The sequence below is a fragment of the Chlorocebus sabaeus genome, chromosome 14, assembly GCF_047675955.1.
Source record: "Chlorocebus sabaeus isolate Y175 chromosome 14, mChlSab1.0.hap1, whole genome shotgun sequence".
NCBI classification, from domain to species: Eukaryota; Metazoa; Chordata; class Mammalia; order Primates; family Cercopithecidae; genus Chlorocebus; species Chlorocebus sabaeus.
In genome coordinates this window covers 107357417-107501595 of record NC_132917.1, presented here as the reverse complement: position 1 = coordinate 107501595, position 144179 = coordinate 107357417, and the positions used below count along the sequence as shown (strand labels likewise).

The 144179-nt window shown below is 41.7% G+C and overlaps 1 protein-coding gene across 1 annotated transcript; it reads left to right on the top strand.

Moving 5' to 3' along the window:
• The first annotated feature begins 25419 nt into the window (after positions 1–25419).
• ST6GAL2 (ST6 beta-galactoside alpha-2,6-sialyltransferase 2) lies at positions 25420–111605 on the top strand. Its single transcript, XM_008008299.3, has 6 exons — positions 25420–25909; positions 68995–69994; positions 78902–78999; positions 80401–80502; positions 82834–83008; positions 106293–111605. Exons 2-6 carry the CDS (start codon positions 69052–69054, stop codon positions 106562–106564), a joined length of 1590 nt encoding a protein of 529 aa, XP_008006490.1. The 5' UTR covers positions 25420–25909; positions 68995–69051; the 3' UTR covers positions 106565–111605.
• The last annotated feature ends 32574 nt before the right edge of the window (positions 111606–144179 follow it).

The window sequence follows — 144179 nt, the reverse complement described above, 5'->3', positions numbered from 1 at the left end:
ACCCTAAAAACCGGAAGAGAGCCTGGCCTTTCTGGAAGCACAGGCCTCCCGATACCCAAACAAAATTGGGGTTAGCAAGGAAGAAGCAAGAGAGACATGCCACAGTTAGTGACTGGTTTTAGATTAGGAACCCATCATCTCTACCACAAACCTTAAACATAAATTATTTTTCTCATTGTGTATTAATATTTGCCATCCTCCTTGATTTATATGTGACTATTTAAATTTAAGTGTAAATAAATTAAATATAAATAAAACTAAACATTGGATTCATCAGTCACACTAGGCACTTTTCACATGCTTAGGAGGTACCTATGACCAGTGTCTACCATATCAGTCAGTGCAAAGATAGGATAATTTCCATCTTCACGGAAGGTCTGCTTGTGCAGCACTGACCTGGAGTAATACATATAAGCCCAGTTCAGTCTTCTCTGTGGCAAAAACCAAAGATACAGAGATTATCAAGGCCCAATTATACCCTCACAAAGCTTACCATGTGACTGAAGGAACATAGGATGAAAATGAATAATTACAATAAAGTGTGATATTAACTATCATAACTCATTCACTCCACAAATATTTTGGAGGAAAAATGTATCATAATCTACTTCTTCATTTTTTGTTTTGTTTTGTTTTTTTTTTGGTTTTTTTATTAACCATCTACTTTTTAAAACATTTAAGGCCCATTTTTCTCCTAGGTATTAAAACAATACTTTCAAAAGAAGAATGTCTCTAAGCTTAGTGAACAGAGTGAGTGAGATAAAAGAGACCTTTTTTTTTTTTTTTTTTTTTTGAGATGGAGTCTTGCTCTGTCACCCAGGCTGGAGAGCAGTGGTGCGATCTCAGCACCACAGCCTCTGCCTCCCAAGTTCAAGTGGTTCTTCTTGCGCAGCCTCCCAAGAAGCTGGGAATACAGGTGCATGCCGCCACGCCCGGCTAATTTTTGTATTTTTAGTAGAGACGTAGTTTCACCGTGTTGGCCAGGATGATCTCAATTTCCTGACCTCGTGATCCACCCGCCTTAGCCTCCCAAAGTGCTGGAATTACAGGTGTGAGCCACCGGACCCGGCAGACATTTTTTAAGGTATCTACCCATCCCATGAAAAATGACCTGCCCTTCGTTTTCCTCAGATCAGGAGTTGACTCATAGCAGCCATTTTTGTAAAGTGTGACCCCAAACTCTTAGCCATATTTGATGGGATCAGGAAGACTTCCATCTTAGTGCATCTGTGTTGCTATAAAGGATTACCTGAGGCTGGGTAATGTATAAAGAAAAGAGGTTTATTTGGCTCATGGTTCCACAGACTGTACAAGAAGCAAGGCACCAGCGTCTGCTTCTGGTGAGAGCTTCAGGCTATTTCCACTCAGGGCGGAAGCTGAAAGGGAGCTTGTGTGTGCAGAGACCACACAGTGAAAGTGGAGGGAAGAGTAGGGGGTGTCAGGATGTTTGTGGGAAACAACCAGTTTTCAACCTGAATGGGAATGAGAAGCATGAATCCTGAAAGTTCACCAGGTGTTGGCCCTCCCTTGGAAAAGTCACAAGACACAGAGGTCTGCAACCAGAATGCAGCATGCCAACTCTGACATTTACAGTGAAGCTGATAAAGACAGAATTTTAGCTGCTCTGGTATAGACAAGCTCCCTGGGCAACCCAGTCATGAAAGGGTTGTGTGGCATTCCAGTTATTCCATTTGAAGAGAGCAGTCTGGGGTGGCCTGGAGTGGCTACTGTCACACACATACACAGGAATACTCATCAGGCTGTCTAGACGTGCCAAGAAAACAGGGACCTCAACAGTGGAAAAGAGAAATGGACTCATTTTGGAAGTTTGGTTTTTCGGTCAGCCAGTGAAATATTCTTTGTCTTCACTCTTTCTTTGGCCACTGACTCAATCCTTGCCACTAAAATTCCCAACAGAGACTTGTTTTAAGACATTGTGTTAGCTCTTGTTTTTGCCACTCCACACTCCCCTGCACCGGCTGAGACGGATGGTCCCAGGACCCTGGTCTTGTCACTCAAGATCTTCTCTCCTGATGGGTCTGTCTGGAGCTGGCCAGGGGTGGGAGGTGACCAGAGACCTCTGATCTCTGCAGTTGCGGAGCTGACCAAATGAGAAACTAATTTCAACTCTTGAAGCCCTGTCCCCTGCCATGTGGAGGAAGCTTCTTGCACTAGCAGAGAACAGCGGGCATTTGGAAACCTTTAGAGGAATTTGCAGACCTTTAAGTGGATTACTAATGCTGTTTTTTCAGAGAGCAGAAATGCTGTAAAGGGGAAAATATAAATAGAGAATGAAAGATGTTTGCTTTTCCAATATAGCCTAATGTTATTACAACTTTAATTCTGGGAAGTACATCTAAAAAAAAAAAATGCTGAAGTGGATTGAATGAAGGTCCCTAAAAGATATATTAGAGTCCTAACCCTTGGAACCTATAAATGTGACATTGTTTGGGCAAAGGGTATTTGCAGGTGGAATTAAGGATTGCAAGATGAAATCACCTTAGATTACCAAGGTGGGCCATAAATTCAATGACCAGTATCTTTATAAGAGATATACAGAGGAGACAGACCTAGAGATACAGAATGCTTTGTGAAGATGAAGGCAGAGACTGGAGCGACACAGCCTAAACCAAGAAATACCCGGAGCCACCAGAAGCTGAAAGGCGCAAGGAGGATTCTCCCTGATAGGGTCTTCAGAGGGGATCCTCTTACCAAAAGCTTGATTTTGGGCTTCTGGTTGTCAGAATTGGAAGGAAGTAAATTTCTATTATTTTAAGCCAACAGTTTCTTGGCAATTCTTTATAGCAGCCCTAGAAAACTAATACACATGTTACATAAAAACCACGGTTTGCTGAATCATTCAAAACTTTGGCTTTAGGAGCTATATACCTCAAAACTTTGGCTTTAGGAGGTATATACCTAAAACCAGCTTCCTGTTTGTGTTAATTCTTGGTCTAACATTAAAAGAAAATTCAATAAAATGTTTGGTGTGTATCCAAAAATATTTTCTTTCAAGCTAAGCCAGATTTGGGGAAAGTCCTGGCTTGGTTTCACAGATGGGCTTTGAATTCTATTTGTTAAGTGAAAATCCATGTCATTTTTGACTGCCATTAGAGGTAGCAGATAAAGAGAATTTAGAAGAGAATCTTTATCTTTAAATAAATTTCAGACTGCTTATATAGGGTAAGACGTTTCTAACCATGCGAGTATTTTGACAGATACACTTATGGCATTTCAAAGGACTTTCCTTGTCAGATTCCATAATCTTACATTTCAGGCTAAGATAAAACATGCAGAAAGGGTAAAGTTGCTGTTATCCTTTAGGAAATAGGGGACACAGTCTCTTCCATACATTTCTTCATGTGTTTACATGTTTCTAAGGCTTGTAGCAACCAAGGAGCAGAAATGGCACCTCCCTCTTAGAAAGCATCATAGGGTCCCCAGCAAGGAAATCATCCTAAGTGACTGTAAGGAAAATTAAGCAATTATATTTTAATTGATTCTTACAATGCCCCAGTGTGGTGGTTCAATATTTTTTCCAATCTCTTGATGAAGAACTGAAGTGTTAAATGATTTTCCCCACAGCCTGCAGTGGCTCAGGATAGAGCTCTGTCTCCCAGGCATTTGCTTTAGAACACCAGGTCCTAAGTATTCATTTAATCATCCATATTGCTCACCTGCCTAATCAAATCTTCAGAGAGGCACTGCTTATCCTTAGTTCAAAGCCAGGTGTGGACTGCTTCCAGAACAGCTGCTTCCAGAATAGCCGTAAGTGGCTACCCATTTGCAGTTGCTTATGTCTGTTATCAACACCAGAAAAAATCGAAGCTGGCATCTCCCTCCCACCCCACAACAGGCAGCCACTCTCAAAGGCTCAGATGCCTGAATTGCCATTAGATCCTCATTCGCCTCTCAGAATGCAACTCAGCCTGCAGCGATAACACACTCAATTGCTATCATTTCAGCATGGATTTGTCCAATGCCACATAAAGAGATGAAGCATGGGGTTCTTGAGAGCACGGGGATGCTCTTGAAGAAGACTGGGACAGGGAAAGTTCTCACAAAGGGCAGTGGAGATGTTGAAGCATTTCCTCCTAAATAATGCTCCCACCACACAGAGAAACAAAAATCACAGAAGGATGCAACTAAAGGAGGCATTTTTTAAAATCCAGGTATTTTATGCTGGCTACCAAAATGTGGCAGTGGAGCATTACAGGTACCCTCTAGGTAATGTTGTCGATGCTGTGGTACTGTGCCACCCTACATTAGGCTTTGCCACTGTAGTGTGCCAGGCTGACTTCCAAATGCCATTATTCATTCCTTCCTTCCTTCCTTCCTTCCTTCCTTCCTTCCTTCCTTCCTTCCTTCCTTCCTTCCTTTCTTTTCCTTCCTTCCTTCCTTCCTTCCTTCCTTCCTTCCTTCCTTCCTTCCTTCCTTCCTTCCTTCCTTCCTTTCTTTCTTTCTTTCTTTCTTTCTTTCTTTCTTTCTTTCTTTCTTTCTTTCTTTCTTTCTTTCTTTCTTTCTTCCTTTCTTTCTTTCTTTCTCTTTCTTTCTTTCTTTCTTTCTTTCACTCTTTCACTCTTTTTCCTTCCTTCCTTCCTTCCTTCCTCCCTCCCTCCCTCCATCTCTCCCTCCCTCCCTCCCTCCCTCCCTCCCTTCCTTCCTTCCTTCTCTCTCTCTCTCTCTCTCTCTCTCTCTCTCTCTCTCTCTCTCTTTCTTTTTGGCAGAGTCTCACTCTGATGCCCAGGCTGGAGTACAGTGGCATGATCTCAGCTCACTACAACCTCCGCCTCCTGAGTTCAAGCAATTCTCTGCCTCTCCCTCCTGAGTAGCTAGGATTACACACGTCCACCACCACGCCCAGCTAATTTTTGTATTTTTTAGTAAAGACGGGGTCTCACCATCTCGGCCAGGCTGATCTTGAACTCCTGACTTCATGATTCACCTGCCTCGGCCTCCCAAAGTTCTGGGATTACAGGTGTGAGCCACCACGCCCGGCCCAAATGCCATTATTTCATCTCTGTGCCAGGGAACATCCTCTGGCAGCTGGAGTCCTGTCACTCCAGCTTGGTAACACCCCCTTCATCCCCAGGCAGCCCTTGAACAGAGACTAATGCATCCAAAACCCAGCTGTTCTGAAGCATTCCTCCTAACAGGAACAGAAAATCATGTATCCATACCCCAGCTCCTCCACATTCTGAGCGATGTGTACCATGCTGGTACCCACAGCATCGCAGCAAGATCAAGGTCCAATGCCCACGTTGGTCATTTGCCTCACGGTGCACTTCTTTTTGGCTGTCTTCCTTTCCTGCCTTCCTTTTCCTTTCTATTAGTGTTTCCTGAGATCAGCTCCAAACAAGCACACGCTTGTCTCAAGGTCTGATTCTGGGGAAACCAAACTAGGACGGTTGGCAAAATTGTCTGCAGGGAGAACCTCTCTTCTGCCTAAATGACTTCTGGCTTTGCATTTCCAAAACCTTCTCTGTTGAAGTGCGCTCTCTTTCTTTCAAGAAAAGCTCAACCAGAGTAGTTATCTGGTCTAAATTCACATTTTCCTTCTTGCCTTACGATTTAATTGTTGACAGAGAAATACTTTCAGATCTATCATTTTTAATATACCTAGAAAGGATAATATGCCAGGGTACCAAGGTGGCATGGGGTGGGGGGAGGCTTAGGTGAATACCTAAACTTTCTCCCTACCCAGCAACACCAGGGAGTCTAACCCTGATCCCAGCTATCAACAGAGCCAAATGAAGAACTGGGGCTTTCTTCACCACCTTGAGAGTAACCAACTGACTGCCACTTTTCCCCAATGGAATGGTGTCAGATGGGCCCTTCTGAGACACAGAATTTAAATAAGATCCTGAATCTTATATTAGTCAAAACACTCAGGTTTCAATAAAAAACATCTCTTATCATACAAAACACTAGGAAGATCTCAAACTAAATGAGAAAAGACAATACACACCAACACCAAGATGAAATCAACGTGAGAAATATCTGACAAGGGTTCAAAGAAGTCATCATAAAGATGCTTCAATTGCCAATTATAAAAAGACGTAAAACCAATTTTTAATATGAAAAATCTCAGAAAAGATTTGAAGATGTAAAGAAGTACCAGAAAAATGTTTAGAACTAAAAAATACAATACTATGGAGAGGTCTACACATATAATTTTGACAACTGAGATGAAATGAACCTATTTCTCAAAAAATACACTATCACAACCCACTCAATGTCAAATAGTTGATGTGAATAGCCCTACAACTATAAAGGAATTGAATTTTTAATTTTAATTCAATTAAACTCTCCAGGCTCAAAGGGGAATGGAGAATTCAAACAGATGTTTTAAAAAGAATTAACACCATTCTAACAACACCTTCCAAAAAAATAAAAGAGAAGGAATCACTTTTCTTTTGGTTCAGGTTAAAGACCTAAATACAAAACAGAACAAACAAAACCACAGTCCAATATCCCTTAATAATATAGATGTGACAATTCTTTTTTTTTTTTTTTTTTACAAAATAGACTTTATTGTTTAGAAGTTTTCAATTTACAGAAAAATTGAGATAGTACCAAGAATACCCATATATTCAGCACCCAATTTCACCCACTATTAACATTTTGTGTTAGTATAGAATATTTTTTGAAATTAATGAACTAATATTGGTAGATTCTTCTGAGCTAAAGTCATTACTTTATTCAGATTTCCTTAATTTTTTCCTAATGCCCTTTTTTTTTTCTGTTCAGGATACCACGTTACCTTTAGTTCCCATGTCTCTGTAAGCTCCTTTTGGCTATGACAGTTTCTCACACTTTCCTCATTTTTGACACCTGGACATTTTTGAGTTGTATCGGTCAAGTATTTTGTAGGATATCCCTCAACTGAAATGTGAGACAGTCTTAAAGCATCAGACATTCCTAAATGTACAGACATTTCCCTACACCCCGTCTACTTTACAGCAAAGGTATCATTTTCCTTTCTGTACCAAGGCTCCACTCTTCACCACTTACCCTCCAAATATTTTTATTTTATTTTTGGAGATGGAGTCTCGTGCTGTCACCCAGGCTGGAGTGTAGTGGCAAGATCTCGGCTCACTGAAACCTCCACCTCCTCCTGGGTTCAAGCGATTCTCTGCCTCAGCCTCCCGAGTAGCTGGGATTACAGCTGTGCTCCACCACGCCCGGCAATTTTTTGTATTTTCAGTAGAGACGGGGTTCCACTGTGTTGGCCAGGCTGGTCTTGAACTCCTGACCTCAGGTGATCCGCCTGCCTCCACCTCCCAAAGTGCTGGGATTGCAGGTGTGAGACACTGCACACGGCCTCAAATACATATATTTTAAATGAACTCTCAGCAGAATTCAGACTGCTCAATCACATCCTTCCCTTCGTACTCCAGATTGCTGGTAAATAGAGCCTTAAAAAAAAAAAAATCACTGCTAGGTAATACATTGAAGAGAGAAAAGTGTGCAAAACATTAAACAAAAGAAACAATAGTAATAAAAATCTGACATTTTTATAGAAATAACATTTTGAACTGAAAACTCTTTTGTAGGTAGAAACCTAATGAGACATTTAAAGAATAAAAAATTGCAACTTATTAAATTTTGCACATATGTGGAAGCAGGAAGTAGATAAGGAAATACTTTTCCCAACGGTATTCATTTTCTAATGCTGTTGTAACAAATTACCACAACTGGCTTATGAGGACAGGGATTTATTCTCTCACATTTCTGGAAAGTTCTTAATATAATATTAGCAAATGGAATTGTTGATATTATAAAGACAAGGTAGGTCTTTATGTCATGGCCTAGTAGGGGTTATTCTAGGGATGTAAGACTGGTTCAATATGCAAAAAGCAATCAATGTAATCCACTATATTAACAGGTTAAAGAAGCAAAATCACGTGATCATATCAATTGATACAGGATTGACAGTCAAATATAACACTCACTAATGACAAATACTGACAATACAGAAAGCAATGAATAAAGAATAACTTCCTCAACTTCATAAAGAACATTTCTAAAAACCTACAGCTAATATCATACATAGTGGTAAAAGAGTAAATTCTTTGCCCTTAACACCAGGAAAAGGCATGGATTTCTACTATTAACACTGCTATTCAACATACTACTAGAAGGTCTAGACAGAGCAAGAAGACAAAAAAGGAAGTTAAAGATAAACAGATTGTAACAAAGAAATAATACTGTCTATATTTACAAATTTCATGATAGTCTGCGTAGAAAATACCCCAAAGAAACTACAAAAAAACCTCGTAGAAATAATAAGTGAACTCAATGAGTTTGCACGATACAAGATTGACATACAGACATACATTGTATGTTTATATACTAGCAATGAACATGCAGATGAAATTCTTAGAAATAAATCTAAAACCTGTACAGGAGTTGTATGCTGAAAACTACAAAATACTGATGAAAGAAATCAAAGCGGATAATAAATGGAGAGGCATACCAAATTAATAGATTAGAAGACTCAATAGAGTCAAGAAGTCAATTTCCTCCAAATCAAAAAATGGATTTAACAAAATTCCTATCACAATCCCAGGAATAATTTCTGTAGATATAGACACCATTATTTTAAAACTTATGTGGAAAGGCAAAGAAACTAGATAAAATAACTAAAACATTTCTGAAAATAAAGTGGGAGGAATCACTTAATCCAATTTTAAAACTTAGATAGCTATAGTAATCAAGACCATGTAGGACTGGGGTAGTAACAACACATAGATCCATGGTTCAGATCAAAGACTGACAAATAGCTCCACACAATTAGCACCAACTAATAACAAAGGCCTAAAAGCATTTATATGGAGGAGGGCTAGTCTTTCTAACAATTGGTGCTCGAGTGATGGCTATCTATCGGCAAAAAGTGAACCTAGACCTAAGTCTCAAACCTAACTCAATGTAGATTTAAATGGTAAACATAAAACCATTAAACTTTTTAGAAGACAACAGAGAATATCTTTGGGACCTAGGTCTTGATGAAGAGTTCTAAAATAAAACACTAAAAACATAATTCATAAAAGAAAAATTTTGACACAGTGGACTACAACAATGTTTGAAACTTTTGCTCTGCAAAAGACCCTGTTAAAATGAAAAGACAAAGTAATATTTGCAAATTTCATATATAACAAAAGACTAAACTATACTGTATAAAAAACTCTCAGAAATCGACATTAAAAACATAATCCAATTAAAAAATGGCTAACAACATGAAGAGATATATGAACAGCAAAAACGCACATGAGCAGATGTTCAACATAAGTAACCATTAGAAAAATGCAAATTACGACCATGATGATATATCTGCATACATGTACCACAGCAACTAAAATTAAAAATGGGGACAATACCAAATGCTGGCAAGGATACAGAGAAAATGGATCACTCATACATTGTTGGTGGGAATGTAAAATGATCCAGCAATGCTCAAAGAACATTCAGCAATGCTCAAAGAACATGCATTCTTTTGTGTCTGAACTAGTTCACTAAACATTGTGTTTGTGAGACTCACCTATGTTGTTGCATGTAGCTATAGTTTACTTATTTTATTATAGTATAATATTACACATATGGGTATGTCATTATTTATGTTTTATGGTTGAAGGACTTGGGAATGCTTGCAGATTGGGATAATAGAAATAATACAGTGATGATATTTATAATTATTGGTATTGTCAGTCTTTTATTAAATTGTAATAATTCTGTTATGAAAAATAATTACAGATTTAATTTTCATATCTGTGCTTACAAAGGAGGTTGACTATCATTTCAGGTTTGTAGGTCATCTGCATGTCCTCTTTTGGGAGTCACCTGTTCAGTCTTGCTTACTTTCTATAGAGCTGCTGTGCTTCTTCATTTGTAAATGTTGCAAGTGTCTTCTTCCATTCGCGAATTGCATTTTCTCTTAGTAATGTCTTTGGATGAACCCTTTTTTATACAGTACAGAGAAATTTCCTGTTTCACGGGAGGAGAGAGGCCAAGGCACTACCATGTTTCCATAAAAATGGTGTAGTTTTGGAAGAAGGATGAAGTCCATAGGTGAGGATGCTTCCTGGTGCACCTTTGGTGTACTGAGGCAACAGTAAGCAGCACCCTCAAACTGTTGTGCCAACCCCAGGACCCAAAGGAGGCACCAACAGCTTGAAGGGCAGACACTGCTCAGCAAGGACTGAAGCACATGAAAGCTTTTTGAACACAAATGAGATCCTACCCTTCCTTCCTTCCTCCAAATTCAGGAATCCTGGAAATAAAATGGGCAAGACTGAGACTGAGATAATGCAAAGTGTCTAGCAATGAGGAACCAGAAAACAAGCTTGCAAAATTCCACTTGTTAGTTGATGGTGCTGGGATATTGTGACCTAGAGGGGAAAAAATTAAAGGTGGGCAAAGAAAGAAATACTTTCTTGGATTTCAGAGAGTTACCAGTCTCATGATAGAAGTAACTGTTATGATATGGTAGTCAAAAGAAGTGGTCAATGTCAGGAAGGGATAACTCCATTGGGTTGGGAAAAAAACTGAGATATAAATAACTTGAGAAAGAGAGAAGTTTGAACGAAAGTTCCTCAAACTGAGTTTATCATGACAATTAACATCTCAGAAATGCTTCAAGGTGCATCCAGGCCAAAAGAAATATCTGATAGCGTAGCTCCATTTAATCATTAGTTAAGTTGGCACAATTTAAAAAGTATCTGTTTTGACAGCTTACAGAGGATCCTCATTATTTGCCTACTTGCTACAATGTGTTTGTAATCCCAAGACCAAACCTCACAGTGCTTTTTCAAGTCACTCAGGGACAAGAACAAGATAGTGAACATTTTGAATCACTTGAGCCAGCAGAGGTGACAACGCATCGCTCTGTCTTCTTGTTAAAGGGAATGTACTTTCTGTGGTTTGGTGCCACATTTCTCTCATCTTTTGTGTTTTACGTTAGTGAATTTGCTGTTGAAAATGACCCGGAACATAGTATTGGAGTGCTTTCTAGTGTCCCTAAGCTCAGGAAGGCTGTGATGTAACTTACAGAGAACATATCTTTGTTAGATAGTCTTCGTTCAGGCAGGAGTTACATTACTGTGCTGTAGGCCGAGAGTTCTATAGTAACAAATCCACTATATATAAAATAGGGTGTTTTTAAACAGAAGCTCACATAAAGCAAGGTTATGTATTGGTTGGTTGATGAAACTGTTGTGGTCAGAAGCTCGCAGGAACCACTCCTGTATTTCCCCTAGGAATAATAGTTCAGTATTAGCTAATTCAGTGTCCGAGGTGACTTTATGGAACACAAATACTGCGGATAATGAGAATTAACTGTAGTTATTTGAAAAACAATACATATAAATTGAAGGAAAAAACATGCCTTTTCTTCATTCTTAAATATCCCAAATCACTTAAGAATGCGTGTTCTTGCTGAGTGCTATACAAGTTCTCAAACGTGGAATCAGACTGAGAACCACCACGTTCGTTTCTGGTTCCACTTTGCTTTTCACATACATTTAATAACAACAATTGCCGGAAACACAATTTCAAGAAGATGTAACATCTTCAATACAAATATTGCATGCTCTAATGATGAGATAGGCAAGTTACATTATCCCACAGGAATATTGTGTCTTCTGTGCTTCCCTTGGAAATTTAAACTATCCTGCAGAATCTTAGTAAATGTGCTGTGATGTCCTGGGCACCTCAGCACACTCTTTGGGAACTGTGGGTCTAATTAAAGAACGTATAAAGCCAGAGTGAAATTAAATGCAGTTGGCCAACGAACAACATGGATTTGAAATGCACAGGTTCACGTATACATGAATTTTTTTCAATAAAAGTTACAAGTGGCTGTATTGTATTCCATGGTGTATATGTACCACATTTTCTTCATCTAGTCTATCACTGATGGGCATTTGGGTCAATTCCATGTCTTTGCTATTGTGAATAGTGCTGCAACGAACATACACATGCATGCATCTTTGCAGGGACATGGATGAGGCTGGACGCCATTATTCTCAGCAAACTAAGACAGGAACAGAAAACTAAACACTGCATCTTCTCACTTATAAAGTGGGAGCTGAACAATGAAAACACATGGACACAGGGAGGGGAACAACACTCACTGGGGCCTGTCAAGGGAGGGCGTTAGAGAAAAAAGCTAATGCATGCTGGCTTTAATACCTAGATTATGGGTTGATAGATGCAGCAAACCACCATGGCACACATTTACCTGTGTCAAACCTGCATATCTTGCACATGTACCCCAGAACTTAAAAAAAAGTTTTAAAAAATTACAAGTGGAGTGTGCTTGCCTCTCCTGCCTCCCCTTCCACTTGCCTCCTCCATCTCCTCCACCTCCACTGTTCCTGGGACAGAAGGACCAATACCTTCTCTTCCTCCTCCTCAGCCTACTCAACGTGAGGATGCCAGGGATGAAGACTTTTATGATGATCCACTTCCACTTAATCAATAGTAAATGTATTTTCTCTTTTTCATTGTTTTCTTCATAACATTTTTGTGGTCAAGGATCAACTGTATTCTGTTTGAGAGATAACCAATATGATTATTTTTCCAATATAGAAAATTTATGAGAAATGGCAAAAAATGTGGCTGGAAAATGAATTTTGAACTAGCAGATGAATAACACTTTGAAAGTGTTTAGTTTTTGTCCTGAAGCTAACAGAGATTCAAAGAAAGTTTTAAAGAGGAGAGAGTGGATTGGTAAATCTGTACATCGATATGCTTATATATAGATATATACATGCATAGAGATAGATAAACTTATGTGTGCACGTGTGTATTTGTGTGTGTGTGTGTGTGTGTGTGTGTATTATTGTTAAGTTTCAGGAGCATAACATGGTGGCCATGAGGGGTAGATTGAATTGAGGAGAAATTACAGGCATGGAGACTGGCCCATAAAATAATTTTAGTGCAAGTTGAATAAGAATCTTACCCAAAGCATTAGGAAAATACTCTTTTCAAGAATATGTTAAATTGGCTGGGTGTGGTGGCTCACGCTTGTAATCCCAGCACTTTGGGAGGCCAAGGTGGGTGGATAACCTGAGGTCAGGAGTTCGAGACCAGCCTGGCCAACCAACATGGCAAAACCCCATCTCTACTAAAAATACAAAACTTAGCCAGGCATGGTGGTGTGCGCCTGTAATCCCAGCTACTCAGGAGGCTGAGGCAGGAGAATCGCTTGAACCTGGGAGGTGGAGGTTGCAGTGAGCCAAGATGACGCCAACTGCACTCCAGCCTGGTTGACAGAGTGAGACTCTGTCTCAAAAAAATAAATAAATAAAAGAATATATTAAGTAGATTTTGTGAATACAGGGTTCAAAGGATTTAGTTAGCTATTAGAAATAAAGTGATGTGTACGTATCCTCTGACTCCTGGCTTCTTAGATTGGGCAGCTAGGTGGAAGATGATGCTATTAGCTAAGCTATATCCTGACTTGCCTTTCATATTATTTCCACTCCTGTGAGCTGTGGATAAATTAAAACTCAGTTTAGTCCATGCATCAGGTGATCTCTAACATCACAACTGGTGTCCATCACTGCTTCATTTTCTATCAATGCCAAACCATATTCCATGCCAAAGACATGGAATATTGCTAATTTTAGAGTTTCAGGGACCCAAGCCTATACATTCCAGGCTATTTTCAGATTTTGTTTTCAAGTCAAGGCTTATTAAGTCAAACCTATGCCCATTAGTAAAGGCACCCAGGCAACTTTTCTACAATGAGCACACATGGGTAACAGTTAACACCCATCTTCCCTCTGGATTGCAAACACTGCCCATTAAACACAGAGACAAGGCTTACTAGAGGAGAAGGAGGTTGGGGTGAGTTTGACCACAGTCAAAGCCTGAGGAGTTCTAGGTGCCCAGTGGGCAGACACACTCCTGGATCTGGCCTTTGGAAGAGGTCAGTAGGTGACCCCAGACATGGAGACATCATCTCAGGAGCGGGCTGGTATCCTACTATCCCGCTGAGGGGCCGAGCAGGCCAAGCCTCTCCCTACTGAGGGAAGCCTCCATTTGCAGGGTAGGTTGAGGGAAGCAAGGGCAGCCAGATTTTACAAGCAAGAGGACAGTGCACTTAGATGGAAGCTACCTCATGAATGTCAGGTGAAGAGGCAGTGCTAGCACTGATCATTCGGCATTCGCCTAACAAATATTTACAGAACACAGGACACAACGGATGACATCCTCGCTATTATTGATTCAAGCAGGGAAAGAGATGTCAAAGAATATATGTAATTATACTTTAAAAGTATTTACTGCCTTAAAATATTTAATAAATAGCTCACCTATATTATCATTGCTTCTTGCTATTCCTTCTTCTCCTGATATCCTGGGGCTTGATCCAATTGGATTTTCTCATTCATCTTTTCAGCAAGGATTTCCTTGAACAGCCCTTTAAAAATAGCAAAACTCCCACTCCCAGCATTCTCTGTCTTATTTTTCTCTGTAGCTCTTATTATCACCTAATACAACTATATAATTCATGTATGAATGTGCTTATTGTCTATCTATCTCCTCTTCACCCCACACAACAATGTCAACCCTATAAAACCTGGGATTTTTTTTTAAATCATATTTTTCACTGCTGTGTTCCAGCATCTGAAATAGGTCCTAGCATATAGAAGACACTCAATAAATATTTCCTGAATGTAGTTACAGTTTTGTTAAATGCAACAACAAGAAAAAATACTGTATGCCATGACGTTGTATTTCAAAAGAACTTAACATGATCGGTCTGGGGTATCAGTAAGCTTTCTCTGAGAAAATGAGATTTAAGCTGATGATACGGAAGCAGGTAAGGGAAGCGATGGGAAGGGAAAAGAGTGGTCCCTTTAAATGATACGGAAGTGGGGAAGGGTGTGGTCCCGCCTAGGGATCCACCACCGGGCCTGTGCTCAGGACCTAGGTGAGGACAGGCATTTTGTTTTCCTGCCCAAATGTTGCATTTCCCAAGACCACCCTGGCCTGCCACGCCCCCATGCTGTGCCTGTAATAACCCTGAGAGCCTAGCAGGCAGACACACAGGCGGCCGGCCGTCCAGAGAAGTACATCAGCGGAGGAACACACTGGCGGCTGGATGTCCAGAGGCAAGCACCAACAGGCGCTGGCAGGCCAACAGACCATCCACCTACAGAACCATGCGGAGTTTGGGAGCGCGGGAGAGCCCCAGCCTCCGAGGGGCCTGACTCCAGGGGAAAACCATCTCCCTTCTGGCTTCTCCATCTGCTGAGAGCTACTTAAACTCATTCGCCAAGCCTGCATGTGATCCATTTCTTGCGGTACACCAAGGCAAGAACCCCGGGATACAGAAAGCCCTGTCTTTGCAATAAGGCAGGGGTCTAATTGAGCTAACACAAGCCGCCTATGGAAGGCTGAGCTAAAAGAGCATCCTGTAACACACGCCTACTGGGGTTTCAGCTGTAAACATGCACCCTTAGACTAGTACATCCGTGGAGTTGTGGGGTCGGAGCCCAACAGCCTGCCCGTCTGTATGCTTCCCTAGAGGTTTGAGCAGCGGGGCACTGAACAAGCGAGCCACGCCCCCATCGCACACCCTACTTCCCGCTTCACTGAGACCAGAAGGTTGAGAAGAAACGGGATCAAGGAGGCAGAAGGCAGGCACCAGGCAGGGAGGAGCAGGCAGGGGCCGGGCAGGGAGGCCCTGTGCAAGGAGTGTGGGGACGGGTGCGAGCAGGAAGAGGGAGCTGCAAGACAGCCACTGCATGTGAACCTCACAGGCAGGGGAAGGCAATTATTGAGGGCCTTTTTCAAGCTGAACAGAGACTGTGGAGCTCTGGCTATTATGGAGGAGCTGAGCATCCTGGTCACATTTTAGAACATTTTCATGGAAAAACGTGCTCCAATCCTGCACTACAGTGGTTTTTTAAACTTTTTCATCTCAGGACTCCTTTCCACTTTTAAAAACCACTGAAGATCCCAAAGAACTTTAATGTTTTTATTTTTATTTTTTTAAATTTATCTCTCGTGTGTGTGTGTGACGGAGTCTCACTCTGTCACCCAGGCTGGAGTGCAGTGGAGCAATTTCGGCTCACTGCAACCTCTGCCTCCGGAGTTCAAGCGATTCTTCTGCCTCAGCCTCCGGAGTAGCTGGGATTACAGGTGAGAGCCACCACACCCAGTTAATTTTTGTAGTTTTAGTAGAGACGGGATTTCTCCATGACGGCCAGACTGGTCTCAAACTCTGGACCTCAAGAGATCCACCTGCCTCAGCCTCCCAAAGTGCTGGGATTACAGGCCTGAGCCATCGCACGTGGCCCCCAAAGAACTTTTATTTATGTGGGCTTTATCAGCATTATCTATTGATATTTATTGTATTTGAAATCAAAAGTGGGAAATTTTAAAAATAATTCATTTAAAAATAACAAAAATAAGCTATTACAGTAGCCTTGCCATCTTGGTGGGAGATCTGTTTCAAGACCCCCAGTGGATGCCTGAAACCAAGGAAAATACAGAACCTGATGGCTGTCAGTCCCAACATGTTTCCCTTTGTGTCTTCCACCCACAAATTTAATGACTTTTTCACCTTAACTAAGCACCTAGCACTCACTGTGGCATAACTTCTGCAGTTTGAGATGTGACAGTAAAGCCAGTACAATTTTTTTCTTCATTGGGATTTCATGGATAGAAGATTCATTCTTAGCAACCTCAGCATCTAATTTTTTTCTTAGTAAGTCAGAAACGTTCACTTTTGCTTAAAGGAATAAATTTATAGCTTTCTTTTTGGCATATCCAAATTGCCAGCATCACCACTCTTGTCCTTTGGGGCCATTATGAAGTAAAATAATGGTTTCTTGCACAAAAATACTGCAACATTGAGACGGTGTATCTGATCACTGAGACAGCTGAGTGACCAGGGGGCGGGTGGCAGAGACAAACGTGAACGCATTGGACAAAGGGAGGATTCACATCCTGGGCAAGACAGTGGTGCAGCAAAGGTTTCATCACACCGCTTGGAACAGTGCACAATTTAACACTCAGAAATTGTTTATTTCTGGAACTTTCCATTGACTATTTTCAGACAGTGATAGACCATTTCTGCAGGTTACTAAAACCTCCAAAAGCAAAACCAAGTTTATGGGAGGAATACTGCACATGCTAACTGAAAGCACGTATTTTGGCGGAAAAGTCACTCTATTTTTTTAAATCTCATGAGATGAATCACATCATTTCTCGTTTTTGCAAACTGTTTTAATGTCTGGCTTAAAAAAACTGTTAGGTCCTCATGGCTGCATGTGCAGTCACTCTGCTACAGCATCACATGCCACAACCTCGAGAAAATCCACGTTGCCTCACAAGAGATAGCAAGTGAAAAAGGCAAATAACACTTAGTAATATTACAAAAATAATAAATCTGACTCCACCAGCCCTTTCGAGAGGACCTTGAGCACCCCAGAGCCCCTGGCCACACATAGAGGCCTGTGGCCCTAAGAACCTGCCTGCATGTGGCCAGCCTACGCTGACATCTTTGCACTGTGACTTCTAGAGCATTCTTTCATGGACATTACCATTCTCAACAGTAATAAAATCATGAAGGTATATGTATTTTTCCTCTTATCATCTCTCAATGACTCATAGATAGGAGCATCCGGAGCATCCTCCACCACCCACGTGTGTCAGACCATCCTTGCATTGCTGTAAATAAATGCCTGAGGCTTGGCAATTTATAAACAAAAGAGGTTTACTGGCTCATGATTCTGCAGGCTGTAGAAGCCTGGCGTCAGCATCTGCTCAGCTTTTGGGGAAGCTTCATGACAGAAGGTTAAGCAGGGTGGGTGGATCACATGGCCAGACCAGGAGCAAGAGAGAGAGTTGGGGAAGATGCTGCACACTTCTAAACAACCAGATCTCTTGAGAATTCACTCACTATCAGAGGACAGCACCCAACAAGAGGGATCTGTCCCCATGTCCCAAAAACCTCCTGCCAGGCCCCACCTCTGCCATGAAGGACTAAATTTCAGCATGAGATTCAGAGGGGACAACCTTCACAACATTATCAGCATGTAAACTATAAAACAAAAGGGCACATTTTAAAAAGCGCTAACCTTTTCAGAACAAATTATTCATTATGTCTCATCAATACTGCCACCATAAGTTATCTGAACTAAAAGGGTAGAAGAAATTGATTCCGTCTCTCTAACATTTCTACATGTCACAAGATAATTAGTTTCCCTAGTCAAGTCACTCAAAAATTTAAAAATTATTTCTTGCAGGTAATGTAATGCAGTTTACTTTGGTATTTTTTTCACTTTTGTTTATTTTTTGAATTAAGAAATTTATGGCTATCTAGGCCTGGCGCGGTGGCTCATGCCTGTAATCCCAACACTTTGGGAGGCCGAGGCAGGTGAATCACAATGTCAGGAGATTGAGACCATCCTGGCTAACACGGTGAAACTCCATCTCTACTAAAAATACAAAGACAAAATTAGCCGGGCATGGTGGCGGGCGCCTGTAGTTCCAGCTACTCCGGAGGCTGAAGCCGGAGAATGGTGTGAACCCGGGAGGTGGAGCTTGCAGTGAGCCGAGATCACACCACTGCACTCCAGCCTGGGTGACAGAGCAAGACTCTGTCTCAAAACAACAACAACAACAAAAAAAGACATTTATGGATATCTAAATTGTGCTATTTAATATATAACTTACGATCAATTGCAATCATGTAAGAATACTCTTGGGAAGCATGTATTGATTTTAAGCTGTGTTGGAGACCTAGAAATATGTTGGGGGGAATAACTTGAGCTGAACAAGAGAAATATGAAACAATCTAGTAGTACTTTTAAAAAACTGTGTAAAGTTTTTTTTTTTTGAAATTTAGTCCAAAGTTTCTACTTTGTATTCATGCTTCTGATGTCTCTTAAATTAGCGTCATTATTATCCATTAGTTTCTATAACTAAAGCTATTTTATACCAGTTCTATCATTGACTGAAAAAAAATTTAAATTGCTGTAGGATTTAGACTTCTGAAATGGAATGGTGTTTTCAACTCTGCTGTAATTGTGCGTCAGTACAGTCTGCTTCACCTTAGAGTGATGAGGGTTTTGTGAGAGATGTATAACAAATTGCAGGGCTAATCAAGGGAATATTACCCAGCAGTTGAGGTGGGTTTTAATTAATTATATTGCTAGCTTGTTAGGGAGAGGTCTTTGAAAAGGTAATCAAAGAAACATCACATATGGGTTATTTGTTCTCTTAGCACTATTTTTAAAATGGAAAATTCTCGACTACTTTTTAGTCCATTGTCATAGCCTCTCAAGGTCTTGGAGTGGAGCTAGGTGTCCTTCTGGTAACTTTCTGATTTCTCTCCCTTCTCCCTGTGGGGAAATAAACAAAAACCACTGAAATAAGAACAAACGAAGCGTGTTTGTTCAGAGCTTGCCATAGCAAGGGAGTTGGCCACCATCACTTGTGTTGGCAGAGACTCAAAGGCAGGCAGAGGAGTGGGAAACCTTGGTGGAAAGAGGGGAGGGAAGGCTCCAGGCATGCCCTGATTGGAGGCTGTTGGTGTGGAGGAGCTGGAAGTGACTAACTAGAAATAGGGTCTCCTGTGTGATTGGTTAGGGGGGTATGTTTGGCTTACTCTATTCCTTGGAAAATATACAAGATAGTAAGAGCAGGCACCTGTTCCATTATTAACATCTATATTCACAAATTCTAGAACTGAACTCCTCTTTAAAGAGTGACCAAAAGCACTTGCACATGGCAGGGGCGCAGTGGCTCACGCCTGTAATCCTAGCACTTTGGGAGGCCGAGGCAGGTGGATTACTTGAGGTCAGGAGTTCAAGAACAGCCTGGCCAACATGGTGAAACCCCATCTCTACTAAAAATACAAAAATTAGCTGGGTGTGATGGTGCATGTATGCCTATGATCCCAGCTACTTGGGAGGCTAAGGCAGGAGAATCGCTTGAACCCAGGAGGTGGGAGGTTGCAGTGAGCCAAGATTGCGCCACTGCACTCCAGCCTGGGTAACAGAGCAAAACTCTGTCTCAAACAAAACAAAACAAAAAAAAAAAACAAAAAAAAAACCCAAACCTCTTCTTTATAGCAAAACACCAACCACAAAGTGCAAAGGAGCAATGGAAGTAGAAAATCACCAGCGTTGCTAGTGGAACCATAAATGATGGCTAAAACTAGCAGTGACTGTTTCTTTCTGTTTCTCTTTGAGACAGCCTCCAAGTATGTCCACGTACGTTACCTTTTAATTTGAAAGGAATGAACTAGTAACTTCACAGTGGGAAAAACTGGTAGGTACCACCTTAACCAAGTAACCAGTTAATCTAATCCAGGATTGGAACAAATAAACATAGTCTTTTGCAAAGTATGCACTAAGAGGAATATAACACTCAGTGGCCTTCCTGGTGAAAAAGATAAAGGTACAGGATAAAAAGCATAACCTAAATTTAATCTAACTCTGATCACGTGGGAAACAACAGATGAGCCCAAATTGAGGAACATTTAACAAAACAAATAGTTTGAATTCTGCAAAAATGTTAATGTCATGTAACCAGTACACAGAGGAACTGTTTCAGATTAAATAGGCTAAAGAAACATGACAGCTAACTAGCACACATGATTCTGGATTGGATCCTGAATGGAATGTGGGGTTTCTGGTTTGTTTTTTGCTTAAAGGACATTAGTTGGATAATTGGTGAAATTCTAATAAACTGAGATTAGATAATATTATTATCTATTTCCTTAATTATGCTATTTCCCTAATTATGATAACTGCACTCTGGTTACATAAGAGAATGTTCCTGCTCTTAGGAAACACAAAATGAAGTATTTAGGGTTAAAGGGGTATGTCACTTGCTTTCTGACAGTTCAGGAGGAAACATAAACAGTCGAGGAATGATAAGGCAAACACAGGAAAGTGGTGATATTTGGGAAATATAGACAACTGGTATTTTTTTAGATTTTCTGTAAGTCAGAAAGTATTTCAAAATAAAAAGTTAAATGTGAAAGAAATTAAAATTAAACCTGTTACGAGGATTAAATGAGTTGATGCTTACAAAGGATTTAGAACATAGACCTTCAAATATTAATGATTAGATGTAATTATTATTATCATAGAATTAAGAAGGGGCAAGGCTACCTCTATCTGGCCTATAAACCATTATCCCTAATTCCCTCATCCCTGAACTTCATCATTCAGAGTTTGGAGAAATCCAATGAGATATGGATAGAAAAGTCTTCACATAAACTGTGAAGTGTTGTGATTTGGTGAATGCCTGTAAGCTTGGATATGAACTCAGATTCTTGTGTGCAGCTATCTGATGACCTTTGTCTCTATTGCTGATGAGGTTCTTTGAACTCAGAAAGTTCAAATAACATCACTGAAGGGACAAAGTCAGAACTAAAACCCAGAGATCCCAGCTTTCAGTTCCTGTCTTTTTAATATTGGATAGTGGGTTACAAGGAGAAGTTTGGGAAAGGATAGTTTCTCTCACATACCCACATGTTTCTCTATTGCTCTGTCTGGTAGAGCTCATTGCCAGCTGAGGTCAGGTTGTGGCCCCAGGACCCCACCTCTAAGACCAGCCTCTATTTCCTGGACGGGAGCCCACAGACTAGCGCAGGTGTCAGCAAGCCTAAGGGCAACCAATTGCATTGTGGTGTTATCTTTCCTACTGCTGATACTGAAAATGGCATCATTCCTATATCTGATGCTAAAAAATACTGTTTTTCTCTCCACCTGAAAAATATTGACAGAAAGGTAGAAGAAGCTCCTGCTGGCCGAGGATTTTGGCCCCTACACATATCCAAATACCTGAAGCGTTTTTTTCTAATGGTGGTCTATTTCCTTATGAATATTTCCAAAGACAAAGAGAACTATTTAAAAAAAAAACAACAACACACAAAAGAAACTATGGGTTGGCTAGGAAACAATTGTTTCTACCTAATCTTAGCAGTGGAGAATGGGTTCCAAAAAGCAAGACTCTGAAATTCCTTTTTTTTTTTTTTAATACTGATCGGCCACATGAAAATTTGTTTCACTGATTAAATAGGAGAAGCCCAGATATAGAAGATTTTCCTTTCTGAGGTACTAATTTCCCAAGCAAGGGAAGAAATCAATGTGTTTCTGCAATACTACAGATGGAAAATCTCAGGTAAACCAGAAAACGAAGATGTCATGTTTAGAGAAAATGATCCTAAAAGTTTCTATCGGTGAGTTTTCTCATCTGTAAAATAATCTGTATAGGTTTATTGTGAAATTCGAGTAGCATAATGAATGGGAGAAAAATATATTGATATGAACAATAGTTAAGTGAAACAAAATAGCCCAGATTCACCAATGGTGGAGTTAGAAAATACTTACTCTTCATCCCTGGCCCACCTGAGTGCTTCTCAGCTGAGTAACTGAGCTTCCTGATTTGGTTGATTGTTGCTTCAAATTCCTGATACGGGAAGGAATTGTCCCTGTGAAAGCTTAGCTGGTTAGTTAACACGGGGTGAGAAAAGGAGAACTGAGAAACCCTGAATTTAAAAAAAGAAAGGAAATTCATGTTATTATGAGCAAATGGATAACAGCAAGTGGATTTCTGAATGCTGCCTATCTGTAAGAGTAAGTTTGTTGTGGTTTGTTGTTTTTGATGATATTTTTAAGGAAAATAATATTATAGTGCCAGAGGAGCTCAGGAATTCTTCATGAATCTATAGACCAGTAAAATAATTAAATAATCTGCTCCTGGTGTCTCTGAGCAATTAAAGGGTGCCAAAATATTTTATTTACCATTACACTTTGACAGAAGCAATCATCAGCATATAGCTTTCTGTATATACACTGGCATTGTGGTTTCGTTGGAAAGCAATAGATTTAAGTCAGTTTAGTGACTGTGTATTTACGGCCTCGATCATAAGTAATGAACTCAATCCACTTAAAAGTTTACAACAGTAGTTTGCATATTCTCCTTAAGATGGTAGTTTTTCTACTTCTATAAAGTTGACTGTTATTGGGACACTTTCATTTAACTCATTAAAATTTCTTTAAGACATCAACTATGGCAACATTTATGCAGAAAGGATAGTAAGTGTATAAAATACATATACACTATAAGAAGTGTATAATTTTTTTTCTGTTTCAAGATAATGGCTACTGTCATTTATTAATTACTATAAATTATTAGGTATAACGTGTCAGGCACTGGGGGAGATGCTTTTAACACATGATCTCTACCTCTTACAACAAACCTTGAAGGTAGGTACTACTTTTTTTTTTTTTTTTTTTTTGAGACAGAGTCTCTCTCTGTCGCCCAGACTGGAGTGCAGTGGCGCCAGCTCGGCTCACTGCAACCTCCGCCTCCGGGTTCAAGCCATTCTTCTGTCTCAGTCTCGAGTAGCTGGGACTACAGGCTCGTGCCACCAAGCCCGGTTCATTTTTGTATTTTTAGTAGAGACAGGTGATCCTGTCCGCCTCGGCCTCCCAAAGTACTGGGATTACAGGAGTGAGTCACTGCGTCAGGCTTAAGGTAGGTACTATTATACCCATTATACAGAAGAGAAACAGAAGCCCACAGACTTTGCCCTCTGTGCCCCTCTGCTATTAAGAGGGTGAGTCTGCAGTATTTCCTTTCTCTATCTCCACCAGTCATGGGTCTCTATCAGGTTGTTTTTTTGTTTTTGTTTTGTTTTGTTTTTGTCACTTTTAACCACACTGTATTTCACATTTATAAAATGTAATTTTTCTTTTTTAAGAAATCTATGTAACACATTGTTCATTCAGGCATTACCGCAGAATTCCATGTGTCAGACATAATACAATTGGGGAAATACCGAGTAAGCGTTTTCAGCCCACACTTTTGTTTGAACACAGTGCATGATGCCCACTCGATTTTAGTTTAATTCCCGTGTTGTTTTACATTTCTGTAAACTCTTTGAGGGAGTTTTGGGCGCCCACTGTCTAGCTCAGAGTTCCAGGCTCAAGGTAGGCACTAATGAATGCTGAACAAATTGGGTAGCCAGTTAATTGCTTTCCCACCCCCCAAAAAAGCGTCAACTACTTAAATTAACGTAATTGTGGATTTTTAAATAATACATTTAAAGGAAGATCTCTGTCTCCAAAATGTGCATCCTTGTAGCGATTGAGGGTGTGGGGTGGGGTGAGGGGTGACTAACCAGTCCCCCTGAGATGGGCCCAACCTTAACAATATTACCCATCTGCCTGGCATTCCCCTACACCTGAGCAGCTTTTTGGGTCCGCGAGAGAACCAGCGGGGTGGGGCACCCAATGCCAGGAGCGCGCGCGGAGAGCCACGTTGAAGTTCAGAGGAGAGTATTTACCAGCAAACAAAGGGCGGCGCGGTTCGGGGTCCTAGGACCAGCTGCCGCCGCCTCTAAAAAACACAAGGGTCGCAGTGACAAGTGGACATTCCGCACGCGACCAGACGGACACTCGATCTGCACCTCCCCGCGGCCCCGCCCGCAGACTCCAGCTGCCCGGCCCGCAGCCGCCCACTGGCTCCCGAGGCCGCTTCACCACGTGTCCTGCAGGCCGCTACCCCAACAACTTTCCGTCCCTCTTGGGGTTGGGGACTGGCAGTGGGGAAGGGCGGCAGGTGGGGGTCTCCAGGGAGCACCGTTACCGGACTTGGCGAGCGACCCTTTCTAAATGGAAGGTGGGCCGCTCCCAAGTCCATCCCAGATCCTTAGAGAAGCTCCGGGAGCGAGGGCCAGGCAGCAGCTCGGAGCCTGGCTGAGCGAGAGGAACAAAGGGAGCGAGCGAGCTGGGGAGGATGCTGCGCTCCCCTGCGCCCCTCCCAGCCGGCTGCCAGGCGCTGCCAGGCGCGCAGGTAGCCCGGCCTTCGGCGCTGGCGGAGGGAGGTGTTGGAGAGGGTAAAGACTCACTTCCGCCGGGGCAGGCGACCGGACTCCCTACCCGCCGCCCACAGCCTGTGCGCATTCCTGCATCCCTGCCGCCGCCCGGGACCCGAGTGCCCCAGGGGTGTCCAGGCGCGGTGCCAGGGGGGTACTGTGCAGGTAACCCTCGGAAGAACTAGGGCTGGATGGAGGCGGCGGCCGGGGAGAAACACGCCTTTTTAGGCAGCCGTGCTGCCCCGCACCGCCCCACGCAGCCCAAGTCTGCAATCACTCTCCGCGAGAAGCAGGGATCCGCGCGCAGCCAGGGAGCGCCCCGCCTGCGCTCGCCGGCGGGCCGAGCTGCCGGGCCGGGGGCGCGGGGAGGGGGCAGCCCAACTTCCCAGTGCGCGGCTCCCGCCCGCTAGGTGAGCCTGGAGCTGGGAGGATGAAAGGGATGGCGAAGAGGGAGGGGGCTCTGGGGCGAGCGGAGGGGGCGAGCGGAGCTCGGGGGCGGGGCGCGGCGCAGCCTCGGTGCGGGGGCCGGGAGCCGCCGCCTCTCCCCGGGGCTCGGGGCCGCGGTTCCTCTAGCCGCGGGAGCCGCCGCCGCGTTGCCCGAAACAATGAGGCGTGCGGCGCGGGGCTGAGCGCAGCCCCCCGCCGGCTTTGAGGCCGAGCCACCCGCTGTGCCCAGCCGCCCGCGCTTGCAGCTGCCGCCGGCGTGGAGCAGCGCTGGCTCCGGAGAGGTGATCCCGCAGGCCGCCCGGGACCGGAGCGCGGGGCAGCTGGAAGACCCCGGAGTGGTAGGAGGAGGACTCCAGGACGACTCCAGCCGCACACTCGCCTTTTGCAGCCCCCAAGTTCGGCGGCGTGAGTCGGGAGCCCCCGGCCGGGGTCCCAGCTCTAGCGGGCGTCAGTGTTCAGTGTGGGAGCGCGTGGCGCGCGCACCCGAGCGGCTGCTGGGGAATAAAATGTGACACGCACGCCTCGGACTCCAGTGCCGCGCGGCCAGGGGGAGCGCCGAGCACCACGGTGTCGTGCGCTTCGCGGCGCGGTTTAGGCAGAAGGCTGGTAAGAGAGGGCACTGGCTGAGGGTGGGCGACACCTTCCTCGGTGGCGCTGCAGCCTGCGCGCTGCTCTGCGCGGAGTTACACTCCGCGTTTGGGGGCCAGACCCGTGTGTGGGGAATATTGAAGGTGGTTTGGGGAGAAGCAGGAAATTCTGGAGAAGCGAACAGGAGGACTCCTTGCACTTTGGGGAAGGGCGGATCCAGTTGTGCCCCTGTGGCTCAGTAACGGTGATCTTTTATTTTTGGCTGTGGAAGGGAGTGAAGATTTTTGTCTTTCTTCAGCACAAAACTGCACTTCTTAAAGGTTAAAGTGTGTTCTGTTGATTTCTGGTTCTCTGTAGCTATAATGTTAGGGGTAGTAGGGATCTTTAGAATCCTAAATACCCGAGTGTTAATTCTTATGTAGTTGGCAGGCGGCAAACTCCGCTTTTGGGTTTACTTTCCGCGGTGTAGAGTGGATATTTGATGCATTCTTTGGAGTAGGGAGTGTGACGTCCATCTCATTCGGATTTGCCGGTTCTGTGTTGGGGGACGGAACTCATGGCTCTCGCAAGTGCTGCCTTCCAAAGAGCTGAATAGCTGTGTTTGGAGAAGCTGTGCTTTCCAGGAATTTAAATGAGACTTTTTGTGATTGCCTTCCAGGTCTCTCCTCCTAGTACCATATTTGTTTTGTCAGGCTGAACTTTCCGAAGCTGTTTTGTAATCTGAGAAGCACTTTTGGGGGGAAAGTAATGCTTGGCTGGATTTTTGTGAACTTATTGTTATTGGACATGCGAAAAATTTGGCGAGAGGCAAACCATATTTGGTTGAAATCATTGTCTCTTGCACCACTGCCCTTCTGACCATACAGGGACATGCTGGCCCTCCTCGCCGCGGACTGCTTGCTTGGGTGAGGGGATCTTTGGTGGACCGGCAGCACATTTTGTATTTAGAGAACTTTCTGCACACTTGAAAAACCGCATGCTGGTTACTTTGATGCTTCAATTTTTTGAAATTCTGATCAACATTTTTTTGCCAACTTGAAATATAATTTATGACTAAGGAAGAATTCCAGTAAAGGGAAGTGCTATATATATATATGATGTATATGTATATACATACACAAAAGATGATACACACACACACATATATATATATCATCCTGTTGATGCAAATTCAGGGTTAAACTTCTGAAAACTCTGAAAATTTAGGGTTAAAACTTCTTTTAAAAGGAAAAATGATGAGTGGCCTTGAACCAGTTTTTACCTACTCGCCTTCCCCCATTATTTTTCTGGAACTGACAACCAAAATTCTTATAGCACATGAGGAATTTTATACTAACGCATTAAAAGAAACTGTTGGCAAAGGTCAATGGATATTGTGCTCAAAACTGATGAAACCCTAAAATCGTAGGTGAAGTGCCTCGAATTTTACTGCAAAGTTAAAAAGGTACTCAGACTTTTTGGAATTCTCTATCCAATTGTTACTTCAATAGGTATAAATTATAGCATCTTACCTTTTTGCTTGACGCTGTGAAAGCTTCTGGAGTTTTGAGTTAAATCTCTTGTAGAGATTGTGATAGGAGTCACCGCTTTATATGGAGTACTGAGCTCCACAGTTCAGAGAGGCTTTGGATGGATACTCTTGGAAAGAGGTCAGAGCAAGGACCAATATTTGTTGAGTTTGCTATGTGGTGCACACGATCTAGGAAGCAAGGATACAAAATAGAGGATATTTAGACTAGAGGATTCAAGGTTGAGACAATTTAACATTTGAAAATATGTGAATGATTTATTATGCAGCAGAGGGCAATTATCTGTGTTGAGTTTCTGATGAGGATAATTAAGAGGGAAAAGGTTTACTCTGTGGGGTGAAGACTTAAGTTGAGTCTAGAGTGTGGTGGCCAATCCAGCCAGCAAAGATTGGTTAAATAGTGAAAGGACTACTGAAAAAATTCCTGTACGTGCTTCTTTCTGGAGGTTCCATCCCCCAACCCCGAGTTTCTCCTCTTTCTGAGATGACTTGTGTGTGTGAGGCTGTGTTCTATTGCTTATACTGATACTGATTGAAATTTTACCCTCCAGGTTTAGAATTTATCCAAGCATTTCTCAAGTGCTTAAATCTTTTCTGAAATGACAAACTCATTTCTAGGCTTCTGCCCCTCCTGCTTAGGTAAATAAATGAGAGGTTCCTTTCCAAAAACGTGGAGATATTTGTCCTCTGGAAAGCTCTTAATTAATGTGCAGCTTTGCTACCTCATTGGTGAGACTTTGAATAAAAATATCTTATGCATGATAACAAGGACAGTCTTTGTTAATGCATTTGTTCTTTAAGAATATTGTGTTATTCCTGATCGAGTTTTTTCTTCTCCTGCATTTTCTGTAATAAGATCTTAAAATTTAATTGCTTAACTTAAATTAAGTACTTAATTCACCATGCATAAATATCTAAGGGAATCAGATAGTACCCTCATGGCAGGTGCATGTTAAGGTTTGATTTTCTAAGCATTGAAACCTGAAAGCCCATCCCTTTAAAAAAATGGGATGAAATTCCCAAATGACTATAAAAGTAATAATTGCATATAATTATATACTAATTTTGGAAAGTGGAAGGGAAACACAGGTGCATATTTGCACAGAAATTTTCAATGTTCTTACACCAATTGTTGATGCCAGTGCCAAAGACTGAACGGGCTGTGGATGACCAGCCACCGTTAGTCGATTACCACATTTGCAGTTTAATATGGTTACCATTTTCCCGAAAGCTCTCCTTCCAACTTTTGAGAAATTTGTTTCTAAATGTTATTAAGTACACAGTGCAAAGACACCAGTGTTAGAGAAACATGGATTTATTATGCCCCTTCCAAAATTTGAAGTTTACCCTTACTTGGTCCCAGCCACCTCCCACCCCTCCCATGGGATTGATAGGGGAACAGTTGCAGTTCAGAATACTTGGAATCTACCTAGTCCACAGGTGAAATACATTTAAAGGGGATGAAGTATGACCTGGGCAGTCCTAAGGCTTTGCAGGAGTTGGTGATCTGGTCCAGCCCCAGCATTGGTCCTAGCCCTGGTAAAAGCAGGGTCCCTGCAGTTGTGGGACTATTATCTTCACTTGCAGGTTCCTGATTGTGCCACAGTACCCAGTGCCTACTGGTTGGTTGGGGGAATTGTTCTGTGCATGGAAATGACATCAGAGGCATGTTGCCCACTATGGGGGACTTCTATCTGGACAGAACTGTTGTGTGCCTTCCTGGCTTCTGCTGCCCTCTGTGGTCTTGTCTAGGGAAGAAGTCCAAATTGAAGGCAGGCGGTGAAGCCTAGGTTTGTAGTTTTGCACTGGACTTTCTTAGAGAGCTAAGGAAAGCTATTGGCCGGTGCTCCTGTAGTGACCAGCACTGGAGAAAGATAGCCTTCTCAGAGCTCAGTTTCCAGGGCGGGAAACGGAAGGCTGACATGAAATCCTTTCCAACATGTCTTCTGGTGTGAGATTCCACAAAATTGATCATTGTAAGTTTCAGCATACTTAAAAACTAATTCCTCTGCAGCCCCAGGAGATAGGAATAATTCAAAGAATAATAGTAGTAACCAATTTGCACTTATGAGATACCACATCCTGCCATTTGCTTTGGCACAGATTATCAAAGTGCACTTTAGCCACAATCCTGGGAGGTATCATTATGCCCATTTTAAAGACGAGAAGACTGAACCTCAGAAAGGTCAAGTGCCTTGGCAGAGCTGGGATTTGAACCTGTGTCTCAGTGTCCAAAACCCATGCTGTTAGACTGAGATCCACTCAACAGAGGAAAACAAGAATGACAACTCCTGCCATTGTGTGGGGCCGGAGACCAGCTATGACTGTAAGTTTCATGTCCTCAAACCAGGCTGAGCCTGCTGGATGGGGAAAATTGTATACAATGGAAGAGGATGTCAGGGAACCCATGTATACAGAAAGCATGTGTTCATCAGAACCTGGAAGCAGAAAAAGGTTTAAGCTGCAACTTAAAAATGGACTATGAAATGTGGAATATCCAGGCAGTGAATCTTAGAATGAGATTTGGGCTGATAGGAAGCATGTCATATCAAGTGAAATTTCCAAGGAAAAATTTAGGCTAAGATTCAAGAAAATGATCCATCTGCTTTGAGTTACCGGGTTGGTAAGGAGAGCAAGCTCAAAAAGTAGTCTCCTGGTGCATTTAGAAATACATTGGCCAAAGCATTAGAGAATACACTGTAAAGAAAAATTCTACAATGTCTTGATTATAAGCCCTTGTTTTCAGAAGTTTATAATTCACACATTAAATTCTACTCTGGGCTGCTTCTACTGCTTGAGCCCAAGAGAAAAATGCTTTATTAAATTTAAAACAATTGGTTTTCCATGTTCAAATTATACAAATGTTTCAAGTAGAGGTTCATGCATGTTGGTAATTGTGGTTTCTAAAATGACTTCACTTTAAATTAAATATGGTAAAGGGTAGGTCTCTTAGATAATCCAATAGCTTTCATTATTCAGAAGTAAAACGTAAAAGTAGCTTCTTTGAAAGTGTAATGATGACTTTTCTGAAGTGTAAGTATATTGCTATGTGTTAAAAACCCATAATTGTGCCACTGACCTCAAATGGGTAGAAAAAAGTACAGTTAATATAGGATTTGTTTTCTAAATGATAGAGCTAACCCAGTTACACAATGGAACTGTACATGTAGGATTAAATGAATGGATTTGTTTTTATTGTTAGAAGAGGGATCTTGCTATGTAAATCATATTTTAAAATTAGGGCAAGTGTACCCCATTGGAAATCTCTGTATGGGCTGTGTGCGGTGCCTATAATGCCAGCACTTTGGGAGGCTGCTGCAGGCGATTGCTTGAGCCCAGAAGTTTAATGCTAGCCTGGGCAACATAGCAAGACCCCCATATCTACATACAATTAAGAAAAAGCTAGCTGCGTGTGGGGTCGTGTGCCTGTAGTCCCAGCTACTCAGGAGGCTGAGTTGGGAGAGTCACCTGAGCCCGGGAGTTTGAGGCTGCAGTGAGCCAGGATCACTCCACTGCACTCCAGCCTGGGTGACAGAGTGAGACCCTATCTCAGAAAATAAAGAAATAAATAAAAGAAATTTTCATATGAAAAAAAGGATTGTCTTTAAAAAGAGCGTATGTGCACACATGCACACACAGACACACTCACTTGCAAGTAAGTACCAGAGGAATAAATTCCTGCATTATGTGTTGTTACATCAGCAATCAGGAGTGGGAACTTGAATTAAGATACTTGAGCATTAATTGTTGAGATTCATGGCTGTTGCCTAACAAAATCAGGACAAGAGCCTAGCCCTTCCAACTGAAGGAAGAATATTCTCTTTCCTATATGGCTTATCTCTAAGAAAATTTTATGTTCCAAATTATATGTGGCTTGTGAGAAGCCAACCAAAAGGTTTAAGGTTTAAACTTTCTCTTAGTTTATTATAAACAGAATACATATGGAAAACATACTTTTACTTATGTGTGTAAATATATGGGAGTGTGCATGTTTGTGTAAATGTTCTTTATGACGACAGCAGACATCATGCTCAAGATGCCAGAACTTCTACTCCCATGGTCCCTTTGGTGATATGCAGAATGCATTTGACTGTGGAGACTAACTTTTGACATTGGCTTCTCAGGCAGGTCCTTCCCGGAACCTGGCCCCAGGCTGATGACTGGAATCCTACATATTGGTTAGCTGTTCTCTGTGATGACAGAGACTGAACCACTTGAGATATTTTAAGTCAGCCAGAAGTTCACCAAATACTATAGGTGATTCAATCTTTTTTCTGGAGAGCAGGCAACTATTTGGAATTGCCCTGAATTATAGTGCCTTTGAATCACTATAGACATAGGCAAAATAATTAAGACCATAAGCCTAAGAGTTATTTTAAAAGAAAACTATATGCTCTAATTTCTAAGGTAAATTTTAAATAATTTATGAATAAATGGGAAATAGACAAGAGTAATATGGTTTTCTTTTAAAAGTATGCCAATATATGTATAGCTATGTATATAATTGGTCTATAATTTCTATTATATACATTAGATATGTATATAATTGGTCTATAATAGTATATTATTGGTCTATATGTATATATAATAGTATATAATTGGTCTATATATATAATAGTATATTATTGGTCTATATGTGTATATAACAGTATATAATTGGTCTATATGTATATATAATAGTATATAATTGGTCTATATGTATATATGTAGGTCTATATGTATAATATAGTGTATCTTAATTATAGTTTATATATAGATTATTTATATATAGACTATCTATATATAGTATATAACTGGTCTATATAATTGGTCTGTATGTATAATAGTATATAGTTGGTCTCTATATATAATAGTATATAATTGGTCTATATAATAGTATATAATTGGTCTATAATATATATAATTGATCTACAATGTATAATTTCTATTATATACATTAGATATGTATTGTATACATTAGATATATATGTAATTGGTCTATAATAGATATGCATATAATCGATCTATGATTTCTGTTGTTTAAAGGGCAGCTTACCCCCTCTGAGTGACAGTGTAGTTAAAAAACATTCTTCTGCCTGATGTTCAAAATTAGCAGCTGGGAGAGTTGAACTAATTAAGTAATTGGCCTGACTCAATACTTGATATGTTGGAATAACATTCATGGGGTGCCATTAATAGGTTATTTCATTAACTATTTGAGGTGGGAGAGTTTCCAAAGTTGACTTGATAGTAGTAAGAAAGTGTCTGAAAGATATGGCTTTAAAATAATGTGATTGCTTCCATAAGTTAAATCTAAACATTTGTTACTTGCTTCACTCTACACGTTGCCTCACAGAATTAAAACGTCATGCTATATTATCATCATATCCTAATAATACCCCACATATCACCACTGGATACATACACAGAAAAGGCAGGGTTAATTTTTTTTGTTTGGCATTTTTTTCAATATTGTCTCAGGACTGTTAAACACAGTATTAGTTGTAGAACCAGAAGTGGGTGAAAGGAAAGCTTTAGACTGTATAACACAATGTGCCTCTTAAGGGGTAATGGAAGGACTCCTGGCCTAAGGAACCTCGGTTGTTTCTAGATGGTGCGTATCTATCCCAATTATAATTTGGAAGCCCGTGAGTATAGTCAAGGGCTTAATGTGCATGTTTTACAGGTAAAACTAAACAAACCCATTTTACTTCGTGTCGATCCCTATCTTTCAGTTGCCCAAGTTAGGTTAATCTTGTTCTTACCACACTGTGTTGAAAATGAGAGGTGATTTCATAATGTAGAAATATAGTCATCCCTCAGTATCCTTAGGGGATTGGTTCCAGTATTCTCCATGGATATCGTAATCCATGGATGCTCAAGTCCCTGATATAAAATGGCATAGTATCTTTGCATAACCTGGGCAGATTCTCCTGTATATTTTAAATCAATTGTTTCTAGGTTACTTATAGTACCTAATACAATGTAAATTCTATCTAAACAGTTATGCTGGGGTTTTTTTGTTGTTTGTTTCTTTTTGTTTTTTCTTTGAGAGACAGGGGTCTTACTGTTCTCTCCAAGCTGGTCTTGAACTCCTGGACTCAAGCGATCCTCCTACCTTAGTCTCCCAAAATGCTGGGATTACAGGCACAGGCCACTACACTCAGCCTGGTTTTTGTCTTTTATAATCAGAATTTCACTCTGTTGACTAAGCTGGAGAACAGTGGTGTGATCATGGCTCACCTCAGCCTCAACTTCTTGGGCTCAGACAATCCTCCCCGCTCAGCCTCCTGAGTAACTGGGATTACAGGTGTGCACCACCACACCTGGTTACTTTTTAAAATTTTTTGGAGAGACAGGGTCGCACTCTGTTGCCCAGCCTGGTCTTGAACTTCTGGTCTGTAGCGATCCTCCCACCCCAACCCCTAAAGTGCTGGGACTACAGGCATGAGCCACTATGCCAGCCTATACTGTATTTTTATTGGTATTCATTTTATTGTCGTATTGTTATTTATTTATTTCTTTTTCCAAATATTTTTGAGTCGTGGTGGATGGCACCTGTGGATGTGGAACCTGCGGATGCAGAGGGTTAACTGTGACTGGCATACAGATTTGGTTTGGGAATTACTGTGTGCATTGAGCACCTAAGCAATAGCCACTGAATTTTCAGGGTGGTGGACACAACCTCCAGCCAGGTACCAGGGTGCAGCCCTTCAGGTCCCTCCTGAACCCAGACAGTAAGACCTTGCTCACAAGGCTGTTCCTTAGAGCTGTTCCTCACTGAACCGAAAGGCATACCCACATTGATTGGTTTGTTTCTCCTTCAGTAACATTCAAGTCTGTGTGTGAGGAGAGGTTGTAGGGAACAGGATATAGGAAGGTGCTCATGCCTGTTTTTGTTTGTTTTATATATATATGGTGGGTAGAAAATAAGGATTAATGAATGCAGTAAGGTATTTGAGCACTCTTGTTTATCTTGTGTAGGTGCCAACCAAATATTTTTATAGAGATGTGGTTAAGCCTCTTGACATGTTCAACTGTGTATTTCAAAATAAAATTTTCTTCATTTGCTACTGACAGTCTCTAAGGTGGGGGAGAAATAGAGACTAAGTCACAGGCCCCATTGTTTGTGATGGTAGAATGGGAGGTAGACACTGAATTTTACCAAAAGAAGCTCACAGGTGCTGATGCGTTCAGACGCTTGGGTGAGTGACGTCATTGCACACAACGATGGTGTGGAGCTCGCAGGCCTTCTATCGTGTGTGTATACATGTATATGTAATATTTTAATCCAGATTTACTTTCATGCGACATTGTCAGCTCCATGTAATCTCACCTGTCAGATTTCATCAATTTCAAGCACAAAAGATCGAGGTGAAATATTGCCCCCAAACCACCTTCTGGGATCGAAGGCCTACAAGAAACCAACTTGGCTATATCCCCAGCTTGAAAATCACAGAGGCCATAAGAGGATTTCCTAAACTTTCTAAAGGTGGTATTGTAATCAGTAACCACCGGCCCATGGGATGCATTCCCCTCATAGTCTTCAAACCAGAAATGTGAAATGAACATTTCTGCATGATGTCAAATAGGATTTGGGAGGAGAAAAGGGTACAAAGAAACATGTCAGCTTTACTTTCCCCCACCTACCACCTTTTTTGTCTCTAAACAGACTCTTTGGAGTCCCGAACATTTCTCTTCCTCATTTTCTTCCCCTCAAAGCATGTCTTTCTCACCAACGTGCCTCTTCTATCCACAAGCGGAGGGAGGAAGTTATGGCGCCTGCCGCCTCCAAGGTGCAGATTTACTCTGGCTTTTATGCAGTTACTGTACCTGTTGTGTTTTCTTCAGCCGTATACCTTAACCAGAAAATGGCTACATGAAAAAAATAATTATTAAATCTTTTGCCAGTGGTAACTTGCACAGAGCATGTGTACGGTTTGATGAACTGTCGTAAACTAAATACACCTATATAACCAGCATATCAAGAAGCAATTCTTACCAGCACCCCAGAAGCCTCCTGGTGCCCTCTTCTGGTCACTGTCGCCCAATGGGTACTCACTATTCTGATTTATATCAGAGTAGATTAGTTTTGTGTCACCTGCTCACCAGCTTATACTTAAAGTTTAAACAAAGTAACTTTTAAACAATTTATGTTTTTAAAGTTAAAGTAAAATTTAACCAGGAATGAAGTATTGGTTGTGCCATTAAAATACAAAAGTTCAATATTCGTTCATCATTGAAACTTTCATGCTGTCTGAAGTTCATTTTGTTATTAACAACCCCAGGATTGTTGTAATGTAAGGTCTTAGTTTTGCCATTTGTTCAGTGCTATAGATCTTCCTTCAGTTGACTATAACCAGAAGACTAAAATTAAATTTTAAAATGTAGTATAAGCCAGTACATTTTACTCTAAATCTTAAAGATGTATTTTAATATATTCCAGTTTATTAAAAATAAAGCTGGATATATAACATTTATATGGAAAAAACACACTTTAAAAATGCAATTTGTGTCCAGGCATGGTGATTTGCACTTTTAATCTCAGCTGCTCAGGAGGTTGAGGCAGGAGGCTCTCTTGAGCCTAGAGGAGTTCGAGACTGCAGTGAGCTATGATCGCTAGAGTGCACTTCAACCTGGGAACAGAACGAGACCTCGTCTGTTTACAAAAAAGAAATTTACTAACTGAATTCAATTTTATTTGGCATTGAACTTGTAGCCTCTGAATTGTGAATTTAGGGAGAAAATTTTTGCAATCTACTCATCTGACAAAGGGCTAATATCCAGAACCTACAAAGAACTCAAGCAAATTTACGAGAAAAAAACAACCCCATCAAAAAGTGGGCAAAGGATATGAACAGACGTTTCTCAAAAGAAGGCATTCATACAGCCAACAGACACATGAAAAAATGCTCATCATCACTGGCCATCAGAGAAATGCAAATCAAAACCACAATGAGATACCATCTCACACCAGTTAGAATGGCGATCATTCAAAAGTCAGGAAACAACAGGTGCTGGAGAGGATGTGGAGAAATAGGAACACTTTTACACTGTTGGTGGGATTGTAAACTAGTTCAACCATTATGGAAAACAGTATGGCGATTCCTCAAGGATCTAGAACTAGATGTACCATATGACCCAGCCATCCCATTACTGGGAATATACCCAAAGGACTATAAATCATGCTGCTATAAAGACACATGCACACGTATGTTTATTGCGGCACTATTCACAATAGCAAAGACTTAGAATCAACCCAAATGTCCATCAGTGACAGACTGGATTAAGAAAATGTGGCACATATACACCATGGAATACTATGCAGCCATAAAAAAGGATGAGTTTGTGTCCTTTGTAGGGACATGGATGCAGCTGGAAACCATCATTCTTAGCAAACTATCACAAGAACAGAAAACCAAACACCGCATGTTCTCACTCATAGGTGGGAACTGAACAATGAGATCACTTGGACTCGGGAAGGGGGACATCACACACCAGGGTCTATCATGGGGAGGGGGGAGGGGGGAGGGATTGCATTGGGAGTTATACCTGATGTAAATGACGAGTTGATGGGTGCTGACCAGTTGATGGGTGCAGCACACCAAAATGGCACACTATGTAACAAACCTGCACGTTATGCACATGTACCCTAGAACTTAAAGTATAATAATAATAAATAAATAAATAAATAATAAATAAGGAAAAATTTAATATTGCAAGTGGACATTGATATAAGACTCTTAGCCCAAGGAACCTCTGTTGTTTCCAGATGATATGTATCTATTCCCGTTATAATATGGAAGCTTATTATATGGACAGTTCTAGAAGCTTTTATACATAATATAATTAGATTCTCTTTGGAGATGTTTTAAAGAACTAGCTCATCAGGAAAAGTTCATCAGGACATGGAAGATTAAAGTCATATAGATTCCTGGTAGTTTTTGTTCTTATAGAGAAATTCTGCATTGCAATTTGGAAATAATAAATGTAAATATAAAAACCCAGTCCAGGCCTGTCCCGTACCCCATCAGTTGCTGGTCCGTACTTGGAGTGTGCTGACCAGTTTTGAGAGATGTGTCCATGATGCCAAAAACTAACGTTCAAAGGAATATTAAAAAAAAAGTAGAATGGGCTGGGCCCAGTGGCTCACGCTTGTAATCCCAGCACTTTGGGAGGATGAAATGATTGGATTGCCTGAGCTCAGGAGTTCAAGGTCAGCCTGGGCAACATGGCGAAACCCTGTCTCTACCAAAAATACAAAACATTAGCCAAGAGTGGTGGTGCTTGCCTGTGGTCCCAGCTACCCTGGAGGCTGAGGTTGAGGGAATGGCTTGACCCTGGGAGGCGGAGGTTGCAGTGAGCTGAGATTGCATCCTGCACTCCAGGCTGGATGACCGACAGAGTGGGACCCCATTTAAAAAAGAAAAGAAAAGAAAAGAAAAAAAGTAAAATGATATCTTAAAATGGAGTAGAATGGAAGAGAATAAGAAATATAAATGTGATTTCAAAAGTGTAAAAGGAGATCAGGCAGACTGCCTAATGAAGGTCAGATGTACTTATGTTATATTGTATAAATTCAGAATTTTCTTAAAGCCTAAGAAGTTGGCTTAAATTCACAGCCAGATGCAAATGGTACCGTTTGGTGTGGAGCTGCATATTTGGCAGCCACAGCTGACACGGTGTCAAGGTTCTGATGATTTGGTGTCTGTTTCCTGAAGAGGAACTGCCTCTGCTACCTGCTGCTGCAAATGCTGGCTTGTCTACAACGTGCCCTTGGGCATGTGCTATTTAAGAGGCTTGAAACTATGTGATTATGCTTCACGTGCTTGTCCACAGTTTCTGCCCTTATGGAAACAGTGACATTTACAGTTTTAGAGGGTGAAGTGTTTCTTGGGCTTCAGCATCCAGTGTTTATCGCACTCTTTAAGGAAAAATTTGAGGGGAAACCATGCACTGCTCATAGCTAAGGGAGCATTTTATGTTAGAATTCGTTCTACAGATGTCTCCATCCGCTCTCGCCCCTCCTGCACACCCGTCTCTTTGCCGCTTTGGCCAAGAGTCTTCCTTCCATACCTTAAGCTCGACTGTGTGCATTCTCTCCTCCTTAGATTCCCCAGTCGTCCTCCATTGCATACGGGACATTGTCTGCCATTTTTAGAACATCATGTGCTTCCGGCTTGGGTCCAAGCTCATGGTCTCCACTTTCCTATTTCCCTATTAGCCACAGTACCTTCAGGATCTCTCCTTGACCTGATTGTTACGGACTTGGTTCTTTCCCTCTCCCTCCGACTGCCTCCCAACCCCTAACTTCCACCAACTCCCGTTAACTTACCAGCAAGCCTTCCCTGACACACACACACCTAACATGATTTAATGGTCCCTACTTGCACCACAGTGTCATCCCTCTGTTGCTACACTTGCTACTCTGTTATAATTGACTCTGCTCCCTTCCCGTCCCTGCTAAACTGTAAGTTCCTTGCAGGCAACCTCCAGAACTCTGTGTCCCAGCTATCAAACATGTTGTGTGGTACTGAGCCCTGGAGGTTCTTCGTGAATCTATGTCGAATGGATGGATCTAAGAGTCCTGTTAGATAGAAAGGATGGCTATCCACTCCCTAAATGCGATTTCTAAAACAGGAGAGAGTAGGTTGGATTTTTTCCCTCTTTCTTCAAGTTGAATTGCCGTGAATAGAGCTCCTCAAATTCTAGTGATCCATTTATAAACAGTGTATTCTCTAAGGACAAGAGACCATGGCCCAGATGGGCCATTCTGCACATACACTGTCCTATACTTCAGAGTTGCCACTAATCACTTGGGAGAAACACATTTACTAACAATGTTAGGAAATCACTGCTAAACCATTCAACCTCACAATTTTTGTGCCACTTGTGAATCTCACAGAGAAAACCTGAAATTCACATTTCTCTTGAAAATGATTAAAAATAGGGTTCAGCATCTTTGTTTCTTCCTTCAGCAAAGCATTCAGAACTAACGGACATGTGTAATCAGTAAATAATTAGTAAATATCTTGGGTTGGATCTGTCCATTTGGAATTTATAAAAGCACTTTGTCTTGGATTCATAAATGTTGTACAAATCCTGCAATTAGAACTACGTACATTTTCGGCACCTGGTGTGATAATAAGGCCGTTCCAGAACGAATGGGCTCAGCAGTGTTTTGCTATTATGCTGCCCGCCCAAGAATCGTCTATGAATAGCTACTAAAATTTGAAAAAGGTACTTCTACACCAGGGGAGTGTACAACATCAGTTGTCCATGAAGAATTATAAATGCAGGGCCTTAATCTTGGGTTCAGCCCAACGCCATTGCAGATGGAGAAACTAACACACACCTTTAGCTTAAAGCCCAGGGAAGCTGCTGCGCTGTCCCCTGCCTGTGTGTATCAGATGCATGGCCACGACCTCATTCTGCCATCGTTCCCTGCAAGAGATGACCACAGGGCTGCGGACATCTACGGAGATAGATGAAGGGTTAGTGAGCATTTGGGGTCATTAGAGTTTATGTGGAACTTTGTATATTTTCAGAATTTCTTCCCAGACTCACATCCTTCTGAGTGAGCGTTTTGTTTAGTTTTGTTTTTGGAAATTTTGCAGCTTCCCAAAGGCGAGGTTAAAATCAGGGGCATGCCTGGCACATGTCAGTTAATTAAAAGGACTCTTTTCCTTACTCTGAATCTATACTAGAGTCGAAATTTGAAAAACTACCAGCAAATGAAGTTAGGAACATTAAGTGATCTTCAGCGTTAAATAGAACTTCACAGGATGTAATGAAGGCACATGAAGTTTAAAACAAAAGGAACCTCGTCTCTCCTAAAAGTACAAAAAATCAGCTGGGTGTGGTGGCGGGCGCCCGTAAGCCCAGCTACTCCGGAGGCTGAGGCAGGAGAATCTCTTGAATCCGGGAGGCGGAGGTTGCAGTGAGCCAAGATCATGGCACTGCCCTCCATCCTGGGTGACAAGAGCTAAACTCTGTCTCAAAAATAAATAAATAAATAAATAACAAAAGGATGTGTGTGGGGCATTTGAATAAATGATGTCACTTCTCCATTTATGTTAGACACAAGGGACCTGTCATACACGTGAAGAAAGAAGAGCCTACGTGTGGATGTCCTCACATCCGTGGAAATCATTTTAAATCACCTTCATAAACAACTGAAATGGACTTCAGTGACTTCATGGATGCTGACTGTTAGTGGTTGTCATTCTGACTGTGTCAGCTTGGCAGTCCCCACCACTGCCCGGGGCTGTTCCTGATTTCCACAACGTAAGCACAAACTCAGGTTTGGCCCTGGACTCATGCACCAGGCAAAGAAGAAAACTTGGTCTTCTATTAGGAAACTTAGTTGGTTCCTAGAGCACTTCAGCATTGCTGTTATTTCAGAGGGTATACAGTCATGTGCCACATACAACATTCAGTCAATGACAGACCACATATAACACGGAGGTCTCCGGAGATTATAATGGAGCTACCAAATTCCAATCTCTTAGAGACTTGAAGCTGCAGTAAGGTTGTACTGCAGTGCATTACTGCGTTATTTGTAAGTGATGATGCTGGTATAAAGAAACCTACTATATGCCAGTCATGGAAAAGTCTATCACATACAATTATGTACAGGGCATAATACTTGATAATGATTATAAACGATAATAAAATAACAATAATAAATCTGTTACTGGTTTGTGTATTTACTATACTACTATCATTCTTTCAGAGTGTACTCCTTCTAATTAATAAAAAAGAAAAGCTACCTGTAAAATGGTCTCAGGCAGGTCCTTCGGGAGGATTCCAGAAGAAGGTGTTGCTATCATAGGTGATGGCAGCTCCATGCGTGTTACTGCCCCTGAAGACCTTCCAATGGGACAAGATGTGGGAAGTGGAAGACAGTGATACTGATGACCATGACGCTGTGTAGGTCTAGGCTAATTTGTGGGTTTGTGTCTTAGCTTTTAACAAAAAAGCTTAAAAAGTGAAAAATAAAATTAAAAAGTTTAAGCATAGAAAAATGCTTATAGAATAAATATAAAGAAAAGGTATTTTGTACAGCTGTACAATGGGTTTGTGTTTTAAGCTAAGTGTTACAAAAGAGTCCAAAGTTCCAAGAAAATAAAAAGTTTATAGAGTTAAAAAGTTACTGAGCTAAGTTACTAATCTTAAGCTAAGATGTATTATTGAAGAAAGAAAACCATCCTTTTTGTAAATTTCCTGTAAACTTACAATTTGCCTAAGTGTCCAGTGTTCATAAAGTCTACAGTAGCATATAGTAATGTCCTAAGACCTTCATATTCACTTACCACTTACTGACTCACCCAGAGCAGCTTCTAGTCATGGAAGTTCCATTTATGGTAAGTGTCCTGTACAGCTGTACCATTTTTAAATCTTTTATGCCATATTTTTACTGTACTTTTCCTATGCTTAGATATGTTTAGACACACAGATACCATTGTGTCACAATTGCCTAGTATGCCGTACAATGACATGCTGTACACGTTTGCAGTCTAGGAGCAAAGTAATAGGCCATACCACATAGCCTAGGTGTGCAATAGGCGGTACCATCTAGATTTTTTGTGAGTACATGCTGTGATTTCATACAACAATGGAATTGCCCAAGGATGCATTTCTCAGAATGTATCTCTGTCATGAGCAAGGCATGACTGTATTACATTTAAAAATCTGTTAAAATTCTTTCACTTTGCTTGATGACCTTAGATCCCCACACACCCCCAAGCCCTTTTCATTTTCCTTATGAGCCATGCTATGCCATATTAATAGGGTTTACATTGCCGGTTGGTTTCTCTGCATTTTTTAATTATATTGTTGTCCTGGAGAAGTTTTTTGATGACTGGATGTGGTTAGAAAGGTCTGTGACAGTATTCCGGAATGTTAATGTCTAGGAAGCCCTCATCCTGTGCCCAGACCAACCTGTCAACCTGAAGAATGTTGCACTCTTCAGGAAACCCGTAATTATTGGATATTGGCACTGGTTTTGAAAGGATCTCAAGCTTTTGGGAGAAGAGATGAACCTGGCCTGGGCACACCTTCAGTAATGAGTTCGGTGTTTTGCTTGTTTATTTGTTAGATTGCTTTTTCAACTGATTTATATTCCTTGAGAACATGTACTCTCAGGCAGTGAAAGTAAACACAATTTTGTGGCTTCCTCGAAAACTGGTAATAAATAACATGGATCTAACAAGAAGAAGTGGCCTGGGTTTACCTGTTTACATTTCATGACTATCCGAGCTAAGTGGAAATTTTCACATTTTTCACCCTGTTAGTGAATTACTATTAAACATTCAGTTTATACATCAAAATAACCATCTTTATTCATTTTTGGAAAGAAAGGCTGTCTCTTGGTGTCCAGGAAGCAGAAGACTAGCATCAGGCTGGGGGCTCTGCACAATTCCAGGACTCTCTCTCTGGCCAATGAAGGGTGGGGAAAATCTCATTCTGTGGGGATCAGATGATTCCTGTGCAAAAAGCGGCTGAGGGTAGCACCCCCTACCCCCTAGGTGACTGCCTGTACAGAACTGGCTTTCCCACCCTCCTCTCACTGGCCATTATGCAGACAGACCCCAGTCACGTCACCTTCGTTAGTTGTGTTGGTCCGTCACCCAGGTGAAGTGGAAAGTGGCATAGCACAGTGGCTAGCCTCATCACAGTCTCCACAATTAAATAAAGGATTGGCTCTCTCCCTGGCTCAAAGGTCAGGTGCCTTGTGGGCAGGGCCGTCTGTTCAGTCCTGCTTGGTGTCAGAAGGGGTGAGGTGCAGAGAGGACAGTCGGAGGCCCAGCCACCTGGGCAGGTGCGAGTGAGAGCAGCCAACGGGTGTCCCCTTGGAGCTGTCTGGGCTCAAACATCAGATTTGGATGCCCCCCACTGCTGTGTGTGAGCCTCCCTATCAGTCAACTTAATGAGAAGAGCTTAAAAACAAACAAACCCTTTCTTCCCTCCCCAGGGTTCTCTCATGTTCTCAAAGGTCTGACTGACAGCTTTGAAGGCCCTGCTTCTGCCCAGAGAGCCAAAGCAGCAGCGGGAGGAGGCGTCCGCACTTTGTGAACAGTCAGCCCGTGCCCTCCCTGACTGGGTGGGAGCTGGAGCCTCTCCGACCCCATTTCCAAATCACGGGCTTCCAAGGATGGGAGCAGTTATCCCTGAGTTGAAAGGGCGGTCGGTATTTTGAAGTTCCTGGGGGAGAAGATGGAAGGATGAAACGATGTGTTACAGTTTGCTGCAGAAAATTAACAGAGTAGTGCTACTTTTGTTTTTGTCCAAACATCTCAGTGGAAGAAGACAAGCTCTGTGCACAAGGAAGCTGCCAGAGGCTCACACCCCTTTCTCCATTGGTTGCGCCTGTTTGAAAAGTGCCCTTCCCCTCCAAATGAACAATTCTAGGGAGTCTGCAGCTCCCTTCCAGGCCTTCCTCTCCTGGAGTACCTGTCTTGTACTTGTGGAATATTCTGTTCACCACTCCCAAAATCCCCTCCAAAGCCCACCACCCCTCCCCAGCCACCAGTTCTTAAGATACGGGAGCTCATCTCATGTGCCTTTATATCCCCAGTGGTTAGCAAATTTCTTCCATAGATGTTTGTTAACTAAAAGAAGCTACTTTCATTCACCATAGTGGGTTTGTTACAAGCTAACAATGGCCCACCGCCAGTCTGCTTTGAATCTTACCACCAGCTTACAGCAGAATGTAATGACACTCCCTCCATGAATAAGTGGGGTTTAATAAGCATTTAATAAGTGGGGTTGTTTTGTATTGTCCTCCCTGATTCATGCTTTTTAGCCACAATTCACACGTGGGGGCAAAATTTCAGACATTTGAAAAACAAGTTGATCTGTGATGTCTCTGAAACCCCCAAACTCTACACAGATGGTAGATTGATGACGGTTTTGTCATACTAGGTTCTCTCCTTGGCATTCTTCAGTTTCTATTCTCCCAGTCCATTTCTTTCTCATCTCCCGTCTCTGTCTCTGATAGCGGCAGTTCTAAGTGTTAGCAGCAAGCATGTTTGAAGCACTGCTAGAGGCTTCCGGTGCAGTGATCTTCGCTTTGGGACTTGTACACAGATATTTAGTTTATTATGGCCGGTTGTAAAAATTTATGAACTATGAAGAGTTTATTTTCAGTAAAACTGAGGTCAGAATTGGACATTTAATCCGAAATCCATATGGCACTGAGATGCGCGGTGCAGGAATGCACTTTGTAGCCTGTAGGGGGCAGCCTGTGAGGAGAGACAGAGGCTTTGGAGTCCACAGATTTTAGTCTTAAATTCCAGGCCCTGCACCTTGCAGGGATTTGTGTGAGTTACCTTTTTCTTTCCTTCTTTCTTTTCCTTCTGTTTGTTTTAACAAACCACGAAAAAATTAACCGTATTCCAGGCTTCAGTTTCTTCCCCTGTAAAGTGAGAGTAAATGATCTGGTTTCTTTTGACAAACAGTATTTTAAATTGCCAGCCAGCACACCTGTGCTGGACTCAAAGGTAGCATTTGTGGCTATTATCATTAGGACACAATAGAAGAATTAAAAGAAATAGAATTGGCGGCATGTCAAGCACATGTTTTGGCTCTTGCTTAAGCAGCGTAAGTGGCGTAAGGTTTTGTTTGTTAGTTTCGCTCTTGCCTTACCTTCTTATATAATACCTCATCCTTTGAGATGACTTATGATTGATTTAACTTACAACCCAGACAATGGCTTTTGCAGGGGGAGGGAGCAGTTGAGGAAGGAAAAACAGAAAGTCTTGGATAGAAATCCCCTGACTTTGAGTCCTCCGTGGGACACAAGCAAACAGAATTTTAATCTGCGGCTTCTAGTCCACATTTGGTGTTCAGTGGAACAAACCCTCTTTGAAACGGAATGCCTACTTAGCAGCCAGTGCTTATTTTGGCGGTGGGGGTCAGGTGGGGGATGGGTTCGTCCTGTGCTCTGAAAGATTAGACCTGCATGAAGTGCAGCCTCTGCTTAGAGACGTAATCAAGTATTAGGAGACAAAAAAAAAAAAAAAAAAAAAGCAGAAAGACTTTGAAGTTGCATAAACCTCGTCACTTGGGATTTTGGAGGTTCTCAGAAATGACTTCGCCTTTGTTGTCTCTAAAATCCTAGGCTTTGCCGATGCACCACCGGGTAACAGAGTTAGATGTCCCTGGCACAGAGTGAATACTTGTTCAGTGAATGGAGAAAGCACAGCTTAAATGATTCAGAGAACAGGGAAAAAATTAAGAAAAAGGAAGAGGGATAAACAATTGTCACATGTCCAGGTTGCCAACAGTGGAATCATGACAAAAATTTTCTGAAACTGAAGAGCCCTGTTGCTTACAATAAAAGGCTGAATAAAATGGGGTCAAAGCAAAGGAGCTTTGGAGTCAGTTTGGATTCAGATACTGACTCTGATGCTTCCAAGTTGTGTGACAGCCAGGGCTGGCTGTGGGACCCTGTGCGAGATTAGAATGTGGAGCCATTTATTCCAAAAACAGGAAAGAACTGCCCTCCAAGGTGCTAAAGCAAAATGTTTTGCCCTTTCCTTCCCACTGCTTCCCTGCCCTCCTTTCCCTTCTCTTCCTTCCCTCTTGAATTGTCACAGTATTTTTAATGTTCTAAGTAAAGAAAAATTAAAAATTTAGTTATTGGTATGATTTTTTTCTATTTATTAACTTGTGCAATGCCAGTTTTAAATGCAAATTTAAGAGCATTTAAATTTGCATAATCACTGAAGTGACACAATTTGTATTTCATAGCTGTTACATGCCTATGCATTTATTTCTGACCAGAACAGAGGAAACGCTGCCAAAAACTAATTCTGTTGTTTTTATTTCACTTCTTGATACATGCATGTTTTACCAACACATTCTACCTTCAGCTTCCTGATGACTAAGGCAGGACTTTCCTTCTCTGTCACCATTTGGAGCACGAGTGGCTGGCCAATACAAGGAAATAAGAAAGGACATGATAGGGGCCTTGGTCGGTTGTGTTTCTTAAAGTACAGTTGCCTTATTTTTGTGTTTGAAGCTAGTTCTGGTTCTAACAGAAAGCATGGCCTCTGGGAGCTGTGGGATCCTCCACTTCTCGTAGAGGTGTCATACTCACCGTGCACTCGTTTTGGGTCCTACTGAACTCCCAAGCATTGTGGCCTCACCAGAGTCCTGTGCTCATGAGGCATCATGAATGTCGTCTGCAAGTGGGCAGCAAGGAACGGTGGACAGGATGTGGTACACATATGACCCCTGTCTGCTTCATCGTTCCACTCTCTCCCATCTAACTTCAGGTACAGCGCACAAAGTCAAAGACAGAGTTACTGAGAAATTCAGGCCAGTGGCAGGAGAGCATTAAAGCAAGTGTGGCTCCTCTGAGTGTGGGGTCCCACATGACTACACAGGTCACATGCCCAGGAAGCCAGCCCTAGAGACTTCTGATGGATTCTTAACCTCAAGGAGCCTCCGTTTCTTCATCATAAAATTGAGGCCATAATATGACCTAACTCGTAGGTGGTTCTTCTGTTTAAATGAAGCTATCTTTATAATTTATTTTCTGATATCCTTGGTACCTAATAAACCTTTAATGAAAATTAATTCCTACCACTTCTAGGGAGCAAGTTTTCAAACATGATGGCTCTCTTGTGGCAAAGACAGCCTCATGCAAATGCAAGTCAGGGTCATTAAATGTCACTTCTAGAACTGAGCAGGCTGCAAACAAAATTGTATACATCACAAATGTATTTTATTATCTCTTGAAAACAGCGTACAGATGAATAAGCAAATAAAATATAGTAGCCTAAAGACTTTGGAGAGCTAATCCATTTTATAAAAGTATAAGGCCTGAATTCCAATCCCACATCTCACTGTGGGCAACTCGCTTTCCTCCTCTGTACCTCCATTCCCTTGTGTCTGAAGTGGGAGTGGCACACGTGTCTGACATGGACCCTAAAAATTATTACATCATGGCTTAGTGTCGTACAGCGAAGATGGACCTAAGGTAAAAGTTAAGTCACATAAATCAATGTACGTAATAAGGACAAGATGGAGAGAAGAGGTGTAACAAATTTTACTCTTGCTTACTACCTATTACTGTTGACAGGGTATTTCCATGTGTTAAGCACTGTGCGCCTTTCTTTCTCCCCAAAGGTTTTTCCCTAGCAGAACTGATGCACTTGTACGGCACGTCGGTATTATATAGGCACGTACTGTTTTGTAGCCATGTTTCACCTCTGTGGAAACTCTAAGCATGTGTTTTCTGCATCTCTTTAAAAGGTCCTGCATCAATAAAGCTCTCCAGGTAGGCGGAAATGCCTGGAATTAATACTTCCCTAAGGGCAGAGTTTTCTTGATGGAGTAAGATACAGTAGTGTGCTGGAGTTGGCTTGTACCTTTTCAGGAATGTTATAAGCCACTTTAAAAACAAAGGTGGCAAATGCTGTGCACTTATCACTTTCTGATTATTTTATTTCATTTTGCAATTTATTTCATATTATCTGTGCTCTTGAAATTATTTACTTTTATTGTATCTGTGTGGTGGAAATACTCATACAACAATGAGTTCTTGCACATCGCATCCTAGTTCTGTTCAGTAACATCCCATTGGTAGTTTGAAATTGGCTATGGTGGAAGCGTTTACACCATAGAAAGCGCAAACACTGACAATTAGGATTCTTCCTCCACTCCTCCTCCCTGAGAGATGATTGTAAAACATTTAATAGCACGCTACTGAGTAGGAATCAAATTTACTGTCGGAGTTCCTTTTGGAAGATTTGTTACAAGCTGTGGCTATTGCAGACTATTAGAGAACCCATTAGAAAGTGTGAAAAGGGAAAAGGACAAGAAGAGAATGAACATTCTTTGAGCATCTGTGCCTGGCAATACATTAATTGCCTTTCCTATGGAGCCCAATTAAAAATCTTCCTGAAGGCGGGCTAGGTTGTATGATATTACATCTGTCTTCCAGTTGAAGAAACTGATGTGAGGTTTAATAACCTGCCCAAGTTGATACAGCTACTAAATGAGAAAAAACTTAGGTTGGAAATGTATTTGAATCCAGGTATTTGTTACTCAAATGCTTACTATCTTTGCCTTCTCGAACGGAAATGTGAATACATTTTGCAAAAAGAATAGTGTTAAATGCTATAGTAAGATTTTTGTGAATTCCATATTCTGTCTTTCATTCAAGTATTTGTACATCACACGGTGCAAGTAAAATGTGCCAGTCACTGGTCATGTAAAGGCTCTACCCAGGGAGGAATAGTTACCTCTGAAGTGTTGCAGGAACATGGGAGAAGACCGGGGGCCATCAGATCAGGAGGCTTAAGAAAACAACCCTTGCACAGGCTTGCAGGTGTGTGTCTGGCAGTGCCTGTAGTCTCCAGGGCTTGAAGTGCTGCAGGGTTTTGGTAGAGGTAACAAGAATTACAGGATTGAAATCACACAGACATCTGTGGGTAGTCTGGAGATTCCAACCAGTGGGTTGAACACTGTTTCTGTGGAATGCGGTTGCCCATCTTCCCAGCCTCCTCTGGCTTTTTTAGTCCCTGGATCCCTTCTAGTGAAGCCCTTCTAGGGGCATGCAATCCAAAAGAAAGTTTTGACATGACAGGATCATGGGCCACTCCCCGCCCAGATTTCATTTCAGTGAATCTGGGCTAGAACCCAGGAAGTTGCGTTTTAAATACACCTCCTTAGAGGTTCTGAGGCAGCACCAGGCACCACACTTTCAGAAATAGTATTGGTTTGTAGCTTCTGTGCTGTCTTCCCAAGTAAGAGGAAAGAACATGCATGTAATGATAATCTCTCTTCCTAGCTCCACATCATCTTTTATACCCAGTCTCTATCGATCCCCACAGTTACCTTGTGAGATGTTCAGAGCACTTAATTACTCTTCTTATTTTACAGTTGGGAGAACTGGGGATAGGAGAGGTTAATTAAGTAGTGCCAGGTCCTACCTTTAGCAAGTGGAGGACCCAGATTTCTCAGTATTTTGCAGGTATATTTCCTTGATTGCACAGTGCCCCATAGGGTTGCTGCCCACATGTTCTACGATGCCACCTCATGGTGGTCTGCTTGGGAACCAGCCTCAGAAACATTGTGCGTTAGACAAGGGGTCACCTGTGCTCCCCAAAATATTTTGAACTCTGTTGGAATGATTCTACACACTTTACAGTGTGGAGGTTTTGTTCTTGAGGTTCCTCATTCCCAGCTTCTGCAGCATCCTGTTTAGCTACAGAACTCCAAAACACTCAAGCAGCAAAAATCCATGATCCAATTTGTTCTGTATCATTGGGTGACAAGGAGCATATCGTGAGTGGAATAGATTTCTGTAGGTTGTAAGTATTTCGGTCCCTTTCCATCACTTAATGATGGAGAACAAGAGGGCAAACGTGAGCCAGGCAACCTGTCCTCTCATTTTGTGTCTTCCTCCAGCTAGCTTTGTAACCATAGGTAACTTGCCTCGTTTCTCCAGACCACAGGCTCCTCATTTGTACAAGAAAGAAATCTGGAGTCCTTGTAAGGCCTGTCCCAACTGTAACACACATGATGGCAAACTTCCAAGGGAGAAGAATATCCCCAGGAATACCCTGTTCTTTGGCTTCTTTAATAGAAAAAAAAAAAAGAAGATATTTACATTGTAAGCAATGCACTCATGATTCTGTTATTGTATTCATTTATTTTTAGATTGGGAAAAATATTTTATGAAATTAATTAGATTTAAAATAGCTCAATGATGTGTTTTCTCCAGCACTTAGTCATTTTCTTGGCTGATTTGCCCTGTCTCTGTCTGAAACTGTTTTTTCTGTGCCCTGCCTCAGGTTGGTGCCTGGGTCATAAAGTAAAGCATAATGAAAGTACATTCCTGTCAACCCATGCTTCTCACTTGTTTTCACTTAGACTGATATTTTGTTTTATTGCAGAATTGGGACTAAAAATTTTACTGCAAGTTAAGCAACCAAGCCAGAAATAATTCATAATTCATCGTAAGCCCATAGTAGCCATACGTGGCTTAACGTGAACTTTACATTCTAAGAAAGCCAGAACATTTTTTAGGGTATTTTTTTTTCTTTGAAGTCAAAGTAATAAGCCTACACTGTTCAGAAATGAATTCTCGGTATAGATTTTTGTCAGACTCATCTGACACTTTAAATAAATTTCAGACTGATGAATTCAGTGTTTGTTTGATGGAGATCATAAACATTTTCCTTTCTTGAAAAGCAATCTAGGGAGTATGTATTTGTACTGTAGTTAATGCTGTGTTAAGTCACTGTAATATAGCTGCTGCAAACATTTGTAGAGCAAAGGAAAAAAGCCTTTATTTAAATCTTGCCAGGAGCAGAAATAAAATGAGCAAAAGCACACTGGAGTGAGAGGCAACATAAAGATGGGTACTGCTTCACGACTCTGGTGCAGCAGCATTAGCATTTCATTTGAGCTGCATATCATATACGGAATCATCTCTCATAATTTCATGTCTGACTCTGTGGCTTACAACAGATGTTTGTTGAGTGAATAAGTGTTGGATTAGTGCTTTCTTTTGTGATACAGAACTGTCATTTAATCAGTGTGGAGATTAGATGCAGATACCCTTATTTTAATTCCGTTTGTATATTTACCTAAGAGTATGAAATAAGAATAAATGAGGTTGGATGCCGTAGCTGATGCCTATAATCCCAGCACTTTGGGAGGCCAAGGGCAGCGGGCAGATCACTTGAGGTCAGGAGTTCAAGACCAGCCTGGCCAACATGCTGAAACCCCATCTCCATCAAAAAATACAAAAATTAGTCAGTCTTGGTGCTTGGTGGTGGGCACCTGGAGTCCCAGCTACTCAGGAGGCTGAGGTGGGAGAATCACTTGAACCTGAGAGATAGAGGTTGAAGTTAGCCAAGATCACGGCCACTGCACTCCAGCCTGGGTGACAGAGTGAGACCCTGTCTCAAAAAAAAAAAAAAAGACCATCGATTTTATTTAGTAATGAAATATTCTTGGCTGACACAGGCTTAATGAAGACTTCACCAGTTATTTCCACTAAATTGTAGGATCATGGAAGATAAAACCGTGTTGTATTGTCTTTTTAAATCCCCACCATCTAGCACAGTGCCTGGATATATAATAAATGTCTAATCCACACACACACACACACACACACAATTATATATAAAAATGGATATTCTTATCAAAGGGTAGGTTGGCAGTTTATATGCCATGACTTATTTACAAATTGGGAGAAAGAGATTTCCATAGGTCAGAGAGAGGTTAGGGCAGTAAGGAAAAAGGGCCGGGATGGGCTGAGATGAGAAGATAAACAGATGACTTGTTTAATATGAATATTAAAGCAGAGTTCATCAGGCTTTGTGATTCTTGGTGACATCTTGGAGACACACAGTTTTTTAATAGCGTTTTAAATAGCGTGAGGAAAGAACACGCATGTAATGATAATATCCCTTCTAGCTCCACATGGTCTTTTATACCCCGTCTCTATTGATCCCCACAATTACCTTGTGAGATGTTCAGAGCACTTAATTACTCTTAATTAATTTTTAAAATAGCGTTTTTAAATAGCGTTTTTCTTCCCCGTTGCTGTGCTATTTTGCTGTGTCATCCTGGTTAGTTTTATGTTCATAGTCTGATGATTTAGCCACAGTTAGGGTCTCACTCTTCTACTCTTCCTTTAATTTCTATCACTGACATTTCAAGAGCAGATTCAGGTTTCTAGCATTTGGCATTGGTGCCTCCTAAGCGTGTTAAGACTGTAAAATTGCTGAAGCCAGCAAAATTGTGTGCAGTCAATTGAAGCGGGGAGGGTATAGCTGTGTTATTGTTTTCACTTTTCTCTTTTTCTAGTTCCATACAACACAAAATAAGCTTTCACACATACTTCCAAGTTTTCATATCCCAATTGTATATGGTTGAGTTTTAGCCAAAACCATTTGTGAGGGAAGGCCTTTACTGATCTCGGATGTGGATGCTGAAACCCATTGCACCTTATTCATGTAATTAGACGTGATAAAAACATTAAAATTATATTTCAAAAGTTATTGTTAGTCAATTTCATAGAAGCTTCTTTCACAGTGTGTTTATAGAGTCAGTAACAGGTGGTTTGATCTTTATAAAGAAGACCTATGATACAGCCATGTACCTGCCCGTGTTGCAGTACATGGTGTACAGCTCTCAGCTGCCCTGCCCTTTGCAGCTCTTGTTTCCTGCACGTGAGATGCACTCCGTCCCCAAGTACCTAACTCCTCACTAGCCATTTGTTCCCTGCTTAAATGTTTCTGCCTCCAAAAGACCTTCCCAGGCTCCCCCATTGAAATTATGCCCTAAGTCTTTTGTCTCACCGCAGCACTTTAATCATGTCCTCCTCGACCTCCTTCCTGGACTGACTGACTTCTTACTATGTGCCAGGCACTGTTCCAGGCTCTGAGGATGCATGGTCAGCCAGAAAGAGAGATCTCCCTGCAGGAGCTTAGGGCTCACTAGAGAAGAAAGGCAGTAAACAAATAAGCATATGCGGTGGCGTCAGTACCAAAAATCCAAGCAAAGATGACCAAGAGAGGTAGAGAGAAAGGGATGCAAACGTGCTAGAGGGAAACCCTTACTGAACAGGTAGCATTTGAGCTAAGACTTCAACAAAACTAGGAGGAAGCCAAGCCGGGTTCTAGAGTAGACTTGTCCCACGCAGAGGGAAGGGCCCAAGCAAATGCCCAGAAGCTCTGTGAGCTGACTCAGGGGCAGCAAGGGGCCGGGCGTAGGAGGGAGCAGGGAGGCCAGGGAATGGATAAGTGATGAGAGCGGAGAGACAAGCAGGGATACAGCCTTGCAGGCCACTGCAAAGGGTCTGTCTTTTTTTTTTTTTTTTTTTTTTTTTAATTCGAAGTATAAGGAAGAATAATGGAGGGTTGAGCACAGGAATTTTCCACGTTGAAGTTCCATTTGAAAAGTGTCACTCCAACTGCTGCATGGAGCATCTGCAGAAGACAGACAGGATGGAAGCAGGGAGACCAGTTCAAAAGTTCCTACACAGTTCAGGTGAGAGGTGACTGGGTCCACATGGGGGCAGTGGAGAAGGCAACGCGTCGTCAGAGTCTAGATGCATTTTAGAGTTAGGGTTGTCAGGGTTTGCTTGTGATTGGGATTGAATATGGTTATAAGTGGAAAAAGGAATCAAGAACAACACCTGGGCAACTGAGTGACTGGCCGTGCTATTTACTGGATGGGGAAGACTAAGGAAGGAAAAAAGAATAACAGATATTTGTTTGGACGTTAAGTTTGAGATACTCAGAACACATTTGAGTAGTGATATCACATAATTTATCGATTATATGGATCTGCAGTCCAGGGGAGAAACCAACGGTATGGATGTCAACATGGCGACATCAGTATAGAGAGAACACAGCACAATTATAACTGTGCATGTGTGTAGCAGATGTGTATTTTCCATCCACTTCCACAAGTATTCAAAAAATGTAACTTTATCTAAGTTCGACTTAGGCTATATTTTGAGACCCCATTCCACTGAGAACAGGGAAATTTTATTGCCAATTCAGCCAACGCTTTTGGGTGATTAAATAAAGTTGACATTGTAAACATAGGTTCTTTATTCTCCCTCTAATTCCTGGGGGCATAGACAGCCTCGTGACATCAGGAAGATTGTCTGGTCCTTAGTTAGCATCCACTTGCACATATGTTGTACTGTCCCAGCATTGGCAGCCAGCCTGGTCTCCCGTTTTGTGAAGCATTACAGCGTGCTGCCGTCTGCTGCCTGCCCCCACTACCATGCCTGCACACCTTCTTCTTTAGTTGTGCAGATTTTTCCTTCTTTGGGGCCCATCTGGCTGTCCTCCCTTGCCATTCTGAGCACAGACAGCTCTGGCTCACACATTCATCACAGTGCTTCCATTTCCAGTAGGCTAGGGAATTCCTGCAGGATCCTCACATCTAAGATTCAGAGGTGCAGAGTGGGTCAAGATCCCTTCTACATTCAACCCCCAAACTCACCTAGGGCTCTAGCGTCCTCTTCCTCTTGATGCTAGCCCAAGAGGGTTTGGTGTTGGCAGGATATGGGAATCCTCTTTGGAGACACTTGCCAGTGTCTAACTCATCTACTCCCACTCTTGTTTTCCATCAGCCCAGAGATAATTTTTATCTTCCCTTGGCCAAAAGAAAACTGGCTTAGCAAATATTCTTTCCATTTTTTGACCCCCCTTCTTCACTCCTTGAAACACAGCGTTTGAACTTAAAAGCCAAGAATTGATGTAACTCTCCTCTGATTCCTTTGCCCCAATTATCCTTTAGGGCTGGGGAGTCTTGGGTTTATCACCGTGAATGGAGGAAGGTCATGGGGTAAAAGGGAATGGAAAAAAATCAGGTAAAATTACAGTGTCCTGAAGAATTTGTATAATTTCTCTCTTTCCCACATTACTGTCAGCTGAATGCGGGAGAAGTCCTTTTTGATTTGCTCAGCATTTTTACCTAGACTTCAATACAGAGCAGGTGCTCAAATATCTGCAAAATGAGTAAAGTGAGTAAAAAACATGACTAAAGCAAGTAAAAAAGTAAAATGAGTAAAGTAGGTAAATGTGTAATGCGTGATCAGTTCTGTGCTCATGTGTACACATGCGCACATATACAAAAAAGCTTTTATGCTGCTGTTCACGTGGGAACAGTGACTCACTGGCTGGCCATGACGAGCTTATTGATAAGAAGAAGATATGACAGCGAGATAGTGCTCAGAGGTAGAAACCTCAAAAATTATTTTGTAATATTCAGAAATTACTCATAATCTAGTATCTGTTTTTACTGGCATTGAAAAGTGAACACTGGACAAGTAGGCTGGAGAGAAAACACGTGACCTGTGTGTAGGTTATTCTTGTTAGCGGCAAGGCCTTGTTCTTGAGTGTCACCCCAGCAACCTCTTAAGGCCATGCTGCTCACACCTGCCCAGAGAGGCCCCTCTACGGACAGAGAACACTCAACTCAAGATGATCAGAGGACAGAGTTGAAAACCCCACACAAAGAAATTTCTTTGAAGGGCCATATTTTGTATTAAATTTTCAAGTTGATTTTATATTTGACTCCAAAATGTGTGTGTATGTATGTGTGGGTTTTTTTGGTTTTGTTTTGTTTTGTTTTTGAGATGGGGGTCTTGCTGTGTTGCCCAGGCTGGAGTGCAGTGGCACAATCTCAGCTCACTGCAACCCTTGCCTCCTGGATGTAAGCAATTCTTCTGCCTCGGCCTCCCACGTAGCTGGGATTACAGGCACCTGCCACCACGCCCAGGTGATTTTTTTATTTTTAGTAGAGACAGAGTTTCACCATGTTGACCAGGCTGGTCTCAAACTCCTGACCTTAGGTGATCCGCCCACCCTGGCCTCCCAAAATGCTGGAATTACAGGCATGAGCTACTGCACCTGGCTGTATATGTGTTTTAATATAAAAATTAATGGGTTTCTCTCAGCCCAACTCTTTTATTAAAATCAACACCCCATGGCTGACTTTTCCTGTGACTTCTACGGATAATGTATCCCATCATACAAGGCAAGGTGTTAGGTCATTAGCAACTTGGCATTTTATTTGAATAAGGTCTTAAAATTCCATCCTCAGAAATCAAACTTAAGTAGTGTCAATACTACTCTACCACAGCCTGTTCATAGCCTTGCAAAGCAAACAGCTTCCATCTGCCCATGCCCAGAAAAATGCTCACCTGTCTGTGACTTTCACTGGCCCCTCTGCATCTGCCAAGGTGATTTTTCTGCATGCCAGGATCATCTTTTCATTTACACTTATTTTATGAAACCAAAAATTGACCCAGATTCCTGTGGCATATTATGAAATCTATTGACTGTTCCTCATGTCATGAAAATTGAACAAACTGGTAGAACATCTAAACTCAAAATGTTCTTGCCAATGCATTTTTTCTTCGTTATTTTCAAGAATACTGGGAGGTGATGAGAGCAAATGTCATTGTCAAATGTCCTTATGTTGACTGCCTTCAAAGATACCAGGTCCTGTCTTACCTTCACCACACAGTAACAAGCGGTGCTTTTAAGTAATTAATACCTCACTATCACTCATTTTTCTCATCCATAAAATGGGCTTGACCATAGCTCCTCAGTCATAGGATGCGAGGGAAACTGAAATAGTAACTGCTCAACACCATAGTTGGTGCCATGAAGGTCAAACAGAGGAGGGTAAAAATCTCAAGGATGCTGGTGAAAAAGCCAGGTGAAGCTTGTGTCCTGGAGGTGAGCAACAAATTGGGTAGCCAGTCCTCCCTTTTCCCTTCCACACTCAAGTCTAGATCTTGAACAAACCCATTTGAGGGACAGTTTGGGTCTCCAGAGACTCACACCATGATCCATCTCTCTCAGTGGACTGGGGACTCCTTTTCTGTGGAAGGATTAAAAGGTGGAGTGAGAAGCCAGGGATGTTATCTGTGGGTTGTCCCCTAACATGGAAAGAGGAGAGATGCCATTATCCCAGGCAGTTAGGAGCCAAGGTAGAATACGTGAGTGCTTAGCTCAGCCTGCAGGCACACGGCAGCGCTGGGATTTTTACATGTCTATTATTTATGGGAGTTATACTTTGTTTGCATTTTCTCTTTTAAAATATGTTATTCTACGACAACGCTGTGAGGTTGGGATGCTCTTCATTTTACAGAAGATGCAGCCAAGGCACAAAGAGGTAAAGAAACCTGCCCAAGTTTACATGGATAGTAGGAGTCAGGATTGTTCCACCGGAAGCTCAGCGCTCTGCGACGCTTTCATAAACCATGATAGCATTCAGTAATTCTTGTCTTGACTGGTCATGTCAAGACCAGACGAAAGCTTTAACTAAATCTGGAGTTCAGTGTAAAATGTTAGATGTATGTTTTGTGTTACTAGATCAGCAAGAATTGTTACCTAAGGGGATTGATTTGGAAATCGAGATGAAATATGAATTATTTCTCTTACTTTAGAACTTTTTACAACTTTTATTACAACCGTATTTTTATAAATGTTTATTGTTTAAAATTATTATATACTTTATGTGGTAAAATAGATAAACTAATATAAGAGAGTTTATGTACCTAGATGTAACACATACTAATATTTTGCCATATTTACTTCCAATTTTTTCTTTGTAAGGAAGGAAATACTTTAGTAATGAAGCAGGCATCCCCTCTCTCACTCATCCAGACCCCTTTCCTCCCTCCTCAGAGGTAGCTACTAGGTGGTTTATGTGTTTAAACATTTTACATAAATAGCCCAGTTCTGTATGTTGGTTTTGTAGCCTCTATTTTTCTCTCAACTGTTATACAGGAAGTTGGCCCACAGAGATAGAGCTAAGAGATTTAGCTTTGCTTTATCTTTTTAGGTGTAGCTCTTACCACATAAAACACCATTTCCAAAGAGAGAAACAGATGCCATGTGGGGCCTTTGCAGTCCTCTGAATGGGTGCCCCTAAGCACCCTTTCTTTCCTGGGTTCCTGTAAGAGGCCCCACTGGTCTGGACTGAAGAGAGATTCTGGAATTTGAATCTACAGTATCCTTTGGTTCACCCTTGTTACACAAGAATTTAAATACTTCCCAAGAGTCAGTTCTCCAAGGGCAAGGTATCATGTGCTGTATGTGCCACCTTATCATAGACTTAATAATATTTGCTGAATTATAGCAGCGTAAGTTATAATAAGCTGATTAACACAGTGAACCCATTAGAAGACATTTATCAGGTGTGCAGTCCCTGACAGGGTTACTTTTTATGACTGAGACACTAGAGAGAGGTCTTTATTTAGGCAGCCCTTATTCAGTGCTTATTAACTTGAGTCAGATACTCGTGTTTATCTAAACCGGGGTATGTCAGTTTATGGTCAGTTAAAGAGAGGTGCCTCCTGGTAAACTTTCAGGTTTATACACATGGCACCAATACAGTATATTATAATACATATAATGTAACAAATTACTGTATGTAATAGATATTAAATTATCTAGCATAATATACAGTAATATCCTACAATACAATACACTAATACAGTGAAATCCATGCGTGTTATGCCATCTTTTCCACTTTTACAGAATTTCAAAACTTGGACTGAAAAATACTTGTTGTGCTCTCTTTTTGGGCCAGGCACAGTGCTAAGCACATTACTTCATTCATTCATCTCATCAAGCAGTGATGATCTTACAATTTACATTTGATGAAACTGAGGCTTATCCAAAATCGGGGCTTATCCAAAATTAGGCAGCTGCCAACAGCGCTTTCTGGTCAACCGTGCATGGCCTTTACTCCTCAGAGGAGGCAGCGTTATCTGTCTCACTCTGTAACACCCACTGAAAGAAATGTGGCCTCCACTGGTACAGAAGCCTCCTTGTAAAAGCCACCTGCTGGCCACCTATGCTTTTACCTCAAAGCCCGCTTCACATTTTAGGAGTTCACCTAACCTTTCAAGTCTCGATGGCAGGTATACATCGTCCATCTTCTTAGTATCAACCATCAGGATTGAAGCGAATTTACAGCTCCAGTCATGAGCTTTGGCACATTTCTGGTATGAAGTATAAATATTTGAATGCTAATTATTGTAAAACAAACAGGCCACTGAGTCCAAAGCAGATGAATGCTGTTTCTGGAAGCCAGCAGACCCTAACTAGTAGGCAGCTTGTGTTGTGTCCCTGCACAATCACTGATAGACGTCTGGAATCATTTCCACCTCCCCCTTCCTCAACTGGGAGCTGCCCAGAGTGGCTCACATATGTGAATCTTTGCCTTTTAAACTAGTTCCCATCTGCCCTGTGTCTTGAGCAAAAACCCTGTACTGCTGGAATGACCTGACCCAGAAGGATAATGGCATCATCTTTCTAAGAGCAGCTCACCCTTGTCCAGCCCCAGCTCACCGTGAGTCTGTCCCGCATACACGTTCTCATCCGTGGCACACTGGGCCCAGGCATTCCACTGGCTTGAAACCACTGATTCTCCTCCATACCCTGCATCCTTCGAGGTCCAGCTCTGGACCTCCTCTTCTTTGAAGGCTTCCAGGCTTACTTTAATCCCTATTGCTTGTCATTTATTTAGCAGTCCCGGGACCAAGCAACAACACAGGCAGAACCGTTTTGCCTTCCTGCCGAGGCAGCAAACCCCTGCAACCGGGGGCCTAACGCCTGTAGTCTCTTTGGAAATGTTAGTAAGTTGGTAGCCCATTCTGCCCAGGCAAAATCCACTTGGCAGGTGTCCCAAGACTAAGCTAGCTCTGACAAATGCAGGGCATGCAAAGGTATGGATTGTAAAGCCTAACTGGGAACATCATTTACTCCAGCAAACAAAGATAGGGGTGTCAGAGGATCACTTGTTCTGCTAAATGTAGGGAGCTGGAGTGAAATTAGACATAGTACTTTGTGGCCAAAAGGAAAAATAAATCTTATTAAAATTTTAAGGCTGGTGCTTGAGTTGACTCCAGCAATTTTTTTCTGGCTTCGTGTTCTAGTGAAAAAAAGACAGGGGCTTTGGGACAGTAAACCGGAAGGGAATCAGTTGGAGCTTTCGTAGGCCTAAGCTTAGAGACAAATCATGTTTACTAAGGAATTTGTTGTCAAGATTAAACTGAGACGAGGAATTGAAACGAGACAATGTGAGTGAGGTAGATACGGTGCCCAGCACAGCACAGGTATTTGGCCAGTGGCAGCCTGGGATACCTTTGCTGCTCGTGTACCCACCAGCCTGCTGACTCCTGCCACGACTGCTGTTAATGACTCGGACCTAACGCTACAACAGCCTAACCATGGTTTTGCCTGGAGACACCCAGACACTTCTGCCAGGCTGAGAAACACAGTAGATGAGGAACCCTTGCCCTCCAGAACCAACCAACAGCCCCTGGTCAGGCAATGCCATTATAGCACATTTCCCCCACTTATCTTCTTAATTTCAGACATTCATTGATTTCAGGAATATTTATTTGGAGCCTTCCACAGGCCAGCCCACGTTGGTTGGTGAGAATACAAGACTGATAAGATGTAGTCCCCGCCTTCAGGAACCTTACAGGCATCCCCATTGAGGGTTACTCAAACATCGGAATTTTACACTAACCAGAAGCCCAGGCACCAGTGTTTTAAACTTATGACTCAACCAAGCGAGGTCACTGGGTCGGCCAGCGGTGCCCTTCTTAGCAGGTGGGATTGCCCCATGCATTCTGGTGTCAAACAGTGCCATCAAAAGGAGGGGGCGCTGCCTGCAGGGGGGCTGCCCTTCTGAGGAGGCAAGGACTTGCAATCCCACAGGGTTGTACTCCTTAGAGAGGGGGACGGCCTCCCCCACCACAGGCTCCGCTGACCTGGCCGACCTTTTTCTTTCTTTTCTTCTGGACATTGGCTTAAGAATAGACAGAGACTAGAGGGAGAATGAATGAGGGAGTGCCTCCTTGGTGTTCTGGCTTTAGCAGTCTGGAGACTCACATTTACCAAAAGCAAAGAAAGAAAAGAGAAGGGCCCATTTGTAAAAAGTGCCAATAAGGGTGTTAAGAGATAAAAGAATTCCAGCTGAGGGAGGTATCTTCCTCTCTGCTGCAGACTGGATGTTTTCTTGGATATGTGACAAGAGCTAATTTTAGAAAAAATGATTCTTGGAAGAAAATGACTCCTGAAGGCCATCAAGATACACGAGTATCTCACCACAGCTCACATGCTAAATCTTCTTTATTACATCAACATTAAAATAAATACTTAGACTTAACCTTAGTCCAGACAACTCTTCGACACAAAAAAGGACGTGAGCGTGTCTCAGACCCACAGAAAACCTGGGCAGCTGGTAATTCATAGCAGACACATCCATCAAAGTGTGAAAAAAAAAAATGAAAACCACTCTGTAGTCAAGAAAATGGCAATAAAGCTCGTCAACCACAAGGCTTAAGAGGGACATCGTTAAAGTGGTAAGACCTAGAATTAACTTCTCTTTGCCCTTGAACAAAATAAGAAGTTAGCTGCATTAACCTTAAGCTGCATTGTAATGTTCCTCTGTGGCAGTGTTTACATTTCATAGTTTCATCTGACAACTAGTAATAAATTGTGCCTTTTGGAAAGTGGGATTTCTCTCAGAACGATTTGAAGGAGAATTTAAACACTCTATTGTGCTAGTTTGAATATCCGTAAGAAATGTGACTCGTGTCTTTGGGAATTAGTATCTAAGATATGGGTACTGACTTCTTCCTAAGCAAGTGGAACAATCGCCGTGATTTCCAGCAGAGGGGCACTTTTGATTTTGCCTCTAAAAATAGAAGTTCCCTAGAGGCCTGGCCAGAAAGGGCAAAGAACAGGGAGAAAGAATGGAAATGGATAAAAGTAGTCCAAATAGGCAGCGAACATCCACTGGGAATTCAAACCTTTGCATTGCCAGGTAATAATGTTAGAATTGCAGTGGAAGTGAAAAGAAAGTCACACCCAATCCAGTATGAGTATAATCTTGCCAGGGCTCTTCCCAGGGGAAAACTGGCAAGAACTCGGCAGCCCCAGTCACTGAAACCATCACAGAGAAAGCACACGTGAAGGTGTGATTAAGGAGCACTTTCCCATTGGTGCCTGGGGACAGACAATTTGCCTGATGGGCCTCTTATATCCCCCGATGTCATTTACATCACACCAGCTAATGATGGGATATGGCAGTGAGTATTACCGACAACTTTCTTTAAGCTGTATAATTATACGATTTCAGATACACTATATCAGAGGAAAAGACGTGTTTTCTCTTGCTTAGCCAAGCCTTCCTATTATTAGGCTTATGGTCGTTTCAAGGAAAACAGTGATCCAGGGCTGTAACATTGATGGCGTCCCTCGCCTTTCTCTAACCTGGATTTGTTACAGGTATGCTGGTGACTGAGACCCATGGTACAGATCGTGATTTCTGTAGCATTTTGCTAGCAGAGGATTTGACGTTACCTTGAGACTTAATCATTTTGGAGAATGTTCCCTTAATTGGCAGCAGAAGGTTTGCAGCTCCAGAGGCTGTAGCGGAGGCTTTTGGATTATTAAAAGTTGAGACCTAATCACAAATTGAGGCAGTGCAGCAAATCCACTCCTTCCTATTATTCTTGTGCATTAGGAGCCACTTAAGCTCCACCTAATGAAGAGTCTTCATTCTTTGCATTGGGATACTCCTTTAAAGATGCTCAGAGAGCTTCACAAATCCTGCCTCTTTCTACTCCCCAGCACAGCAGGCAGAGAGAGCAAATTCTGCCACAGGGTCCTGGCACCGACGCAGCCCCCTCTATCCTGCCAGGTGCTTCTTCTCTTTATTTGTGTCCTCTGACATCCTCTCATCCTTCTCCCTTCCTTTCTCGTATGTCATCTCCCCATGACAAACAAGGCTTCCCACCTTCTGGTTCAAAACTAGGCGTTTTCATATAATGGAGGCTACGTCTGTGTTGATGCCAAGAAAAACAAAAAAGCCCTGTTAAATATTTAAACCTGAGCCACTGTGAGTGACCATGGCCCAGGGAACAGTCTTAGGAAGTCCTGAGAACATGTGCCTGAGGCAACTGGGTCACAGTTTGGTTTTACACACTTTAGGGAGACAGGAATTGTGGATACAATCATTAATCAATACATGAAAGGTGTGCACTGGTTCAGCCTAAAGTGGTGGGATATTTTGAAATGGGGCCTTATAGGTCATAGGTACATTCAAAGATTTTCTGATTGGCAACCAACTGATTGGCAGTTGATTGAAAGAGTTAAGCTTTGTCTCAAGACTTGAAGTCAGTAGAAATACATGCCTGAGTTAAGAGGGGTTGTGGAAGCCAAGGTTCTTGTTATAGAGATGGCGCCTCATAGGGAATATCCTTCAGAGAGGATAGATGTACGTGTCTCTTTTGGGACTTTAAAGGTGTCACACTCATATTTAATGTCTCCTAGGTCCAGGAAAGGCCTAGAAGGGGAAAGGTAGGCGGTATTAATGGAGATTCTTTACCAATGCAAATTTCCCCCACCAAAGACAGCTTTGCTTGGCCATTTCAAAATATGTCAAAGAAATGTATTTTGGGGTAGAATATTTTTATTTCCTTTGGGGTCTGCTATCTGTCATGTGATGCTATACCAGAGTCAGGTTGGAATTTGGTATCTTATCACCACGAAGAGTTTGGTCGGTTTATGATGTCTATTTTAATATTAATCCTGGTCAGTTGTGTCCAAACTCCAAAGGGAGACGGGGTATCTGGAGGCCTGTCTGACCTCCCTTCCAGTCATGACTGGAAATTCCGTTTTTCAGATTTCTCTGGGGTCCGTCTGGCCGCGAAGGGTCTGTCAGGTCAGTTGAGGGGCTTAGGAGTTTATTTTCAGTTTACATCTGTGTCACCCTTAAATAATGAGGTTCAGAAAATATGATTAAGTACAGAGTTTATTTGAGCGCAAAGCTTGAGGCTGGCCACCTGGGAAAGCACCAACTGCCGATGAATGGGGTCAGTGTTTCCAAAACGGAGAAGTTAAAGTTTCCATTATATAGGCGGAGACAGAGAAGTTCCAGTAGGATCACAGCATTTTCCATACGAGAGCAGGTATATATGCCACAGCTGTTTGATTGGTTACAGATTGTTCCATTTTAAGCAAGAATACTTTACTATTCCATGAGGAGGGGTAATATCTGAGAGGGTCTCCTCTCTGGCGCTGCTTGGTCTTTCTAATTATTTACAGGAACCAAAAGGCAGAAGTTGCAGCTGTCTGACGCAGGCGGCATAGCCACATTCCTCTCAAGGCTCAAGATAATTTCAAGTTCCAATAGCTTTAAGTTTGAATTATTTTACATTTGAATTATTTAATTTTACATCTGATCATTTGGATCCTGCCATGAAATTTCCCAAGTTCACTTTCTCAACTAGAGTTCCTGCAGCTTCTTGACTCATCAAACTAAGGTCATATTAGCTTCTGTGGTGTGGGGGGCACTGGCTCTCAGCCCCAAGCCCTCTAGGCCAGAGGTTTTGAGCTCCTCCCAACAGCTCAACGCTTTTTTGTTGTTGTTGCACTTCCCATCACTCTGCACACATCTCATCTTTGCCTCTGTTTTTTAAAAATATTTTCTGAAGCAAAAATGTTTTCTGATTTGCTGAAATCAGAAACCTATCTCATTTTCCAGTTGTCCACCAGAGCTGTTGCTCAGTGCAGGGAAACCAGGAAATGATGACTACAAGTTAGAAACAAAAAGACTGGCTTTTAAGTCAGCTGCTGCAGCCTTGGTATTCCCAGCATGGAACTTCTAAAACCTGTGGAATTTCCTTAGTGATAGGACTGTTTTCATTTTGCTAATGAGGGAACTTACTTTGCTTTCCTAGATAGCTTCACCTTGGGTTCTGATCACCAGAAAGGTCAACCAGATGAAATTGCAGGGTTTCAGGAGGCTGAGGCAGGAGAATCACTTGAACCCGGTTGGTGGAGGTTGCAGTAAATCAAGATTGTACCACTGCACACTCCAGCCTGGGTGACAGAGCGAGACTCTGTCAAAAAAAAAAAAAGAAAGAAGGAAGGAAGGAAGGAAGGAAGGAAGGAAGGAAGGAAGGAAGGAAGGAAGGAAGGAAGGAAGGAAGGAAGGAAGGAAGGAAGGAAGGAAAGAAAAGGGAGGGAGGGAGGGAGGAAGGAAGGGAGGAAGGGAAAAGGAGAAAAAAGAAATTGCAGGGTTATTGCAGGATTTGAGCTTTTTGAACCTTGGACTGCCAGACCTCCAGGGAGAAGAGTGGCACTGGAGATTAAGTTCACTCACATGGCCAGTGATTTAATCAATCATGCCTATCTAATGGAACCCTAATAACAACTCTAGATTCTGGGGTTCACTGGAGCTTCTGATTCGTGAACACACTGATGTGCTGGGCGAGTGATACACCCAGATTCCACTGGGAAAGAACATGGAACTGCATTCACCCCAGATCTCACCCTGTGTGCATCCTTTACAATAAAACCATAGCCATAAATATAGTACTTTCTTGACTTCTGTTAGTCATGTTAGCAGATTATCAAACCTGAAGTGTGTCCTAGAGTCTGGGGATCGGTAGTTGAACAGGTAAAAGTGTGAGTGGCTTTGAGTAACTTGTGAGTAACTTGCCCAGAACCACAGAGCTAGCAAGCAGCAGATACTACATGCAAATCCACACAGCTGGCATGTGAAATGAGGGCAGTCTCCTGGAGGCCTGAGCCCTTAACACATGGGGTCTGCACTAACTCCCAGTAGCAAGTGTCAGAATTATACTACAGTGCACCCAGTGGGATGCAGCAGAATAACTGTTATTAAGGATAATTTTGCAATTTCTTATAGAAGTCTTGAAATATTAGAAACAGCTTCTAGACCTTTATGTTGAGCATTACAGCTCAAAGCACTGTCCCTGGGTGGACAGGTTAGACAGATCATGCGGAAGGTGCCCCTCAAAGTGTGGGCCCAGACTATGCACATCCACAACTGTTCATTACCAGTTCCTGGTAAGATGTTTACAGAGCTTGAGAGCAGGCATTTAGAAACTTTTATAGCAATTGGACAATGCCAAGACATTCAGAAATGGAAATATTAAAATATCACACAGTGACAGTTTGGGGAAAAAATTATCTTTCACCACAGATAGTTTGAGGAGTGTAAATTTAGAAAATATAGCCTTGGTTGGTATGATCAGATGGAATTAGAACTTAGTGTGAGAGGTGTGAGCCATAGGATGAAGCAGATGGATTTGCATGTAATATCTGCTGCTTGCTAGCTCTGTGGTCCTGGGCAAGTTACTTAATTGCTCTGGGACTCAATTCCCTCATCTAGAAAATGGATATGACAGTATTTCCTATCCAATTCGATGCTGGAAAGACCAAATAAAATAATCCAGAACAAATGCTAACCACAAACCTGTATATATAGTAAGTTAACTGCGGGTATTAATTCTTCTACATTCGCTTCTTGGCATCCGTGGTTCTGGCTTGGTTAAAGTATATTCTGTCTATGTAGGTTTGATGTATTACTGTATATAAAATCTATAGCCTTGCTCTCATGTGAATACAAAATAAAGCAAACACTGTTTAAAAGCCACAATTTATACATGTAAGCGAATGTTGCTTTTTGTAGAATCCCTCTGGGATGCTAGAGTCCTATCTGAAAATGTTGCAATTGTTGGAAGCATTTTTAGGACTTTTTCTTTTTTGCTTAATTTTTCTTTCTAATTATTATGGGTACAAGGTAGTTGTATATGTTACTGATGATTCTGGGAACTTATTTAGCATTTCCATTAGAACTTGTTCCAGTGATCCTCTGATGTAACAAATCACCTTAAAATGTAGGAGTTTACTCAGCATTGTGCAATATGCCCCTGTGATAAACCTGCACATGTACCCCTGAATCTAAAATTTGAAACAAATACATATATATGTAGATAAATGTATTTATACACATCTATACATATCTCAAACCAAAGCCAACAAAAAATAACTTCATGGTTTAGAACAACAATCTGTCATTATCACTCACCATTGACTGACTGGGCTAGACTGGTTCTCCTGTCTGGTCTTCCACAGGGTTGCAGTCAGATGTTGGCTGGGGATGGAGTCATTGGAAAGTGCAACAGGCTGGACATCCAGAATGACTTCTTCGCGCTTCACATTTGGTGCCTGGGCTGGGATGGCTGGGACAGCCGGAACAGCTTGGGGCTGGCTGGGTATCTCTCATTCCATGTGGACTTTCCTAGCTTGGGTTTCCTAGATGTATGCTGGGCTAAGCTTAGGGATGTGTCTTCACTGGTGGCTGGCTTCCCCCAGAGTGAGTGTTCTGAGAGGCGGGAAGCGGAAAATGCTAGATCTGGGCCTGGTAACTGGCATAGTATCACCACCGCCATATTCTACTAGTCCAAGCAGTCATTGAGCCTGTCCTTATTTAACAGGGGGAGACACAGACCCTGCCTCTGTCTAGGTGGAGGGTCAAAGAATCTGTGTCCACCTTTCACCTGCCATAAAGCTACAAAAGGAATGTAGTTTTCTTACTTTAGCATGTCCTTTCCCACCAGCGACATTGTATGATTTCCCAAGGTGACCACATTGAGGTAGGAATATTCATTTTGCTTTCAGTTCCTTCTTTTTGTGTGAAAACACAACCATTGTGTTACAGCCATGCCCTACATGCCTTTGTGTTTTGGCATTGGTCAGCCTATACTCAGGAAGGAGCATGGGAGTCACAGATTTCGCCTGGCAGACCCTCCCCTCAGAATCACCCTACTTTCTGAGTATCTGATTTCTACTAGTGACCTCCTTGTAGTCTGTGTTGCCTCCCTGTACTGTTCTCTGCCTTACCTGCTACCAAGGAATCTCCTGAAAGCCCGTGGAACCAACGCATCACTCCCTTGCTCTCAGAACTTCACTCTCTCCCTATGTCTTACACGGCATGTGTCCCACACATCCAGGTAGGGACTACAGACCCTCCACAGCTGGAAGAGGATAGCTTTCCAATTATGTTTTCCCCAAATGGTCTTGCTGCTTCTTTCAGCATCCCCACCAAAACACCCATGCATCACCACAGACACACAAGGCGCTCTGCAAAACACACACAAACACAAGCTCACATCATTTACCCAGCCAATATTTATTGAATATCTGCCTGTGCTGGGCTTTGTACTCAGCTTGAAGTTCCAGCAAGCTTAATTATTATTTTATTATTCCACAAACATACCTTAGGTTATTTTCCCTTTCCAAGACTTTGCTTAAGTTCCTGAGGTTAGGAGCATTTCTTATTAATGTTTTATTGTTTCCTTTGGTACCAAGTGCTGTGCTACCCACGGAGCAATACATATTAGTTGCAATGCTGTACAGAGGAGAGGTTCATTCTGTCTTTCATTGTATCTTACTTTTCATCTCTGCCCTTTTTGTTACCCTTTCTCTGAGTCTCATCTAGAATCAGCAAGCTCTCTCCTCATCTCTCCTCCTATTTAAAGTTTTAATGTACTTCCCTCTTATCTCACCAAAAGTTCATGGTAAGGGTGAAGTAGGAGGTAGTCTTGGGGACATTGTTCAGGCACCCTGAAATAACATTCACCCACAGACACAGTCAGTGAAGCATTGTTTTATTCAGTGCCATCGGCGGACTTCTGGTATGTTCTAGGCAGCCTTCCAGACTGGGGAGAACAGGAAGAATCAGATATGGCTGTCACTCCTTAGAAGTGCACAGCAGCTACTGGAATATCTATGAGCTGTGAGCTTTTGGTGGTCTGATAAGCAGACAAGAGAGGGCAAACCATGCTTACCTCTCTGGGTTTGCTTTATCAAATTGGAATTTCATAATCTCAAAAGTAGGGGGAACTTGTGGGCAGGGGCCCTACTGTCTTATCAAAGTGGGAAGGTGGACTTGTCCCTGAGTCCCATGGGGAGGGTTTTGCAAATGTACACTCATCCATCGCCTCTCTCCAAAGACTCACCTGAAATGGTGAGATCCCTTGTTTTGCAGAGACTGGTGGGGGGGGAGGGGCTGGGGCGGGGGACAGATATGACACCTGGATTTAGCTAAAACTCCTGGATGATTCTGGTTTGTAATGCCCCTTCTACAACCTCGCTCCACCACCTACAGAAACACTGCTCAGGATAGAATGTCCCCAGCAGCATCTGAGCTGATGCCCTATGTTGGCTAACTGTGCCATCTGGCTGTTTTTCAGGTTCATTCTGCCACCCATCTGCTTTAAGACACAAGGTGCTGACCGCAGAGACCTGCCATGAAACCACACTTGAAGCAATGGAGACAACGAATGCTTTTCGGAATATTCGCTTGGGGGCTCCTCTTTTTGCTGATTTTCATCTACTTCACCGACAGCAACCCCGCTGAACCTGTGCCCAGCTCCCTCTCCTTCCTGGAGACCAGGAGGCTCCTGCCGGTGCAGGGGAAGCAGCGGGCCATCATGGGCGCCGCGCATGAGCCCTCCCCGCCTGGGGGTCTGGACGCACGCCAGGCGCTGCCCCGCGCCCACCCAGCCAGTTCCTTTCACGCGGGGCCTGGAGACCCGCAGAAATGGGCCCAGTCCCAAGATGGGTTTGAACATGAAGAGTTTTTTTCATCCCAGGTGGGAAGAAAATCTCAAAGTGCTTTCTACCCGGAGGATGACGACTACTTTTTTGCTGCTGGGCAGCCAGGGTGGCACAGCCACACTCAGGGGACATTGGGAGTCCCTTCCCCCGGGGAGCCAGGCCCACGGGATGGGGCTTTTCCGGCTGCACAGGTCCAGAGGAGGCGGGTGAAGAAGAGGCACCGGAGGCAGAGAAGGAGCCACGTGTTGGAGGAGGGCGACGACGGCGACAGGCTGTACTCCTCCATGTCCAGGGCCTTCCTGTACCGGCTCTGGAAGGGGAACGTCTCCTCCAAGATGCTGAACCCGCGCCTGCAGAAGGCGATGAAGGATTACCTGACGGCCAACAAGCACGGGGTGCGCTTCCGCGGGAAGCGGGAGACCGGGCTGAGCAGGGCACAGCTACTGTGCCAGCTGCGGAGCCGCGCGCCCGTGCGGACGCTGGACGGCACCGAGGCGCCCTTCTCTGCGCTGGGCTGGCGGCGCCTGGTGCCCGCCGTGCCCCTGAGCCAGCTGCACCCGCGCGGCTTGCGCAGCTGCGCTGTGGTCATGTCTGCAGGCTCAATCCTCAACTCCTCCTTGGGCGAGGAAATAGGTAGGTCTCAGTGCGGGGACCAGGTCGCCTTGTCTTGAGCCAGTGTGTCCCTGGGAGCTGGTTCTTTCAGTGCGCGCCTCTGGATCTCACTGGCAGGGCAGGCTGGGGTCTCCACACCAGGCGTTTCTTATGTGAGCTGGAGATTCTTCAGGTGATTTCCCCTTGCTGGCGCAGAATGAGTCTCTCTGGGGTCACAGCGGACGTACTCTTCGGGGGACTCTTAGAGCAAGCATTTGGGGAATGCTGGGAAGCAAGAAGGGTCCTCCCCATAGCTGATGCCAGTGGGCAGTGGAAGGACAGCGCCGCCCCTTGCCCCAGGTGTCCTTCTCGCTGTTCAGACTTCGTATCCCATAGAAACCGCAGTCTGCATGGATAGGCTCCCAGGCGGGCCCCCGAAAGCCGGGTGAACCCATCTTGCAGTGGGAATATGGGAAGGGAACAAGAGGAGGAGGAGGCAGGAAAGCAAGAGCTGCTCAATCAGGGCATCACCTCCAAAGAGCAGGGTGCATGAAGATCATGTTGGTTACTGTGGGCTCTGAGAAGAGCCCAGCTGCTGTTGGGAACATCTTTCCCATGGGAGCATAAGTTCTGGCCTCCCAACTGTTGGCGCATATCCAACCTTTGGGGCACTGCCAGTGCACCTACCGGGGACCTTCTCCAAGATGGTAAATAACACACAACACCTGGGCTTCCTCCCTCCCTGCCAGGCTCTGTCTTCACATCCCTGTCAAGAGCGCTGGAGCACATCTGTTTCCCGACTCCTGTATCAGTCAGGGTTCTCCAGAGACTCACACCAGGAGGATATGTGTCTATACAGAGAAAGATTTATTTTAAGGACTTGACTCTCATGATCGTGAAGGCTGGCAAGTCTGAAATAGGTAGTGCAGGCCAGCAGATGGGAAACTCAGGCGGAGCTTCTGTGTTGCTGTCTTGAGGCAGAATTTCTTGTTAAGGAAACTTCAGTCTTTGTTCTTAAGGCATTCACCTGGCTTGAGGAAGCACACCTGCATTGTGAGAGTTGTCTGCTTTTCTCAAAGTCTAGTGATTTCACTGTTAATCACATCTTAAAAACACCTTCCCAGCAACATCTAGACTAGTGTTTGACCAACCAGCTGGGCACTGTGGCCTAGCCAAGATGGCACACAACATGAGCCATTGCTATTTCTTCCTAGTTTTGAAGTAAAATGCCAGTTCTAATCTTTTTTGACTGATGGGGGCATGGCAGGGTTCAAATGCATTTGCCTCCTGCGGAGTGGTGTAGGTTCTGCACCAGATGGGCCAGCATGGGCTCTCCTCGGAATTCCCCTTCCTGTCCCGGATCACATTCGTTTCCCTACCTGTCCCGGCCTCTCACCCTGTCTTGCCGGAGATACCCAGGCTCTTGTGTTCCCATAGCTGGGCTCTCCCTCAGCAGTTTCAGATCCCTTTGCTCCCAGAACTCCCCCCGTTCCCAGGCTGATTCCATTGCTGCACCAGTCAGCAAGCAGCTTGGCCCTTTAGGCTCATTCATTAGACAAATATGTGTTTAGCCCCTAATACGTGCTTGACTCTGTACTAGGAGCAGTAAAACAAATGTGAATCAAATACAGCATCAGCCTCAAGTCCAGATGTAAGACAGTCGTGTCCTGTACACTCTCACAGTAGGCAGTGTTGGGTCATAACTGGTCTGGAAGCGACATTCAGGGAATGTTGCTCCCTCTTTGCAAATAAGTAAAATTTGTTGTCTTCATTTTAAGTAGATCCATTAGTTGTTCTGTGTCCTTGAAGAGTGGCCCATGTTCCAGAGTTGTCTTAGAATAGGGTGAAGCCACTGTAGGCAGGCTCAGAAACCCAGACCTCAGCTCAGCAGAAGTCCTTGGGCATGAGGCTAAATGAGAAATATTTTTAAAGTTAAACAAAAAAAAAAAAAAAAAAAGATAGTGCGTCTGGAATCAAGGTCTGGGGTCCCTGTGTCCCTGTGCTGACATTACAGCAGGCTCATAATAACACAGTCCATGTGTCACATAAGCTTGTAGCCAAAGCCAGAGCAGAGCAGCCTGCAATTTATTAAGAAGAAGCAGTGGTTTAGAGGTCCCCGGGGTGAAATAACACCACAGTTCTTTCTCATTTCTGAGGGCCAATATTAATAATGTAGAGAAGGAATTTAAGTATTATGCTTGAAGCAGGCAGTAACTTGCTTCCGGTTTGGTTTGGTTTTAAACACCTCTGCATCAGAGGTGAAGATCTGGATTGCTCTTGCATGCCAGTGCGCAGTCCTTTGTCCTTTATTTCTGCGTAAATATCCCTGACCAGAATCTCGTAAACTCTAGAATTTGGAAGAGAGCATGAAAGACACTGAGAAGTCCATGTTTCTGGGAAACTTGAAATGCCAGTTATATCTTTGTTAATTTCTAGTATCCAAATCTAATTTGTTTTGCATGCCTTTAAGAACGGTAGAATCACAACTGAAGAACATGCCTGGAAATTTCTTTAAAATTATCTTTATTGTTTTGTCTAGGGTCCTTTGGATCCGATTGTGTATCTACTATTTTAAGAACATGTAACCATAGCGTGGCTCAATTTGTATAAACAAAAAGTTTCATTTGTATAAGTTGGTATCTCAGCATGAGCAGTTTACATGCCAGGTGCCGACCTCGCTCCTTCCTGTTCACCTGAATATATGCAAGCAAACCCACGTAGTTATGAATGGCTTGCAGAATACAAACAAACTCTGGCAGCAGATTCCTTTAGACAGCTTAGAGTATTGGGGGCAGCTGTAGCTAAATTCATGTTGGCCCCTAAGTATCTACTTGTGAATTGGCTAAGTGAAGATCAAAAGACTTACCAAAGATCACAATCTTATGAAAAATTGAAGACAGAGCTAGAAAGTATCTCAGATGGTCAGTGCTTATCAGCCCTACCTCCGCTCTGCCAGGAGGCCACCTCCACACGCTTATGTCCAGGGAAGACCCAGTCAGTGTCAGGTTTGCTTACTGGCTGCCCTTTAGCTCCCTCTGCTGTTTGTTCCACTGGCAGTGCGGCCCCCATCCCCCTACCCTTCTGTTGGAACTGAGTCACACAAAGGAATTGGTTTTGGTTAGAAAAGTATAGCATTTGTAAACACTTTCACTATGAATAGGTTATTGAAAAACAAACTAATTGTTTTGGAAACCTGGATCATTCTCTCCTAGAGTCATAAGATGATCTGTTTTCACCCCTGCATATAAGCAATAATAATTTGCTTCTGTGCAGTGCTACTGGTATTTATGTGGAAACACGTTACAGAGGAGAAAGTTCTGCTCTAAACCACCAGTGATAGCCTTCATGTGGGAAACCAAGATCTGTGTACTTGAAACTCAAATTCTGGCAAGTGCATGGGAAGTGGGACGTGGAGGGAGAGACTGGAGATGGGATGCATAGACTGGTGGAGAGGGCTTGAGATTTGACGTGTCCTGTTACTTTTAAAAAAAGCAAGAAAGAAGAAAGCAGTCCATATACTCTTCCAATGAGCGTTGTTTATTGGTCACCAACTCCACCAGATCCTGTGCTAGACACAAAACTGAAGAGGTCACGGACCCGACCATCCATACTGGCACACTTCAGTGGTAAACAGACAATTCCCGTGTTGTGGACTGGAGAAGGACAGGGAGATATGTAGGCTGACAAGGCAGAAATGATGATGAATTCCTAACTCCCCTGAGGGCTGGTGGTGGGGCAGAAGGAAGAGGTTGGTAAAGACTGCTCCAGGGAGAGGAGACCAAGCTGAAAGCCCAGCATCATATGGAAGTGAGAAACAGCGTGGTGTACAGGTGGTGAAAGCTACAGGGAGTACACGGGCTCATAGGGACAGAAGAGAGGAGCCGACTTGGAAGGCAGATCATATTCCTAGATGTCCTTGCAAGCCACTCTGAAAATTAGACTTCACTTAATAATTGTAATCATAGATACCACTTATAGTACAGACAAGGCCCTGTTCAGAATCCTTTTTTTTTTTTTTTCGAGAGGGGGTCTCCCACTGTTGCCCAGGCTGGAGTGTAGTGGCACAATCTTGGCTCACTACAACCTCCACTTCCGAAGTTCAGGCAATTCTCCTGCCTCAGCCTCCCAAGTAGCTGGAATGACAGGTGCCCACCACCCTATCCAGCTAATTTTTGTATTTTTAGTAGAGATGGGGTTTCACTATGTTGGCCAGGCTGATCTTGAACTCCTGACCTTAAATGATCTTCCTGCCTCAGCCTCCCAAATGCTGGGATGACAGGCATGAGCCACCGTGCCCAGCCCAAAATACTCTTTTTGTGCTGTTGTAAACCTTACTACCCTAACTGATAGATAAGTTTGTTCCCATTTTACAGATAAGGAAATACCTCCAGTCACATGTGCAAAGCCTGGGTTCAAACCCCAGTGTGGGTCTCCAGAAACACTAGCTCTCACCCCTGTGCCGGCAATGCACAGCCATCGCAGATAGTCGCTATAGAGATCACACCAGAGCCTGGGCTTGAGGCTGCGAGGGAAGTAAGTCAAGAGGTGAGGGTTACAGGTCCTGGGGAAAAACAGGGCCTCCGCGGTGCTGGGAAAACATCGCTTTGTCCAATCCCAGGCAGGCCATTCTCTAGTGACTGGAGGCTTGCTCTCCCGCTGTGTGAATTTTCTCATCAGAGTAGGAGAGGAGGAGGATGTGGGGGATGGGCCCCAGGGCAGGGCAGTGACCAGGTGCTGAAGGGCTTGCTGGCCCAGCAGCTCCTTGAAGGACTTTAATTTTCCTTCCATGGATGCACTTGTCTGGCTCCATTCTCAAGGTCAACACGGCATGGTTCTGGCCTGGGAATGCCTTCTCCAGAAATGAAACTTGACTTTCTTCCCCTTGTGTTTGCTGTCTGACCGATTCCTTTTTGTCTAAATAGGAATGGACAGCTTCTATTCTCACAGTGCATTATCAAGGCATGCACAGCCAGGTGTACGTTTATAAAACATGTCTGTGTGACAGACGACAATCTCAGTGCACCCTCCCCTTCCATCCCCACCCCATGCTGCTCATGGAGGCTGTTCATAAAGGGCTTGCACTGGGCCTAGCCACAAGCCTGCATGACCCGGCCTCCCTGTCGTCTGCACGCAGGTGGCCTCTTAACTTTGCAGACTAATACCACCTCCAAAGGAATTACACTGCTTTATCTTTCTGTGCCCTGTGCCTCGTGAAGTCCTTGGATGGCTTAGAGCACAGCTCCACAATAAGACAACGGGCATTTAAATGCTGGGATGTTTTCAAGGGTGATGCAATTAATTCACATTTATTAGTCAACTAATAGAAATGCACCCACCGCGTGGGGCCCTTGGCTAGGCTGTGTCTGAGGGGTTGTCAGCACGGTTTGGAGAGAACTGGGGTTGAGGATTGCTGGCATCACACTTCCCCTCAGGCTCGGGGTGACTCCCTCCCAGCACCTGCAGTCACCTCGCTGTCTGGAGTCTCCTCTCACTGTCTGCAACCAGAGGGTTGCCCTGGCTTGGCAGTTGGCACAGTGAGATCTAAGCTTACCCTTAGACTTTCCAAGGCCCTTTCGAGGGTCCATGAGAAAAAACTATTGTGGTAAGTATACTCAGAGTTCTTTTCCTTCCAGCTGTTGACATTTGCACTGGTGGTACAAACACAGTGATGCGTGGGACTGGGGCTTCTTAGCACAAGTCAGGGCAGCAGAACCCAAAGCTCAACCTTTGAATACATGGTTTTTCAGATTCAGTGGGACACATGGGGAAATAGGAGAAAAGCGCTTATGTGTGCCAGTTCACAAAGGAAAAGCCCCTGTGTAATTGCCTTGTGAGCCGAACTAGCCACTTTGTTCATGAAATGCAATTTCAACTTGAAAAGAAATGTTAATTATTCAGACTTGGATATTTGACAGATATGTTCTCAAAAAGGAATCAAGGGAGCGTATCACTTTTAGGAAAATAACTGATAGTATTTCTTGCCAATGATAAAATTCAAGCTTTGAACCATGAACTTGGAAGTTATCCAGACTTTAAAAACTGGTGAACTCCATGGTGATACTAACCAATGTGGTGTTTCAGTTCTTTTTTTTTGAGACGGAGTTTTGCTCTTGTTGCTGAGGCTGGAGTGCAATGGTACCATCTCGGCTCACCGCAACGTCTGTCCTCTGGGTTCAAGCGATTCTCCTACCTCAGCCTCCCGAGTAACTGGGATTACAGGCATGCACTAATTTTCTTTCTTTCTTTCTTTCTTGTTTTTTTTTTTTTTTTTTTTTTTTTTTTGCATTTTTAGTAGAGATGGGGTTTCTCCCTGGTGGTCAGGCTAGTCTCCAACTCCTGACCTCAGGTGATCCGCCCGTCTGGGTCTCCCAAAGTGCTGGGATTACAGGCATGAGCCACCACGCCCAGCCAGTGTTTAACTCTTTATTACAAAATGCATCACCATTTGGAAGATCTGCCTAACATATATATATATTTCTTATAAATAACTATGCCTAGCTGATAGTTTTCAGGTGATCATTGTACAATATTATACAATTACGCATGAGTGGAAGGTCCATTTTAAGAGAAAAATAGACCACGAGTTTTAATGTAACAGAGCACAAAAAGTTCATTGAGAGGTTTCAGATTCCAAATTATAACCAACCCTAAGAAGCTAGCCCTCGTAGAGTTTTGTTAGGTATCAAAGAAGAATATTCACAGTTCTTTGGAAGGATTCTTTAAATAGCTTTCTCAATTCAACAATGTGTCTGAGCCTTCATATACTTCAAATAAAACAACATATTGCAACAAGTTGAATTCAAAAGCAGATATGAGAAACCAACTTTCTAAAAAACCAGACCTAAAAGAGACTTGCAAACATTGAAAACGGTGCCAGTCTTCTCAGTATTCTTTTGGTTTTTGAAAATATAGGGGATTTTTAAAATGGAAAAAACTGTATTTTAAAATAAATTAATAGACATTTTAAAATTCCCTGTTTTACTTTCTAGTATGGTAAATATCAGTAGATACATTCCATATGCCTAAAAAGTGTTTGGATTATCAATAAATTTCAAGAGTCTACTGTTTGGGGTAATCTAGTTTTTCCACCTCAAATATTATTTGAATTTTTTGACAAAACGTTATTCAATAAAAATAAATAATAAATCCATTATCTCAATAAAGTATGAACAAATCCTTAAATTGTGAAGTAAAGAACAGGTTTTAACTTAGAGGCATTTACGTATGTTGGCATCGTTTATACCCAGAGTAGATCCCCTTGAATCTAGAGATTGGCAGACTTTATTACAGAACCTGGTAGTAAATATTTTAGGTTTTGTGAACCATATTTCTGTCTCTGTCTCAACAGTTCAACTCTGCAGTTATAGATAGCGTGTACAGTGGATGTGTCTATGTTATGGTGGAACTTGATTTACTAAAACAAGTGGCAGGCCAGATTTGGCCGGAAGGTCATAGTTTGCCAACTCCTGCAAAATTTCCCCTAAAAGAACATTGCAGGGTTTTGATGACATAGCCACCTACACTTTACGCATTCACGTGTTCCCAAAGCGGATTAATTTTGGTGCTAAAGCTGGACTTTGAATTCTTTTAGTTCAGGGCTTGTCAGTGAAGACACCTTTTTTCACATTGTTTTAGTGGGGGCATGCATGGTAAGTTTCTGCTATTTGGGGAGCAAGAAGAAGACTCCAGAGGAGGAGGTAGCAGGGACTGGGGAAGAAGGCGGCTGCCTTAGGCATTTGTGTGGGGCTCGGGGACTGTACATGCAGCTCCCCTTGGGCATGACAGAAATACCTCTTTTCACCTCTGCCTCACAGACAGGCACTGTCCTTGCTCCAGGCGGAACTTGGAATCTGCATGAGATATTTGCAGCTAAAGATGGCTCTTAGAAAATTGATTTCTTGCTCATTGACTCTTCAGGCTGGTTTCTAGGAATTTCAAGACACATGTATGTTTAAAGACTGCCTTATGCAAAGGGAACATATCCCCTATTCCCAGCGCTAAATCAGGTGAACCCACTTTCCTGTGCCTCCCACTCTTCACCTCCTTGTCAGCCTCCAGGATAGGGGTACCTTGTTTTCATCCAGGTCCTCCTAGCCCAGCATTCAGAGAACTTGGGCAAGTCGGGCTGTCAGGTTGAATGAGGTGAGATATAGATTTATGTTGCATTCATAGTTCAACTTTGGTGAAGCACAGTGTGTGGTTATAGAACATAAGAGCCCTGGCAGCTGGTGGCATTGGTGGTCTCTCCATCTTGCCCATCCTCGGGGCTACAGGGGTCTGGTCTGCTGCTAATGCAGAATGCTCTAAGGTTGCTTTCACACAGGTATTCTTGCCATCGGCAGCAGTAGGTAAGGTTGCATGGAAGTCAGGACTGGCTTGCTTGCTTTCTTCAACATTAAATGCAGAATCTCTGCTGAAGGGCTGGCTTTCTTTTTAAGCATACATCAGCACCAAAAAGCAGCTTTTGCCTTCTGGTGTCTTTATCTGCTCCAGTAGAGTCTCCCTCAAGATGTATTGGAAGCTTTGGGAGAATGGCTGCATCAAGCATGACACTTGTAAAGAATGCCGTAAAGGTAGCAGGTATCTAAATATCACTTAGATGATACAGTATCACCCATAATTGAACAGATTATATATATATATATCTGTTCAGATTTTTTATATATATATAATCTATATATAATCTGTTCAATATATTTTTTATATATATATATACACACACACACACACACACACACACACACACACATATCCATATTGATGTTTCCTGTAGCCAAGATCTCATTCTCCATGAAGAGTAAATTCTCTGAAAATCATGTGGGGACATCTTAACTTTAATGATGGTGTATCATTAGCTTCAGGTATTGAAAGGTTTGCTTTAACATTTTTTTCCTAGATTATGTGATTCTACAGAGAACAAAAGTAAGCTTGTCACTTATGTGCCCTTAGATTCTCATGATGCAGTTTTGAGATTTAACTCTGCTCCTACACGTGGTTATGAGAAAGATGTTGGGAATAAAACCACCGTACGCATCATTAATTCGCAGGTAAGACAGATGGAGTGTTTTCATGGATGTATGTTTCTTAGGATGTATGTTTCTCAGGTTTAACTGGATGAGTGAAGAGAAATGAGTTTAACTGGATGAGTGAAGAGAAGTTACCTGGTTAATTATGATCATGGTACTTGCTTATTTCTATCAATCTTATAATTAATGCAAATTAATGAGGTAAACTGCAGAGAAATGGTAATTTAGACATGACATGAATAGGAGGAAATGAAAAAGATTAAAAGGAAAAATCAGTAGAAATAGAAATATATATATATATATTTGTAATCATAGACTTAGCATGTTGCATTTTGTGAACTGACGAAAGTTAAACTTAGAAGAAATAGCAATAAAGAAAGCAGAGGATAAAGGGGAGGAAAGCAAAGTATAAAATCTGAGAGTTCGTAGGATATCTTTGCAACTTTAGTCTGCCATTTGGAAATTTTAAAAAATGAAAAGGAATTATTTAATTGGAAATGAAAATACCTCGTTTATTCACGTTCTTAATAAGAATGCCTTGCAAATGTATAGCAAAATTATCCTCAGAACAAACCACAACAATTTCTGGAGTTTCAAAATATGTAGAAAAAATGAGGTGATGAGTGATTTATGGTGAGTTGCTTACAGAACAAAAGATTAGCTTTCTGCACAGTTCACTGCACCAGGCAGCCTGCCACAAGGTAAGAAACAATTACCATATTTCCTTAATTCAGAGATGTCATTTGACTGTAAAATCTGCCATTCGTTTAATAACAACTTTTTACAAAGGAGGAGATAAACGCCACCAAATTAGAATACATATCATCTGTAACACACATTCTAACTTAGAAACTTTAACATGTGAAGGAAAAAAGTACATCGTAATAATGGTTAAAAAAAAAATGTGTCTTAAAACCGAGGGAAAATAACACGTTGTTTTTTCCTGAAACAATAATTTTAAAAAGATGATTGGCAGCTGAGATTGAAGAATTCATTTAGAACTAGGTAAGGCCACAGAGGGAAGGCTGTGGCTGGCACCCTGGAGGCTCCTTCAGGACTCACTTCATCCACACCTGCAACGCTGTCTCCAAATTACACGTGGAGGCAATTGTAGAAGAGGTTGCGGGACTTGAATTAGCTGGGGAATTGCACCCTTCAGGATCTGGATTCAGTACCACTAGACATTGCTGGTGAAAATGTCAGAACTTGTGTTTTTTAAAAAAAATAATAATAATTATTTCCTTAAACATTCTTTAAGTGCTTCTGCACGCAATGCCTGCCTCTCTGCCTCCCCCAGGAGAAACTACAAAGTCTGAGCCACCTTTTTCTTGCCCTAGTTCTTTTTAATTTTCACCTCTTTTTAAAATGCAATTTTTAAAAACCAAACCCTGGCTTCGAAATGGTTTTTCTGTGTGTTTGCAGATCCTGACCAACCCTAGCCATCACTTCATTGACAGTTCACTGTATAAAGACGTCATTTTGGTGGCCTGGGATCCTGCCCCGTATTCGGCAAATCTTAACCTGGTAAGTGTTTCCCTGGATTCGCCCACCCCAACGGTCAGACAATGGCTTTGACTAATTGATCATAAGATCTAGGCAAGGATTAAGCTTTGACAGACAACGAAAGTACCCGTCAATATCAATTTCATGCATGTTTGTGAACACCACATTGATACCCAGTTACAGTAGCACACTTGTGAACATTAGTCATCTAATGCCAAAGTGCTTTTGTGCAGAATTGGTGGGCAGGGCAGCCGGGTGCGAAAAATGTAGAATATCTAAATATTCAGAAATTTCTAGTTACACTAAAGGGTTGACTGATTACACTCAGAATTGTTTCCCTGTGATGGGACTACATTACCTTTCAAGCAGTTGGAAGACCTTTTGAAATAAATTGAAAGTGATTGGCACGAAAATCTCAACTTTGTGAATCCACAGCTCATTTTTATTTAAATGGGGCCTGTTCCAGGCTTTTCTTGAGTGTGTTCCTCTTTGGCTTCTGCTTCTGAATCTGCTTAATTTTATGCAATAGGGCTGAAACAAGTTTATTACTAGCCATAAAAACACAAACAGGTTATATTTGGGATGTTCTGGTAAATCATTGCCTATCTAAACAAGCAACCAGCTACTTTTGGTGAAACCTTTCATGAAAAGCCAGCATGCTTGTTTTTCAATGAGGGCTGAAAAAGATGGATAGTATTTAGCCTAGTAAGAGATGCCGTCATTTCCGTAAACGAGTGTCTTTGACTTGTTTAGTGAAGACCAGAGAGGATGCAACCTTCTTAAGATGAGTGTCAGGGAAAGATCTTTGCTTCTTCCAGAGGTAACCTCCCAAGATAGAAGCGGTTCCTGGAGAAGGAGCATTTTGGTCACTGTTGACCTTGAGACTGAGGCTGGACATTTACCTCGTATGATTACTTACAATTCCTGACCAGGCGTGCAAGTCAAAATCACCTGGAGAGTATTTTTCAAAATCTGTCAGAGCCCCATCTCCAGAAATGCAGGATATATATAGCCTCAATGTATATTTTTTGAGAGGGATCTTGGATTCTCATATGTACCCTCCACTGAGAATCAAGCGTCAGATGGGTGTTTGAACTTTTCAACTTCCTTTCCAGCCTGAGGCTCCCTGGTTTTAAACTCTTGCAGCTTTCTTGCTATTTGTGAACAGACTGAGAGTTTCTAGCTGTTGGACCTTATTTCTTCCTCTGCTGGAAGCAGCCCAACCCAGGGCACAGAGCTGGCCACCTGGCAGTGCTAAAATCCCAGTGGCAAGTCCGCTTTCTGTAAGGCCTTTGCTGCCATGTGAGGCCCCAAGAGGAGGGAGGGTAAAGGAGCAACTCTCGCTCTGACCCCACATTCCTCTTGCTCCCTTGCCAGGGTCACATGACTTGGGGCTTTGTTTATGAAAGATACTCTGGTCCAGTCATTCTCAAAGCTTTTAAAGCGACAGTGCCATTTCATTAGTGAAATATTACCTGTGATCTTAATGTATACCCACTATACACCAATGCTGTCTGTTTAAAGGGAGTTCTATGAGCTAAGCTTCTTCCCACCCACCCTATCCAAATCCATGTCATGGTTACAGCTGAGATGCTTCTGAAAACTTCCTTTTTGAAAAACATCCTTATTGATTTTTCTACAATAGCATACATTGTGTAAACAAATATAAGCGTACATTTTGATGAATGATAACAAATCTATATACTCATGTATCTACCATCATAATGAAAAACTGGAATATTTCCTTCACCCCAGAGAGTTCCTTTGTCAATCCATCCTAGTCAATCTTCCCAGCCCCAACCCAGGCCCAGGCAGCAGCGATACAATTTCTGTCACTATAGATGAAATTTGAAAAACTTATTTTTGAAATACACTGATCCAGTCCCCAGGGGCCAACAAACTACACCCATGGGCCAAATCTAGCCACCACCTGCCTTCATAAATAGTGTTTTATTAGAACACAGCACGCCCATTCAGTATTTATTATCCACGGCTGCTTCTGTGCTACGATGGTACAGTTGAGTAGAGACGACCGACTCTATGGCCTGCAAAGCCCAAGGTGTTGATTATCTGGCCCTTTGCAGAAGAGGGATGCTGATCCGTGATCTAGTCCATTTTCCTCATTTGACTAAAGCACAAAGCATTATCTCTGCTAGGGCTAGCATCCTGGTCTCTCTTTGTCCTCATCCCCTCATCCCAATGAGGAAGTGTCTGTAGATGGAATGAGTCGTGATCTTTCCCCATCCTCTAGCCCCAGCCTGGCCCCTCTGCCTCGAATCAACCAGCCATGCCCTGTCTCCTTTCACAGTTTAGTTCTTTCTACTTGACTGCATTGATTTTTTTTTCCCTTAGTGGTACAAAAAACCGGATTACAACCTGTTCACTCCATATATTCAGCATCGTCAGAGAAACCCAAATCAGCCATTTTACATTCTTCATCCTAAATTTATATGGCAACTCTGGGATATTATCCAGGAGAACACTAAAGAGAAGATTCAGCCAAACCCACCTTCTTCTGGTTTCATTGGTAGGTGTCATATTAAAAATTGGAATGAGTGGGGGGCAGACAGGATGAGATCTCATATTTAACAAATATACAGTCATGTTATATGGGTTGAGAATACCTTCTCTGAAATGCCTGGAACCGGAAGTGTTTCTGATTTTGGATTTTTTTCATATTTCAGAATATTCATAGATACTTAACTGGTTGAGAATGTCTAATCCAAAAATCCAAAATGCTTCAATGAGCCTTAGCTTTGAGTGCCATGTGGACACACAAAAAGTTTTGAATTTTGGAGCGTTTCAGCTTTTGGTTATTCAGATTAGGCATGTTCCACCTGTACAGTAAGAGCCATTAACAGGTGGTTTTGGAGGAAAGGTAGGTTGACTAAGGAAAAAAGAAACACTTGTGTAACAGACTGCTCCAAAATTTCAAGGTGTAAAAGAAAGAACTGTTTTATTTTTCTCATGATTTTATAGGTCAGGACAGGCCTAGCTGGGCAGTTCTTTCTGTTCCATATGGCATCCTTGGAGGTCGTCTGGTGCATTCCGCTCTTTATGGGATGACTTCACTCCCACATCCCTCCGGTCCCTTTGCAGGGATGGCTAAAGGCCCAGCTCGTCTGGGACAGTTGACCATGTGCCTGCACATAGTCTCTCTTGCATGGTGGTCTGAAAGTAATTGGACTTCTTAAATGGCAGCTTGTGGATCCTAGGGAGAACGTTCGAAAACACAGGAAATCAAGAATTTGAATTTCAAGAATTTGAATTCTTCTCTGCCACTGCCAGTTTCTTAAGGCCAACACCTAGGGACTGGTACAGCATCACAGGTGCAATTCTGTTGGCCAGAGTCATTTCAGGGCTTATTGATTCCAGGGGAGAAAACATAGACCCCGCCTCTTGAGGGAGGTGAGGGAGTCATGTCCAGGAAGGTGCGGCATCGTGAATCTGCCACCCATGCCTGTTCACATAGCTTTTGCCATGCTTGGTTGTGGAGCTGAATCTGTGACCACAGGAGAGTGTGTTGTGTTTCAAGATTATGAGTTGGTATGGGCTTTGATGAGACTAGTTCCAGTATCTCATTTAGCTCTCTTCACCAAAGAGTACACTATCTTTCATCTACAGATGGGTTTTAGGTAACAAGAGCGTCATACTGGGCCTACATTGTCTTCTAGTCAAGCTTTGATCCTCAGAGTTTTTGGTTTTTACCTCATTTCTTTATCTGTGTTTTAGCTCATCACTCCATTGTCTCTTTGATATTACCTGAGTAGGGTAATATTAAGGAATATCCTAGACCCTTTTGGCAATATGAAAACCTACACAAGAACCAAACGATATTGGTTTTGTCTGTAAAGAACTGTAATGTTCTCTTTCCCAATTTCAATGAATTTACAACCCTTTTCCTTTCTTGGGCTGCACAGTGGTTCCGCATGAAAAGGAAAGACTTGTGGAGATAACACTGGTTTGGTTATGAATTCAGGACACACAGGTATCCTGAATTGAAGCTTGCAGATTTTAGAGTGGGTTTTTGGTATCATAATAATGTGAATTATTTTACATATAATTTAAGAAAAAAATTTACAATATGACTGCATACTCTTTTCCATAAGCTCAGCTTTTTCTCTCCCTTTTAAACTCATGCCTTTGACACTCTTTGTTTCTGATTCACTCTTTTGAAATCCTAAGTTCTTTATCTTTGGTGTGGTTTCATAGGATCTCGTTGATTTAGGAAAAAAAGTATAATCTAGTTTGTCAGCAGAGAGTAAACAGGATAGAATAATGCCTAGACAGCATAACAAGATGTGACAGAAGTTTAATACAGTCTTTTTCATATCCTCACCCTCTCATAAATTCATGTGGCTAATATTTGATTAGAGCAAAAGTTTTAAAGCACAGTTAGAGGGGTCTGTCAGATACACTTATTATCAACACGTGGTTTAAAAAATTCAAGTTAGATAGTCATAACTGAAAAAAAGTACTTTCCTATGTTGTTTTTGCTAAAAGAAATCATGCCACGTATAGCCAGCTTCCTTTTAAAGCTCTTTACTGAGTATTTAAAGTTTCAGAAGCTGAAGATTATCTTTAAGGCTTCTTTGACTTGAAGAAGGGGCTGCAGTTTGATGTCATTGCAAGAGGTTGAGGTGGCACAGGATGGGTTGAGTTTGAATTCCCCTTGGCCACTTGCTGGCTTGCTGACCTTGGGCAAGTTACTTCATCCTCTGACCCTGAATATCCACAGATGAGAAATGGAAGTACTAATAATCCTTATTATTTTCTAACACTGTACTGACCAATATGGCTACTTACATTTCAATTACTTCAAACTAAATAAGAGGAAACCTTTTGTTTCTCAGTCTCACCAGCCCCATCTCAAATTCTGAGTCACCACATGCTCCTGATGGCTACCATATTGGATAGTGCAGAGACAGAACAATTCCATTGTCCCAGAAAGTTATGTAGGACAGCACTGTTACGTTTTGCTAGTCACAAAAGAATGAAAAACAGCAAGTTGATAAGAAATCCCTCAGTTCCCACTGGGCAGGCTGTGTTCTGTGGGTAAGGGTTAGGGTCGGGCGAGGATAGAAGAGGCAACAGAAGATGTGGTCTGGCGTTGTTAGGTTTATTTGTGGCCCTTGTGCCTTGTCATGGTGAAGCATGTGAGAACCCTCACCAAGGATGGGCAGTGGAGACAGCTTGGATGAGTTCTGCTCAGAAAACCTCCAGCACCTTCTGATTACCCACAAGACTGCAGTAGTCTTTGCCCCTCTTCTTTGATCTTGATCATAAATAGGCTGAGAGCCAGAATCTGTTTTATAATTTATCCGACATCCTTAAATAGCAGTAAAATGATGTCACCCACATCTCAATCTGTCTGCTATGATAATTTTAAAAATCAATGCCTGGTTTTGTTTTTTCTGTTATCAAAAAATGTTCTCCAAATGCCCGCTTCCTGTACTAAGGTCATGTTGAGAAGGCATTGACTTGTTGTCTCAGCACCTCATTGTTTCCAAGTGCTCTAACCTCTAACGTCAGCTGCTGAATAAAAGAACCCATCGAAGAGCTGTTAGAAGGGATTAGAACATTTCAGTTTGCACAGTCCCATCTTCAGCCCTGGGTACACCGGTCAGCAGGACGGTCACCACCACAGAAGATCAACCTGGCAGTGTCCCCGGCCTCTGGTTGTTCTGATCCACAAGGGGCTGCCCTGGAGGTGAAACAGTGTGTCCCACCTCCTTTACTGATGTGCTCATTAGATACATATATATACACATAGCTGCATACATGGTTGGCTTCATAGGGCTTTTGGTTTCCAATATTTTTGAACTAAAACCTTTACTAAATGTGTCCATCCTTATAGACTCCCATGCAATTACTTGTATTTCTAAACCCTCTGACATAGTTCGGGTATTTGTCCCCACCTAGATCTCATGCTGAATTGTAATCCCCACTTCACCTGGGCCTCGTGGAAGGTGTTTGGATCATGCAGACAGATCCTTCACGGCTTAGTGCTGTCTTCATGATAGTGAGTTCTCATGAGATTTGGTTGTTTTCTGATTTTTTTTTTTTTTTTTTTTTTTTTTTTTTTTTTTTTTTTTTTGAGACAGAGTCTCGCTCTGTCACCCAGGCTGGAGTGCAGTGGCATGATCTCGGCTCACTGCAACCTCCACCTCTCGGGTTCAAGCAATTCTCCTACCTCAGCCTCCCAAGTAGCTGGGACTACAGATTTGGTTATTTGAGATCGTTGTGGCACCAACTCCCGCCCACTCTGTCTCTTGCTCCTGCTTTCAACATGTGAAGTGCCAACTCTGACTTTGCCTTCCAATGTCAGAGGCCTCCTCAGAAGCAAATGCCAGCACTATGTTTCCTGCACAGCTTGTGGAACTATGAGCCAATTAAATCTCTTTTCTTTATATTTTACCCAGTCTCAGGTATTTTATTATAGCAGTGCAAGAACAGACTAACACATCCACTGCATACATTTTCTTTATACATGCTTAGGAATCTGCTTGTTTGAAAGAGAGAGGCTCTAAAAAGTTGACTGTTTTGAACACAAAAGACATTTCTTCCTATGGAGATTATCCAGTGGCAGTTGGATTCCCAGGGAGATGTTACTGAGCCCCTTAAATGTAGTGCTATTAGTGCTATTCAAGGCCTCGTTACTGGGGCCTGAATCTTTCATATAGGTGAACGGTGGTGAGCAAGGAAGGTAAGGGTCATACTCAAGTGGATATTAATTGCACACTTCCTGTGTGCCAGACACAGGACTGGGCCCCAGAAACCTCATGGTGAAGAAACCAGGCAAGGGTCCTGCCCACCCAAAACTTGCAGGACAGACGTAAATAAAATCGTTATAAAGTATGATAAGTCCAACGAAGGAAAAGAAAAGAATGCATCAAGGAATGGTCTGTGTCTGTTTTGCCCATCATTGTATTTCTGCTGTTAGCCTGGCACATAGTAGATACAAATAATAATTACTTGGTGAGTGAATGAATGTTTTAGCTCAATGTTTTTCAAAATTTAGCATGTGTCAGAGTCACACAAAAGGTTTGTGTGCTAATAAACCATTCCTGCAAAGCAAAAGTTAGATCCTAAAAAGAACAATAAGCATTTATTCTTTCACAGTTTCCATGGGTCAGTGATCTGGGAGCAGATTGGTTGGATGATTCTGGCTCACAGTGTCTCCTAAGTTTACAATCAAACTGTCTGGATTCAGGCTGGATAATGTGTTTCCAAGATGACTCACTTGCATAGCTGAGGGCAGGAGGCCTCAGTTCCTTATCACATGAACCTCTTTCCATAGCACTGCTTGGGCATCCTCACAACATGGCTGCTGGCTTCCAGAGAACAGGAGATCTGAGAAAGAGCAGGGGGGAAGGCCCAATGGTTTTATGATGTCATAAGCTAACACATCTGCTACATTATCTCTGTTACACAAGTCAGCACCATCGTTATGGGACGAAACTACACAAAAACATGAATAGCAGGCACCAATCATTATGGAGTCAGTTTGGAGGGTGACTGTCACAGTTTTGTAAACCAGATTACTGGACCTACCCCCAGAGTTTTTGAGTAGCTGGAGATTGTGAGAATTTGCATTTCGAACAAGTTCCCAAGTGATACTGACACTGTTGGTTCAGGGACCACGCTTTGAGAACCATTCTTTTAGCTTTGTGGAATCTTAAGAACTTCAGAAATCGAGTCCACAGGCTCTGTACTGATGGATGTACCAGCAACGTGATATGCATTTGGCTCAGTAGGAGGACTCAGGAATCTTGAATAACTACTAATCATGTACTTACTGCAATCCTCAATCCCAAGTGGGATAATTAATTTTATTTGTGTTTAGTTAAAATAATGTAACATATTACTAAAAATATAACTTTTTATATATTTTTGCCTTTTGAAATTCTGTAACATTAAATCCTGTATTCCAGCAGTATTGGATGTGTGTGTGTGTTTTTTGTTTGTTTGTTTGAGATGGAGTCTTGCTCTGTTGCCCAGGCTGGAGTGCAGTGGAGTGATCTCAGCTCACTGAAGCCTCCGCCTCCTGGGTTCAAGCAGTTCTTCTGCCTCAGCCTCCCAACTAGCTGGGACTACAGGCGCATGCCACCATGCCCCGGCTAATATTTTGTATTTGTAGTAGAGATGAGGTTTCACCATGTTAGCCAGGATGGTCTCGATCTCCTGAACTCAAGATCTGCCCACCTTGGCCTTCGAAAATGCTGGGATTATGGGCGTGAGCCACTGTGCCTGGCCTATTCCAGCATTATTGGATGTTTTAATTATCAATACAATTATTCTTTTTGTTTCTTTGGAAGACATAATTATAAAATTTACTCACTTTACTAATGAACTCAGGTTTTGTCCTTAAAGCTAATTGTCAAATGACATACGTAACAGTGTGGACTGTACATGTTTTCCTCAAAAGTGGATTTTTGTTTGTTCCTATCAAGTTGGGACCCAGATTCTTGGATATACTGATTAGTGGGGTATAAGTTTGTGAAAAGCAAGCAAAGTTCCAACTCTCGTTGATTTCAGGAAGGCATTCTCTCATTAACATTTGGGCAGATGAAATTCGGTGTGGTCGACTTGAATGTTTCTCCCTGTAAAATTTGTATGTTGAAATTCTAACCCTCACGGTGATATTAGCAGGTGGGACCATTGGGAGGTGATTAGGTCATGAAGGTGGAGCTTCCCTCATGGATAGGATTGGTGCCCTTGTAAAAGAGACCCCAGACAGCTCATTTGTCTCTTCCAGTGTGAAGACACAACAGAAAGATGATCATCAATGAACCAGTAAGTGGGCCCTCACGAGGCATCGAATCTGCCACGTATTGTTCATGGACTTTCAGGCCCCTAAAACTATGAAAAATAAATTATTGTCATTTATAAGCCACCCAGTTTATTGCATTTTGGTACAGCAGCCCAAATGGAATAAAACATTCAGCCAACACCTTCCTCTCAAAAAGCATAACATACTTTTTGCACTTTCATTAGCAACCCCTAGCCCAGTGCCAGTAGTCTCTTTGATGGCTCATACATCACATGGTCTTGCCTTATTGGATTAGGATCTCTCTCTCTCTCTCTCTTTTTCTCTGTGTGTGTGTGTGTGTGTGTGCGTGCGTGCGCGCGTGCATGTATGTTTTCTGCTGGGAAAAGGAAAGCAATAAACACTAAAGGGAAAAGGAGTATAGAAGCAACTTCCGTTCAGTGCACCAGTCTGAATGTTTCTTGGTTAGTAGGCTGGAGATATTGTGACATCAAAATTGTCATTGATCCAGTACCCCATAGGCAGGGCTGAGCTTTTTCTTTGGTGCTGTAAGATCTGTGCACTATTTCCTATGGAAAAGAAAATCAGATTTCCTAGTGAAATCATATTTGGACAGAAATACTTAGTTTGTAGCCAAATAAATTCTTCCTGTTTTTCTGAAAATAACAGGGCTTCCTTTTCTGCTTAAAGCGAAAGAACAATAGGTTTCAAAATTTGAAGAACACATTGATCTAGCATTGAAGAAAGCAAACTCTAAGAACCTCTTCAACAAAAGTCATTTTATTGTTGGAAAAACACCTGATTTCAGAAGTTTGCAATTTACAAACACAGAAAATTTACCAGATAAGAATGATTCTGTTTTCCTTATAATTAATGAATTCCAAAACATGTGAACAATTATATTATTGACACAATATAAACACATTCTAATATGAAATTAAACTATGCTTTTATTACAAGCTTACTTCAATATTAATAAGATTCTTATTAATGGAGAAACTGCATGGCAAAAATGGCAAAAACCACAATTACTTTTGTACCAACCTAGTATAATTTGAAGTCAGGTCATGTGACTCCCCCAGTTTTGTTCTTTTCACTCAGGATAGTTTTGGCTATTCTGGGTCATTCTATTGAATGAGTCTTTTTGATTACACATGAATTTTAAGATTGTTTTTTCTGTTTCTGTGAAGAATGTCATTGGTATTTTGATAGGGATTGTATTGAATCTGTCGATTGCTTGGGTCAGATGGACATATGAACAATATTGATTCTTCCAACCCATGAACATGGAATATATGTCTATATTTTTGTGGCCTCTTCAACTTCTTTCATGGATGTTTTATAATTTTCATTATAGAGATCTTTCACTTCTTTGGTTAATTCCTATGTATTTTGTTTGTACTTACTGTAAATAGGATTACCTTCTTGATCTCTTTTTCAGATTTTTCATTGTTGGCATATAGAAATGCTACTGATTCTTGTATGTTGATTTTGTATCCTGCAGCTTTACTGAATGTTTATCAGTTCTAATTAGGTTTTTCCAAATATAAGACCATGTCATCTGCAAATAAAGATCATTTGACTGCTTCTGTTTGAATTTGGATGCCCTTTACTTCTTTCTCTTGTCTGATTGCTCTAGCTAGGACTTTCAGTACTATGTTGAATAACAGTGATGAAAGTGGGCATCCTTGCCATGTTCCAGATCTTAGAGGAAAGGTTTTCAATTTTTCTCCATTCATTATGATACTAGCTATGGATCTGTCATATATGGCTTTTATTGTGTTGAATTATGTTCCTTTTATTCCCACTATTTTGAAGGGATTTTATCATGAAACAATGTTGAATTTTATCAAATGCTTTTTCAGCATCAGTTGAAATGATTATATGTTTTTTGTCCTTCCTTTTGTTAATGTGTCACATTGATTGATTGCGTATGTTGAACCATCCTTGCATTCCAGGGATAAATCCCACTTGGTTGTGATGAATGGTTTTTTAATGTGTTGTTGAATTCAATTTACTAGTATTTTATTGAGGATTTTTTAAATCAGTATTCGTCAAAGACATTGGCCTGTAGTCTTCTTTTTTGATGTGTCTTTGTCTGATTTTAGTATCAGGATGGCTTGTAGAATGAGGTTGGAAGTATTCCCTCCTCCTTTATTTTTCAGAATGGTTTGAGTAAGATTGGTATTAGCTGTTCTTTAAATGTTTGGTAAAATTCAGCAGTAAAGCCATTGAATCCTGGGCTTTTCTTTGCTGGAAAACTTTATTACAATTTTGATCTCATTAATTGTTACTGGTCTGTTCAGGTTTTGGATTTCTTTATAACTCAATCTTACTAGATTGTATGCATCTAGGAATGTATTCATTTTTCTAGGTTTTCCAATTTATTGGTGTATAGTTGCTCATAGTTGCCTCTAATGAGCCTTTGGATTTTTGTGACATCAGTTGTATTATGTCTCCTTTTTCATCTCTGACTTAATTTATCTGGGTCTTCTTTCTTTTTATCTTTGTCTGGCTAAAGATTTTTTCAATTTTGTTTATCTTTTCAAAAAGCCAACTTTATGTTCCATTGACCTTTGTATCATTTTCTTCATTTCAATTTCATTTATTTTGCTTGATCTCTATTATTTCTTCCACTAAATTTGGTTTTGGTTTGCTCTTGCTTTTCTACTTTTTAAAGATATATCATTTGGTTGTTTCCTTGAAGTTGTTCTACTTTTTTATGTAGATGCTTATAGCTATAAACTTTCCTCTCACTACTACTTTTGCTTTATCTCATAGGTTTTGGTATGTTTTCATTATCATTTGTTTCAAGAAACTTAAAAATTTTTTTGTAAGTTTTTTCACTGGACCATTGGTCATTCAGGAGAATACCATTTTATTTTCATGTGTTTATATAGTTTCCAAAATTCATCTTTTTAATTCCAAAATTCCTCTTGTTAATTCTAGTTTTATTCCATGGTGTTCAGAGAAGATACTTAATACAATTTAAGTTTTTTTCAAATTTTTTAAGACTTGTTTTGCGCCCTAACATATGGTCTATCCTTGAGAATGATCCAGGTGCTGAGGAAAAGAATGTGTATTCTGCAGCCATTGGATGAAATGTCCTGTAAATAATTATAGGTCCATTTGGTCTGTGATACAGATTAAGTCTAATGTTTCTTTGTTGATTTTCAGTCTGTATGATCTGTCCAGTGCTGGAAGTGGGATGTTAAAGTCTCCAGCCTTTATTGTTTGGGGGTCTATCTCTCTCTTTAGCTCTAGTAATATTTGCTTTATGGATCTGGGTGCTCCAGTGTTGGTTCCAATATATATTTACGATTGTTACATCTTCTTGCTGAATTGACCCCTTTATCATTATATAATGACCTACTTGGTCTTTTTTTTATAGGTTTTTGGCTGGAAATCTATTTTATCTGATAGAAGTGTAGCTACTCCTGCTTTTAGTTGGGAAGTGGGTTCCATTAGCATGGAATGTCTTTTTCTATCTCCTTATTTTCAGTCTATATGTGTCTTTATTGGTGAAGTGTGTTTCTTGTAGGCAGTAGATCACTGGGTCTTGTTTTTTTAATCCATTCAGCCACTCTATGTCTTTTGATTGGAGAGTTTAGTCCACTTACATTCAGTGTTATTATTGATAAGTAAGGACTTATTCCTGCCATTTTGTTGTTTTCTGATTGTTTTTGCAGTCTCCTCTTCCTTCTTTCCTTCCTTCTTGTCTTCCTTTTAGTGAAGGTGATTTTCTCTGGTGGTATTTTCGTTTCTTACTTTTTGCTTTTTGTGTACCTGTTGTGTGTTTTTCAATTTGAGGTTACCGTGAGGTTGGCAAATAATATCTTAACAATTCATTGTTTTAAACTGATGACAAAACTGATTGCATAAAGAGAAAACCAATAAAAATTCTACACTTTAATGTCATCCTCCCACTTTTAAAGTTTTTGGTGTTTTTCTTTATATCTTTTTTTAATGTCTGTGTCTTGAAAAGTTGTTATAGTTATTATTTTTTATCATTTTTCAGTCTTTCTAATCAAGATATGAATAGTTTACAGGCTACAATTAAGTATTATAATATTCTATGGACTTACTATTACCAGTGAGTTTTGTACCTTCAGATTTCTTGTTACTCATTAACATTCTTTTCTTTCAGATTGAAGAATTCCCTTTAGCATTTCTTGTTGGATATGTCTAGTTTTGTTGAAATCCTTCAGTTTTTGTGTGTCTTGGAAAGTCTTTATTTCTCCTTTATGTTTGAAGGATATTTTTGTTGGATATACTATTCTAGGATAAAAGTGTATTTGTTTTTCCTTCTGCACTTTAAATATGTCATGCCACTCTCTCCTGGTCTGTAAGGTTTCCATTGAGAAGTCTGCTACCAAACATATTAGAGTTTCATTGTATGCTATTATTATTTGTTTTTCTTTCTCTTGCTGCCTTTAGGATCCTTTCTGTATCCTTGACCTTTGGTAGTTTGGTTATTACATTTCTTGAGGTATTCTTTTTCAAGTTAAATCTGCTTGGTGTTCTTATACTGGAATATTGGTATATTTCTCTAGGTTTTTGAAGTTTTCTGTTATTATCCCTTTGAATAAACCTTCTAGCCGTATATCTTGCTCTACCTCCTCTTTAAGACCAATAACTCTTAGATTTGTCCTTTTGAGGCTATTTTCTAGATCCTGCAGGTGTACTTTATTCTTTCTTATTCTTTTTACTTTTGTCCCTTCTGACTATATATTTTCAAATAGCTTATCTTCAAACTCAGTAATTCTTTCTTCTGCTTGAATAATTTTACTATTAAGAGACCCTGATGCATTCCTTGGTATGTCAATTGCATTTTTCAACTCTGGAATTTCTGCCTGATTGTATTTAATTATTTCAATCTCTTTGTTAAATTTATCTGATAGGATTCTGAATTTCTTCTTTCTGTTATCTTGAATTTCACTGACTTTCTTCAGAAGAGCTATTTTGCATTTTCTGTTCAAAGGTCACATATGTCTGTCTCTCTGGGTTTGGTCACTGGTGCCTTATTTAATTTGTTTGATGAGGTCATTTTCCTGGATGGTTTTGAGGCTTGTGGATGTTTTCTGGTGTCTGGGCATTCAAGTGTTAGGTATTATTGTAGTCTTCACAGTTTGGGCTTGTTTGTACAACTAGCCTTTTTGAGAAGGCTTTCCAGGTTTTTGAAAGGAGTTGTATGGTATTATGATCTAAGTTTTTGGTCACTTCAGCTGTATCTGCATCAAGGGGCACCCTGAGCCCAGTAACACTCTGGCCTTTGCAGACTTGTAGAGGTACTGCCTTGGTGGTCTTGGATAAGATCCAGATGAATTCTCTGGATTGCCAGTCAGAGACTTGTTCTCTTCCCTCACTTTCTCTCAAACAAACAGAGTCTTTCTCTCTGTGCTGAGCTGCTTAGACTGGGGAACGGGGGACAAAAGCACCTTTGTGGCCACCATCACTGGGACTGTACTGGGTAAGATTTGAAGCCAGCATAGCACTGGGTCTCACCTAAGGACCATGGTAACCACTGGCTGGCTACTGCCTATGTTCACTCCATGTCCCAGGACTCTACAATCAGCAAATGATGAAGCCAGCCAGCTTGTGTCCTTCCCTTCAGGGCAATGAGTTCCTCCTGGCCCCAGGTGGGTCTTGAAATGCCATCTGGAAGCCAGGGCCTAGAGTCAGAAACCTAGGAGTCTACTTGGTATTGTATTTAGTACAGCCAACCTGGCACCCAAGGCATAAGACAAAGTCCTCCCCACTGTTCTCTCCCCTTTTCACAAGCAGAGGAGTGTCTCCCATGGCCACTACCAGCCCAGACTCACAGTGAGCATTATCTGGCTTCCACCAATGTACATTTAAGGCCCAAGGACTCTTCAGTTAGCTTATGGTAAATGCTACCAGACCTGGGAGTCTCCTTTCAAGGCAGGGGGCCCCCCTCTGGCCCAGGGCAGGTCAAGAAGGGCTGTGTGAGAGCCAAGGCCTGGAATCTGGCACCCCAAGAGCCTGCTTGGTGCTCTACCCCACTTTGCCCAAGCTGGTATCTTTGCTGCAAGACAAAGTGCCCTTTACTCTTCCTTCTCCTTTTTTCAAGCAGGAGTTCCTCTCTGTAGCCACCACCACTGGGAAAATGCTGAGTGTCACCTGAAGCCAACATGGCTCTGAGTCTCACCCAAGGCCCACAGTGAGTACTGCCTGAGTACCACTGCTGATTATTCAAGACCCGACAGCTCTTTAGTCAGCACATGATGGATCCTGCCAGGACTGAGTCCTTCTCTCCATGAAGCAGGTTCCCTTCTGGCTCAGGTGTGTCTAGAAATGTCATCCACAAGCTAGGGCCTGGAACGGAGGCCTCAGGACTCTACTTGCTGCCCTATCCTACTGTGGCTGAGCTAGTATCCAAGTTGTAAGACAAAGTTCTCTTTACTCTTCTCTCTCCTCTCCTCACAAGGAAGGAAGGAGTCTCTTCCAGAGCTGCAACCTGTGCTGCCTGGAGCTGGGGGAAGAGTGGTACAAGCACTCCCTTAGCTGCCCTAACTTGTGTCTCAACTAGGTCGCATGCCTCCAGGTCCACTGGCTCTGAGCCCAGCATAGCACTAGGACATGCACAGGAATGGAAGTCCTTGTTGCCTAGACTGCCATTGAAGTTTACTTAGGACACAGGAGCACTTTAGCCCCTGGTAGTGAGGCTTGTCAGAACTCAGGTTGTGACCACTGGGATGGATGATTTGCCTTTGGCCAGGGCTGTTCTAAATGCTCCCTCCGTAGGTGCTGGCTGAGTTCTGCCCAGTGTTGCTTTCTGCTGTAACAGGGCAGCACCAAGTTCCATTGCAAAGGCTCCCAGTCACTGCACTTTCCTTCCCCACAAGTGCACAGGTTCTCCTCCCTGCTAGGGGATGGAGGAGGCACGGTGCTGGCAGTGTGAGACTGAATTTCCTACTCTCTTCAGTGCTCCTTTCAGTGATAGGAAGTTAAAAACAGATACTGTGATCACTCGCCTGATTTTTAGTTCTTACAAAGATGCTTTTCTTGTGTGGATAGTTGTTGACTTTGATGTTCCTGCTGGGAGGACAATTGGTGGAGGATTCTATTCGGCCATCTTGCTCTGCCTCCCTATATCTTTACTGAAGTTTTAAAACTAATGTATACTGAAGTTAGCCCTCTCAAATTTCTAAATTAATATTTTTAAATCATGTTTTCTATGTTTTTAATGTCAGATTTTTGTTATTACTGAGCAACTCCACCTAAGAAAATATTCTGAAGAATCCTTATTAGAGTTGACTATTTACTGCAATTTATCATGGAAACCTGACTCAAAGTTGCATATCGATTATTGATAATTATTTTTCAAAACATTTAAACCGTAACTTTGCAAATATGTTTTGCTTTTGGTATCAAGATTCTTACTTGGAATTCAGCAAAAGCCTGATAGCTTTTTAAGAAATCCCATTTTATTAACATATGTAAGGCTGAGGAGGTTTAGAGTTACTATTTATTGTCACATAAGTATGTGTCCAAAGCTTTCACCAAACCTTAAGGAAGAGAATGAGTCTGCCTTCTTCACTAGTTTCTCTTTGCAACTTTTTTGAATAATCCCCTAGAACTTTGCAGTCCTTATAAAAGGAAAGAAAATAACAATATAACCAAATGCTTACACATTTTTTAAAACACCAAATAACTCCACCCCATTTTCTGGTACTGCCATCGTGACTTGACTTTAGTGTATACCCTTCCAAATCTTGACCACATCCAGATCTTAGCATTGTTGTAATGAACGAGGCTCCCTCACTGTGAAGCACCACAGCCCAGTGCACGGTGTTCCCTGAATGAAAACACAAATGAATGAATGAGAGGCTGTAATTTATGTCATCTTATAGACTCTCACCTTTGATTTAACTGGTCTCATATGTAGAAGGGTAGCCACCCTCCTGACCTGTCACTTTATGTGTGCACTGTGGCTAAGATCTTAGATTCTACAGAGACCAGAATCAAATCTTGGCCCTACCACTGAATAGCTATATGACCTTCAACAAGTTACTTAGCATCTCTAAACCCCAGTCCCTTCATCTGCAAAATGAAGATACAGATAGTACCTTTAACTTTGAATTATCATCTGCCTAAGCACAATAACTAATATTTACTATTCGCTATTATTGTAATGTGTGTCATCTAAAAATTTATGCTAGGTCAAATAAGACTCTTTCCCAAATAGAAAAGGACTGTTCTTTCATTAAGACCTATAATCAAGGTGAAAATAGACTTTTGTTTTCTTTGCTATTACAGAGATCATATAATTACATCAAACAGGTGTATCATAATGTATACCTTTTGTTAGTTGTTGAGTATTCTGGTTGTTTCAGAGTGCTTGATATTATCAAACAATTATGTTGACAAGTCATTACTATATTTATGTGTTAATACAGATTATGTGCAGTACGTGACTATATAGGCTTTTCTTTAGACTATTTCCTTAAGATAAATTCCCAGGAGTATTAGTGCCAGTGCAAAGGGTATGACATTCTGGTGATTATTGATAAGAGCTGATACATTGCTTTCCCAAGAATTATGTAGTTGAGTTTCTAATTAGACTCCATATTTGTCCTGTGGGTTCACAGAAGAAAGGACACTAGTAGATACATTGGATTGGATTGCATGTACTATCTCCTTCTCTAGAGAAGCAATAAAGGATTTCATAAACTTATTATTGGACTGCACATGTATTTTTAAAACTAAAAAGATGTAACATGAATCAGGGTAATTTAGATGATCCATAAGGACTCGTTTCTTTGGAACAACTTCTCCATCTCATTAGCTTCCTTACACTCAGCCCATTGGGAGCTACTTGTTCACATATGAAGAGCATTTCTCTCTTTCATCCCTAGTCGGATACTAGAGATTTTACCTTGTTATTCAGTGCAATGAAGTCATTTTGACTGTGCCTGACTGAGGATAAGGAATAATTTACTTGGAGTCCTGCAGCTTCTATTTTGCCCACGTAATGACATATTTTTATAGGTGAGTGATCTCACCTGGGGTCTTCAAGCATGACTGGATGGGTTTGCCATCTGCATGCAGTAGGGCATCCAGGCACACCAGCAGGCACCAACCTCACCCACCCTGGCTCCCAGCCTGAGTGCTGACAGGCAGACAGACCTTGTAGCCAGGGGATCCGCCCAACATACACATGGACGTGGAACTCCTTTTTAAGGTACAATTGCCAATTCTTTTCATTGCAGAAGCCACCAACACCCCCACGCTGATTTTTTTTCTTTTTTTAACGCAACCACTACTCATAATATTATAACTAATATTTCTGAAGTTTACAGGTGCAAACACTGTAATTTCAGGCTAATTTATATATGCAGAATAATAGGCTTAAAAACATGTCATAACTTCTTTCTTTTCCATTTTATATTGGTCTTTGGAATCTCATTTTTTAATATGTCACCCAAACTCAGAACATTAGCACAAAATAATAAGCTACTTAACATCTATATTTAGGAATGTGTAAAATGTGTCACAGTTTTGTTGGTTAGGAACAACTTTTTGTATTTTCCTGTAAATAATGAATCCTGAGTGTGTGATAACAAGAAATAATGAGCTAAAAATTGACCTTCCAGTATTATTCTTGCATTATACTATTTTGTTTAGGGTGGTAGAGTCTTCTTAAATGACATCAGGTTCAAATTTCCAAAGCATCTTTTAGTTACAAATATTTTCTAGAACTGCCACTTAAAAAGTCACTTTTATCTCTTTAAGAATCTCAGGTGTAGCTCTCATTATTTTCCATTTTGTGATTGAATTTAAGGAGAAACCACAAAACAGCTGCTAGAGTTTTATTAGCCTGGCATATTTAATACCTTAGCCTTTCACCCTCACCCCTCATTCAGACAAGTGTTCTGCAGTGTTCTATTGGTGACTCGTAGAAACTGCTAATTTACTTCATGTGTGAGTTATGTTCAAGTGTTTATTAGAACTGATTTAAACTGGTAGTTTTCCTGTTATTTGTACTATGCTCTGTTTTATATCCATAGCTTATTTTGCTATTTAATGAAAGGCTATTTTTTCATCAAGGAGAAAATTTTGTTTTTCTCAATGATTTGGGATGTTATTTTAAATATTCTGCCAAGTGAAAAACAAGATAGTTTTGGCATAACCACAGTTAAGCTAATGCTAAATGATTATACTAGGCTCTGATAACACATCAAATATATCTCTATATGCCAATTAAAGATGTATAAAGGAAACCTCAGCCATCTAGAATTTGTGATAATCTGAGCATGTGTCAAAGTTTGCCTTTTATCCAGGTTTTAGAGCAAATAAGTGCTCATTCTGCTTATTATGCTGAATCATATAACATGACATTTTATAAAGACCAGTAGAAATGCTTTTTAATTGGTTTGATAATTGTCTTGCATTATACAACATTTAAAAGCATACAGTTTAGCAAATGAATGCCTCTTGAGTCATAATTGCCTAGAAAATACTAATGCTTATTTTCTTCAAATAAATCCCTCATATGGACTCATTTGTAACAACTGGCCATATAAGAAACTTAACATTCATACTGTTTAAAGATTCTAAACAGCTGGTCCCACACCCATTTGATTGGCTTGGAAAAATACATTAAAAAGTGGCTAAATCTTGATCTGCCTATCAAAAAGTCCAGCCTCATGTTGAAAGCAGTAAAACTTCTATTAGTGATTAAAGTTGTTAATTTTTGGTAGTCCTTAAACAAAATTACTTAACATAAAAGTTTCTTAAATGCTTTTTAAAAGCTGTCCTTTACTGCATTGCATATTATTAGATGATTTGTATTCTTCTTGCATTTTGGGTAGTCCTGAGCAGACATAAGAGAGGAAATAAAAAAAGAATCAATAACATTTTTAGCATTACCAGATGTGAATTCCCCACATCAATCTGGCATGGGGAAATGATTACGAAGTAATGTGAGACTTTGAATTTGTGCATATATGGTATCGGGGCAGAAAAGACAACGCGGCCAGCTTGACTGCTTATCCTCAGGAAGGCGTGCTTGCAAGACTGGTCCTTGGCTGATGTCTGGGAACTTGGATTTTTTGGGAAGGTTCCCACCCCTCTAATTGATAAGCATTGTTCACTGTGTGCGTACTCTTTATGCAAGAAATGTGTTTTATGCTGGATACTTGCTTTCCTTCCGAGAGTCTGGAATTTTAGTACGTGCCAGGCAGAGACTGCTGACATGACCAGTTTCAAATAAAAACACTGAGTACTGAGTCTCTGAAAAGCTTCCCTGGTTGGCAACATTTCATTTGTGTTGCTGTCTCCATTATTTCTGGCTGCTATAACAAATACCATAGACTGGATGTCTTAAACAACAGAAAGTTCTGTCTCATGGTTCTGGAGGTGAGAAGGTAGAGAGCAGACACTGGTCAGTTTGGCTCCGGGTGTGGATTCTCTTCCTGCTTCGGAGACGGAGCCTTCTTGCTGGTCCCACACATGGTGTTGTTGCAGAGAGAAATCATCTCCACCACGTCTTTTCTTACAAAGGCACTAATCCCATTCATGAGGGCTCCACTCACATGACCTAATCACTTCCCAAGGCCTCGCTTCCTAACACCATCACATTAAGGATTAGGAAGGAGGCCGGGCGCGGTGGCTCAAGCCTGTAATCCCAGCACTTTGGAAGGCCGAGACGGGCGGATCACGAGGTCAGGAGATCCAGACCATCCTGGCTAACACAGTGAAACCCCCGTCTCTACTAAAAAATACAAAAAACTAGCCGGGCGAGGTGGCGGCGCCTGTAGTCCCAGCTACTCGGGAGGCTGAGGCAGGAGAATGGCGTAAACCCGGAGGCGGAGCTTGCAGTGAGCTGAGATCCGGCCACTGCACTCCAGCCTGGGCAACAGAGCGAGACTCCGTCTCAAAAAAAAAAAAAAAAAAAAAAAAAAAAAAGGATTAGGAAGGATCTCACCCTGTGAGTGGGGGATGGAGACACATTTGGTTCATAGCAGTTGTCACAACTCAGTGCCATTCCCTGGGAGAGGATTCTTGAGGCTCGCACCTGGTGCCCCCTGAACTGTTTACCCCGTGCACCTTTTCCTTGTGCTGATTTTGCTTTGTATCATTTTGTATAAATCATCATCGTGAGTAAAACTCTGTGCTAGATACTGGGTCTTCCTATTGAATCATTGAACCTAAGGGTGTGTTGGGAACTGACAATACCTTAATGGTGGTGACGCAGAGTTTGTTTGAGAGCTGTGTGCTGTTGCTAGTCATTTGTGAATGACAAGGCTCAGCATTGGGGCATTGCGGAAGAGATCTCATGGTAGTTCATAAACATTTTTCTCAGTGTGACGTTTAGGATACTTTCTTCAAGCCATCCTAAGAATGGTCATGGGCCTTCTACCTGTCATTAAATTTAAAGGTGAAATCTTTAGTTTTGTTTAACTTCGTTTTGTTTTTAAAGAAAGGTGCTCTAAATCTCTGATGATTAGTAACGTGGGCAGTTTGATAGATGTTGAATTTAATTGAGGAGGCCTCAAACAGCACTTAAAGACTCTATTCTTCCCTAATCCTGTCCCCGTTCTGCCTGCCTTCAGTATCTACTCCCCACATACCCCATTCTGAACCATGTAAGAGCTATTATTGTATATGTCCAAACATTGACATCTACCTAGTTCTTTTATGCAAAGTATGAAGAAATTTATTCTTCAAGTGTTTGTGTATTGCTAAGTACTATTATTAACTCTTAGGAAAATGTATGTGTAGATGGAATGAAATTTAATACTAATAATTTTCACTATTATATGACAGAGTCTGAATCTAAACTCAAATTTATGTGTAACAACAGCCTTAAAGAAAATTAAAAAGCAAAGTATGCATATGCTAAATGAATCGATCATGCTGTCTGAAAAATATTAAAGAATATTCTACATCTTTGACGCTATAAATCTCCTTGTCTACCTTTCACATAACGCAATTAGTTTTATTTTTATTACTAGTTTTTTTTTTTTTTTTTTTGGACAGGATGTCACTCTGTCACTCAGGCTGTAGTGCAGTGGCACAATTATGGCTCACTGCAGCCTCAACCTCTGGGCTGAAGTGATCCTGCCACCTCAGCCTCTTAAATTAAGTAGCTGGCACCAAAGGCACAAGCCACCATGCCTGGCTGATATTTTTGTATTTTTCTTTTTTGTAGAGACAGGGTTTCACCATGTTGACCAGGCTGGTCTCAAACTCCTCGGTTCAAGTGATCCACCTGCCTTGACCTCCCAAAGTACTGGGATTACAGGCGTGAGCCACTGCACGCCTTACTCTGTAGTGAGTTTTAAATTAATTTTTTCATTTTTTTTTTTGAAGATGCCTTCATACCAATTCCATATCAGTGGCTGCAGCTGGCTGCCACTTAAACACTCAGGGTAGATTCTACTGTTACTTTAATTTTAGGATGCTCCAAGCCATGGTTCATAGTTTCAGGCAGCCACAAGTTCATGAGACAACAAAACACGATGGAGAAATCATTGTTGCTAAATCTGTATCCAATAGGCAAAGATCAGGAAGAACTGTGCAGAAAACTCAGGTCAAACACCCACTTTCATAGCATCTATTGGCTTTCAATTTGGACTGCCATGAGCTAACTGACAAATCCCTCTATTTCTGAAGCTGAAGAAGTTCTTTTTAAATATAGAGTACTTATATAAGAAAATACTAAAAGTGTACCTATTTACATATATTGAAAGCATAACTATTTGCATAGTCTGTGACAAAATCTATATTGTATATTTAGCAGATAACATGATTTAAGATATAACGGTTAACTAGCAGCAAGGGTAAAATTTGTCTCTGGAAAAACAATCAGATTCAAGCGTCTGATAGTTCTTTGAGTCCAAGAGGATAGCAAGGATGTATAGGGAAACTCCCCAGAGTTACTTGGATTTAGTAGCAGTTCAAATCTAGATTAGCTGTCAACATACAGAATGTCCTCCTGCCTATGAGACAACTTAGGGATTCTTCAGCGGTTCTCAAAAAATGTGTGTTCGAACAACCTTTTCTTTAAAGCAGGAGACGAGACCAGCAGTGGTCCAGGAACGTGTCTTATTGCTCTGCAACTAGATTACTGTAGAAACTGGAAGGATTTACACACCTTACAGCAATTGCCCATAGCCATGGCATCCAAATAGGTGATCATTTTTCTCATAATTCCTCATTATGGTGTTTTACAAAAGCATTGGTCTGTGATAGTTTGGAGATTTTCTCTAACTGGCCTTTCACCTAAAGGGAATGCTTGTTAAAAATTCAGATTCCTGGACCCCAGCACAAACCAATGGAACCTGAATTTCTGGAAATGAAGACAAGTCCCAGGAACCTGCCTTGGATCAAGCTGCCTGTGTCGTTCTTGACTATGCTGAACTTTGAGGACTACTGCTTTATGGGGAGGACCAACTGCATGGCTAACATACTCCCCTAAGTATAAGATTGGCTTTTGAAAACCATCCAGTTTAAGAGCCAGAGTTGCAAAGGTCATAACTCCAACACAATTGACTCCAGTCCTTATGGATGCCATTGTGTTATTAGCTCATAGAAATGCCCAAGTAGCAAAGAATTGTGGTTTCTGGCTACAGTTCCACTGCTAGGTTATACAGGGACTTTGTGCAAAAGACACCCTTGGAGCCACCTCCCTGCCATGTGCAAGGAAAGTGTTGTAATAAATATATTGATTAATGATGCCCGTGATGAAGTCCACCCCCTTCAATGTGGTTCCTTGTGCAGAGCTGGCAGAGCAGATGTCACACCCAGGTGAGAGGGAGCCCCCAATGCTGGGCAATGCACAGCAACTTGGTCTGTAGCCCCCGATTAGAAAGCGTGAAGCTGTCCTCAGCTCCATAGACACAGGCTCTGGGAAAACTTCAGCCACCAGAGAACATTCACACCAGAGCATTTCTTGTTTGTTTAGGTTTGTCTGTGGGTTATTTTGTTTTGTTTTGAGACAGAGTCACACTCTGTCGCCCAGGCTGGAGTGCAGTGGTGCAGTCTTGGCTCACTGCATCCTCCACCTCCCAGGCTCAAGTGATTCTCCTGCCTCAGCCTCTCAAGTAGCTAAGAATACAGGCGCATGCCACCATACCCAGCTAGTTTTCTATATTTTTAGTAGAGATGGGATTTCACCATGTCGGCAAGTGACTGGAAATAAACTAATTTAATTCTTCGTGGACAGATATCATTCACCATGTGAATTCCTTGTATATGATTTTATGCAGGGGAGAAAAAACATTTGAGAACAGTCATTACTAATCAGGAGGCAAACTTTTGACCACCTGCATTCATGTTTCTCCATGGGTGCAGGCACTCCGAGCATCTGGGGGGTGCTGCTTCCTTGTTCTCAATTGGTGCCACCTGAATGCCTGAATCACATGCTTCGGGATAACCTAAGGGAGCAGCAGCGGCCAGGCAGCCGTGGAAGAAGGAAGGAAAGTGGTAGAAGGACCTGGGAGAAAAACAAGAGGAATTGATCCAGTAACCTGAGGTTCTGACCATCGCTCTTGAGAGCAACTTGACTGCATAGAATTTGAACTGCATAATCCCCTTCTCTTTGTTAAGAGTGTGTTTTACTCTCAACTATGATACCGTATCATGACTCTGACATCTTCTATGCAAGCTATCCTTGCTGTCTCTGGAGCAGTATCCCTTCTCCTGTTTCCTTCTACCAGGCAGCCCCTTGAGCTTCACACTTCTCCACCTTTGGGCAGCCTTTCTGGATCCCCTCGGCAAAATTAGGCCCCTTCTCTCTTCTCTCCCAGTGTCCCTTATACAGGACTCCTCTGATATGAGATTTTTGTGTTGCACACATGGTTGATTAATTAGGGAATATTACTGTCATCTTCAGATAAATATTGGCTATATAACAAGAATAACTGCTGCTTTATGTTTTTTATAACAAGGGATATCCCTTTCAGAAAACAGATAAGCATGTTTTTTTTTTTTTTTAACTTTCAAGTTAATAGTGGCACTGATGGTGTTGAGAAAAGAAAGAAAGCCATTAGTCTAGATCAAGAATAAAATGTACTCAGGCTGGGCGCGGTGGCTCGCGCCTGTAATCCCAGCACTTTGAGAGGCCGAGGTGGGCGGATCACAAGGTCAGGAGATCGACACCATCCTGGCTAAAACGGTGAAATCCCGTCTCTACTAAAAATACAAAAAATTAGCCAGGCGTGGTGGTGGGCACCTGTAGTCCTAGCTACTCAGGAGGCTGAGGGAAGAGAATGGCGTGAATCTGGGAGGTGGAACTTGCAGTGAGCGGAGATCACGCCACTGCACTCCAGCCTGGGTGACACAGTGAGACTCTGTCTCAAAAAAAAAAAAAAAAAAGAATAAAATGTACTCAGTGATGATTAGCTGTTATAGCTGTTTATTTGAAACATGAAAAAATTAAACCTTTAACAGTGATAGTGCAGTGAGAAAAATAATTTTGTTAATATGAATCTTAAACTCCGTGTCCCTCTAACTCCATTTCTTTCCATTCAGAGAACTATAGTATTTTATAAGAGCTGGTCCATTGTACAGTTTTATGTTACAACTTTTCGAACAACTGTATTATAGTCAATTTATAATCAAGCAACTATTTTATAATTTAGTTTTTATGGCATTTGTTTCTTTGGAATGTAACAGTCCCACCATTGCAAACCAGATGGGACATGTGTGTAGAACGTGATATAGGAGACTCTGATTTGGGGGTTGCAAATCTGTTCTTCACTAGACTGTAGTTCCCTTAAGTTCACTGACTTCTTTTCATCTCTCCTTACCAGGCCCACAGTGATAAATTGAATGAGTGAACAGATATATATATATAGTATTACATTTTAGTATGCACCCATACTCCATGAACTGCATACACACCACTTAATGGAAGTTATAACATTGCAAATGTAACAATAACAAAAAAGTGAATGCAAAGCAAGTGTCTCTTGCCACAGTCATACCCCATCACAACCACCCACCCCCCAAAAAAATCATTCCTCTCATGTGGAGTTTTTCATTAGGTTCTAATTTTTCGTTTTCATGTCAGGAATCCTCATCATGATGTCCATGTGCAGAGAGGTGCACGTGTACGAATACATCCCGTCCGTGCGGCAGACGGAGCTGTGCCACTACCACGAGCTGTACTACGACGCAGCCTGCACCCTCGGGGCGTACCACCCGCTGCTCTATGAGAAGCTTCTGGTGCAGCGCCTGAACATGGGCACGCAGGGGGATTTGCATCGCAAGGGCAAGGTGGTTCTGCCTGGCTTCCAGACGGTGCACTGCCCTGCACCGAGTCCGGTCATTCCACACGCTTAAAAAGGGTTTCTTGGGAATCAATGTGCAATAAGGTACTACTGTTGTACTCAAAGTCACAAAAGAATACTTGAAGATAGATTTTAGACAATGTAGTTTTGAGTCTTTAAACTGTAATTTAGTGGTGGTCATGAGAATTCTTCACTTTCTAAGCCATTGAGTATTTATTACTGCTTTGAATATAGAAACGGATTTTTTAAAAAGTAGGGCACAAGAAAGATGCAAAACAAAGGATAGCCAGAGAGAAAACATGTGTATGACCATGGGTGTGGTACCTCCAGAAATGTTAACAACTTATTCTTCTGCCATGAGTACCCCTCATCAGGGTTGGTTTCAGTAATAGGTTTTGGTGATGCTCCTGACCACAGGAAGTGGTTTATATTTAGAAACATCCAAGTTGAGGGACATCATTTACAGCATCGAGTGCATCCCTGATACATGCCTTCATCATTAAATATCCTAGGTTTTATGACAAACATTGAAATGATCACTCAGATGTGTTTAGCAGCAAAAATTCCCAGCACATCCTGGCAAATGCTTGTGTTTCCAACCGTTGCATTCTTCATCTCTGCTTCCCATTGCCCACTGAATGCTTTGCTTTCTGTGCGTCAAGACGGAGTTCTAGAACCAGAAAACATCCACCTTGAAAGGTCCAAGAAAAAGCCAAATTCCATATAGCGACACAGAGGAGGCCCTTTGTTTCCCTGCAGTATTTCAACCAGGAGTATTAATATCACATCCACCAGGAGGCACATCACTGGCAAGGAACACAGAATCGCGGGGCTGCAGGTGCCCCTGGACACTCCCCGGTTCCGGCTGTTCTGCCTTGTACCTCCTCACCTGCAGATCTACCCCCACAGCTTTTGCGTAGTCAGTGACATACCTGACAATTGGCACAGCCATGCTGGGGAAGACAGGAGACACCTCACTCCTTCCAAACTAAAAGGAAAGATTTCGGAGCCATCACTCTGTGCTTCCAGGGATGCACGCCTGTCTTTATTGTATGGGTTTCTGGTAGGTTTTTATCAGCCAGGGGGAGCTCAACAGTGATGAGCACTGAATCTTCACTAAATCTTCCTACAGACATTTAGGAATCCAATCCTTGCTTTCGCAGATATGTTTTATGTCAGCAGCATGACAAAGCCATATAATTAAATCATTTATGTGAAAGCATTGCTTATTAACAAGGAAAATATCTAGATGCTTCAGAGGGAAAAGCACCCAGAGGGAAATTTTCATCCCAATATGTTAGCTATATTCAGGGTTGATTTTTTTTTTAATCTCAACTGTCACTGATACACTGAACATGTTTTGCCGAGAATATAGTGAAACAAACATTTTGTAATACCTTAATTAAACAGGCTATTATTTCAATGTATAACCAAAACGTATCTCCATGGTACAGTTAAGACTTGTTGCAGTGACACTAGCAGCTTAATTAAAGGCGTTCTCCCTTGCAAAGTGTATGAATGTCAGGAGAGTTTAGTGGAAAAGTTTTACTTGTTTCAGGATTGGTTTCTAGACTGTTCTCAGGACTATTTTCTTGAGCAAGAACGGCTTACAGAGACTGGCGGCTTCTCTTTGGTTAGTCTATTCAGCAGATATGGAGCTGAATAACAAGACATCTCCTATAGCTTATTATAATAGTGAAGGAGAAATTGGAAAGTTTTAATCACAACAATATCCAATAAAAGCCCATTTTGAGAGTTTTGTTATTAAGTCTATGAGAAGGGATAGATAACTTTGTCCTATGTATTAACTTATGTCTAAATAGACATGGTTAAGCCATGTTCCTTTCTAATTTCTTTTTTTTTTTTTTTTGAAACGGAGTCTCGTTGTGTCACCCAGGCTGGAGTGCAGTGGCGCGATCTCGTCTCACTGCCAGCTCCGCCTCCCAGGTTCACACCATTCTTCTGCCTCAGCCTCCCAAGTAGCTGGGACTACAGGTGCCTGCCACCATGCCCAGCTACTTTTTTGTATTTTTAGTAGAGACAGGGTTTCACCGTTTTAGCCAGGATAGTCTCGATCTCCTGACCTTGTGATCTGCCTGCCTTGTCCTCCCAAAATGCTGGGATTACAGGCGTGAGCCACCCGTGCCCAGCTGTTCCTTTCTAATTTCTTGAAAGAACTTGGTCTCGTCCTTATGTTTACCTGTGTGTAATCAGTTCAGCAACTCTGGAATGTGGGTGAGGTGGCTCTGGTCGGTGAATATTACTCCCTACAATCCTTGGATCTTTCTAGATCTTCCCGGCCATTAAATGCCCCGGACTATTGAAGCTCCTTTTATAGTTTTGCGAGTGGATTTACTTGTAGGCATCCTTACTATCTAGCACAATCCCCCTTGGCTGACATGAGAACTTGGTTAGAGGAGAATTTATGGGGGTCAGTGTAAGTATTCAAGTTCAAAAGCCTCAGAACCCCACACTTAAAAGATTTTTAAATAGAATTTTGTTGTGATCATTGTACTTTTAAAATAGTACTTTCAGTTTCATTGAGGTTACAAGAAAGACTGAACAGTACGACAGAAATTTAATTACAATTTTTGCTTTTATTATGGCCTTAAAGACTCTTGGGAATCAGGGTCTGTTCAACAGTCAGTAAATGTAATACACACATTAATATAGTATTGACTGGACATTCTTCTATAAAAGTTTAAGTTATTTAACTTCTAAACAATGTTAGGCAGTTATAGTTAACGTGATGGCTACTTCTAGTATTAGCCAAATGGGTCCTAAGTGGCAGTATTTTGCCAGACATTGACTAAATCTTTATATGCCTAAATCCTTACATTTACTGAATTCCAGTAAACACACAGTTCTTCTGTGGAGTAGTTAACAATAAGTGGCAGCTCACTGAATTTCTCCCAGGTTCTGTCTCTTCCAAAATCCTCCATCCTCTCTTATGAAGGGAAGCTGGTAAAAAATCCTCTTGGTGCAAGCCAAAGCTGTTAAGGATTCCTTTTTGCACTCTCAGGACCAACAAACATTCTTTTGTATTTCAAGATAATTTCACCCGTTGTTGTTGTTGTTGTTATCACAAAGAAACAAATTTTGACCAGCAGTGACAATTCAACCACATCTAGACTCTCCCTAACTTATTTCTCCAGCCGGTCACACCAAGCAGGCGGGTAACCTTTAACAGACCTGGTGTTCTCATGGAATACCAATGCTCATCCCAGGGAGCTGACCTTTCCCACTATGTCCTTATAGAGATGCTCTTACAGAGAACTTTGTGCTCAGGACCAAGGGATGGTCAATTAAAAGTTGCATGTCGGCATCAGGCTTGTGCATTAAAATGGGCAAGGGGGGCTTTTATACATCTTTGAATGACCAGGTATTTCCTTGTCTGCCTGAAGGCAGAGCTTTGAGGAACAGCACTTCCCATGTGTCTGGTCCTCTTGGTCTCTCAGCTAGACACTTAATCAACCCTGGACTCTCCAGTAGTCCTTGGTCATTGTAGCCATAGCATCTGCACAAAAAGAAGTGCTAAAATAATCATTAGCATTTTCAAAATTAGGAAATCAAAGTAGCTGGGTCACTCTCTTACATGTGTATGAGCCAGGTCATTCTGCTGGGACGGATCATACTCATGCTGCTGATTGACTCTTCTAAGCAGTAACACATCTCCTGCATTAATTAGGTAGATCCCGTCTGGGTGCATTAAGTGGGATCAGTCTTAGATGAGTGCCAGTATGTGATAGAAGAATTTCATACACACAAATGCCATGATTCAAATTCTCTCTCCAATTTTTCTTATCGATCAACACGCAGTACATGTGGTCAGTTACCTGGTTGAATTTCTGCTTAGCTGTGGTAAGAGACAGAGAAAGGGAGTGAGGTGGGATCAGGGGAATTATCAGAGAGACATGAGTGAACCTATTGGCCAGGTAGCTTCCAAGTCTGTTCTATTGTATTGTCTGTTTCGATTTCTGACTTTCTGATAGTTTAGAACTCTTACCCAGTGGTTACGTGACTGATCAAGGCAACTCTATCTGGAAATTAATTGTTTAGGTAAAATGTTCCTGAGTTTCAACTTGTCTTTTATACTCTGGATACCCTCATTGTGAGATTATTATGCATGTTTGTGTGACATGGGCATTATTTACATACTTGATAAATGAAAGGTATTTCTCTGTCGGTTCAAGGAAATAAAATGTAAGTTCTTGTTTTATTAAATGAATGAAGCCTTTGTTAAAAAAAAGTAATCTAACATGTTTCTGTTCAAACTTGAGCTAATGAAATTTAAAGAAGTAAAGACAATGATCTAGTTCTTAGTATAAAAAGCATACATGTAGTAGATATAGTTATATAATTGTGTATATACATATCTACAAACATGGTTGGTTTCATATTGCTTTTTCATCAATGTTTTTGACTGAAACCTTTACTATAAATTTTATTTTAATTATGTAACCACTAATATTTTAAGAGAAGGAAACAAATGTTATATGTCCTTCTGTTAAAAAAAAATTCAGTCCTCCGCCAACCGCTTCCCACACACTCATACTCTGCACATCTTGGATACGTTAAAATGGTCTGACAGAATTATTTAAAAGGCACTATGTAGGTAGAACACTACCTTAATATTGTATCCTAGTCAGAAGCCTGATTTAACACTGAACTTTGAAGGGAAGCTTAGCTATAGCTCATGGCTTTCAAAGACTAGAAGAAACATTTACTGGTTCTATGGAAAATAGTCTTCTTGCTAGGTAGATTTGAAACAAAGAAATTGCACTGGGAGTGTTAAAATCTAACATTTATAACAAATCCTGTTTTACTCTAGATGAAATACTTAGTTCTTCCAGTGGAAACCAGTGAACTTTTTTAACAGCTTTGGGAATTCTTTTGTATAATAATTTTTAAAATGAAATGTGTACTCTTCAAACTAATTAAGGCTTGAAGTTTTCCAGGAGTCGCATTTTAAAAGTGTTTGTACACATTTTAACACTTTGATATTTTCTATTTTGGTTTTGTATATTTTTATGTATACACGATGTACAGACTTTCTTCTTGTAAATAAAACATGTTTTCATTTGTCTAGAAGTCTCTTGTTTTAATTCATAGAAGTTACACATACAAATGAGCAAGTGGCAAAGTAACAATCCATCCCTAGGAAAACAAATGGCAAAGCTGAAATCTAATTAGAAGACTGAGTGGCAACAGAAGGAACAGCAGCAGGCCTTCGGCCATGAATATGGACGCAACCTGGGCCTGAAACCACAGGTGGGCGGGGTTTTTTCTTCCGGGGATTAATTGCCACATGCGGGAGAATGAAAGTGGCGAAATAAGTGGAAAAGGCATATTGAGGCTAACAAATCTTGATGTTGACTTAATAAGCCAGGATTTTGATGAATGCCTGGCTTTGGGAGACTCTTCCTCGGCTTGACAGGGCATTCAGTCTTGGAAAACATAAATAAGTTATTTGAGAAAAGCCTAAAGACAGCCGAGTCACTTGCAACCCACCACAATGTCAAATTAGCCTTGATATTTTCATACTTGTGACGTGAAGGGAAAATCAGTTAATTAGGCTCCTGGAAAGAAATTCTCGGTCATTTGCGCTTTCTGTTTAGAATGTGAGGAAATCTTCCAATCAAGGAAGTCTTTGGGGTTTTTGGTGTGAGGACAGTGTGAGCAGGTAGGAAATTCAGAGTCTTCCATCACCTCAAACAGCTGTGCTGAATCAGAGATGACTCCCACCACCTTCGTGCTGTTGTCATATTTCGTTCCCCACAGATGACCACTTTCTTCCAGGTAATTAAAAGGTAGACATGGCTACACCAGCCCTGATCGGGAAGGGCTGGAGTAGATCACTGGAAGGATAATTTTCCATGTTCTCGGAGAAGCCAGGCATGCGCAAACCCCAGGGACTTTGAGGGGCACACACAGGAGTTAGTGTCAGTTAGTACTAGATGCTGCTGGGAGGATCCAGAGGAAGAGAAAGGAATTGTATAAGATAAGTTGCACTCCCAGACAGCAGAAGCTAGTGGAAGGAGGTGAAGTGAACAGCAGGATAGAGAGAGAAGGCTAACGTGAGAGGGAGTGAAAAGTAAGTCCAGGGGTCCCAGATGCCATTTGCATATCAAAATCAACGACTCAGAAACAGAACTACCTCACAACCAAAGGCATACCCAGGCAATCCCACTGAATGCACTGAGGCGCTGTGTTCAAGACACCCTGGTGCACACAGCGTGGCAGGGAGAAGGCCCTCCTGCACTAGATCTCTGCAAGCCCCTCGTTGCCTAGAGCAGGGGCTGGCCCACAACCTACTTTTGTAAATAAAGTTTTATTGGAACACAGCCACGCTCGTTCATTCACATGTCTATGGTTGCCTTCACCCTACAAGGGTAGGGTTGGGTTGCAACAGAGACTCTGCAGCCACCATGCCAACCTGGCCCTTTACAGAAAGTTTGCTGACCTCTGATCATGAATACAATCTGTGGAAAACTCTAGGCTGGTCTTGTGGTAGATGATGTACATGTAATCATCATAAGACCACCTCCTAAAATAGGTATTATATTAGCCCAGGAAAGTTGAAGTCAGAGCGGTTAGGTGTCAGCCTCTGACACACAGCCAGGAAATGACAGAGCCAGGCAAGCAATCTCTGACTGGCTTCAAAGCCTTTGGTCAGGAGCATTGTGTTAGTCTTCTAACAGCAGCCTTGCCCTGGGATGCTGCCCTAACACTCAAAAATTCTACAGAGGATCATTGCGCTTTGAATATTGTGAGAAACTGTGCTTTCAAATTTATGGAGACTAACATTGGGCTTTTCCAGAGGCTTTTCCAGTCCTCTAAATCCCCAGAGCCCCGGAATCTTTCTGAACTGTGTGAGTCAGTCAAGTACAATTACTTTGTTATAAGAAAGCAGGCTCTATGATTGTCACAGCCCAAGGTAAAGAGTGCCTCTGATGTGGTGTAGAGAACGCAGCTGGGAAAGATTGACATTCCACAAACTCTATGCCCAGCCACTCTCCTAGCTCAATTGTATCATGCTGGAGAAACAGGCAGTACTTAAGAATGAGGAACCCCCTGAGAAACTGATCAGAAAAGTCAAGCAAAAGAAAAATCAATGACTTTGGAAAATATGTCTTCTCTGGTCATTGCTGGCTTACCATCCCAAGGATGGGGAAAAAAAAAGAAGATAGAAACAGCAACATGCTCTTTAGGTTTTAAAACAATGCTGGCATGAAGAGGTTAAAGAGGGTATGGGAGAGCCCAGGTGGGTGCTAGAAAACCTAGAAGAAGACATCCAGGGACCTTGGCCACCCATGTGGGCCCAAGTAGAGGAAGAGCCAGCTGTGATGGTGACTCACGGAACTCATTTTTAGGAATATTGTGCAAGTAATTGCATTCTCAGACGACTTTCTTCTAAAAACTACATAGTAGGTATGTGTGAGAAACAAATATTTTTCCCTAACTAAATTTATTTCTTACCTTGAATCCCCTTTCCAAAGCAAGGTAAAAACTACCCTATTTCATCTAATCTAAGACATCGCTAAGTATAAAATGCACCATTCTTTTGCACCCCAGTACAAAGAAAGACGTAATCAAACTAGAACACGAGTCTCCTGTCCCACTTAGGTGTGCACTGTGAAGCACAGTAGCCATGAGCTACATGTGAATTTGGCGTAGTTGAAATGTGGCCAGTCCTGAATTGAGGTGTGAAGTGGAAAATACAGGCTGGACTTCCAAGACTTAGTATGAAAAGGTGAATGTAAAATACCTCAATAACTTTGTTATATTGAGTACATGTTGAACTGATATTTTCCATATATTTCTTCAAATAAAAACATGTTACTAAGATTAATTTTGACGTTCCTTTTTATATCTTTGAACATGCTTACTAGAAGATTTAAAATTGTCTGCTCACATTATATTTCCAGTAAACAATAGTAACTTCGAACTTCCATATTTGTTGAAAAAACATTTTAGACTTATTTAGGCATAGATTTTTCACTACATATCACCAAGGGATATAAAGGAAAGCACAATATGTGTGAAACTGATAATTTAAATTATTCTTAAAACATTTATACTTACGGTAGTTCTCTTCTGAATCACCTTTTGAATAAGTCATTAATTACTTCTTTTTTTTTTCTTTTTTTCTTTTTTTACTTCTTCCTTTTTTTCTTTCTTTCTTTTTTTTTTTTTTCCAGACACAGTTTTCACTCTTTTTGCCCAGGCTGGAGGGCAATGGTACAATCTTGGCACAGTAAACCTCTGCCTTCCGGGTACAAGCGATTCTCCTGCCTCAGCCTCCTGAGTAGCTAGGATTACAGGCTTGTGCCACCACACCTGATTAATTTTGTATTTTTAGTAGAAACAGGGTTTCATCATGTTGGTCAGGCTGGTCTTGAACTGCTGACCTCAAGTGATCCACCTACCTCAGCCTCCCAAAGTGCTGGGAATACAGGCACGAGACACCGTGCCCAGCCAATTGCTATGATTTTTTTTCTATCCCAAATTGTCTTATGCACCATCAGAAGCAATGACAATGCACTACTTTTAAAGAGCACTCCATGACTGTTTCCAGAATTTTCTTCTAAGCTACTGATACATTCTGTAATTATAACCATGAGTATGCCTGAAGATCAACAAAGCAAATTTCTGAGCTAAGAATGATCATTTATTCCTCGAATTTACAATTTTTCTTCATTTGTAACTTAATAGTTTTGTCATTTCCTGGCATCATTAGCAGACAACAGTAGGGGCCAACGGCTTAAGAGAAAAATATGGATGGTGTACTTTACATTGAGAAAAATTTAGCAATTATCGTAGTTTTTACACCCACCTGCAAATTAGGAAATGAGTTCTATATTAATAAAGCAAGTTGTTGTTGTAACAACTCCCAAGTATAAAATTTGGGTTGTGCATCCATGATAGTTCAATAGAGTGCTTGGTCAACATCCTTCCACATGGGAAATGCAGATACAAGTTTCTACACCTTGAGGCTCTTCCCCCTGCCTGAAGGCTGCAGCGCCCCCCATTGCAGCCTCTGCATGAGCCACCAGATGGGGAGACAGCTGCAGGACCTCTTGGACACTTTCAGGCCTAGCCTGGGATGATATGCAGGACTTCTGCCCACTGTGCTGAAATCAATCACATGCTAGTTATGTGACCTTGTATATTACCTGATTTGGAAGATGATGTTGAATAGTTAAGAGCTAATATTTATTAAGCACTTCATTCTGCCTAATGTCCTACCGTATCATACCACATGAAAGAATGTATTTAGTCTTACAGACAAAACACTATTGATTCTGCATTTGACAAATGAGAAAACTGAGACATGGAGAAATAACCTAGGTTACAGAGCTGGTAAGGGGCAGAGCCAATCCGGGTAGCTGGCTCCATAGCCCTTGATCCCTTTGTTATGCTATTACTGTGTTATCGACTGTTAAAAGGAGCCTGCCACAAAGCCTTATTAGCCACCAGACATACTAAACAGCCATACTTAATGGACAGTATGAGAGACAAATAATTAGTATTTAAAATTTAGCCTCTGTCTGCCTTCCCCAAGGAAAATAAGCCCAGAAAGTAGAAAATAACATACATGTTGAGACTGAACACCCACTATGTAGCAGATGCTGCACCAACATTGCCTCATTAATTCTCACAACATCCTTGGAAGATAGATATCATCACCCCCATTTGATATACAAAGAAATAGAGGCTCTAGGAGGCTCTCTTCCTTGATCAAGGTCACTGTGGCAGGGCAGGATATCAGCCTAGGTCCTTTTGCTCAAAGTCTCTAATATGTTCACCCCCACTTCTTTGCATAAGGAACAAAGCAAATGCAGGTATAAAGATGGGGGCTTGCCTGTGTCAAAAACGTGGGGACATCCACCGTGAATGGGATTTCCAAGAAGATTGTCTTAGACTCTAGCTCTTTTATGTCCTAACTCAGTGAAAACATCATAGAATGACTGCAACAAAGCCTTGGGGAGTTCCATGTGGCCATGAAAGCCATGTCTTCAAACAAAAGTGCATGACGCGGGAATTAATATAATGTAATGTTAAGGGAAACAAGTATGATAGAAAACTATCTATGTCGTAATCTCTTTATTATTCATATAGACACACATATTTCTTATAAATTTATACACAGATATATGTATATGAGTCATACCTATATACTTCTATGACTTAAAAATCTTTAAAGATGGCCAGATGCAGTGGCTCATGTCTGTAATCCCAGCACTTTGGGAGGCCAAGACAGGCAGATCGCCTGAGGTCAGGAGTTTGAGACCAACCTGGTCAACATAGTGAAACCCCGTCTCTACTAAAAATACAAACATTAGCCAGGCATGGTGGTGGGCACCTGTAGTCCCAGCTACTTGGGAGGCTGAGGCAGGAGAATAGCTTGAACCTAGGATGTGGAGGTTGCAGTGAGCCGAGCTCAGGCCACTGCACTCCAGCCGGGGCGACAGAGCTAGACTCCATCTCAAAACAAACAAACAAACAAAAAACCAAAATCTTTAAAGATGTCAAAATACAACAATAGTTATTATCTTTGGGCAGTGGGGAAAAGGGTAGTTTCTATCTTGTCCTAATATCTTATATCACACGCATGTTTAGAAGGACAGTAAATACAATCACAAATTTTAAAAAGCAAGTTTAAAAAATATTAGGGAAGACTGGGGGTCTAGTGAAAAGAGACTGGGCTTTGATAAATGGTGTGAGTGATCAGAGAAGAAAATTCACATCCTGATTTTTGTTTATGCATTGTTTTAATCCAAGTGTGATGAGGGCCAGAGCCCCAGATGTCCACAGCAACACAGGCTGCATAGCACCCGGTGACCAGAATTGCATCTATATCCAAGTCTTTGGGGCAAGCACCTGGGATCACATTATTGATTAGAAAGGCATGGGTCAGTCCCTGCCTCCCAAACTAGCTATGTGACCTTGTGTATATTACTTATTTTCTCTGAGTTTAGTTTCCTCATGCATAAAATAGAGATACTGACAGTACCTACTCATTGACTTATTGCAATTATTAATTTAGACACTGCATATAAATTATTTAACACAGTCTGACACCTAGTGAATATGAATTGGTGGTGGTATTACTCTTATTATATTTTGATCTCCCCAGTCCAGTATATCTAAATAATTAATAGAGGGGAACACTGATGAATGCAGACGTTGCAGATGGTTGCTTTTTCAGGGAAGTTTCATCTGCTTAATTTTTAAAAGTGAAATAAAACCAAGTCTTTGTGGTGATGATTTGTTTTCAAGGTCCTCTAAACAAAACTCTGTAGGAATCCTTTTTCGTGAAATGAGAAGTATAGGTAAAAATGTTTTTCAACATTTTTTCTTGTCCTGTGTTTTTTGTTTGTTTGTTTGTTTTGTTTTTTCCATATAGAGGATCGGTGCCTCTCCATATAGAGGATTGTTGAGAGGTCTCCGATTCATGGCCCCAAGGACGGGGTCAGACATATTCAAATGATGCTTGTCAGAATGCACACACCCACTAAACAAATGAAGCTAGCAAACGGAGGGAGTGTTGTAAACAGCACAGTGACCCTCTGTGCCCTCTTCTTTCCAGCTTCGCGCCTTACTGGAGCTTTCCCACTGTGGTATATTGGTTATCTTGTGGCACAACAGACTGCAGTGGCTCAAAACAATTGTGATGTGTCATTCCTCATGCTTCCGAGGTTTTGCTGGGCAGCTCCTCTGCTCGCTTCTCCTGGCACGCTCCAGCAGCTATGTTCGGCTGGAAAGGCAGCCGGGCTGGACGGTTCGAGATGGTCACATTCACATGTCCAGCAGGTGGCATTGGCCATCGCCTGGATTCCCTCCTTTCTCCTCCATGGAGGTGCCCAGGCTCCAGTAAGCCAGGGTGGCTCCCTTCCAGCAGACCTCAAAGTAAGGTCCTAAGAGGGTAAAAGGGAGAAGGTGGCCAAATGACCCTGGAAAAGGGACATATGTCAAGATGGGATGTGGCTATAGAGCAGCTCACCACACTTGAGTGTGAGCCCTCACTTCTTCTGCTGCAAGCCAATTGCTCCTTGCCCAAGTCACTGTGTTTCCATTTTCCCATAACTTCATCCAAATTGGGAGCAAGATTCCCCACCCATGGAAAAGCAGAGAGATGTTCTCGCACAGGACAGTCTGCAGTTGACTCGCTATTGCCAATGCTGCACCCTGGGGTCCCCTCCACAATGCAGAAAAGAAGCTATGCACCCCATCTCCCTGGAATCCTCACTCCACGTGGGTCTGGGTAAGAGTGTCAATCAGAGGCATTCAGAGGAGACTTCAAAGATCAAAGAGAGTGAAGGGCCATGAGTTTCTAGAAGCAACTGGGAACAAAGGTGTGAGCAGATGCGTGATTCACAGCAGTTTCCCAGCAACTTCTAGAGAGCCCCCCACTTCATTGCTTCTACTGGGAGAATGGCAGGAGCTTGCCAGAAGTTCTGGAGAATTATGGGGGCTTCCTGGGGTGCACTTAAGAACTGCCCTCAGGTGTGCCAGCTTGAGATCACTGGTGGCAGCTTCCCCGACCTTCACTCATAGCTCTTCCAACTGTTTGTGCAAGCCACTATTTCCTTACATTAAAAGCTCTAAACCTTGAACACATAGTGTGGCTTCCGTTTGCTATCTGAATGTTGAAGGACACGGTTTTTCTTACCAAAGGATTCCTCAGATCTGACCAGATATGAACGTAGTGGAGACCTTATTGCCAGTGGAAAATGGGATGTTTACCACCCATGACATGTTGTGGCAAAGCCACTGAAGTTCTCAAATGCAGTTAGTTGCCTGGAACCAAGTGCCTATAGAAGGCAAAATATGGGAAACTGAGCAGCTGCGACATGGAATGTTCTGATGGAAATGAAGAGTCCAAGGTTTAATGTGGGGCTTAATGGTTATTTCTCAAAGATTTGGGGAAAAGGCAGTGACATGCTTGTCATTTTAAATTCTCATCTTAAGGCATGCATAGAGAGGTTCTACAGCTGTCCTCAAGAAGTCCCTTGTTTCTCATAGCTGAACAGCCAGGACTCAGGGAAGCTAACCAAGCCAAAACTGAATCCTGAGAGTAGCTGAAATATAATACAAATTGAAATTGCAGTGTTGTCTGGTGTCTTTCGTGAAGTTAAAGTGTTGATCAGGAAAGAACGTCCCTGAGATTAGAATGGGATCAATATGATCCTATTCCTGTGATTCTGAGGACCTAGAATCCCACATCCCAACAAGCACCCCACCCTGCCAAAGTAGCCCTTTCTTCCCAAGCAAAGTAAGTGAGCCTCCTCTTACTTGAAGACTGTAATAACCGCATTTGAAGTAGTTAGCTTGCAGGGGGTGATGATTCTCCCTCGGACCCACCTCACCAACTTTCAAAGCTTTCACATCTGTAATTAGAGTCTAATAACAGCTATGGGCCAGGCGCGGTGGCTCATGCTGTAATCCCAGCACTTTGGGAGACTGAGGTGGGTGGATTATGAGGTCAGGATATTGAGACCATCCTGGCTAACACAGTGAAACCCCATCTCTACTAAAAATACAAAAAAATTAGCTGGACTTGGTGGCGGGTGCCTGTAGTCCCAGGTACTTGAGAGGCTGAGGCAGGAGAATGACGTGAACCCAGGCAGTGGAGCTTGCCATGAGCCAACGTTGCGCCACTGCACTCTAGCCTGGGTGGCAGAGCGAGACTCCGTCTCAAAAAATAAATAAATAAATTAAATAAAATAGCAGCTATGGATTCACTGTGGACCATCAGGGGAGAGGTATAAAATGTGATCTCAAAAGAGATTCTACATGTGATACGGTTTGGCTCTGTGTCCCCACCCAAATCTAACATCAAATTGCAATTCCCAACATTGGGAGGGGGACCAGTTGGGAGGTGATTAGATTGTGGGGGTGGATTTGCCCCTTGTTGTTCTCATGATAGTGAGTGAGTTCTCATGACCTCTGGTTGTTTAAGTGTGTAGCACTCCCCTCTTCACTCTCTCTGTCTCTCCTGCCACCATGTGAAAATGTGCTTGCTCCCCCTTCAACCTGCCACCATGATTGTACATTTCCTGAGGTTTCCCCAGCCGTGCTTCCTGTGCAGTGTGTGGAATTGTGAGTCAATTAAATCTCTTTGCTTTATGAATTACTCAGTCTCATCTAGTTCTTTATAGCAGTGTTAGAATGGACTAATACAATATGCATCAAAATAATTACAAAATTTTATTGGTTTACATTGAGTGTAACCTGAGGAATATGTATAGAAATAGATTCTGAAATAGATTCCTGGTCAAATCTCTATTTGACTATACTGTTCCAACCTGTTTCCCAAGTTATCCATCAGGTTGCCAGATTTGAATGGGTGCCATAGTTACAGAAGGCTCTGTAGCTGATCTAGCCTGCTGGGCAAGAGGCCTTACATAGGGGCCATATGTCTAGCAGGTCCAGTGTGGGCATTAGCAGGCCTTGACAGAAGATTACATGTGGAAAATCCCTTAAAATTTTGGAATAAGATCATCCGCTCCTTCGTATAACTCCTCTCCTTTTAAGAAAAAGCTCCTGAATTGCTTCTGGGCCCTGGTAGCATTATGTAACTCAAGATGCACATTGAGAGGTGCATCTTTTCTACGTCAGTGATCCCCAACATTTTTGGCACCAGGGGTTGGTTTTGTTGAAGACAATTTTCCCACAAACAGTGGTTGTGGGGGGTAGGATGGTTTCAGGATCAAACTGTTTCACCTCAGATCATCAGGCATTAGATTCTCATAAGGAGCACACAACCTAGATCCCTTGCTTGCATGGTTCACAATAGGATTCTTGCTCCTATGAGAATCTAGTGATGCTGCTGATCTGACAGGAGGCAGAGCTCAGGTGATAATGCACACTCACAGACCACTCGCCTCCTGCTGTGAGACCTGGTTCCTAACAGGCCACGGACCAGTACCAGTCCATGGCCCAAGGATTGTGGAGCCCTGCTATAAGTCACTGAGCCATAAAGCTGGGTATGGTAGCTGCTGTCCATCATCAAGTCGAACTGCTATATGGGAAATTGGGCTTAAAGGCATAAGTAAGTTGCTTGAACAAGTGGCTTCAACTTTTGTGCAGCTTGTCCTCTTGCACTGATACCTTTACCTCAACTCACGCCACACCAGTGGAAAGAAGAAAGAAGAAGAAAGAAGAAGAAGGAAGAAGGAAGAAGGAAGAAGAAGGAAGAAGGAAGAAGGAAGAAGGAAGAAGGAAGAAGGAAGAAGGAAGAAGGAAGAAGGAAGAAGGAAGAAGGAAGAAGAAGAAGAAGAAGAAGAAGAAGAAGAAGAAGAAGAAGAAGAAGAAGAACCAAAAAACCTTGACTTCATTTTCATATGGTTCTACTGGCATCTTTGAAAGCCAGCAGCTGTAGCTCTACAGCACCACAGGGGAGTGACCTCAAGGGCAGTGGAAAGGGGGGTCCTCCCAGGTTTGTTCTCTATACCTGCGAAGAGAGGGGCCAGAGGTATGGAACCACATTGAGTGAGAGGTCACGCCTAATGGCATCATGGGATGTTCAGGGACTTGGAAGTGAAAAAATCAATGCTCTGGGAAAAAAGTGCTTGAATGGACCTTTCTGAAGTAACAGACCATGAGGACTTGGGCCCCTTGGAAATTCTTCCCAACTATGATAGAGGTGGCTCTTATCAAACAGCAGAATAGGTAGGCTGATGAATGGCTATCAGTCACTCTTTCTGCCACCTCCCCAAAGTGGGCCCACTAGACTTATGTGTGAAGTAATTGTACTGGCAGGTTTGATGGTCAAGTATGAGCGCCACAATATGGGCTTTCCCCCACCAAGGCTGACCCGGCCATAGCATCTACTGAGTGCTGACCCTGACCACAGCAGAGGGTAACACCAAGCCCTCTAATTTAGCAACTTTCTTTCTGGCAGTCAGCTGGCCAGCTGGTTGGATACATTGGGCCCCTCCCCCATCACAGCAAGTGGGGGCAGAGGAAGGGATGCGCCTTCACTGGAATGATCACTTCCTCTGAATATGGATTCACATTCCCTGCCTGCAATACCTCTGCTGGTGCCTCTATTGGACTTTTAGAAGACCTTATCCTCTGTCATATTCCACGGGACAAGTCTTCCAATCAGGTAACTCATTTTACAATGCAGGAAGTGTGGTGATGACCTTATACCCATGGAATCCACTGGTTTTACCATACACTTTATCACTACAAATTGTAGCATCAACAAGCTCACAGCAATGTGACCAGAGACCAATATATATTGTCATTTTTCCTGTAACTAGAATACACGGATCAAGGAACTTCTCATAAACCGCCAACAAAATATTGGCTCCCCATTTCCACCTCATTGACCTTGGATGTTGGTTATGGGACTCCTGATGCCGATTGAGCATGAATAGATGTGAATATGTCCAAGTCATGCATTTTTCTAACCTATTTTTTTGTTGTTGTTGATTAAAGACATTTTGCATTTCAAGGAAAGGCCACAATTTATTTTTTTTGTTGTTACTGAAGCTTTACTCTTACAACCAAAATGGACTTGATGTTTCCTCCTTAGGTGAGAGTCTGGCAGTGGATTCTAGCACATTACTGAGAAGTGACTGAAGATTTTTCAGGCTTGTAATCACAACCCATGCCTTGCCCATGTTTCTTCCCTCCCTAGACACCTTAAAGGAGACCCCAAGTGTACAGTCTGACATGATTCAGTGCTAAACCATTTATTGTGCTCAATTAAAGGCTTATCAAGAATGATGCAGGTGCTAATGGGATGTGTATGCAGGATCAAGCCTTGACATTTTGATTTATCTCTGTTGGCTAGCGGCAGTGGGAAGGAGCACTGGGAAGGTTAAGAGTTAATATGCTGCCACAGCTCCTGGGGGACTTAGCGTAATAGTGACACGGACAGCTGACCCTGGAGTTTCTAAAAGGCAGCATTTGAGATTAAAAACTTCATGAGCCCAAATGTCAAGTTTATAATTCCTTTCCCAAAGGAGTGAGCAGATAGTGTGTTATATTCCCCAAGCTTTACTTACAGGCAGTACTTCAATGGCAGAGAGGAATACCTTGATATATGTGAACAGCCTTGATGGAGAAACGACTCCCCTTCCCAGTCCTTACCCCACAAAGAAAAATAACAAAAGCAAAACTCCAAGGCTACAAGAAATCAAAAATCTCTTCTTTGTTACCCTGTACCCTACCCAAAAGTGCTGTGAACAAGCTTCTCTTTCCTTATTGTGGTCAACATTGTTAGTGCTCTCCAAAATCCAGATTCTTTTCTTTTGGAGTTCAAAATAATTTTATTCTGAGGCTAAAACATACGTTTCAATCTTTATTTGCAAGGTGTTACATCCTAGAGGAAGGAAAATGCTGGGTGGAGGGGATTGTATGGGAACTTTGGGTAATCTGGGTTGTAAGCGCTCAGAGCTCTCATAGAGTTTCGCATGTCTGAGGCCAGCAAGTAAGTCAGTATGAGATATTCAGATTGGGGAATGTGCAAGGACAGAGAGAATCCTGCAATAGAAGGATGTGTTCCTGGGGCTAAAAAGCAGTCAGTCTTGGGTTTTGTAAGAGTGAGTGGGAAGTTACTGGGCATGACTAGTTTCCCAGGAGCCTTGACCCAAGATACACACAAAGACTTCATTTGCCAGCCTTCCTTGCAACTGTCAGTAGTCACATGACTGAGTTTAGCCAGTAGAATGTGAGCAGAGATGGTGCATACCATATCCGCCCATAGCCTCTACAAACCTGCCACATTGCATGTCCAAGTTCTTTCCCCCCTGCAACCAAGTGACAAAGGCCATGTAACCTTGGGAAGCCACTCTGAAAATGGCAGACTTTCCATCAGCCTGAGTTCTACAGCGATACACATCCCTGTTAGGTCAAGACAAAAACTTTGGTAAAATGGTTACTTAATACGACTTGGAAAGGAGGGAAACCAGCTGAAATGCTGCCTGCTGGTGCATTTAACAAGATGCAAGAAAGAGATGAATTTGGGAAATTCTGGCAAGTTCGTAAGCAAAAAAAAAAAAAAAAAAAAAAAAATCAAAGAGAGAGAGAGAATAGAGAATGTGCATAAATTTAGGGTCTGGCAGGGTTAAAAGGAGCAGAAAATATCTAGACCACACGTTTGTAGGAAAAAGACTAAAAAAGGTTTCCATCAATAATGACCCATTAAGTTTTCTCAGTTAAGTGACTTGTCCTGTGGCAAGTATCAGATCAAGGGTGGGGCTTTTTCTCCCCTACCCTTACCAGTGGTTCAAATGACCTCAGAGCAGCTGCCATTACACTGAGGCTATAATGGAGTCCAGGAATAAAATAAATTCAGGCTTGATAATTACATCTAGGAAAAGTCTTGTGTTCCCGCACAGAACAGAGTGGAATCACACAGATTAGACGGAAGCCTTCAGAGGTTTGAAAGAATTACCTTGCCAAGAAGGCTGGACAAAATGAAAACAAAAACAAACGCCTTTGATGGTTTGAGTCTTACTGCGACTATGGCTCCTCAAACTCACATAAGCAGAAAGTGGGCAGTGAAAGTTCATGGTCCCTAAGAGGATATCCTTTCTAATACTCTGAAGTTCCCTTCTGCTGTGAACACATAAAATAAAGAACAAGAAAGCCCTCCCAGAGGACAGAAGCACAAAAATTGATGGATAGGGAAGTTCCTTCTAGGCTACACAGAAGCGACAGGATTGTATCAAGAACCGTGCCCCATGCCAGGGCAGAGGCTTGCAATTCCTGCCTGTAAGGATTTTATTATTGCTACAGACCAATGACTGCTGTATGTACAAAACCATTCCCTTTTTTAATAGGGACATTTTTGTTGTGGTTATCTTATTCCTGCTTCAGCATTATGAGTGAGTGTAATGTAGGATGCCAGGAAGGGTAGGAAGATGGTAACTTGTCTTTTACTTTGTCAAACCATACAAAGCTACCTTCAGACGTGGTAGAATAGATTGCACATAACCAGGAGAACTTGGACTTTAAACTTGATGTGGTATCTGGGTAGGTCTTAAATTGTCTCCTCTAGGGAGAAAAGAAGGTATGTTCTCAACCTTCGTCCCAGGAGCCTTGACTCAAGATACACACAAAGACTTCATTTCCCCTCCTTCCTTGCAGCTGTTGGTAGTCACATGACTGCATTTAGCCAATAGAATGTGAGCAGAGACGGAAATAAGGATATGAATGGATATTTGGGGAACAGAATGATGGACTAGGACAGAGACTGCTGGCATCACACCAGACTTCATGTTCTATTCTGCCTTTTGTATATTCAGCTAGATAGTATCTCCTAGTCTCCTTTACAATTAAATGGGGCAACATGACTGAGTTCTAGCCAATGGAATGTGACTCAAAGTGACAGGTACCAATTACGGGGCTGGCCTATAAACACTTCTCATGTGTGATGAGGCTCCAGGTTCTTTCCTTAATGGCTGCGTGGAACCAAGCTCCCCAAATGACCCGAACTACTAGGAACTGCAATATGAGCAGGAAACAAGCTTAGGCTTGTCTTAACCCGATGTATATTTTGGGGTTGATGTATTATTCCAACTAACGTTACTCTAAATAATACACTGATTGTCCCCTTCTGTTTTCCCAATTCCCTAGGCCACTAATCAATATTGAACATATAAATATGCATTTAATTACAATTTTACCAATAGTTGAATGGCCTCTCTCTCTCCTCCACACAGCCCCTTTGTGCTCCATTACCCAAACCTCCTCTATTGGAGATACTTTCTTCAGTTTGCTTTCTTGTTGGTCTCAGGCAAAGCAGTTAAACTCCTGAGTCTTAAAACCATGGTGGATAACAGCAGAAATGCCTTACATGGCTATGTGAGGTATGGCTAAAATAAAATCTAGCCCGTATTGAGCACAGTGCCTGATAGACAATACACATAATGGGGAAAAGTTTTTTCTCTGCCATCTTAGGTTCAAATCTGTAGACTGTAAATTAACTGACAAAAGATTAAGAAGAGAAAAGACATACAATATTTATAATATTGTTATGTGCAGAGAGGCTTCACAGAAAAGAAGTAAAAACCCAAAGAATGTTAGACTTGGGGGCTAATACACCATTTTAACAAAGGGTGAGAAATTGTGGAGAAGTGACTAGAAAAAGGAAGGAGGGTTTGGGCTTCTGGGGTCAATAAATTATGGAAGGAGAACTAGCTAATATGTAGGGAAAAGTAATGGAAGATAAGAGTTATTTTAGTAAGGTTCATTTATGTAAACTTAGCTCTAGTTCTCTGTCTGTGGTGATAAGAGTCACTCTCCTCATCCTGGTATGGGGACTGGGGTTGAGGATATTTTAGGCCACTGCACAAAGGGAAATTTGTGCTCTGCTTTTAGGCAGAAAAGGGGAAGGCAGAGAAGCTTTCTTACATGTGTTGATTCTCAACTGCCTTTAGCTCAAAATAATCCTCATCCCAAAGTAGCATATTTTGAAGTGGCATATTCTGGACCTCTCCATATGTGTTCAGTAAATTTTCTGTATGCTCCGTAAATGTGGTTGTTATTGTTATCTTAAAGAGACCCATATTCATGTGAAAATACCACTGGTCTGAATTCTAAGAGGATAAACACCTTCAAAGGGTGAAAAGAGTGTGATTCCACCATGCTTGAGTGGATGACTTAAGACTAGCTGAGGACCCAGATGGGGAGAGTTTGGGGTAAAGAAGCAGACATGGAATTGAACCTGTGACTCATGAGAGGGCCTGGAAACACCACAGCAAAAGCACCGGTGGTAGGATCCGATGGCAGGGCCAGTAAGGGGTGAGGCAGTTGTCATTTCTAACAGTTGATCTTCATCTAAAGCAGACACCTGGTAGCCGAGGGGATGAGGAAACTAGGTTTGGGAATAAACAGAATCATAAAGGAGTAGCAGGCATGTGGGAGAAAATAGTTTAAAAAGTAAATAACTAAGCCGTGGGAACCTAGAGACTTGGGAGCCACTTTCTTGGGACAAACCTGTATTTGTTCTTTGCCTGAAGCCAGAACAAGACCCATGTAAGCTCAGTGAAGGAGTGTGGGAGACAGTCAGAGGTGACATCTGAGGCAGAACCAAGCCAGGCAGTAAATCAGTCAAGTCAGGCAAAAAGACCTACTATAGGTAGTTCCAGAATCTCTGAAATCTTAAAATAAGAATGGCTTGGGAGCAGTAATCAGGTTGGAAGCTGCATTAGTATTACGCAATACTGAGAAGAGCTAAATATTCATATAAAAGACTAGTAGGTGGTGTTTGTTCTATTTGACTTAGTATTTAGAGGCATTTTGTAGGGTGAGGGTTCCCAGGGTACCTATTTCCCCATATTGCCAGAAACAGAAGTCTGAGACCAGACATCTATCTAGTTTGTAATGAAAAGCCACATTTGGTTGATCTCAGCCAAGCTTCATAGAGCCCAGAAATAGCAGATATTTGGTCCAGATTCATCTTTCTCATCTCCACCGAGATCGATTTTTTCATAATGCTGCCCTCAGGCCACTCATATTATAATACAGGTTCTTATGCCGCATTCCTGGACCCCCTGAGTCAGAACCTCTGGTGGTGGAGCCCAGAAATCTGTACCGTTTACGAGTCTTTTAGTAATCTTTATCTCTATCATTGTGAGTTATTTGTCTGTGCAACAGTAGATGCTCAATAAATGTTCATTTGTTTTTTCCTCCATGTTTTTAAAGAACATTTGAAAAGATCCTTGCCCCTGGAGAATTATCTCCCAGCTCTTACAAAGCCGAGTATCAGAAAGAAATTGAAATGGACTCCTTTACTTGCATATAAATGCCTGCTGTGATCTGAATGTTTGTGCCTTCCCACAAAGTCCTAATTATCAGTGTGAACATGATTAAAGACTTTATAAAAGAGGCCTAAGAAAGACTCCCTGTCCCTTCCACAATGTGAGGACACAGCAAGAAAATGCCTTCTATGAGCCAGGAAATGGACCCTCACCAGATACCAAATCTATTGGCACCTTGTTCTTAGACCTTCCAGCCTCCAAAATTGTAAGAAATAAATTTATATTGTTTGTAAGTTGCCCAGTTTGTGATATTTTCTAATAGCAGCCCAAAACAGACTGAGACAATACCACTGCCCTGGCTGTTTCCAAAGGAGCTGTGTTCAGTTGTCTCTTTTATTTTACATAACTCCAACCTGTAAAATGATCATGGAAAGTCAAAGATCTAAGCATTCTGAGTTTTTTTTTTTAGCTTTTGTATGTTTCACTGACTTTGTACCTTCAGTGCCTGGCACACAAAAGGTACACAATGAGTACTTATTGTCATGTATTGAGTTTTAAAATAAGACTCAAACTAGAATCTCGGCTTAGTTTATTGGTACAATTCTATTCATATCATTCATCATTTATCAGAAGTTCTACAGCAAAAGTTCAGCAGCTTTAGTCTCGATTATCAAATAGCATTGTTCTTAGTGTTCTTTCTGTGCACTTCACTAATCACTGTGACTGAGTAATATATAATTATCAGAGCAAGCTTTGCATTCATATGAGCACTTATTGCATCTATGCATGCCTATTAAGACATGCCACAATTTTTAACAGTAGGAGAAAAAAAATATTAAAATTGCCATGGAGATTTTATTTGCTGTTGTTTATGAAGTGTGCTCCAATTAAGACCATCAGTCTTGAATTCATTTTTGATCATTTCACTCTAACTACACTCTTAAAATAATTCCTGAATAGGATACTAGTTTTCATCACTCACAATGGAGAAAGACAATATCAGAAAAGGAAAATAATCAGCACTGAATTCATCCAAAAAATTTTATGTGGATTTTTGTGTGATGCCTTCAAATAGCATGTACTACGTATCAGGTACTATTCTAGCAGGTGGGGCATTCAACAAAGAGAAGCACAAGATCTCTTCTCTTTGGGCATCTCATAGGAGAGATACAAGTATTTGCAAATAGTTGCCCAATGGACACCACTGCTTGTTCTCTCTCTCTTGTTCACCCCATACTAGTTAATAACACGGATCCAGGAAAAGTAAGGGGACACAGTATGTACAGCAACCTGAAGAGTGGCGTGTTCTGTTAACCACCCAGAGTCAGTTAGGAGAAGAGGTGGGCTGGTAGATGGAAAGCAATGCTTCCTACTCTGGGGGAATGCTCTCTCTAGAGGAGAGAAAGGAATTGTAGTACCATCAGCATTTCCTTAAGAAAGGACAGTGCATATATGTTACATCATGAATGGGGCACAGGGTGGGATGCCTGGCCAAAGACTGGTACACAGGACAAGCTCAGCAGTCAGCTGTCTGGCTTGGTGTTAGCACTGGGGTTTCCTGCAGCCCTGGAATGAGCACCATGAAAACATCCCTGACCTCTAGAAGCTTGCAGTACAGTTGAAATGACAGAATAAATGAACCGTCCAATTAGAGAGCATGGAAGGACCAAACCGCAGTGACGGTAAGTTTATTGTCCAGTCCCGCTCCCCACTAGCAGCAAGTCAGCTGGTAAATTGCTGAAGCTCCCTTGGTCTCTCCTTTTATTACAGTGAGGATATATTCGTATCCCCAACCTTTTGTGTTGTGGTGTTCGATGAGGGGACATGGATAAAGTGCTTGGGAGGCAGCCATAATACAATGCATGCTCTACACATGTGAGCTCTGCCTATTCTTTGCTGAGCGGCAACCACAGAAATCTGCCCAGGGGCCAATACTGTGCCTGAGAGCTCTCTAAGTTAAAAGAGATTCCCAAACAGCACTCACTTCATGCTACAAGAGAAAGAGGTGGTGGTTTTCAAGAAGAACAGCAGACGTTCATGACTGTGCAGGGAAGGCATCCTTACCTTCTTGTTGGGAGCAGGTTTGTAAGTAAGCGTGCTACTCCACAGGTGTAAGCTAGCGACAAAAGGTCATCCTCTCCAAGATCAGTGGCAAAGAGACAACGGTCAAGATGATATATGTTTTTTCTCAAAAGAAAGATTCCTAATTCCTTCCCATGAAGACCACATTTTAGTAGCAGCCTAGTTGAATTAAAGGCATCTCAGGGTTTAATTTAAAGAGAAAATAAGGTTTGCCACAGTAATTAACCAAAAAAGAGACAAGATGTCTTAGAAGAGAGATTCAAATTATCCCAATGCTGAAGTTAATAGGAATGCTTTTTTGCTTTTCTCCCTAGAGGTTATGTCGATCTGGCAAATTAGTAATGTGCCTCAGCTCATTGCTATTCTATGCCGAGAACTTGTGCTGCAAGATAAAAGAATGTGACTGTGGAAGCAAACCCTACAATAATGCCTTTCCCTGAGCTTCTCTAGGGGGTATCTGGTTTATTCACCATTCCCTTTCTCAGCCTAGTGATTCCTGAGCACTCATCCATGAATCCCTATTGTAAAAGAAAAGGTAGATAGTAAGGTTAATTTTCATACCACAGGCAAGAAAGTCAAAAGAGTCATAGCCTAAGGAATAGTCATAAATAACCAAGAAAACAACCAGATAAGGAAGACCCAGGGACACCCAGTTGCTACATAGTACCCCCCGCAACCCAGTCCCATCTCCAGGAAGCCTGACTGCCCTTCCACCAGGCTTTCTTTCCTTCATTTATTCATCCATTCTTTTATCATTTGTCAGATATTGAATGGCCATCTGTGATGTTTCGGGCACTCTGCCACCCATTCGAGGTACAGGCATAAATTAGACAGGCACTGTGTGTCTTAGCTGGGGTTAGGTGTTCCCCAGCTCCAGTCTTCTGTAAATCTGTCCACCTCTCTCAGAAGCCCAATTATAAATTCTATCTTTATTGTTCCTTGAATACTGTTTTTTTTTTTTTTTTTAATATGTCCTTTCGTTTTTTCTGGATCTACTTAATAGACATTTCAGATATTAAGTTAAATATTTTTTCAGATGATCAAATCCAGTCTCACAGCTTGAAATTCTATCTACATACCAACAACTACTAACCAATTCTTTTTTGGATTCTAGAATTTTATATTGAAATGCTTTCTGGATGTCTCTACTTGTAGAGACTTGTAGATCTCTAACAGAGATCTCAAAGTTAACATGTCCAAAATTCAGCTCCCAATTTTTCCCCTCAAAACCTCCCACAGACCTCCATCTTCATAAATACAATCTCCCTTCCTCCATTTGCCCAGAAAAGGAAGAATAAAGTCACCTTTGACTCTTCTCTTTCACACACACCCCCGTATCCAATTCAGTCACAAACGTTGCTAGTCTTCTACCTTTGTGAGATTTTGAACATCACCACCGGTCTAAACCATCATCTTCTTTTCTGAGAAATATTGAAGGATCCTTCTAATTGGTCTTCATGCTTTCTTTCTTGCTTCCCTTCTGTGTGACAACTTGGAAAAAAAAAGTTCCAAACCTATCACAGGTAAGCATTAAAAGTGTTTGCTTGTTGAATAAAGAATGTTGGAAATTTCTCATAATCCAGCAGGTTTGGTATCCTATTGCTACATCAACTGGATGGTTTCTTTCCTGAACTTCAACATATGGTAGTTCAACAAAGAAAAATCACACCATGCTTTGGACTTAAATTCTAGGGACTCCCAATACCATGTTAATTAACTAGATCTGAGACCTGGGGCCGCAGCGACCCCGGGTGGAGGCGACGTTGCGGCTCTCTGGGCTCGTGTTTTCGCTGCTGGAGCTCACGGGCGGCGCGTGTCTTAACCCAGCAGTAGGACTGAGCTGGCCGACGTTCCTCTTTCTAGAAAGGCCTAGGCGAGGCCTAGGATGAGGGCGGCGGAGAACGCGGGGAGGGAGCCCACCCGCGAGGAGCCGTCTGCCGCCACGCAAATGCAGCCCTGAGGATTTGGCTACTGCATATAACAACAGGGGGCAAATCAAGTACTTCAGGGTTGATTTTTATGAAGCCATGGATGGCTACACATCTGCCATAGAAGTCTAACCCAATTTTGAAGTTCCATATTACAACAGAGGGTTGATACAGTATAGGCTGGGATATTTTGATGATGCTTTGGAAGATTTCAAGAAGGTCTTAGACTTAAATCCTGGATTTCAAGATGCTACTTTGAGCTTAAAACAGACTGTTCTAGCACAAAGAAGAAAAACAAAGAAGAAATGTTGAAAAAAATTATTGAGATTTTTAACTTAATGGAAGTATTGATTCATGATCCTTACATCTGCATCTAGTGATCAGTAATTTAAAATAGATATTGAGCTATTTTGATTTATAAAAAAAAAAACTAGCCGGGCGAGGTGGCAGGCGCCTGTGGTCCCAGCTACTCGGGAGGCTGAGGCAGGAGAATGGCGTGAACCTGGGAGGCGGAGCTTGCAGTGAGCTGAGATCCGGTCACTGCACTCCAGCCTGGGCGACAGAGCGAGACTCCGTCTCAAAAAAAAAAAAAAAAAAAAAAAAAGGAAATTAATACATTAGCACTGAAAGTTAAATAGTGTGTTTAAGGTAATTTCAGGTTGAATGGATTTTTTTTATGAAGTGTAAATAATACCAATGTATAAGTGTATATTATTATATTAAATATTACAGTAAAAAAAAATTAACTAGATCTACTGGGCTTCCTCGTTAAATGCTCTGTGGGTCCACCCCTCAAAAGGAGATGGTGCCCAGTAGTGGCTGCCACCTTCTTCCCAGAGTAGAGGCTGCCACATCCTACCTCGCTCTGTCACTCCTGTGCCCCGGCAGACCCATCTCAGTCATCTGCTTTGTGAATTCCAACTCCTGCTGCTGCTGTAGGCTCCAGATGAACAAGCAGCCTCCCTTGTCTGTTTTCTGGCTCATTGATTCCTCCACTTGACTTTAAATTCTAACCAAATACCTTTTCCTACTTCTTTCCTGGGATTCCTTTGTTCCCTGCCTCTGTGCTGTATGTCTGAGTGCTGTCATTATCACCCAACTCAGTGGAGGCATTTCAGAAGAGACTTGAGACAAAACACGAACATCATAATGAAATTATATATCTTTATGGCTGCCATTATCTTAATATAAAGAAGGAATGACTTTTAAGGGATTAATAAATGATGTTGAGAATTTAGGAATGTTAATAAATATGTGTGAGTCTGCTTTCTGTTAAAATTTACAGCTTATAGGAATAAAGCTTGGCTACTTTATATAAGGAGAAAAAGAACAAGAAAGAAAGAAATCACTGACAAACTTCCCAGGAGCCAATTCACAAGATTTTTTTTAAACAACATTATTTCTTCAAGTAAAGAGTTGATGTTTAATAAAGTCTTTCATACTTTTTTGTAAAATGCATTTCCTTAAATTTGATTATATTCAGTTGTTCTTGAGAAAAACTCTCCAAATTAGAAAAAATAGTGATAGATTTCTAAGAAGGCATATTTTCAAGATGTGCATCAAGTTACTGCTCATGCATATTTATTCACATTCAGATCAGAGTCTTATTGACAGAGAAACTAGCTTTTTTCATTTCTGCAAGTATCAGAACATTCAAGGTCATTTAACAAACAAACAACTGATACTTGCTAGGAACCACTTTAATATTTAGGAATCGATGGCCACCAAACCAGAAATGCCAAAGAATTATGGCAGCCAAAAACTCAGTAGACTATTTCCTGCCATATGGTTGGGTGTGTCCACAGTGTGTACTTCCGGGCTGCGGTCTACCACTTCTAGTCTATTAGACACAGGGGCAGCTATTGAAGTTCTACTCAGCATAGTGGATAGCAAACTTCTGAAACAAAAACTGTCTCAAGATATGATAAAATAAATACACATAGGGAGAGGATTCTGGCAAGATGCTGAAACAGGAAGCTCCAGGCATCTGTTTCCCCATCCGGACAACAACTGCACTGGCAGAATCTGCCTGATGTAACTGTTTTGGAATTCTGGAGTCTATTGAAGGATTGCAACCTCCAGGGAATGTCTTAGAAGTAAATTTCAGTTAATTTTGGTCAACTTGGACTCAGCACAGTAGTAACTACCTGTTGACCACTCCAGCCCTGTGGCAGGCGGCTGTGCACATCACTTGAAGAAACCTGTATACAGTTTGTGGGAGCCAGGGTGGGCAATAAGGACCCAGTCCTCCAAATATCTGTGTTGTGATTACTGATTGCTACTTCTCATCACAGAAGTATAGACAAAGAGGCAGGTGGCCATTGCTATTGTCCCACCCTCATAATTGCTAGCCTCTCTCTGGCTAAAGTGACTTCCAGGGTACTTAAAAGCCCAGCATTATTTTTCCTCCCTTTAATTTTTATCTTTTCCCCTTTTGGGAGACATCCATTAGAGACTGGAACATTCCAAAGTGACTGTATGTATGGGGGACATTGGAAGGTGACTATGCATGCCCAAGGAAAGGTACAGGCTCAGAAAGACCTGAGAAGACCTTAAGTTTACACCTCAGGCTAACCCTCAGCACTGAGACAGCCTGCAACAATTTAAAAAAACAAAAACAGTAAGCAACAACAACAACAAAAAACAAAACCAAGAAAAAAAGCCCAGCAAACCCTAGAGAAGGGAGAGAACCTAATTTCCAGTGTTATCAATCATTAACTTCAAATGTCCATTTGTAACAAAAAAAATCAAGAGACATGCAAAAGAAAAGGAATGTATGGACCATTTTAATGGAAAAAAGAAGAAGCTGCTCCAGAAAAAGATCTGATGTCAGATCTACTAAACAAAAACAATTATCTTAAAGATACTCAAAGAGTTAAAGAAAGATGAAGAAAAAGCCAAGAAAATGACCTAAGGACAAAATAGAAATATTTGTAAACATATAGAAAACCTATGAAGAAACAAAAAATAAGTTTGATGCTAAAAAGTGCTGTAACTGAAATAAAAAATTCACTAGAGGATTTTTCAAAGGCTGATATGAGAAGGAAGAAGAATCAACAAATATGAAAATAGGACAAAGGAAATCATTGAATCTGAGGAACAGAAAGTAAAATGATTGAAGAAAAGTGAACAGAGCTTAAGGGACTTCTGGAACACTGCTGAGCAGAACAACCACATGTGTGGTGGTAGGCTCAGAAAGAGAAGATAAAACAGGGAAGATAAGCTATTAGGAGAATCGATGGCCAAAATCTTTATAGATTTGATAAAAAACGTAAGTAAAAATATTCAAGAAACTCAGTAACTCCAAGTATGATGAACTCAAAAAGATCCACACTGAGACACAATATAATCAAACTGTCAAAAGCCAAAGACAGAGTCTTGAAAGTTGCAACAGAAAAGTGATTCATCACATAAAATGATCATCAATAAGATTATGGGTCCAAATATACAGTTAGATAGGAGGAATAAGTTCTAGTGTTTGATAACACAGTAGGGTGACTAGTTAACAAGAAAATATTTCATATTTCATGATAGCTAGTAGAGAAGATGTAAAATACTCCCAACACAAAGAAATGATAAATGTTCAAGTTGATGGATATCCTAAGTATCCTGATTTGATCATTGATTGTATATTGAATACACAGCATACACATTGTATATTCTTGTATCAAAATATCACATGTATCCCACAAATATGTTTAATTACTATATATCTCTAGAAACGTTTAAAAATAGTAAATAATAAATTATGAGATTAAAAAGAGAGTCTCATCATAAATATTGGAGACCAAAAGGCAGTGGGCTGATATATTCGAAGTGCTAAAAGAAATAAAAATATGAACCTCAAATTCTATATTTGGTAAAATTGTCCTTCAAAAGTGAAGGAGAATTACAATATTCCCAGACTAACAAAAGCTAAGGTAATTTGTTACCTCTAGACATACCCTGCAAGAAACGCTTAAGGGAGTTCTTCAGGTTGAAATAAAAGGACGCTACTCAGTAACTCAGAGCCATATGAATAAATAAACATCTCAGTAAAGATCGACACATAGGCAATTACAAAAGCTAGTAATATAACAATGGTTTGTAACACCACTTTGTTTTATACATGATTTAAAAGAGTTTTTTTTTTTAATTTAAACAACAGCAATTTATTTTCTCACAGGTCTGAAAACTGGAAGTTGAAGATCAAGTTGTCCATAGGGTTGGTTTCTTCTGAGGGTCATTCACTTGTATAGATGACCATCTTCACAAGATCCTCAGTGTGTGTAAAAGAGTATTTAAAAAACAAAATAAGAAACAATTAGTCTAAAAGCTAGAATTACTGTAACTTTGGGTTGTAACCACATTTTGTTTCTTACATAATCTAAGAGATTAATTCACTTTTAAAAACTATTGGTTTATGTTGTTGAACATACAAAGTATGCAGATGTAATTATGGGACATTAACAACCGAAAGGGGGCAGAGACAGAGATGTAAAGAAGCAGTGTTTTCATATGTTATTGAACTTAAGCTGGTTTAAATACAAATTAGAGCACTATAACTTTATAATATTAAAGATAATCTCAAGAGTAATCACAAAGAAAACAGCTATAGAATATACACAAAAATAAGAAAGGAATTTAAATATTTCACTATAAAAAATTAAACACAAAAGAGGACAGTAATGCAAGAAAGGAAAGTCAGAAAAGCTATAAGCCATGTAGAAAACAAATAGCAAAATGACAAAAGTAAGTCTCTCCCTATCAGTTAGCCTTAAGAAGAAAGGAAATTCCAACATATGCTACAGCATGAATGAGTCTTGAGCACATTATTCTCAGTGACATAAACCAGTCAAAAAAAGACAATGACTGCATTATTCCACTTGCATGAGGCAGAGAGAGTAGTCAAAATCATAGATACAGAAAGTGGAATGGTGATTTTCAGAGGCTAGAGGAAGCAGGGATGGGGTTATTGTTTAATGGGTGCAGAAGTTTGATTTGGGAAGATTAAGTTCTAGAGATAAATGATGGTAATAGTTATATAACAATCTAACTGTACTTAATACTACTGAACTGTACACTTAAAAATAGTTACGGTGGTAAACTTTAAGTTATTTGCATTTTACTACAATACAAAATTAGAAAAGAAATGAATACACTAAATTAATGAAGCATTATGATCTATTTATGGTTGAGGAATTTATCCAATGTCCTTGAAAGAAAGACACAATGTTTTAGTATTGTTGTACTTCATGAACATTTGAAGTGATACTATGGTGTCCACAGATATTTCTTTCTGCTATTATCAATATCAGAAAGATAATATTGGGTAAGATGGACTATGATGATGGTCTATGTCTTTATGTTAAAATTTCATACTGAATGCTTAGTCCAGTAGAAATAGAATTGTTTTGGCTTGTTTGAGTGAGGAAAGCCTTTGAATGCTGTGCTTTGCAACAACATGGGTGAATCTCAAAATACCATGCTGAGTAAAAGAAGCCTTATCAAAGAGTACACACGGTAGGATTCCATTTACATGAATTTCGAGAAGGGGCAAAACTAACCTATGGTAGGAAAAAAAATCAGAAGAGTCATTGCTTTTTTAAATTTACAGTGGCTGTAAATTTAACTGAAGAAAACAGATTGGCCAGACATGGTGGCTTATGTCTGTAATCCCAGCATTTTGAGAGGCCGAGGTCGGTGGATCACTTGAGGTCAGGAGTTTGAGACCAGCCTGGCCAACATGAAGAAACCTTGTGTCTACTAAAAATACAAAAATTAGCCTGGCATGGTGGCACATGCCTGTAATCCCAGCTACTTGGGAGGCTGAGGCAGGAGGATTGGTAAAACCCAGGAGGTGGAGGTGGCAGTGAGCCTAGATCACGCCACTGCCCTCCAGCCTGAGCAACAGAGCAAGACTGTCTCAATAGCAAAACAACAAAAAAGAATGTCAAAAGACAGATTGACGGAAACACAATATGTTTTAATATTTTACACACATGGGAGTTCACAGAAAAGAAGAGAAACTCAAAGAAGCAGACTTGGGGCTTACGTATCATTTTAACCAAGGAAAGAAGGTTTGAGCTTCTAGGAGTTGATAAATTATGGGAAAGTGACTAGGAAATATTAGATTGGTGCAAAATTTATTGCAGTTTTGTCATTACTTTGGCAGAAACTGCAATTACCTTTGCACCAACCTACATGCGAAATTAATGGAAGTTGAATGTTATTTTCCTTAGGTCTGTTTATGCAAACTCGTTGGTGCCAACTCTGTCTCTGGTGATGAGTTGCTCTCATCTTTCTGGTATAGGACAGAGAAACACTTCACAAAGGGAAATGTATGCCCTTCTTTTTCGGCAGAAAAGGGGAAGAAAGAGAACTCTTCCTGCATCTGTTGATTCTCAGTTGTCTATGGCTCAAAATAATCCTTAGGCCAAAGTGGCATATTTTGGGGAGGCATACCTTGAGCCCCTGCAATATGCACGCTACGGTATTTCTATTTTATTTTATTTTATTGAGACAGAACTTCACTCTTCTTGCCCAAGCTGGAATGCAATGGCACAGTCTTGGTCCTTCTCAACATCTGCCTCCTGGGTTCAAGCAATTCTCCTGCCTCAGCCTCCCAAGTAGCTGGGATTACAACCGTCCACCACCACGCCCAGCTAATTCTTGTATTCACCATGGTGGCCAGGATGGTCTCAAACTCCTAACCTCAGATGATCCACCAGCCTTGACCTCCCAAAGTGCTGGGATTACAAACATGAGCCACTGCACCCAGTCACACAGTATAGTATTTAGAAGGATGTATACTGAGGTATGGAATTTACTTCCAAATGCATCAAAAATAAGAGGAATTATGAATAAATGGAGGATTTGATAAAGAAATAGATTTGTAATTTTTTTTTTTTGAGACAGGGTCTCATTCTGTTGCCCAGGATGGAGTGTAGTGACACAATCATGGCTTACTGCAGCCTCCAACTCCTGGGTTCATAAAGTCCTCACACCTCAGCCTCTCAAGTAGCTGAAACTACAGGCACATGACACCATGCCTGACTATTTCTCTTATTTTTTGTAGAAATGAGGGCTTTCTATGTTGCCAAGGTTGGTTTCAAACTCCTTGGTTCAAGTGATCCTCTTGCCTTCACCTCCCAAAGTACTAGGATTATAAGCATGAGTCACCACACTTGGCCAATTAAATATATATATATATGTGTGTGTGTGTGTGTGTGTGTGTGTTAGTGATAGAACTAGGTGGTGAGTATACATAACAGTATCTCAACTTTGATGACTGTTTGCAAATTTTCATAAGAAAGTGCTGGAAACTATGCTGTGTTCATGGGTAGAGCCTCTACTGTCCAGAAAATGACATCTGGGTGACCCCTTTTGTAAGGCTGCCCCACTTGCAAGACCCACAAGCCCATTTCATGGCTTCTCAGTGATTTCAATTGTCTCCCTAAGAATTCTGCATTTTTCTGGAGCCTCTCATTGTGCGTACAGGCTTCTGATTTGGACTTTCTGCTTCTGACAAAATTCCATTCGCTACTTCACAATCCGTGGCTTTGTAACCCCACTTCATACCAGAGAGAGCTGGACTAGCCTCTTACCCTTTATTTTCCTTGAAAGCCTCTGAGCAGATTTTCCTGAAACTCAAGAGAGGCAAAGAAGGTTTACATCACTAACTTGAAAACAATGTAACGGAGTATTTGGATTTCCTGCTTTTAACAAGTGTCCTCTGCTCTTTCTGCCAATTCAAACTCCTATCTCCAGCTCTGTGGTTTTCCTCCTCTCTTTTCATGCCTTACTCTGTGGACGATTTTCTCCCTTTCCAAGGGTCCAAAATAATTTGCTTAACAAACAACTGTTTTCTCCCTAGAGCAGCTCTGTCCAATGGAAATAGAATGTGAGCTGCATATGTAATTTAAACTTTTCTATGAGCCTCATTAAAAAATAAAGAGAAACAGGTGAAATCAATTTTCATGATGTATTTTATTTAACCTGAAGCATTCAAAATATTGTCATTTCAATGAAGAGGATTAGGATATGCCACCCAAAAATGTGCTACTGTGGCAAATTGATTATGTTGAGCTGATGGAACTGAGAAACAGCAGGAGCAAGAAGAGTTCTCTGCTCTCTCCTTTTCTGCCTAATATCGGAGTGTAGGTTTCCCTCTTCTCCTGGACTAGAATGAAGGGGTGACCCTTATCACTGGATACGAGGACCCAGCATCACGAGGATTAAACCTTACTAAAATAACCCTACCTTCCATTGGTTCCTCTCATAGATTTCCTGGTCACGTATTAGCCCTGGAAGCCTCACCCTTTCCTTTGTCTAGTCACTTCTCAATTGATCACCCATTGTTAAAAAGGTATCCGCCAGGAGCAGTGGCTCACGCCTGAATCCCAACACTTTGGGAGGCTGAGGTGGGTGGATGACCTGAGGTCAGGAGTTCAAGACCAGCCTGACCAACATGGAGAAACTCCGTCTCTACTAAAAAAAAAAAAAAAAAAAAAAAAAAAAAAAAAAAAGATTAGCTGGGTATGGTAGTGCATGCCTGTAAACCCAGCTACTCGGGAAGCTAAGATGGGAGAATTGCTTGAACCCGGGAGGCGGAGGTTACAGTGAGCTGAGATCGCATCATTGCACTCCAGCCTGGGCAACAACAGAGAAACTCCATCCCCACCTCCCAAAAAAAAGCTATCTAAGCCCCCAAGTCCAATCACTTTATGGGGTCTATACTTTTCTGTGCAGTACTTGTGCACATAAAAATATTAACATCAATAAAAATTTATATGCCTTTTATCATGTTAATCTTTCTTTTGTCAGTTGCATTTGCTCATCCCAGGCACCGAATCTAAGAGGATAGAAGAAAAGTTTTTATCCTCCACTCCATCAACACATAAGCAGTATAAACACTATCAATGAGATATATTCTTTTTTATATATTTTTTAATTGTTTTACTAAATTCTTTGACATTCTGCATGTATTTTACAGTTACAACTGTGAAAGGAAAATATCTTGGGCCCCCAAAATCACTCAACTAAATGGAAAAGTAGAGCCGGTAACTGCTTAGGGCAAACTGCCTCCCGTTCTATTCACCTTTATCCCTCTGCTCACTGAGATGAATGCATATCTGATTGCCGCCTTTGGAAAGGCTAATCAGACACTCAAAAGAATGCAACCATTTGTCTCTCACCTATCTGTGGCCTGGAAGCCCCCTCCTCGCTTGGAGTTTCCTGCCTTCGCTTCGATTGGTCCCACTTTTCCAGACTGAACCAATATACTTCTTACATAAATTTATTGATGTCTCCTGTCTCCCTAAAATGTATAAACACAAGCTGTGCCCTGACCACCTTGGGCACATGTCCTCAGGACTTCCTGAGGCTGTGTCACGGGCGCACATCCTCAACTTTGGCAAAATAAACTTTCTTTTTTTTTTTTTTTAGACGGAGTCTGGTTCTGTCACCCAGGCTGGAGTGCAGTGGCCGGATCTCTGCTCACCGCAAGCTCCGCCTCCCGGGTTTACGCCATTCTCCTGCCTCAGCCTCCCGAGTAGCTGGGACTACAGGCACCGCCACCTCGCCTGGCTAGTTTTTTGTATTTTTAGTAGAGACGGGGTTTCACCGTGTTAGCCAGGATGGTCTCCATCTCCTGACCTCGTGATCCGCCCGTCTCGGCCTCCCAAAGTGCTGGGATTACAGGCTTGAGCCACCACGCCCGGCCAAAATAAACTTTCTAAATTAACTGAGACCTGTCTCAGATTTTCTGGGTCCACACAACTCATCTCAATTCAGACTAGCCACACTTGTGCATGTAACCATAACCGCCAAATTATACAGTGCAGCTCGAGAGGAATTCTACCTGTGGCCTTTAGTGTGAGTGTGTGTGACTCCTGTAACATATATAGAAAGAGAGTAGATTGGCACCTTTTGTTCCAGGGGAAATAACATAATCAGGCTTCCTTCCATGTTTATAAAGGCTTCCCTGCTTCATATTTAGTTCAAAGGTTCTTGGGACGGGGTGGACAAATGCACACAGGAGACATGGAACCTCCTGGGGAGGAAAGGGGTTTGCGCACACACCTTCAATATCATCACCACATTGCTGAAGAATAGGGGTGACTTCATATAAGAAATCTGGCATTCAAGGACATCAGGGACCTGAAAGTTCTCACTTACAGCACAAGACAAAGAAAAGCCTAGAATAGTCCTCGGCTCTACTTTCGGGTTTAGAGTGTGAAGGGACAAGACTCATTCTGTTTACAGCATGTGGTCATGTTGGAAATGCTAACACTATGAGCTTTCCTGGGGGAAAGTGTGTGTGTGTGTGTGTGTGTGTGTGTGTGTGTATACAAAGCTGTACTGGTGGGGGTTGAGCCCTTGGAGTTACAGAGTGACCATAGTACTGTATACAAGAGACTTTCTTTAGAGGGAGCCTTGAGATGTCTGTCACTGGCACACCAGTGACAGCAGTGCAGGCTTCAGCCACCTAAGTAAATCCCTCCACGAGCAGGGAGGTCCCTGGGATACAGTTGGGCTTGGGGAACCAGACATACACAGCTCAGCAATGAACAAGGGCCCAGCCTGCCATGACAGGGCCTCCTCTTGCCTTGCTGCCCTGAATGCAGTGTACAAAGTGGCAGTGCAGGGATCTCCAGGGAGGTCATCAGATATATGGAGTCTTGGGTCTCCTTCCCACCAAATTGGAACCTGCATTTCAATAAGGTCTGCAGGGGCTTTACATGCACATGGAAGCTTAAGAGATTCTGCTTTAGTGGATTTTCCAGCTCTCTAGAAGGCACGAAACAGTAGAACTGACATCCTGGATTAATTTATCACTCAGGAAGTCAACGAAGCAAAATGCTTTCTTGGGTTTGGCAGACTGGGGACTCTTAGAAGTTAAATTTGATTAATAAAAGTAATGCGACCTAATGTGTACCCTCTACCTGTGAAGGGGACATATTTATTATACTACTAAAAATAACATTATACTATTTTCCTACACTTGAAACCGAACTGCCAAATGTAAAAATGTTGAAGGCAAAAAAGCATATTACATATGTGTGTATATATACACACACACACACATATATATGTGTATATATATACACACATGTGTGTGTATATATATGTGTGTGTGTGTATATATGCATGTATTTATATATCATATTTATTAGATATATTATCAGAAACTGGTTGGTTGTTCTTTGCCACCATGTACTACTTTGGCTGGAGTATTCAGGGAAGGCTTTAGAGACACAAGTGTCTGGCTAGACCTTGATGGGAGACTTTAGATGGTCAGAGCAGTGGAGACAATGATTAATAAGAGGAAAAGCTTTGGTTACAGAGGCATCAACTGACTGCCATCAACTGCCCATTGAACTCATGAGGATCATTTCACTCTGTGTCTGTCTCCTGCAGAGATCCCAGAGCCATGATCTCTGACAGATGGACTAGCAGGAGATCACTGATGCTTTGGGTATTGGTTTGCACAAAAGATAGATGGAAATGCTTCCATCATGCCCTTCATTCAAAACATGTTTAGTAAGGACCTAGTATGTGCACTGGGAGGGAACTTGGGTGGATGAGGCAGGAACAAGTAGTATGTTTTAGACTGGATGGGCCTTCTAAGAGCTTGCAACCAAGCAGTCAGGTCAAATCAAAAGTGGAGTGACACTGAGTGGACTGGAAGGGCAAGATCGGTGATATGGATGGTAGGCACCACAGGAATTTTCGAGGGGAGATCAGTGAGGCACAGCATTAGAATTTAGAACCTCTTTATCAAAGAGGGGGAAAGAGTTATTATTTTTATTCATTTGTTTACTATTCCTTCCTCAGACACACAATTACTTGTGCATCAGAAATGCACAGTTATCACTGATATCAATGATGAGTACATACTGTCAAGCACGATTGATTAAGAAAAAGATCACAAGGACGAACTGAGTCTCCT

Coding starts and splice junctions, on each gene's coding strand:
- ST6GAL2 (XM_008008299.3), top strand. CDS start 69,052: ATGAAACCACACTTGAAGCAATGGAGACAACGAATGCTTTTCGGAATA. Junction 80,503..82,833: donor ATTCGGCAAATCTTAACCTG/GTAAGTGTTTCC, acceptor TTTTTCCCTTAG/TGGTACAAAAAACCGGATTA. Junction 83,009..106,292: donor ACCTTCTTCTGGTTTCATTG/GTAGGTGTCATA, acceptor TTTTCATGTCAG/GAATCCTCATCATGATGTCC.